Below are 144,179 nucleotides of genomic sequence, written 5' to 3'. Positions count from 1 at the left end.
TCAGAAATAGTTTCCAGATCCCTCAGAATACCAGCCTGCCTTTGCACACAGTATTTTGTATCTCCTTCATCAATTATGGTAACCATAATGAACATTTAGACATGCTGTGACTTCTCTAGAATAGTCTTCATAATGATGCACCTGGTTTTCTGTAATTTCTATAGTAACAGAAATCTCCATACGCTGGTTTAGCCTTTGGATCTCCTGCTTTTCTGAAACGACACGTCTAGTCAGCCCTTAGCGTGACCATTTGACTAACACAGAAGTCTGTTCTTTCTCTCATGATTCAGTCTAGTGATTTGTTTATGGTACTCGAAGAAAAATTGTAGCTAAATAACTATACTGACTTCTCTAGGTGACCAGAGAAGGGGGGCAGAGGCCAACCCTATAGAGAATTTTGACCTAAGTGGATACAGCAGTTGTCTCTTGCTGCGAAACAAATCACCCCACAACTGTCAACTGTGGGTCAGGATGCTGGGAGCAGCTTAGCTGATGGCTCTGGTCTGAGTCTCTCGTGACATTGCAGTCAAGACTGCAGGTGGCATTTGGTGACCTGAAGGCTTGACTGGGACTGGAGGCTCTGTCTGCAAGGCGGCCCACCCACACGGCTGGCAAGTCGGGCTGGTTGGCGGTGTGAAGCCTCAGTTCCTCCCCACGAGGATCTCTCCGCAGGAGAGCCACCCCCAGTGCGAGATGCGGGCATTGCCATAAATGAAACTGCCGTCTGCGGTCGGTGGTGACGACATGCCAACCGAAGCAAGGGGTTGCCCAAGTGGTTGGTGCACTTGACCGCTGCGGCAGTCATGACGTCTGTAAGGGCAGTGGTGTGAGACAGATGCTCCTGAGAGCACCTGGCCACTTACAGAAGGAAAATGACAAGCTCATGTCTTTTACTCTGAGCTTCAGTCACAGTCTAAGGCCAGATGCTTCCCTGAGATCTGTAAAAGAATCGCTGGTTCTTGCACGGAATTCCAATTTAAGGATTGCTGAATTATAGCAATAGTTGAATGCACAGGCCCATCCCGTTTCCACAGGACACTTAGGGTACAGCATGGGACAGAATCGGGCCCCGAACATTGGAATGGGGACATCTGCTTGGACCCAGATGAAGGTGACAATCTTGAAACGACAAGTGACTCTGAGCCTCCTCTGTCCGTGAATGTCGCTGGCCCTCTGCTTAAAAACTCTGTGATAAGACTAGCCTGTCTTTGTCTAAAAACTCTGTGATAACCTCACCTGTGGGCAGACACCTTAAAAGGGGATCTTTGTTGTCCTCAAGTCCCGCCAGAACCACCCCTGCTACCACCAGACCCACAACTAGGGCTGAATCGCAGCCTGCGCAGGAAGCAAGCACAACCTGTGACCAGGAAGAAATAGCTTACACACCAAAATGATTGCAAGACTTTGCTAATATATTGGGCTGGCCAAAAAGCCCATTTAGTTTTTTTCCGTAGAAAAGAAGACACATTTTTCATTTCCACCAGTAGCTTTATTGATTTGGATATTTTGAGTATGTCAGCTGTCTCCCACTGTCGGCTTCTCGTGGGTAGAGGCCGGGGTGCTGCTAAACATCTTCCAATGCATAGGACAGCCCCACAGCAGAGAATTGTTTGGCCAAAACACTCAATAGTACCAAGGACTTCACAAAACACTTCTGACATGTTCGATCAGTCACAGCACCTTCTCCATACACTGCACAAATCCTTCTTTGCATTCCTGTGCATTTTTACCTTTCTTGAAATAATAAAGCATCATATGCCAAAAATGTTGCTTATCTTCTTCCATCTTCAGTATTACAATAGCTGCATAAAAACACACCAATTTTGATAATTTTTTTAAATGCACACTAATATGACAGCTGTCATAATACAAACTAACAAAATGGTTTCAAATGAAGTTGAAGACAACTAAGTACTAACTGGTGCCATCGTACATGAAAAACTAAACGAACTTTTTGGCCAACCCCATAGATGAGCAGAAATGAAGAAACACATGTGGAAGGATATTCTAAGACTGTTAGACCGAGGAGGGTGTGAAATAAGACACTATTGGGGCAAATGAATTGATATGAGTACACTTACTAGAGATTCCAGATTTCACGTGTTAGTTCATGAAGCTAAAGGTGACTCTCAGAACGTATTGGTTGATTGGCTGAAACCAGGACTCAGGGCCTACATTTAATCCATAATACAGCTAAGATACCAGAGCTTTCCCAGCATCATGCAGGTAAAGGAACCCCAGGGCCCAGGCAGATAGGAATGTTAGCTACATCGTGTGTACCTGCATCCCCACCCCATGCCCTTCCCCAAGGAAACCCAAAGACATTCCATTCACTAAGGCATTGAGATGTGCATGAGTGAGGGGAGTCCCCGCACCCTCGTCAAGCCCTGGGGTGGCTCTCATGGGCAGACCAGGTTTGGCTGTAGAGGACACTACTGCTGAGATGAACTCCCCAGTGCAAGCACCCGTTGGGAGACACGCCCCGAAACAACAGGGGTCTATTTCCTCCGATGCAGTACATGCTTCGAATCAGAGGACATCACGTGCAGAGAGGCCCGAGGATTGTTAGCTCAACGGCAAAAACACTCCACATGCACCTGTGCGGTAATGCCTGCGCTATGCACTCTTATAGAGGACACAGAGAAGTGGAAGATGGACGTGCCTTCGAGAAGTTTGCCACTTAGCAGGAGAAGTAAGCACAAAAAGAGTGACTACAAGACACAGTAGCGTCGTGGAAACGCCCCAGACCCTTCCGCAACCCAGCAAGTCTCAGCCAAAAGCAGGGGAGGAAAGGGAGGGCCATGCGTCCGCGCCCTGGTGGGCTGGGGCGATCTGCAAGGCTCAAACGGTAACATGACGCGATCCTTCCTTTCCTCGGCCTTTCCCAACTTCTCCTCACATTTCCCCCACAGTGTATGTCCATCCGAGCCGCAGACACCGCTTCTCCTCACGCCCAGGGGAGACGCTCGGTTCAGCCACGATTAGGGAGCCGGCCAGCTGGGCTAAGGACGGGAGATGGACCCCCACTACCCGGTACGCAAGTCCGCCGTCCTAGCGCCCGTGTGTCACTGCGCCCTCCTTCAGGACAGCCTCATCCTTCAGCCAGTCCCCACCGGCCCTTCTGCGTCACCCCCAGGAACTACAACAACTTCTTTTCATTAGTTAACGCCTTCCTAATTAGTTGTTCTAAGAAGCCGAGGGAGGTCGGACCTGGGACTGGCGAACCGTGGGTTGGTTTGACAGCCCAGGGAAAGGAGAGAGGAAATGACAGCGGAGTCCAGTCCTGCAAACACTGTGCACTAGGGACATATTCACTCCTCCACTCTTTCTAAGCCTTTTGCACTCCCAAGATTTTGTGCTTTTAATCTTTTACTGAAAAATATGTCCAAAATTCATGCCTAACAGTTTTTAGATACATCACTGGTCCAGTGAAAAGGCCAAACAAAGCTCTTGAGAAAAATCTCGGCTGACTTCACATTTCTTCCCCCTTCTTAGTTTCTTTCTTTGGTGTGTTACTCGTCCTGACTCCCTAGGGTTTGAAACTAGGTTGAGTCTTTAAAATAGCAAGCTAGCTCTGAGTAAGGCAACGTGTTAAATTCCAGGCTTCAGAGAGTCACGGGACAGCTTCTTGAGCCTAGTCTTCGTAATACTCATTGTTCAAGAATGCGGGATGTTATCTCCCTGAAGGGGGCTGTGTTTCACAACTTCGATGTTGCCCAGTGCAAAATGCTCCGTTCCAAGCCAAGAGTTGTAACTGAGATTGGTCCAGAACGAAGGCACAGCAACTTAACATTGGCAGGGTGCCCATGGCAACTGCAGAGTGTGCTGGTGGGTGCTTGGATTCCCTGGAAGGTAAACCCTAAGCCCCCACTTTCACACTCGTGCTGCCCCATCCTTAGCTGGTTGCTCAGTGCTTCCAGGTGAAATCTATAGCATGTGCCAAGTGATAATTGGCTCTTTGTGAGTCTGTCTCCCTCATAGACTGGGAGCTCCCTGAGGCTAGATATTAAGCCTTAACCATATTTTTATTACTATTGCCCAGCACAATTCCTGCTGTATAATAACAATAAATGTTACTGACTAAATGATAATACTCATTTTACAGAGAAGGGAAATGAGCTATAGAGAAATTAAGTAATGCACCCAAGTTCACCTTGTTAATAACCAATAGAGCACTTGATACCAAAACCCGCGAATTTGACCACATTTCCTGTTTGTTTCTATTTAACACCACTTGTAGCTTCCATTTCTACAGGATTTTCTGATTACCATCTGCATCCTCTTTCGTGGTGCAGTAGCAGGCAAGGGTCTGGCACAGAGACCTGGCCCACATGGGGGGACCCAGCAGGGGGTTCGCAGAAGCCTGCAGAATCATCCCAGAGAGGGCTGGGGTGGGCAGTGTCTCTTCAGGCATCTGCTGGAAATCTCAGGTAGCTACAAGCAGCATCCTCAATTAACTTGTTGGTTTATCTTCCCAGAGAAACAACCACAGGAATTCCAGCATTGTACCTGATCCTTATTTCTTGTACTTTTTCTTCTGTGATTTGATACGTGGCCAATACCACGTAGGACTGGAATCTTATATAATTATCACATGCATATAGTTTTTTATTTTGTCCACGAAAGTCATTCTTTGGGGAACGTGACCGTTTCGTATCCACTCTCGCCCCAAACTGCAGCACATAGAGTAACATTTCAAGAAGGAACAATTTTCAGGCGCTCTCCTTATAAACCACCCATATTTGTGGGGATGCTGGGGGACCTCTCAAAGTAAATAAGTTTAAAGGAGGGGGAAAAAGCTCAGCACAGACTGGTACTTTTTCTCAGATTCACATGAAAGATGATCTTCTTTGCTCCTTGCTACTTATGTATTATTTCTCCAGTCTTTTCAAAATCTCTGTAGAAATCTCCATTTTGGCTACATGGCCTCATTTTGGCTTATTATCCACAGAAACCATTTTTAAACACTTACTTCATAGGATATTTTCTATCTGCTATGATTTTCTTTCGTTTAAAACTATTTTTTAACTTCAAGAAATTAAAGTCTACTTTTTATAACCTCGCCATCCTCAGTTAGCAACTACTATTATTTTTGTCTTCTAATTTTTATTATAAATGTATGCACGTTTATAAAAAAATTCATGTGTATATAGAGTTTTATAATTCTGTAACAATGGCCTGCATACGCAATTTTGGAAATTCCTTTGTTCACTTAAAAGTGTGTTCTGTGAATTATTTTTATTTCTACATGGGCTCCTTCCCTCTTACACCCACAACCAAGCCCAGCACCGCATCCGTCTGACACCGGGAAGTGACTGACCCAAAGGGCAAGGTCAAGGCACTGAGAAAACGTTTGTGAACTACAGCCCCTTCCCATACTGAGACACCACCCCGCCCCCCCTCCCCCCGCCCGCAGTGTGCTCGGGTTTAACCCACTGGGGCTACCTCGAGCCTAGGGGGGTGGGGCTTCCTGGGAGGGTGGGGCTTCCCTTATCAGTCACTGTAGGCCCAGGTGCCTCTACTGTGCGAAATAGTATAAAACTGAATTATATTCTCGAAGGCTATAATTGGAATCAAAGGCACCATTTTAGCACTGCCAGTGTGCCGTGCCACCTTCTGTATAATTCACTCCGATTTTTGACTCTTGAGTGTGTGGACCAACAGACTGCAGTTCCTTAGGGTCACTGTCTCAGATAGACACCTCTGGTCGGGCTTGCAGGGCTGTGAATGGATACCGCGTGGGGGCGGGCAATTTGATCAGGCGTATCCGCACCTTCCAGGAGGACTGTGAGCGGGATGGGCATATATTTCGGTGGAAGGCCAGAGATGTTCTGTTGCTGACTTCGGTGGCAGATACGGTGTTGTTTATAACTGTTTGCTGAAGTGTACGTGTAAATTGAATGTACTTTTCTCTGTTACGTTTAATTCACAATTTAAAAGCTCCTGTAAAATATACCTTCTCTGTTATTCACTTTAAGTAGGTCTTCTTAGATTTAAAAAAGATGAATGACTTGAGATCATTGTTCATAATAGCAAAAAGTGAAAAATAAAATTCCGTATGAAGGGTTTGGTTAAATAAAGCACAACACAGTCACAATTGGAATACCATACAGCTTTTTAAAAATTACGCATAGATAAATATGTATGAACATAGAAATTGTTCATAACAAAGTGAAAAACATGTTGGAAAAACTGTGCTCAGTTAAATATCCATTTTCACTAAAAATTATATAATCTACATAAAAAACAATTTCTGAAAATATACAAAGTATTAATAGTAGAATTGTGATGAGGGTCTTACTTCTTTTATTTATATTATCTAATTTTTCTAAATGAACTTGTTTTACTGTGTTCATTTCTTTATGTTATTTTTAATTTAAAAAATATCCTTTGATTCAGCAACAAGTCTTATTGGCATTATTCTCAGTTTGGGCCTTTTTTATTTTTAAAATAAAACATACTTTTACCAGTACAGCCCGTTTTCTTCATAAGCCCTTATATTTGAAATATTAATGTATATTTTTATTGACAACTTGGGGGAGTCGAAGAGACATTTTCAGGCTCTAAATTAATTTCATGTTTTAAGTTTTAACTTCTATAATGAGCTCTTCTAAAATCAGAATTGGTACTCATAAAAAGGAACCTACTTTTATGTTTTAAAACACTAAAAGAAAATTTTTTAAACGAATTCAGGCAGGATTGAATATTTTCCTTTTATTCTATTTTTAAAAGTTGCTTGCTCATAAATTCTTCGATCTTTTACAGGAAGACCTAATTTTAAAAAGTGACATTCAAGTTGTGGGTCTCTATTTACTACTACATTTTTTATTTTTCATTAGAGGTACTTGGTCTTACTTTCAAGAGGAAATGCACCCCTTTGTAAAACAGGAAACAGACGCAGCGCACCAGGAAACGCGCTGCTGCTGCGGTCAACCTCACCCGCCGCTGGGTGGCTCCACCGCCTCACTCCGCTCCCGGTCTGCGGGTGGAAGTCTCCAATGAGAACAGACCGAGAGCACGGCTTGACTCACCGAGTGCTCAGCTGGGAGCGGATGCAGCATTTACCTTCAAGACATTTTATTTAGAAGCAGTGCTGCTCGTGTATGCACTACTTTATGTTCTTTTGATAACTGGGCATTTGATTTGCCAAGGAGAGGAGGGGAAAAGCTTTTTTTCTTCCCCCTTTAGCATCTCATTATTTTCTATCCCAATGTTTTCATCAGAACCAAAAATAATTCTTTGTCACATAGTGGGCGTTTCATAGCTATTATTTTCAGAGCCCTAAAAGAACTCCGGTGAAAACAATAACACCAAAAAAAGATTCCCACTGGACAGGAATATAGTACGTTCTCCCTTTGGAAAGGCGGAGAGCTGTTGGCTGGTGGCTTCTGCCTCTGAGCGATGCCACCGGGCTCTGGTGAGGGCTGGTGAAGCAGAAAGAGACAGAAGAGCCACAGAGAGGTGGCACTGACCGCTGGACAAGGGACCTTTCAGGCTCACTCTCCCTGGGACCACAGATGTGCGCCTCGGGTCTGGTCGCAATTTAGAAACTTGACCTTCGATTATATTTCTAGATGCCACTGCACTGGCGTTTTGTGCATTTATGATAAACTTCTTCTCCACCTGGCCCCAAACCTATCACTTTATTCTGTGTTCCTGGTTCCTTTTGCAACCTCCTAACCCCGTTTTAATTTGTTGTGGGGTTTTTTTTTGTTTGTTTTTTTTCTTGCTGTCCCTTTCCATTTGCTAGGTTGAGTGAATAATTGTTGAATGGGAGTCATTATTTTAAAATTTCTACTTTAGCCCTAAACCATTCCATCAGAAGAAAAGAATTCCAGAAATCTGACATAAACAGTTCAGAGTTTGAGGCGCCCCTAATTGTAAATACAATTCAGTGCTTGAGCTAGTAATCACTGTTATTTAATAAATTTGCTGTGTAACTGATTTACTTATCTGCTTGGGCAAACCGATGAATGGTGGAATCAGATGAAAAACATTTGAATTCAAACAGCAGTGAAATGGAAGAGAGAACATATTTTTTGATTCTACAAACTATAAATAGAGGAACTAAAAACAGAGCTTGGTGTAGATGATAGATCTCCAAGTGAGAAAGTAGAATTCAAATACCAAGTTCACCATATCAGGAAAAATATACAGTCATGAGGTAGAGAATACATCATTTGAAACATATTCAGACAGGTGAGGAGGAGGAAGGAACGTGGGCTCTTGGATCCCTGGGCTGGGGGTGGTCCCACGCCATGGAATTCACGGAGCTCTCTGCAGTAGGAGGGAGCTCTCTGCAGTAGGAGGGAAAGGGGTAAAGAACATGCTTGCTGATCAGGGAGAGAGGTTGATCTCAGCCATCATCTGACCAAGAGAAGATAACTCTGCACAAAACCCCAAGGAAGGGCCCAGGCAGGTCATCATCCTTAGGGTGGATCAATATGTCAGTAGTACCACCTCCCCTGTCAAAAACTAGATATTTCCAGAACATGAGACCCAAATGGCAGGAGCTACAAGCGCCACAATGGCTTCCTTCTCCCCCAAGGTCTCGGGGGTCACACGTGCGTGTGTGTGTGTGTGTGTGTGTGTGTGTGTTTAATGAGGCTGCAATGGCTGGGCCCCAAGAGACACCAGTTTATATTTAGGTTACATTTGAGTTATATTTGAGTCTCAAGTGGGGCTAAATGTGAAATACTCTTCATCCCTAAATAGACTTGTGCCGATAAAGATTTCGATCAAAAATATGTTTAAATATTCCCAAATAGCTAATTATTTGTGCAAATACGCAGTGCCATCCTGCTGCAATGTGAGTCTATGGTTCTTTCTTCCTTGTTATTTTAATAATGAGATATTTCCAGAATACAGAAAACTAAGAAGAAGTCTATAATGAACTTCCAGGTGCCTACCATTCAGCCAACTCCAATTTTAGCATCTTCCTTACTGGCCTGAGCACTTTACTGAGAATTATTTAAAAAAAAAACCAAACAATGTAACATTTCAGTTACAGATGAAACCCCTGTGCCATCTCTCCCAAACCCAAGTCCCCATCACCCTTCCCTAGAAGTACCCACGAGCCTGAGTTTAGTGTTGATCAACCCAGGCCCGTTTCTATCGTGACACAACAAAGGCACGAGTTCCTCAACAAAGTAAACGGACGTGAGTGTTTTAACCTTTTGTGAAAGAGCACTGTACTGCATATATAGCCTCCTGCAATTTGCTTTTTCAACTTAACATTGTGTGTTTAAATGTATCTGTTTTGTGACATTCACCATTCATCTTCATTTGTTTAATTTAGAACGGAAGTTCAGTTTTCTGGGCTCTTGCTTATTTGCTGGGCGGGTTGTCCAAACAGAAGTTTCCCACCTACTGGTAAAAATGAGGAACTGCAATTTTTCTTGTTTTTTGTGGGTTTTTTGAGAAACAACCATAATTTTAATCCCATCTGTTTATCATGTAGAAACTGATGTTTTTTAAAGGTTTATCTTCAGTCTTTTCCATATAGGTTTTAAAGATGATCTGAACTAGTCACATAATTCCCCAAAGGTCCGTGTATGTGCTACAAAGGCCAGTAAACATCACGGAGCTGTCTGGCCGTGGAATAAAGCGGAGGGGTCTCACCTAGGACTTCGCGAGCCTGCAGTCTGGCCCTGACTCGGCTGTCTTTGGCAATTCATTTAACTTCTATGGCCTCTCACTTTTCTCACGTATAAAATGAATCAGTTGGACTAGGTCCTCTTGGTGCTAATTTTCAGTGATCGGTGGACTATATTTAAATAAAAACTATACAGCCGAGCGCGGGCTGGGAACTAAAGTGTCCCAGGTTCGATTCCCAGCCAAGGTACATTCCTGGGTTGCAGGCCATAAACCCCAGCAACCGCACATTGATGTCTGTCTGTCTGTCTGTCTGTCTCTCTCTTTCTCTCCCTCCCTCCCTCTCTCTCTCTCTCTCTCCCTCCCTCCCTTCCCTCTCTAAAAATAAATAAATGAAATCTTTAAAAAAAAAACAAAACTACAGCCGAAATTGTAAGTCACATGCTTTAGCAGAATTTCATTTTCTGGATGACATGAACTTTCATTGCGATACTTTGATAAGGAAAGTGCATAATGTATGCATACCCATTTGTTAAAGGATGGAGTATATTAAACTATTAAAACTAATGACTGAGTGTATAGTTATAATTTTGCCTTCATCACACACGTTGCTTACATCTACAACCTACTTACCTCCAAGTGCTTCGTGGTAGTCCCTTGCTCTAGTTGTGACCTCCTTTCACGGGAAACAGGATCCCCTCCCACAATCCGTTTCATGGCGCAGATTGACGCAGCCTGCGCCACGGGGGCCTCTCTGGAGGCCCAGCGCGGGGACGGCGGCCGCGGGCGCAGGGTGCGAGCACCTGCAGAAGGGCTGGCACTTTCAGCGGCTGCTGTGGGCCCTCGCCTACGCGGAAGAGCTTCTGGAATTAAAACTGCAACCCTGAGAATCCTCCCTCGATCTTGGATCAGAAAAAAGAAAATCAACCATTTTGGAGGATTTTTGAAGTTCTATGGCAGCGATAAATTCCGATCAGTCTCACAAATAGCTGCGTGTCATCGAAAATACGATCATCCTGGTAACATTGGAAGCGTTATAGTAACACAAAGATGCCCCCCCTTCCTACCCACTCCCTTCCACAATCTCAAAAGTGACCATGGAAATCCCTTCAAAACATCCTTTACCGTGAAGTAAATTTAAAAATGTTATCGAGGCTCAAAACAACACAGGTGCTAAAGCTGTGAAAATAAATCTCGGTAATTGCACAGGCACCCGATAACTGTTTTGCCAACACTCTGTTGAAAAAAATGTAAGTTTGCGTGAATAAGGAATTATGACGCTTTGCCTTTGAACAGCCTGCTTTGCCCTCCTTTTCAATGGAGGAACAATCCTAATTTATTGCCGTGGGAAGTTGCCCTATTTTGCCTTATTTCAGAAAGAAAACCACCCACTTTTGTGGAAAACCATCCTCAGAGTGTAACCTTTTAGCCCATTCTTTCTCAGACTTCTTTGCAGCCATGGACACCAACTGAAACATCTTGTGGGAATATGATAAAACTATGTTAAAAAAACTCATGTTAAAACTACATATTTCTTTTACTGCTCTATATAACAGCCTTAACCCCCCGTAGACTTTGCAAATGAAATCTCAGAAATTAGGGGACTTCCTTTTAAAATGTTATTCTCACGAACTCTTCTGGGACAGACATATTTATTCATGAAATAGGATGGGTTGTTAAACTACATCCCTTAAGCGTGTAAGGCGTGTTACCAGTCAAATGGCAGGGCTCTGAGTGGGTAGGGTTTCACGGTCAAATACAGCTGTCTTAACACGCACAACTCGCTCTCACATCCCGCCCAGCAAAGCCTCTCATTTCCCTCATATCCATCCGCTCTCACCTCCTCCCACTCCTAACTCCACTGAGATTCTCACACCCCGTCCCCTGTCCCACAGCCCTTCCCTCACCCTTGGTCTCATCTTTCCCATTTACATTTAGTCGCATCTGCCCCTATCTGCAGGCGAACTTTGCCTTAAACCCTCAGACCGGTGAACAAACACAACGCTACGGACCTGTCCAAAAAGCACCGAAACTGTGGAAGGGAGATAAGCAAGCAGGTGGTGACAAGAGCGTCCAGGTGACTCTGAGCCAGGCCTGCTGAGCCAGCCCCCGCTCCGAGAGGGCACGAGAGGCAGCAGAGAGCAGGAGGGGTCCCCATCACTGTAAGTTCCCAGAGCAGGAACGTGGAGAGTGCACCCCCTGCTGAATCACCAACGGGAAGGGAACTTGGCAAGGACGAGGAGAAAGCCAAGATGGGAATCCCAAGGTCAAGTGCCAGCACCACTTCCAAAGAGTCAGAGGGAGGACTAAAGTCAGCAGGTAGGGCCACGCTCCCTTGCGTTTGGCTCTATCAGCATGTGGGCACAGCAAGTGCCAGCAGCTGAGCTGAGAGCTGCCGGCACAGGCAGCCGGCAGGGGTGTCGAAGAAAATGTGGTGGCAGGAGAAGGCACCGCAGGAGTGCCTGAGGCGGGGGGCGGGGTGGGGGAGCAAGGAGCAAAACGGGCAGAGACAGCTGGGCGGGGTTGCGCGCCGGGAACGACAGGGAGGCTGGCACAGGTGAGTGTCAGCTGCTGGGCAGGACCCCAGCTGACATTGGCTGCGCTCTGACTCAGGGCATGGGAGGCGATTATGTGGAAGTAGAAGCAGGAGAGACACAGCAGGTGAGCCAAGGTAGGGAGTGGTCAGCGTGAACAGAAACAGGACAGACCAGATGGACCCGCCTTTCCCGCTGAGATCCAATGAGCAAATTGAAATGTGAGTTAATTTAAGACAGGGTCAATTTTAATCCTATGCTTTGCTGGTGATGCAGGATCATTAGCTGTATCAATAATGCCCATGCTACACCCATTCTGAAATGGGGGCAACTATACCTGTTGTTATTATTAGTCTGGATAGGTTCAACCGAAAGGAAAAGATGAAGGAAAAGCATGCGACTATTTTCTGTGAGTCACCGCACATTTAATAAGGACTAGGAAATCTCGAGGAAATCTTGAGGAAATGGAATTGACAGTGTTGAAATGGATAGGACCTTTTATTTAAAAAGATGCTATTTACCTATTTTTTAGACGTAAGGGAAGGATGGGAGAAGAAGAGGGAGAGAAACGTCAAGGTGTGAGAGAAACATCAGTAGGTTGCCTCTTGCATGTGCCGCTCCCAGGGACTGGCCCACAGCCCAGGCATGTGCCCCGAGCGGGAACTGAACCGACGACCTTTCGCCTTTCCTGACAGTGCTCAACCGAGTGAGCCACACTGGTCAGGGCGAGGCTGCTAGGACTTTGCATTGAGACTTCGTTTTCCAGGAATAACGTTTCAGTGAGTCCCATTTTTATCTCCCACTGAAGTGCACATTTCATTTAGTATAAACGACTACCAACTGAATACGAATACAATCTTTTCCTGTATGCAAAAAGCAAAAGAGAGTATTTATGTGCATGAACATGTATGTATCAAGACTGAAAGTTAAACAAAGATGAACGTCTTTGGCTAAGAACAAACGACGGGCAATTTCATAAGCCAGAATTTATAGTTCCACTGGGAATTTAATGAACTTGTTAGTGTAACTAAGATTGTCAGCACTTAAAAATGATAACCCTGCTGCAGTTGTAGCTATAAATTGTACCTCTCGTGCCAGATCCAACTTTTTGCCAATGTATACTAGTGACTTTACAGAAAGCAGAGGATATGTAACATGCAACTAAAAGTGCCCACACAACCTGAGTTCACGAATATGCTCTTTGTATGTTCTTATTATAATACTAGCCAATATTCAGCCTTTAAGAGGATTCATGATATCATCAACAGTATCGCTCATAGCAGCATAATTTTTAAAACGATTTGTCCAGAGTGTCTCGCCATCCCTCCTAGCAACAGAGCCAAGTGTCCGAGGTCCTGCTGCCCGAGATGCAACAGCTGCCCTGGGAATCTCGTCCGACCAGCACGTGAACTGCCCTCCGCAGCTCTATCTGATCTCCCCCACCCCCGAGCACACACAAAAGATTTTTGTCATTCTTGGCATCGGGCGATGGAAGCAGCCAGGCATGCCAGCAGAGCTCCAAAGGCGGAATGTCCTTCCACCTGTTTTGCGCCGTGAGGCAGACTTCCACGGGCGAAGTGGGGTGCGGGGCTGTTTCCCTTGAATGGCAGCTCAATGTGCCAGCAGGATCCTTGGCCGCGAGGCCCCGGGCACTGAAGCTGGGCATTCAGGAGAGCTCAGTGGAGAAAAGAAACTTGAGCAAACTGCTTCCTGGTACCCTGAGAACTTGAATGGGAAATGAAGGAGTACCAGATTCTCTCTGTTCCTACCCCAGCCAAGGTCAGATTTCCAAGTTCCTATTTATTCAATCTATCCCCCCAAAGCACTGCTGCGGCAGTGTAACGAAGGTAATAAAAATTCTTTCTTTTTGTCTTTCTGAAGATAGCATTACTGCTGCATGTGGCCCTCGTCTGCAAATGTTCCCGCATCCTAAAGTAACCACTTCATACCACAAGTTAAGCAAAACCATGGTGGAGAGTGTCCTCCAGGAAGACAGGTAAATTATTCCACATCACAACGGGACAACTCCTCAAGTGACAGGGCTGGATATGCCAGCTTGCTCCTTGACCATTTCTCGTGGGGTGCCATGTTAACAAAAAGCTGGGGCTGCCCTGGCTGGTGCGGCTCAGTGGACTGAGCGCTGGCCTGCCAACCGAAAGGTCGCAGGTTCGATTCCTGGTCAGGGCACATGCCTGGGTTGTGGGCCAGGTCCCCCGCTGGAGGTGTGCGAGAGGCAACCGATGGATGTTTCTCACGCACATCAATATTTCTCTCCCTCTCTCCCTCCCCCTTCTCTAAAAATAAATAAATACGATCTAAAAAAAGAAAAAAGCTGGGGCTGAAGTCTGGCCTCTGCCCGCTTGGCAGACAGGAATCTCACCACTCGGCAGGTCCCCTGGACAGGGAGAATTTAAGGCAGGAAGAACTGTCACAGGCGAGGCTTAGGAGAGGTCACAGGCCCCCACAAACTTTGTGCATCCGCCCAGCGCCCTCTGCAGCACCGGTTCCAAACCCAGAAGCCCAGCAGTCCAGGAACCTGGCGGCCCACCCCTGGAGGGGCCTGGGGAGAATTCTTCCAGCCAGTTTCAGTTTTTCAGGAAGCTGAAAAGTAATTGTTGACTCAGAATAAGACCTCAAGGATGACTTTCAGTTAGAAAACAAAAATCTTGACTCTTTGGTTTCCTCTCGGAAAGAGAAACTCATTATGGCCGGACACATGTATTTGCTTATCAACAAAATCTCTCAAAAGAGGGCTTCTGGAGGGAAAACCCTATTAAAAGGGGTTTTCGGTGGGAAGCGGGTTAAAACACAGTCCGAGAGACAATTGTTCAAAGGAAGGAATGTTTCAAATTATTTTCATAAAGTATTTACAAACAGTGGCTAACTTCCCATTACCCTTCACATCTAATTCAGTTTGAAGTACTGCAGATTTGAGAAGATCGCTCTGGGAACGGCTGTGGGGCGTTCCCGGGCTGCTGCTGTCCACAGAGACTGCCTTTGCTGAGTGTCTTGGATCCCCGGCGCTGCCTTCTTTGCCAGGGCTGCAAGGACATGGCAGCGATTCAGCAGAAGCACATGGAGCTTGGGCCAGGGAGCGCTCTCAGACAGAGCTGTGGATTCCCCAAAGCCGAGGCAGAGCATGCGAGCAGGCTTCCACAGGTTCAAGAACTGTAGGCAACCACCTTTGTTATTGGCCTTCCTCCTTTCATCAGCAAGAGCAAAATGAGCTGCTCCCGCCCTGGCTGGTGTGGCTCAGAGGACGGGGTGCTGGCCTGCAAACCGAAAGGTCATCCATCTGATTCCCAGTCAGGGCACAATGAGTTTTTTCAAGGGCACGGAAGTGCATTTGTTCATTAGGTCATCAGGCGCTGCTCACAGACCTGCCCTGTGCGGGGCTGGGTGCCAAGTGCGGGAGTGTCACACGCTGACATGGGGAGCTCCTTCTGGCTTGCGGAGATGTTGCATCCAAGCTTCACGAGGGGCCAGTTTCTCCAGAGGGACCAGTTTCCCCAGAGGGACCAGTTTCTCCCCACCATAGAACCCAAGGTGGAAGGGCACTCTCCTCAGGTACCCTTCAAGTGAATCTTGTAAAAAGCTAATATCTGACCCCAGACTGGATGATGCTAAGAAGTCTGATTATACCCCCAGCAACTAGGTCATTCTCCCTCCTGCCCCACAAGAAGGAGAGCAGGAGGGGGCAAGTTCCCTTCCCTGGAATGCCCGCCCGTGGAGTGTCCAGCAGAGAACCCCGGCTCATCTCTTGTCTTGTTCATTCTCGCAGGTAATTTTCCCCAGGAAAACCCAGAGGGTTCATGGAATTCATCACAAGTCCTGTGGCAGGACAGGTGTCTAGCACAGAAGGATCCAGGTGACGCAACATGCTTCCCAGCTTGGGATACGACACGGCGCTAGGGCGAAATCTAGAACCACCCTCGTCCTTTAAGGGAAAGGACTGGATTTTCAGTTCTGGTGGGACGGGCCAGGGGAGGGAGGGGAGACACTCCGGGAGTCTGTAGCCCCTCCCAGATTGGAGCAGGAACGTCCTATCAGAGAACTCTAGGGCTCCTTCTCCAGTAGCTCAGCTCCTCTGTGACCGTGACCGTGACCGTGACCGTGACCTCGGCAATGTCTACCTGAAACTTCCCTCCACGACTGATGGCAGAGATGTTGGTTCACTCGTTTGGTCAGTTGGAGCTGTTGTAAGGCCTAAGAGAGAGAATGGACTGGGGAGTGCCTGGAAAAAGTTTGAAGCTCCATCCAGATAACAGCATTTGACTATCAAAGGTGTCTTCGCCTTCTATCAGTTTTATTTTTATCAGTTCCGTTCTTACTTTGTTTTGAAGCTGGGAATTTATTCCCCAGGTGAAGGCTCGTGATGAACCCCCAACTATGAAGTATGTACATGTGGGCCTGCTCCAGCTGACATGGGGGGTGGAGGGGGGTGAAACCCCAAGGGTTCCGAGGGACACAACTTGAAAAGCACTGGAAGAGATGCCCAAAAGGTAGAAGAGTTTAGCAGTCCCTTAAAAATGTAAGCCCTGCCTGTTGTGGGGCCTGACCGTGGTGGCGAACCCACACACCTACACGTGTGATGAAATTGCACAGGACAGAATACACACCCCCGCAAATGGGGACTCGTGAAACAGCGGTGAAGCCAGACCGGTGGGCCGGCTGTATCGATGTGCATTTTCTGGTTGTGATATCGTACTAGAGCTTTGCAAGGTGCTACAGCTGGGGAAAACGGGGCGTGGGGTGCACAGGCTCTCTCTGCATTACTTCTTCCACCTGCAGGCAACTCTGCAGGGACCTCAGAATTCAGCGTTTCATAATAAATAAATTCACAGCATGAATTTCGTGTCCTGTCCTTCTCCTCCTGAAATTGCAGAATGGCCAAACAAACCTGCCTGTGACCACCAGCTGAGATTCTCCGGCACCCACGGCAATGGACACAGGCAGGCATATCAGGTACAAGTAAAAAATTGGAAAGTTCTAAAGAGAATGTTTTATACTCTTTTTTCTTTTAATTCCCCAAAGTCCCTAAGGGGAAGGAACACTGTGAGCGTTAAAGGAAAGCATGATAAACATCCTGAGAGGCTAATACGCTTCTCAGCATGTCTAGTCTCCCCAGGAAACGGCCGAGGCTGCATCGTGAGGTGAGACAGGGCCTCACACAGGCGAGAGCAGTGAGACCACAGGCCCTGCTCTACGGCCGCGGCTCACAGCCGGCCGGCCTGCGGGGGAGCCTGGAGGGTGAACAGGCTCTCCCCTGAGCAGTCCTTGTGAACATTTTTCACATAACTGTGCAGATAGTCAGTCTTTTTGTGGGGAAGGCATTGTAACATGGGGTGTTTCACTCCATAACCTACTTAAAGACTGGGCATTTCAATGATTAGGTCAACTAAAACTACTCAGCACGGCATAAAGGATATTTCGAGCCCAGTTTCAGACTGTTAGCATCCACGTGTGTCAGCACAGCAGTCAGACGCTGTGTCATCTCTACTGATACAACTGGGGAACTTCTGCTGTTTTTCACCTTGGGTTGTAGCCCCAGCTGTGGTTGCTACGACGGCTAAGAACCAAGGAGGTGGGAGGGGTGGTTTTAGGGCTGAGTTTTAAGCTTCGGTGCTTAGATGGGTGACGGCTGGAAAGTAGGGAAGCCCTTCCCCCACCCCCCGCCCAAAATCTGTGATTCTCAGTTCTGAGCATCATCGTTCCAGACCCCAGGTGACAAAGTAGAGCGCAGAGCCGGGAGGAAGAGGCCGTTTCCCCAGCTTGAGCACGAAGTCCCACTCTGCTCTGACGCCCCAAGGGCTGCCGAGCTGGGCCGTGCAGGCAGTGACTGTGCACTTGGCACCGTCAGCACCACTTTCACGATGGCAGTGTCAGGCAGCACCAACACGCTTTCCACAGGAAGCAGGCCTGGAGGAGCCAGAGCAGGAGAGAAAGAACCAGGCGACCGTGCGTGGTTCCAAGGTTACCGCAGCGGGTTTGTGAGCAAGAATGACACAATGCTCAGAAGTGGCTGGAGGACCCTGAGGCTGAGCTGAGATCCTGTCATTAGCTGTGTAACTTGCACATCAAAAGGAAAGGCAGCCTGATTTTACCTCGTCTGGGAGACCCGCACAGGCTGTGACTAAACTATAATTGCAATTAATGGGCTACTTTATAAGTTACCTAATGTCACAGAGTAATCGGTGGCTTGCAATAAAATGAGACTGGTGACTTACAATAAAACAAGGAGATTATAGCCATTGCCAAAATACTGAGATGAGACACAGGCAAAAAAGTTGTTTCAGAGTAAGCAAACAGAGGATAACACAGAGTTGGGGGAGAATGAAACTTGCTTCATGGATAGCTTTTTACCCCAAGTCCCAGCATTCCTTTCGAGGAAGAACTTAGGAGTGGAGACATGGACCAAAAAAAATGAATAGAGAACTCATCTTGGGCATTTCTACACTTCGCCACGTAAGACTGAGAAAATGTCAGTGTCCGCAGGACACACGGCATGGGCTGCCTCCCCACCCGGTAAGAACCACCTGGGCTGCAGACAACGGGTCGCACACGCTAGGAGGAGTGGCTACAGGCCTGGAAAACCTCTCCCACGGAACCTCTGCACGCTCCTGGGCCGCTGGCATCCCTCCGCGGGTTCCGATGAGAAACACCTCCCAGCGAACTCTCCGCGGATAGAGCAGCTTCCCTGAGAACAGACCCAGGGAAGCGCTCAGCGGCAGCCGCCCGGGGCCTCCCAGACTGTCTGTCCATTTCCCTCCTGCAGCCGTGTCCCTGCTCATCCTTGGGCTCTCACCTGGTGAGCGGCTTCCTCTGGAAAGCCCCTCCTGACCCAGGCCTTCCAGTGCCCTCTTCACTCCTTCCTACTGACCATCAGTTAATATTGGCATACCCGTGTGCTGAACTGCCGCAGATGATATGGACAAGGACCACACCCATACTGTTCACCCATGGGCCCCCCATGCCAGGCACGTGGTAAATAAAAAATATTTGTCGCACGAAGCAATGCTCGTGACACCTGCAGAGCTTTCCTTACGTGGCTTAAGGCTTTGGCTGAAGCCCTTGGTGTTTTGCCTCATTTGCCCCACTTCTGCTATTACTATTTTTAAATATTATATAAGCAGTATGTGACTACATGATCCTTGTCAAGATATTCAAACAACACACCTACATCTAGGAAAAACAGTTCCCAAAGGTGCAGAGCCCAGGCTTGAGGAGAGCAGAGAATAGATCTGATAGCAAACGGACAAAAACCCAGCGTGTGCAGTTTAAAATAAAACACCTAAATCGCACCAGGAGGTAGGCAGTGTTCTAAATTTATCGCATCATTTTTGTCGGGGTGAAATCTGGTTAAAGTGGCCGCGGAGAGGACCGCCGCCACAGAGCGCGCAGGCAGGCGGCGGCAGGCAGGTGAGTCGCCACAGGAGAAATGCACCCCCAGCAACAAGAAAGGCATGTCACCAGATGGTGGCTCAAGGCCCAGTGTGCAGGTCTGGCTCCGTGGGAACCGGGCCTGGCCAGCTCTGCCGAGACTGGGAAGAGGGCCAGGGGAGGGGCTGGTGACTGCAGGCGAGCAGCCTCCTCCTGGAGAAGAGTCAGGGATTTCGGAGGCTAGGAAGGGAACACAGGTCTCCCATTCCAACTCGTGTCTCCTGCACAACGAGGAACCGAAATGCAGAGAAGCGAAGCGATGGGGCCCGGCAGCCCAAAGGACAAAAGTCTATTTTTTGTCATTTTTTGCTTTACAGGGTAGGAGGTGTTGGAGAGCCGTGTAGCACCAAGGCCTTCTCCTCAGGCTGTGAGTCACTGAGCAGCCCAGCGGGGACATTCTGGGGAGAGATGCGCACGCAGCTCCAGAAGCAACTGCTCCGAGATGACCTGCCCTGCAGACGGTGCGGGGCACCTGGCATGCCTCACAGGGGAATGCACAAAAGAAGGTCTTTTCCTCAGAGACTCCTCTGGGCTCCAGAGTCTGGATTGAATGGCCTTTGGCAACGTTTTGGAACCTTCCATGTGTGCTGGATACAAAGCTGAACAAAATGCATGAAGGGGCGAGCCCTGGACGTTCAGGCTCTCACTCTTACAGGGGATCGGACGTGAACAGGAATGATTTGGTGCGGTGGGGTAAATGTAATAAGGTCAGCAGCACAGAGCAGGGCCTGGGTTATTGCTGGGGGCGGGGAGCTCGGGGAGGTGCAGAGAAGGCTGCACAAGAGCAATGTCAGAGCAGGTGTAGAAGGAAGACCAGGAGCTTCAAGTCCGATGTTAAAACAACAGCATTAAACCAACCTTGCCAGAAACACCACCGTTATTCCTCAGGGATTTACAAAGCAGCTGTTCTTGACCCATTTATCTCCCATGATGCTTTGGGAACCACACCTACGTAATAATTTTGAAAGTAAGTGACAGATAAAATGAGTCCCCTGGCCCCATCAGCCAGGGTCAGCAGGGCCAGACTGACCTTCGGAGCCTGGAAAGGTGAGGATGATCCCCACATGTAATTTTTTAAATTTTTATTGAAGTTACTGGGGTGACATTGGTCAATAAAATTACATGGGTTTCAGGCGTACAATTCCACAACACTTCGTCTATATATTGCTCCCCATGTGTAGTTTAATATGAAAGCCATGCCATCAGCCAGGCGCCTCTGAGGAAGTCCAGCGAAGTTCTGTCTTTTCCTACAACGCCTTTTATAGGTTTTTGCAAATATCCAAGAGCCAACCATGGCTCACATGCTCTTCTCATCCTGTAGGCGCCCTAGCTTTGCAGGTGCTCCATGCATAGGTCAAGCGGCTCCCAGGGAATCCCGTCCTGAGGGGGTAGTCCCTCTGCACTCCAAGACACCGCGTGTGAGGTCGGCCTCCACAAGCTCATACTCCTGCTTTCACCGAGCAGACTTAGAGCTCGTCCTTCATCTCCCCATGTAGCACACATGTTACGAGTCTGTTCTTTATCTCTTTCTGTCAATACTCTCACCTCACAGCTCAGGAAGGCCATCCGATGGGCTGGAGGTCTGGTTCACCTTAAAGGAAGGCTGGTGTGAGAGCAGTTTCCTTACACTGAGCTCGGCAGGTCACCGCAGGAGGAAAAGCATAGTGCAGCGACGTGCTGATGAGCCCGGGCGAGCGAAACAGGCATGGCTGGTTCAACTCGGGCTCCCTCTTCTGTTTGACTGTGCGATCCTGGGCGAGTTGCTCTACACTGCTAAGCCCAGCTTTTGTCCTCCAAGGAATGTGGTCATTCAGCAGAGGTCATTCTTTCAACGCACGTCAGATACACTCCGACCATGTGACACAGCAGCGAACAAAGAAAAAGTCCGGCCCTTACACAGAACTCACATTCTAGTGGAAGAAGATAGACAACAAAAATAAATAGATTATACATGGTGTTAGAAAGGACAGGGGCTAGGGAGTGTGGGCAGGGCTGCTGTTTTGGAGGCGATGACCAGAAGCGCCCAAGTGTGGAGGTGACCAGGTGACTGTAAAATAGCAGCAGGTGGGCCTCCAGGGGCGCAGCCTTCCAGACAGAGGGGACCAGCTGAGGTGGGGGCAGGTGTCGTGTGTCTGAGGAACAGTGAGTCTGGCTGACGACATGGGGACCGACCGAGCGGAGGAAAGTGTGGTCAGAGAGTGTGAGAGCCTCAGGCCGGCAGATCTGACGCGCAGGTGAGCAGGCTCGCTGGGCTGCTGGGGCCCGAGCTGGGTCAGGAGGGCGAGGGAGGAAGCTGGGAAACCGGCGAGGAAACCGCCGCAGAGAACCAGGTGAAAGAGGAAGCCTGCGAGGTCCCGAACCAGGTGGCTGTCTCGAACCTACTCGGGGACCTGCATGCACTTGTGCAAACCTGGCCGGGGAGAGCTCAGCTTGGCTCTCTTTCCGGCATCTTTCTCAGCCACCCGTCTACTGCCTTCACCATCGCCTTCATCTTCGTCTTCTTCCCTTTTCCCTCTCTCTCTGCCTCGGGCTCGGTCTGCTGTCTGCCTGTTCTTATTCTTACGAGTGGTCTGTTCTTCCAGAGCACAGTGCTGGGGGCTTGTCTGGAGTCCTGGGGAGAAAGCAGTGTACCTTGTGGCTTGTCGGTTCCACAGGGCACATCGGAAGGAGGAGGGAGCAGAGGTGAGGGGGCAGGGATGGTGGTTGCCCAGAGACAGGGCTCTATAAGGAGGGTGTACTGATGCCTCAGGCAGAACAGCCCCCCTCCCCCGGAGTTCAGCCAGGAAAAGAGAGCCCTTCTTGGTGTTCCAGCTGGTTCCTGAGAGGTTGCTGAGGCAGGGAGTTCGGGGCTGATGCCACCCCTGGAGAGAGTGGGAGAGCAAAGGTCAAAAGGCCATTTTCAGGAAAGGAGGAAGTACAGGGAAACCATGGCCCATAACCCCACAACCTATAGCCCCAAAGCAAATGATTCTCAGAAGGAACCTCATTGACACTAGTCACCACCTGGTGTCACGATACCTGGTAAATTGTCACAGAAGGCAGGAGGGGTATTCCCAGGAGCCATTCTGAGAATGGAACTACCAGCCATGACTTAACTATACATAGAAGTGCCTGAAAATCACATGACTACAACCCATCAAAGCTTAACTCAAATGTGTCCCCAGCTGAACTTCCCCAAAGCCAGAGCACCAAGACACGCAGGGCCACTCTAACCCCCAGACCAGGTGTCAGAAGGGAAGTCAGAGTAGAGAGAGACAAGGCCCTAACTAATGATGATTTAAAATTCCTTAGCCCTGGCTGGCATAGCTCAGTGGATTGAGCTCAGACTGTGAACCAAAGTGTCACAGGTTCGATCCCAGCCAGGGCACATGCTTGGGTTGCAGGCCACGGCCCCCAGCAACCGCACATTGGTGTTTCTCTCTCTCTCTCTATCTCCCTCCCTTCCCTCTCTAAAAATAAATAAATAAAATCTTTTTTTAAAAATGTCTTCCTTTTGCCAATTTTACAAAAACCCAGGCCCTCTGCTCACACTGCTAGGACTTGTCCCCAGGCCCTGGGGTGTGCAACTACAAGTGAGGGCTCCTGAGACTTAAGCTTCTCATGGAAAATCCGCCTCTGCCTGGAGCAGAAGGACTTGACCTTCTCAAACCAGAGAGCAGTCCCATCCTGGGAAGGGGCTTCTGCCATGCGAGGCTGAATGACACATTACAGCTACAAATGGGTGAAGGGTTCACACTGTCGAACATTTGCAGCCAGAATGCAGCTTGCAAGTTGCTCACAGCACTACTAGATCATGTATTAAATGCACACACATTTGAATGAGTAGCTAATGAGCCACATTATGCAGCCTTTACACTCAGACTTCTGAATGACTCCATTCTAAGTCAATAGGCCCCAAACTTGACCTCGATACAAAAATATACTGAGGGCTTACACTGTGCGGGCACTGTGCTAAGCTCACAGTAGAGAGCAAAGTAAACATCATCCCTGCCTGTAAGGGGCCGGCAGAGGAGGAGACAAATAACCCGATAATCAGCCAAGTCTATCATTACTGGTCTAGAGAGGAAAATTTCAGGCCCTTCAGGACAAGGGGACCTAACCCAGTGGGAGTAACAGGAAAGACTGAAGGATTCCTTCTTTCAACAACTATTTACAGGCCTACTGTGGGCCCACACAGTGCCAATGGCCAGGATGATGGGGAACAAAAGCTGCAGCATCCACGCTTTTCCAGAACAGTCTTCTGGAGGAGACGCTGTGACGGAATCCGCTGGCATCTGTCTTTGCGAGTAGATGACAAGCTGATGGCGATGCCCGTGGAGTAGACGGGTGGGAGGAGGGTTGGCACAGCAGGGCCGGCTGTCAGAAGGGGCCACGGCATGCTGAGAACCAGAGGCAGAGTGAACAGGATGGATGAGAAGGCGAGAGGGCTTGCGGGAGTCATCGGGCCAAAGGAGCTGCCGGAGCCCAGGCCCAGGCCAGCACAGAGCTGCGGAGGGAGAGGCAGGCGCAGAGAGGCTGGCGTGGCTGGGGCAGCTCCAGGGGAGAAGGGGGAAGAGGAACAGGCTGGCATGCCTAAAACCAACGGGAGCCCCAGCAGGATTCTGCGGGATGGAGAGGGATCACCCAATTGCATTTCAACCCGTGGCTCTGGCTGCAGTGAGGATCTCGGTTACCAGAGCCGCTTTGGCAGGAGCTGCATCTTAATGACTTCCTCCTTTCTCACTGTCCTTTCCGGTAGCCACGGAGATTTCGGTAAATGTGTGCCAGATATGCAGTTCCAAGCACCCCAACAATGAAGGGCTGTGTGCTTGGGCGAGGGCACCCTGCCTTCAGTCAGAGGGAGGCAGATTAGATCTCCCCTCCACCTCCTGTCGCCCGGTGGCACCGGGCAGGTCACTCACCCACGCTAACACCCACTTGCTACCCAGTCTATGAAATGGGAAGAGTAATGTGTACTCCACAGAGTTGATTGAGCAAAAGAAAGTGTGTGTGCACATTCCCTTGCATTTGGCAGAACCCAGGACACACCTACCAGCTGGTATTAGAAGTGATTGCAATGTAGTCAAGCTGGTTGGAGGAAGATTTCTAACCAAAAGTCATACTAGTAAAAACACAGGGATTAGAACACATATACGTATAGAGTTCTATATATACACAAAAATATGTACAATGTTATACATGGAAATACATTTTTATACATAGCTGTCTAATGAAATCATCCTAATACTAGTGTTGTAAAACAAGCTTATGTAACTTACGCAATTAAGATATCCACATATATGCAATAAATTTTAGAATTTTTCTCAGTAAATTATATTGTACATGAATCGCCTCATCTCCGCCTTTTCCTGCATGCAATGCTTCTCTGAAGAACTGAACACGTTTGGTAGCCTGCCCACCCTCTGGACTGCCCAACAGTAGCTTCTTGGGAATGATTTCATTTATCTCTGTCTCTTCAGAGCCTATGGGAGGGCCTGGCACTCAGTAGTAGGTGCTCATTAAATACTTGCAGAAAGGAAAAACAAAGAATGAATGAATGAGTGAATAAATTTAACTTAGGGGGTCTGACAACTGTATCTCATGAACCAAAATCAAGGCACATTGTCTGTCCTACAGAATATGAGTGTCCTAGAGAGAACTTGGCATGAAATATGTGCAATCCAGACCGACCCAGAAAATTCAGGATAGGTAATCAGCATACACCTCAACATAACTGCCTCTGTTTTAAAGGAGCTACGACAAGTAGTTACGACGAGTTCTACAAGTGACCTTGCGTTATGCTAACTTTTCAGCATAAAAATTGTTCCGAGTCCTTTGCGCATAGCTGAAAGGACAATCCAGAGGATTTTAAGGGGTTTCTGTTCAGCCATTGCCATGGGGACTCAGGATCAGCTTTTCTCTTATCTCACTCGGTGTAATTAATGAGTCGCCTTCATCAGACATCCACTGGCACAGAAAAGGCAAGTGAAACAGCCATACATTTTGTTTGCTGGGTGCAGCTGAGCCCAGCTCAACAGAGTGTCGATTCAAAAGAGGGAAATAAAACAGGCAGCGGAGTCGGGGGACAGGGAACAAAGAATCCAGTATGACAATGAACAGGGGGGCTAAACAAGCATTCAGACTACCATGGGGAAGGTAAAAAAGCCTCAGGAGTCTAGCAAAGAGGTAAGCCGGAGGGGAAAGCCAGAAAGGAGCTGAAAGGACCGGCTGCAAATCAATGAAGACATTGAAGACTTGACTTTAAAGGAATATTTTTAAAAGCCCTTTGTAATCAACCCCTCCCTCACCCTTAGCTCCTGGCAACCACGCTTCTGTTTTCTGTTCCTCTAGTTTTGTCTACTTTAAAGGAATTTAATTTATTAACAACACTTAAAACAGGGAGGAGGAAGGAAGTGAGATTTTTTTTGTACCACCCCCTCACTTCCTATACTCTTGAATAGTATCAGTTAGTACACTTATATTTGTGAAGGAACTATTATTTGCCAAATCTTTTATCGACATCCTCTTTCATGTTTGCAACTTGTCCATGAAGGAGGTTGTGCCCATTTCCCAGATGGGTAAGAACAGGTGTCAAGCTGGTAAGAGGCAGAGGAGAGACTCAAAATCCAAGTTGACAAAAAAATGTCACTGTGGCTTAACTCTGAGTGCTAGATTATTGCTGATTTGTTTTCTTCTTCTTCTTTTAAAATATTTTTAAAAGATTGTATGTATTCATTTTTAGAGAGAGAGGAAGGGATGTAGAAAGAAAGGGAGAGAAACATCAATTTGCCTTTGTGTGGTTGCCTCTTGCACACTGGCCCACAACCCAGGCATGTGCTCTGACTGGGAATTGAACTGGTGACCTTTTGGTTTGTAGGCCAGCACTCAATCCACTGAGCCACACCAGCCAGGGCTGTGCTTTCTTCTGTATACATCATTTGTACTATCAAAGTTTCAACAATAAGCTTATATAACTTTTAGGAAAAAATTACTTCTATAAATAAATATATAAATACATATTACATAAAGACACACGTATAGACAATGTCTGATTCCAAAGCTCTTTGCTGAGCGAAAGGAAGAAAGATAGAAAAACATAGTTTAGAAGGGAATGAAGGAAAGGCTCCTCTTAGCAACTGGTCCCCCATTCAGAAGTTAGAAACCAGATCTCAACACAGTCTAACTTCCCTGACTTCAGAAAGTTCTCCAGTACACACTGGCTTCCAAAGTACTGAGGACCTGCTCTGGAGGCTCTGGAAACCCACTGAGATCACTCTGGACCCAATTGGCCATCTTGAGCATCTTCCTATCTCGTCCCCACCCCCAAAACGCCAGCTGGGAACAAGCCACCCTTCATGGGCAGGCAAGTTCACAGCCGCCTTTTGCCACTTCTGAGCGGCAGAAGAGTGAAGAGCAAGGCCAAGGCTAAGGAACACGCAGCACTTTGTATTGGGAGGGAGGGGATCATATTTGAAGGCAACTGGGCTCGGTGTTGAGCGAATATTATGAATCATGGGGCTGTAAAGGGACCCATTACAGTGCCCTCTGACCTTCAGGCAGAATCCATTCATTGCTTGTTCCAAAGGATATTTGAGGGAGCTTACAAACATGTAATGCAAGAATTAAAAAAATAGATTAAGTACCATAACTGGGTACCTGAATGGAAAAACTATGAAACTTGACCCTCTACCTCCCATAACATTTTTTTTAAAAAATTAAGAGAGATCACAGACCTAAATGTGAAAGTGAAAACTATAAAGCTTCTAAAAGAAAAAAAAGGGGGGGAATCTTCACAACTTAGGGTAAGCAAAGGTTTCTTAGAATACAAAAAGCAATAACCATTGAATAATTAATAAATTAGATTGTACCAAAATGTAAAACATTTGCTCCATAAAAAACAGTGTTAATGAAATACAGAAGAAATCCACAGACTAATATGCAATACTTAAAAAACCTAAACCTGACCCCAAAAATTAGTATCTAGAACATGCAAGAACTCCCATACCTCAAAAATATGTTTAAAAAAACCTCAATTTAGATTGACTTGAATGGACACTTCACAAAGGAAGATACAGAAATGGCCCCTGAGCCGTTTAAAAGATGCCCCAAAATCATTATTCTTCAGGAAGACACAAATTAAAGCAATAACGAGCTACCCACACGAGTGGCTAAAATTAAAACCCCAAAACCAACAACACTGCAAGTTGGGAGAACACGGAGCAGCCTAAACTCTCATTCACTGTTGACGACCCAACCACTTCGGGAGAAGGCCTCACAGTCTCTTGTAAAACTAAACACGCACCTGCCCTCTGACCCAGCAATTTCAGCCCCAGGTAGGTAGCCAAGGACTGTGAAAGCATTTCCACAAAGAGACGTACACAAGAGCAGCTTGACTTGCTAAGCAAATGGAGGTATATTCATACAATGGACTGCTCACCAGCCATATAAAGAGCTCATTCTGATACACATAATAGTGTGGATGCATCTTTAAAACACTGTGCTGAGTGAAAGACTTACATAAGAGCCCATGCTGTGTGAGTCCATTTCTATGAGGTTCTAAAACAGGCAAGACTAATTATGGTGCGAACAAAAAAAACCAGAGCAGAGTTGCCTCCGAGGGTGTGGGGATGAAAGAGTCCCGAGGAACCGCCGGGCTGATGGGGATATTCTGTGTCTTGACAAGGACTTGCGTTACCCAGACGCAGTCATTCGTCAAAAACCATTGGATGCCACACTGAAGGTGTGTGCACTTGGTTGAATATATAAATTTTACCTCACACACAAAAAAACTATAACCAAATGTTAAACTTTACCTAATGATATGCATACAAAAATGTATAAAGGTAAAGTATATAGATGTTTGCAGTTTACTTTGAAATATATCAAAAAAATAATTTAGCCCTGACTGGCATAGCTCAGTGGATTGAGCGTGGGCTGGGAACCAAAGTGTCGCAGGTTTGATTCCCAGTCAGGGTACATACCTGGGTTGCAGGCCATGACCCCCTGCAACCACACATTGATGTTTCTCTCTCTCTCTCTCTCTGTATCTCTCTCTCTCTCTCTCTCTATCTCTATCTCTCTCCCTTCCCTCTCTAAAAATAAAATAAATAAAAATCTTTAAAAATATATATTAATAAAAAATAATAATAATTTAAAGGAAGGATGGCCTTGGCCAGGTGGTTCTGTTGGTTAGAGCGTCATCCCGTACACCAAAATGTCGCGAGTTCGGTCCCTGGTCAGGACACATACCTAGGCTGTGGGTTAGATCCCCAGTCAGGGCGCAGACAAGAGGCAACTGATTGATGTTTCTTTCACATACGTATCTCTCTCACTCTCTCTCTCTCCGCCTTCTTCTCTCTCTAAAATCAATAAATGTCTCCTTAGTGTGGCTTAAAAAAATTTCTTTTAAAAGGAGGGATGGATGCATGGATAGATGTGGCATAAAGCAAGCACAGGAAAGGCTAATAATAGAATCCAGGTGGTGGGCATATGGGTGTGAGCTATAAAATTATTTCACCTTTTTTTAGGTATTTAAAAAAATGTGTAGTGAAATGTTGGAAAAAAATAATTGTATTCAAAAAGAGGTAGACCCTTGAATATCTCTAAGAAATATTCTAACTTGTCTTGTTGATCTACTTCAGTGTGTCTTGCTAAATCCATTTCTCTCTGAACAAGTACCATATGCTATGCACCATCCAGAATGATAATAATAGCTTTCTTACACAATACGTCAACTCTTCTAAGATGCATATTTCTTCCCCACATTTTGACATTCTGAAGTCGGAATGGGCCTTACAATCAATGGCACGTCATAATTGGTGGAATTGGTTTTTCTCAGTGGGACATAAAATAATAGTATCTCTTCAAATCAATGGCATGTTGGGTTGACTAAAACACAGTACCTAGTGCTGCAAGGTTCAAACTATTTTCATCTTGTCTGAGCCTGACAACATCACATTTTGGTGAGATGGGTAGTTATTCTCACCAAATATAGAAACCTGGATAACTATATTTGGTAATTATCCAAATATAGAAACTGAGATTCAGAAAGTTTAAATGACCTCCCTCTCAGCTGGACTGGGATGAAACCGTAACTTTAATCTGAGCTCTCTACATTTGAAGCCCCCTGTTTCCTCCCACTGTCATGTGAAGTATGTAGAGGACGACATCTCCATGGAGACCAGGACTTTGTTTTACTCACTACTATAGCACCAGAGTACAGAACATTGCTTGGCACATAGCAGGTATTTAATAAACCTTTACTGAATGAATGAATGAATGAATGAATGAATGAATGAATGTTACAGAGGAGGATAGAAGGTCAGAAGGGAAAGGCTTTCAGGATGTAGTGAGCTGGAGAGTTTACACACAGGGTGACTGTCTTCCCATCCTTTCTCTGCTTTGATGAACTTCTTGTAAATCACTCAAATCAGAGGTCACCTTCCTCAGGTTTAACTAAATATATTCACTCCCTAATGGCTTGAGGGGCAACCCAGTATAACATAAAGTGTCCTGATGTTTGCATGAGAAGACATGCATTTAAGTCCCTTCTCATTTTAACCACCTATTGGCATAATAGGTGGTTAGTAATTTCTCATTCTAACTTTCCTGAGCTTTAGTTTTCTTATCTTCAGATTGGGAATACTAAAACCTACTAGACTGCATCACTCTGAGATTCAACTGAGACCACATACATAAACAAGTGCACCTTACACATAATAGGAGCTCAATAATATTAATTCCTACACCATACTCCAGCTTCAACTTGGTTTTGTTGCTGGTGACTTCGGCTCTCAGTTCTTAAGTTCAGCACAGAAAGAATTCAGAGCCATGAACACTAACGCAAAAGGAAATTTGTTTAGCGGGCAAAGCGAAAGTACACTCAAGTGGGCTGCTCAGAGAGCTGCCTTGGCCCTTCAGAAAGAAAGTCACAGGGGCAGAAGAGGTGAGCCAGCTGGGCTGCGCGGACTCCACCTCGGAGACAGGTTCGGGGGATTAGCCTGGGTGAGCTGCTGCTGCCCGCTGCGCCCCTGCTTGCAAGCTTGTGGGGGCCCTCAGAGCTTAGGAGCAAGAAAGCAAAGACACACACACGTCTGAAGAAAGAGGCTGGGGGCCTGCTCTAGAGAAAGAGCACTCACTGTATCCTTTGCCTTAAAGGTTTTTATTTGTTTTCTAAAGGTAGGAATTTGGGGAAAGGTGTCAGGGGAGGATCTCAAGAGCATATTCATCAGCTTTCCGAGTGTGGCCTTTAATATACTGGTTCATCGAAATGAGTGGATAGGATCAGGGTCATGGTCTCTACCGACTGCTCGGCACTTAGGGTGGGGGTCACTGGTCGTTGCAGCTGGTCCTGAGGCGGCCATGGCCTTGCCTTACATGGCTTTGCTGTTTCTCTGGGCCTGGAGCTGAAACACAATTGAAGCCTAGATGTCACCTCCAGTTTGATAGAAACACTGTCTCTGTGGTCAGCAGACACCACCCCCCCCACCCCCACCCCCACCCCCAACACCTCTGCCAAGATTTGTCCCTGAGACGCTTAGTGCCTAAGATTACCTGATGCTGATCAGAACCTCATTGTCCAGAGGTCTTAATGCTTAAGGGAGTGGACGCGTAAGGGAGAAGGAGGTCGCTGAGTCAGGCTGAGTCAGTTTCCCCATTCCCCTTGCCGAGGAATTTTCCTGGCTTCTTACCATGCTGCCTCCATTCTAATGTTGCCATTCACATTCCCCCCTCCCCGCCCGATAAGATTGTGGGTTTCTAAAAGAACCCCCTTTGGTTCATATCCGTGTCTGCAGGGCCCAGGAGAGAGCCAGACACAGGCCAAATGCCCTTAATTATTCTCAGTCCTTCAGTCATTTTCTTAATTCACAGATACCTACTGCATGCTTGTTATGTGCCAGGTGCTCTTCTAGTCACTGAGGATAAAACAATGAACAACGCTAACAAAAATCCCTGTGCCCCAGGGAGGCAGATGAACAATACATGAATAAATAATGCGTGGTGACAAGCAGTAGGGAGTGAAATAAAACAAAGAATGGGGGGGGAGAGGAAGGGTGGGGTGCTAAGGAGTAAACTAAAGCAGGGAGGGGGTGGTAGGAAGTGGGGGGAGAGGCTTTCCTTTACCAGTCAGCTTGTCACGCGTGCGCTGACATTTGAGCAGTCCGCAAGGAAAGGAGGAGAAAGCCACACAGCTATCGGGGTGAACTGTGAAGAGTCATATAAATATTTGCAGGAAAAGTCAATAGAAAAAAAGTAAACAAGACATTCCAGAATGTGGGAACGCCGGACCACAAGCCTCCATAGAATGCAGTCAGAAGGCTTGCATGGGCAACATGAACTGGACCGGTGTAACTGGAGCGACAGGACGTACAATGTCAGGGAAACCACCTGTATTTCATATCACGGACGACGGTGAACCACGGAAGACTTCTGAGCAAGAGGCCACAAGATCAAAATAGCGCTACAGAAAGCTTAATCTCGTGCAGCAACCCGTGCAGGAAGCATTCATGGCAAGGGAAGGGGAGCAGTTGCGTCTCAGACATCTCGAGTCTGACATCACAGCGGGGTTTCACAAAGAACGTGCTCAGCGAACAGCTGGAAACATGGGCCTGGAGTGCAGAGAGAGGTGAGGGCTTGAGATTTGGCAGGTGCAACGCGTCTAAATCCTGACAGCTGACTGTAATCATCTCCCAAGAATCGCAGGCTCTGTGAGCAGTAAACAAATCTTGCTAGAATTTTACTTCTGGCCGGCAAACTGGTAGAACATTCCTCTTTGAAATTTCCCAAGCGTAGGCCAAGACTAGACAATCGAAGTCAGCAGTTATAAGAATTATATGCAGGACCTGACAGGGAGACACGCCAGCAAATTAAGTAGGAAAGAACCCCAGAAAGGTGGGGCACGGCGTGCCTTGAGAAGCTCAGACTCTCGAGAAATCTGGAAGAACGTGTATCATGCCAGATGCTTGAGGCTGACGGGCGGATTTTTTGTCTAAACGTGAGCTGTGTGAAATGATGTAGACACCCTTCGAAAAGCAGCATGCCAATGGTTCCTCCTGTCTGAGAAAACACACAGCCCCTCGCACTTGACTTTTCCATCTTAACACTGATTGGAAATAACAAGGGTCATCTCTTGGCCACTGGGAATGACTTCTCACTCACCCACCAACAAACAAGAAGGGGGACTGTGATCATTGAGCGGTGGGGTTTGTGAGCCACAGCGAGAAAAGTGGCAGGGAGCCACGGCAGCTTTTTTTTTTTAGGATTTTATTTACTTATTTTTAGAGCAAGGGGCAGAGAGGGAGACAGGGAGAGAAACATTGATGTGCAAGCAAAACATTGATCGGTTACCTCTCACGCACCTCCAACTGAGGACCTGGCCCACAGCCCAGGCATGTGCCCTGACGAGGCATCAAACTGGAGACCTTTTGGTTGCAAGACAATGCTCAATCCACTGAGCCACACCAGCCAGGGCTGAAAGACTTCTGAATTCTAATAATGTCCTATAGCTGTGTGACAGAGGACATCTACCACTGAGAAAAAAAGAAAAGAAAAGATTGTTGAAGTAAAAAATGGTTCTCACTGACAAAAGCAAAGGGCCACATTTTTCCTGGACTTCCTGATCGGGAGGGGTGTTGTGTGCCTACGATTAGCTGTTGGCTCCTGGGAAGGAAAGAGACTAAAAAAAGGCAAGAGAGAGGCCTCCTCTCCTTGAAGTATCTTAGCCTCGGAATCCTTACATATGTTGCTTACACAACCCCCAAAGAATGTTTCTAAAGCCCTGTAACTCCTCACATATTTTATGTTGTCACCTAAAAGTTTTCATCGCAAGATAAGATGATGATGGATTGTAATTGGGATAAATATTTCAGGACACGATTTGGTAAAATAGGTTTTAACTTCCCAGTGAATAAAACACCTACATCTTAAAGAAACCATGTAAAAGTTCTAGAAACCAGTTTTATCCAATGTTTTTCAAAAACATTGCTTTTCCTACAAGACATTTCAGTTCACTGTAGAGAATCAGCATCTCCAACTTACAATATTCAGCTGTTGCAAATCCAGAATAATTGGCCCACAAAGGCCAATATTGCACTTCTGATGCCAAACTTCATGGGTAGCAGATATCTGCAGAAGATAGACAAAGAAGGGAAGTCCCGTGCATGTGAGGAAACTGGCATAATAATGAATCCAGGTGTTTTAGTTAGGGGAACTCAAGAGTTAATGACCTTAGCCTTACTCCATAGGCTTAAGTGATTAATGCCTGTGGAAAGCTGTTACTGCGGGAACTGGAATGCATGACCTATGTGACTCCACTCCAGGAGGTCGACCAGTAATCCATCCTGGTGCCCCAGGGGGTCTGCAAGTGATGGAGTTGGAATGTGAGCCATTGAGTTCCCAGGAAGGAACAGCAATGATGATGATAAAGAATTGTTGATCAACAGATAAAGAAGTGATGGGAAAATCAAGGGAAACTCTTACCCAATGAACCTTTTCCCAAACCCCTTACCCTTCCTTTCTTTTCCTTATAAAAAGGTCAGCTTGAAATGAGATGTTAAGACGGTTTTTGAGTGTACGTAACCCACCATCTTCTCAGATTGCCTGAGTCCTAATCAAGCGCCCACAAAGATTCAATCCTTGTCTCTATTTGTTGGTTCTGGTGGTGACAGGCATCATGAATGCCAACCTTTCTGGTTTCATCTTCACCAACTCAGTATTTCTTTCAAGTTTTTTATTTCCATATGCATTTATTATTTTTAAAGAATATTTTCCTACTCATCCTAAATAGCACTGTCACATGTAACAAAAGTACCTAGTCCATATTAAAAGTTCTCAAGTATCCCCCAGATTCCTGTTTATCTGGTTTATCCAACCCAGGATCTAATCCTGGGCCATATTGGATTTGTTGTTATATCCCTTAAGAAGGGTGATATTGTCCCCAAGGGAGTAAAAACTGGCTCCTGGGGAAAGAAAAATATTTTTCCTCTTTTTATGTGTTGTGTAAAGTACAGATATCCATAGAGTATATAAACCTATACACAGCGTAGATGAAAGAGAGGCTCCTGTAACCAACCTAACAAAACATAGACTCACGGGGTGGTCATAGATTCCTAACTGGGCCATTCATGATGGGTGGTCATGTTCAGGCCTATAACTTCCTGAGAAAAATGTTTATCTTTGCCTTAAGCAAGCCCTGTCCATTGTTCTTGTGCATCAAGGTTAACACACCTTTAAAAGGCCTCTTTTTCACACCCTCTGGTCTAAAACCACCCTCAAGAGAGCACATAATTTTGTTAACTATCCTCTAATCCAATCCCCCCCATCTTGCTGTCTCCCACCTTCATATACTCTTATTTATGTTCCCTCCTTAATTTCAAATGCATGAAAGAAATTGTAAAACTGTCATTCTCTGGAGCATTGGATATCTCGCTTCTGGCAATGTTGTCAGTTTGATTCAAAGAAACTCTTACAAAAATTCTCTACAGGTTGGGTGTTTTTTTCATCGACAACAGTGCAACTGTGATATTAAATTTTCATGGTGGGTGCCATGACCAGTATGGTTCAGTTGGTTGGGCATCATCCTGCAAAATGAAAGGTCACAGGTTCTATTCCCAGTCAGGGCACATGCCTGGGTTGCGGGTTCAGTCCCAGTTGGGGTGTGTGCAAGAGGCAACTGATCTATGTTTCTCATATCGTTGTTTCTCTCCCTTCCTTCCCCTTCCCCTATCTGTACAAATAAATAAATAAAATCTTTTAAAAATTTTTTCATAGTGGGGAAACAATTAGGAAAAAAAGGTCTAAAAATGTTCCTAGGATGGGGGGATAGGCAACAATGAAAAAAGAGTGGCAATAATGAAAAAAGAGTTTGAGAAATACTGATCTAGAACAATCTCTCTTTCTTGACACTGATGGATTGATTGATGAGGGCCCCACACTAATATTTCAGCATATTCCCTTATTTGAGTCAAAGAGAAGGTTTTCATAACCTAAGGCATTACCCTATTGTACAATCTGGGTTGAGTGAGACTTGGGAAAATGCTGCCCAAATACCTCCTTTAAGAAAGGACTGGCTGCCCAGGGGGGGAGGAATGTGGCTAGCTGAGATTCCTCAGGGTCTTCCTTAGCTTTCCAGCAAAGGTTACATTCATTTCAAGACAACTCCGGCCAATGACTGAGTAAGGCTGGTGTAAGGCCTGGCTATTTCCACCCAACACAGAACTCTAAGTGGCAATCTGGGCTCTGGAGCTCCCTCATGGATCCTTGTGGGGTAATAATACTGGGCAGGCTTCTGCAAGGATGACATTACAATAGCATATAAGGTGCATAGTGTGAGCGTACAGTAAGTGCTTAATAAATGGCAGCTATCACTTCAAGGATGGTCTGATGACTTGTGGAGGAGTGAAAGCATGTGGAGACCTTAGATCTGCTGGGTTTTTGGAGGATCACACAAGACAAATGCTGCTTCAGGCAGGGTTAGAACTCATGGAACCATCCCTTTATGCCCCTTAAAACCCGAGTTCTCCATGTCCTTGAGCTGCAAAGAGTAGGAGGGAAAAATCAAATCAATTAGCTTCCCATTGATGAATGCTATCACCGGCTGCAGGCAAAGGCAGCGGTCAATACGAAACTCTGCGCCACGTGGCTATTGCAGTTCAGTACTTCCTGAGGGCAGATGCCTCCTTCATGCCTCAGAGAGCTGGAGTCAATCTGGGAATCACGGAGGCGAATAACATGGAGAAGGCCGGAGAAAGGTCACTCCTGTTCTATCATAACTTGATTCTCTCCTCCTCCTGCTCTCTTACACCGACATGTGACTTAAGGGTCATGGATACACTTCCTGGTCAGAATGCACTAGGGCCTGAATTAGTCAACACTCTGTGGTTGCAAGAAACAGAAAACCCAAGACAAACCAGCTAGACACAAGCAAACAAATGGACAGGTAATTAAACAAATATTTTAATAAGAAGGAAGGGTGGAAAGAAATAAGGTTATTGTTTATTGGCTTCTTGTTTATTTGGCTCATGCAATGGGAAGTCCAGGGAGAGTAGACCCCGGGGATTGCAGGGACTTGGCCGTTCAGTCAGGGCTATCATCTATGTATCTATCTATTCACCCACCTAGCTACCCCTCTCTCTAGCTCTGTGCTCCGTTTGCATCCTCTCCTGCTGCAGGTGGGCGGGCGCGACCTTGCTGTGGAGAGGAAGTAGAGCATGGTTCAGATAACTCCTGGTGTCTCAGTCTAGTGACATCAGCTTCCTCCTCTGAAAGCCTGGCACAAAGTTCTGGCAGTGGGGTGGGGGTGGGGGGACGGGGACTGCAAATGAGCTCAGCTTGATGCACAAACACATTTCTAGTGAATCACTGTGGCCAAGCAGATGGAGACTAAGATTGACCAAGTCCAGATCTTATGCTCTTATGCTCCTGTGGACTGGAGACTGGCTTGGCAGCCCATTAAAGCTACAGCGAAAAAGGGGTGGATCATTCTCCCTGATGGAATGCCGTGTTGCACCAGAGGAAGATGGGAAAGGGGATGCTGAACAGACACAGTGGACAGGTATTCACTCCAGAGCCTTTGTGCCTGAAGGTTTGGCTTTGTTTTCCAGTGAAAACAGAGAGTGTCTCTGAAAGCAGAGAAGACATTTACAGTTGCAAAGGAAAAATTCTGTTGACAGAAGGAATAAAAAGTGTGCAGAAGAAAGTTGCTGAGTGAATAACCCTGTCATTGAAGCTCTTTGGGAGAACTTGTCATGTTTGTGACCTCAGATATTTCATCTCCGGGTGTATGACCCTCATATCGACCACCACCCTTGAATCCCAGACTCTAACCCTCAGGGAACAAGAGTGGCCCCTACCTTGCAGGGCTTCTGTGGGAATTAGATGAGCTAATGCAAGTAAAACACATCGGTCAGAGCCTGATGCACAGAAAGCTATTTTTTATCAACAAAAATATCATTTGGGTATATTCATGTAGCACCCATATCCCCAGGACAGACTGAGGGGTCTTGGCTGCAAATACCTGCAATGCTGTCCTTAGGGTTCTTTTTCTGAACCAGGGAGACCTGTCCAGAGTTCACGTGAGGGGAAAATCAACTCTCAACGGACAGGGGCTCGGCATAAATTCTCTAGCTCCCTCGTCCCTCAGTGGGACCACTCTGAGTTCCCCGCGTGACTGCATTCCAGCTGACGCGTTGAGAACGTGCCCTTTTTTGGGCTTTCTTGCCTTCCCGGGTTTTACTACTCTCACTCCCCTACCGGTGTTTCCTAGAATCATCTCCTAAATAAACAACTTGCACTTGAACCCTTGTCTCGGGATCTGCCTCTGGGGGACCAAAAGCAGGACAATAAATTTGCCAACAAACCTGTGAAAGAAAACACCAGAACGTTCACCTTTGTTGTCCTATGATGAGGAGACTGTAAATAACTGTACTTGTTGTGATCTGCATTTAACACATTTTTCACAAATATGAGCGTGGATAGCCACTCACTGATTATTGAAACGGTCTCAGATCTTAAATCTAATTTTTAGCCTCTGCAGGATCTGACTGCCATTTCCTTCCACCTACCCGTGGTAACTTCACGCACCTAATCAACAAGTCTCCTGACCTTTGCACCTGCTCAGTCCATTCCTAGCTCCATGCCTTTACTCATATTTATTTACCCAGCACTCTGTATTAATCTTTCCCCTTCCTCAAGGCCTCCCTGATTCACTGCAGCTCACGACGCTACTGTATGTCCATTTCTTCTGTGTATCATTTAATGAACATTCTCAGTTCTTCCCAGGCCCGCATCATCTTAGAGAGCTGCATGTAAAACACCACTCCGGTCTGGGTCTCTCAACTTCCTAGAACATTTGGATCGGCAATAGAAGTACTTTCAACGCCCCCCAAATGGTATTAGACCAATTCAAAATAAAATGCCCCCCACCCCAAATTACTGACGATATCCGAGCTGCATCTGCCACCGCCTTTAACAAAGGGTCTTTTTAGCAGGACTGCGGCCATGGGGGGAGAAGAGAGGAGAAACAGAAGCTGGCTCTGATGCCCTCATTCCACCGTCCATAAATGATCTTTTCATGAGGACGGAGCTGATAAGGAGAGAAGGAAAGACAAAAAGCATTCTTGACTTGGGAATGGAATAGCCGCTCCCCCTCTGTGTCTGATTCAGTTACTCAGAATGGCTTTCTCAAGGCTGTGCCTCGTGTGAGTTATGAGTCTCTCTTTCTCTCCCTCCCCTCCCCCCTCCCCCCAAGCTCCCTACTACAGACAAGACACAGCTGCCAGGGCCTCCGGAGATTTCCCAGCAGTCTACCATGGTGAAATAAAATACCATGTTATGCTGGAAAACTCGCCGGCCTTTTCTTCACATGGGCTGGGCTATCTCATGGCCAGGATAAAGGATCCCAGGCCTGAGCACTTACGACTTCTCCTGAGACTTGCGGCATAATCATCCGGACTGTCCTCCATCTTTTTGTGTTCCAGTTTCCCAGCATGCTGGTGGTGATAGTTACCTTCCACAGCAATTCAATGTGCCTGTGGGATACATGTACCCTCTACCTTCCCGAAGTAGTGTCCTGAAGGAGGGCATTTGCTTACCACTACAGCAATTATTTTACTTCCAAGGAGAGGGTGTGTGGCCCTGATGCCACGGATGATGTGGGACTACGACAGGTTTGCGATCTTTGCTATTTGCATCTTTTATGTCATTACCGCCAGAAGAATTGCAGTGTACGAAAGGGCTGAGGTTTGCACATAACACTTGGTTCAGCCGCTTGTGAAGGTGCAATCTCAGCCGTAGCTGCCCCAGAGGAAAGGGAGTCTGAGAAAGCAGGTCTGTAACCCCTTGGGGCGACTTGGCGTATATACTGGTGAAGCGATGGGAAGGTCTGGAACTGGAGGTGACCTCTCCTGAAACAGCTTAAGCTTGATTAGAGACCGAGTCTGAAAGTAAACAGTGGTGCCTCACCCTCACAGCCCTGCGTTCAGTCTGTAGACGATAGGGTAGGCTTCATTCAAATCCCAGGAAAGCCTCGGGCGAGCGAACCCGTAGCAGAGGAGAAAGAGGAATGCGAGAAATGACCGAGCTCTTGCTGATAAGAGTGGCTCTCCGAGGGCCAGCTCCCGTTTCGCCCCAGTCATTAGCCAGCAAGTAGGGTAAGACCCCCTTTCTGGGGAGTGTATCTTGTGTTCAGCAATCTTTCTACACCAGAATCATCAGACGCCAAGAATGGCATTTCTTTCCAACCTCTGTGTGGATATTCCTGGGGGAGGAGGCGGGGAAGGATCCAAGAGTGACGCGAATGTCCGTGGATACGTGCAACCGGATAAACAGGCCGTGTTGGAGCACACACACAAAACCTGAAAGTGCTTCCCCCTAACCACTGAGGGGCAAAGGTGGATGGAGTCTTGATTACTTTTCTATCTTTTTTTTTTGTATGAGATGCTCCATCTATATATTGACAGTTGGGCTGAATGATTACATTGAAAACATCCATGCCCATTTTGAGGACTATAACCTGGAAAAAAACGGCCAAATGCAATAGGTATAAAGACTATACCTTGACCCACTTCTCTGCTTTTATGTTGTGAGGTTAAAATGCTTTCCGAGCGTGACTCATCTATTTTTACAAGTTGTTGCGGTCTGTGGCGCAAGGGCGGTGACGATCGCCACCATCGTTCCTTTGCACAGATGCGACTGAAGTGTGAGGCCCTGCCCAGCAGGAGCTGGTGGGTCAGAGTCAGAACAGGATGGCGTGAGCCCGGGACCAGAGGGCAGAAATGCAGTCCAGAAACCACCTGGCGGCTCCTTTTCTACCTCCTTGCCCTTCCGACACTACGACAACTTGGGAAGCCCTGGCATCGCACTCAGGTCCGATAGAAGCAACTGCCCCCTGCCCCTCGGAGGGGCACAGCAAGGAAACAAATCCCTGCACTCGGCAGGGCGGGGACTCTGTCTAGTTCCCCGCTGTGTGCTCGCCTCCGCCCCGCACCCCAGTCCCTACCTACCTGAGCACTCGCCGGGGCCCTGGTCAGCTCAGGTCGAATGAAAAAACAAACAAAGGAATGACTGCCTTGCAACTCCCATTTCAGTGTTTGAACCATTAAATCAATATTTCTTAAAATGGCGCAGTCAGCCCTTTAGAGGGGAAAACAGCTGCCTCGTGTCACTTACCTGCCAGAACGGAGATAAGAATCTCTCCAGGCTGACCAGACCATAGGCATTTGTTCCCCATAGGGCCTTCTTCTCATAAAGCTGATATCTAAGTAAATAAATAAACGCCAACACCAAACGTGAGAAAGGGCCTTCACCCTGTGACGGAGTGAGAACCTTATAAAACAGCATGTCCGCAGGGCTGCGTGCTTTTAAACCCACTGTCTCGTTTGATCCTTACAACAACCTACTGAAGCGGGCGTTTTTTTGTGGTTCCTTTTGATAGATGTGGAAACTGAGACTTAGAAAAGTTAAGTAACCTGCCCAGGATCACTCGGCCTGAAAATGAGGATTTAAAACCAAGTCTGTCTGAATCCAGAGCCCGGTATTTTATCGCCTCTCTCTAGTTCTTGCTTCCACGCGGGCTCTTGACCTTCTCTTCCCCCCTTCTCTTTTCTCTCAGCTTCTGTATCCCTCTTCTTTCTCCTTTCCCCTCATCACCCACCTTCTACCACACGTGTTTGTCTGTGAATAGCTTTTTCCACATTCTCCAAGGGCCCATGGTTCAGAAAAGTTTCATTGCGAGACAGACTTGCCAGGCCCAGATTTAAAAGCCAAGCGGAGAGCCTGATATCCCAGCCACCGGGCCACTGCCTGAGGTCACTGCCAGCCACCGTGCACCATGCAGACTCAAAGACTCCGCCGGGCCTGGGGCTGTCTGCGCAGTCGGTCACTTGGATTTGAAAACCGCAATTATTCATTTTAGCGGCAGTGTTTAGCAATGGCTGCCCCTTAGATTTTGTTGACTAGTTTGCATAAACATGTGCTATCTGTACAAATAATTTACATCAGAGAGTTGCTTGGGCTCCTCTGTAGGAACCCTCTGCGTGCTCCAGAAATGGTGGCGATCAGGCTATCCGCGGGGCAGCTGCCCTTCTCCCTGTGGTTCAACACAACGCACCTAAAGACTGACATTTCGAGTAAGGACTCTGCACAAAACACATGCTGAGTGGTTTACATACATTGTCTTATGTAACTAAGTCTAATGGGGGTGAAACAGTGGCCCGATTGTCAGTGAATAGGCCACAGCAGAGCCAGCTCTACAATAAGGATGGACCTCAAGTGGGGGCAAAAGCTCTTGACTCTCCTGCTTTCGGGGACAAGCGCTTGACCCTTCCTGCAAAGGACAAAGACGAACACAGCCCAGCCAGGAACTAGGAATCCAGTAGCAAGGATTTTTTTATATCTAATAAAAAAGGGCAGAATGCAACCCAATGCTGTTACCCTCTCGGTCCAACAGATAAGGGGCAGTAGCAATGATTTCTTCAAAAGAGCAAACCTTGACTTTGCGTGTGATGTTTTTCCAAAGAGCTTGGAGAACAGCGGAAACCGCAGCGCCCGCTCTGAGATGGGCAGCCTTCCAAACATCACAACGACTTCTGTGGAAAAGCAGAGCGAAGGTTGAGGGGGGAAGAGTCCAGGAAGTCAGTGGCCGGGTGGGTTTCCAACTGGGTATGTGCATCTGGAGATAAGGAGTCGGAGGGCCGTGCGAAGACGAATGACCCGCACGGCTGTCACCCCCTGGAAACCGGAGCAGCCGCCGCCGCCCCCATCGGAACAGTGGAGAGGCCGAGGAGTCAAGAATTCACCACTAACACCGGAGGGCCCTGGAAGGCTGAGACCTTCCCCTGGCTTATTTAGGTTTGCTATAAATCATTTGCTTAATAAACTGTCGTTCGTAGGATAGGCCATTCTACATTAATGGATGGTGATGATAGGGTGGGGAGGGAACACACAAAGTTTGTATACCAGAGAAAAAAATCTCCGCAACTGTTTCCTTTAGATATCTGACTGCGTGTGGGAAACCAGCGGTTCTAACTCCAGCTGTTTTTAACGGACTCTGAATCCCGTCAAACTGGCAATGGTGTGGACTCCTCCACCAAAATTCTACTTTTCATGTCCATCTACTTTGGCTTTAAAACGTATTGGATATTTGGGAAGAATGCAGAACCGGGGAGTTCAGTAGCTTGGTGGGAGAGCCCTGGAACTTGACCCTCGTCAATATGCGTTCATCAGAGACACTGTTTTTCCCACAGGAGGACATGGGTTCCGCCAGTTCAGCTCTGCCTGCAACCAGGCCTCTTCGGTCGGGTGCTGCACGAAACGGGGAAAAGCTATCATGCTTTCTCAGAAAAAGAAGTCTGTTTGGACTACATTTGCCCTTTAAGGGTTATTTGATTACATTTATCTTTCTCCAAAAAGTCTTGCCAGAACTTGCAAAGTCCTAACAGCACTTGGTGTGGCGTGGTCAGGCAACAGCAAGTAGGAGACGAGGGAACACCAAGTCGTGACCTTGAAAAGTATTAACATACATTCCAGCGCATTCCAAGCACATAAAGAATAAACTTAGCAGGGGACGGCATTCCATGGGATCTGAGTGAAAGGAATACTGCATGTCGCTCTTCCACGCGGGGAAAGAGAGCAGACATGGTGGGCCCAAATGAAATGTCCGCAGAAGGTCCGCGAGAGAGAAGGGCAAACACACACCACATAGATACTTCTCAGAAGGACATGCCTTGCAATTTGAGCATTTTTGAGCTTGCAATGGAATTTTAAAGCCATCCAGAAACAACAGATGTTTGAACCCAAATCATCCAACTTCTGATGCCAAAATTAGGGCTCTGCAGAGGAACGTTAGACTTGTAACATATGAGGAACAAGTTCAGTAACTCTTCCCCCGGCAAACAGTTGAAGGAGATTGATTTCGTGGCTGCCTGACCTATCCTTTTATCTGTGCCCGTTTGTATTCTGAGCGATAAAAATTTCTGTCAAGTGGAAATATTAATAACTAAAAAGCAGTTGCTTTTCTAGGTCTGACTTCAATCTCCTTCCCCTCCCCTTTGAGTACTCTATCTCTAAATTGAATTATGAAATCAGGAGGAGGGCCCTTCTGAGCATGATTTATCCCCAGATTCTTACATATGAAACCCAGTAACAGGTTATGGTTGAACCTACACAGCATGGAATTATCTAGCTGATTTAATAACTGTAAGCAGCAGGCCAGATACTTCAAGCAAGCAAACAAAACCCAGGTAACACCAATTCCCACCAGCAAATAAACAAACTCAACTTCACAAGCTCCAGGTTAAATAAGTAACAGATAAACAGCAATCGCAATCTCAGCTGTATTTGGTTTAGAAGGTATAGCAAGGTTGTCACTTAACATTACAACAAGGTGGTTATTTTTATTTGCTTGTCAGATTAACTACCCACCCCCACCTCCCTGCCCACCCTGTCTCTCTGTTAAACAAGTGAATGCAACTCAAACATCGAAGCACTTTATTCAGTTTTCGAAGAAACTTCTTATACATCTCATCCACCAAATAAACTTCTCAGCAAGGTAGCAAGGTTTATTGGCTGTTAGCGTTAAAGTGTTTCTCAACAAAACAAACAAACAAGCAAACTATAACCAAAGACACTGAAGTTGAGAACAGGCTGACAGTGACCAGAGGGGAGAGGGGAGGAAATTTCAGGGGAAAGGGTGAAGGGTAAAGGTTTGCAGGAACAAATATAAAGGACACATGGACAATAATGGGATGGGGGGTGTATGGAAACAGGAGGGAGGTGGGGAGGGTTGGGGGAGTGGGCTGGGGTTGGGGGGGGGGAAGGCAGAAAACTGTACTTGAATAACAATTAAAATGTGTTTTAAAAGTCAAAAAAGCAAAAACAAACAAACAAAAAGTGTTTCTTATTTCAGCACAGGAATACTGTCAAACAGCGCCTGCGAGGAGAAAGCGGCAGTACGGTCATGGTTTTAGAAGGAAGCCAGGAACTCACACTGTAACTGCATTTTAAAAATAGCAGAGCAGCTATGATTATAATTTAGCTCTCCAGCACGTAAGCGTGGTATGAACAGGAAATGGGAGTGCATCTTCTGAGCCTGATAAGACGCTCTAATGTAAGACATATGCTCCGGTTCTTGGCTGAAGAGCCAGGCCCAGCCAGAAAGAAGAAAGGCATGTATGTTTAGGTTTAACCCAGAGAGCAAACTTACCAACCTTGGGAGATTTTCTTGAATCGCTATTGAATTAAGTGATGAAGCCAAGAGATGTATAGCATAGATTTAAAGGTTGGAAAAACTACCTTTATTGGAAAAATTAAAATTGGAAATAGTTCCCAGAGGAAAATGAGTTAAGTGAACCCTGCATCTCAAGTCTGTGCCACCTCAGGGCGGCCCCCATGGGGCAGGGCCACCCCAGGGGGATCAGTGATGACGGAAGGGACGCTCCTGACCGGAGACTGGCCATCGTCCACAAAACGCCAGACTCGAATTCACTAAGGATCCTGTGTTTTGAGAGCATTCTACAACGTCAGTACTTATTCATAATTCTACTTATGACAGATAGAGATGAGACAAAACGCCCTCGAGTTTCCCCTCGTGTTTAAGGAAGGAGCTGGTGGTCGATTCATCTCCAGATCGGTGTGTAGGGAAAGCGAGACCGAGCAACGTGGCTCAGCAGCGGGTACGCGACGGTATCACGTCGCCCGGTTTTGTTCCATAGCCAACATTAGGGACCATGAAGTTTGAAACAGTAATATACTGAGTGCTATTGGTGACAAAGGTGAGCTAATATCATGGAAAGTCCTTTGTGAGATTTAAAGAGCATTGGAACTTAGTGGTAAATTTTTATACTTATTTGTATCGAGAACTCAAGAAAAGTTCACTAACTTGCCTACCATCCTATGGCTAGTACGTGGTCTGGCCAGAATCGAAGCCCAGCTGATCCGACTCTGGACTGTGTGCTGTGAATCATTATGACGTGACTAGTGTTATTGATCAGCTGAAATACAACGCCCCTCCGCCACTTGATGATGTCACGTGTGACTATCTCGTGAACACGGACCATCAACCTGGCACTGAGATGGAAAACTGTAATTCTAGCAGCAGTCAGATTTTAAGGGAGCGGGGAGAATTATGCCACCTTCACCCATATTCAACCTTATTTTATTCTTTTTTTAATTTTTAAAATTAAACTTTTATTTTTAAATTAAAATGTTTCTTTAAAATTTTAATATTTTAATATTTATACTATAAGATTTTTACCTTATTTTATTTAAGCCCTTTTTTTTGAGAAGTGGTTAATTCCACGGCTGGAGCAGGGGACATGTAAGGTGAGTCTGGAACATCCATTGATGCGGAAAAAAGTAGGGATGTATTCAAACAAACAAACAAAAAAATGCAGTGATATCATGTCAAAAAGACATCAGGGCCAACCAGAAAGAGCTCCCAGCGGCCAAAGCTGATACCATTTGAGAAAGAAAGAAATAACAATTGCATTGAATTATAATCCATAGAGTAAAATAAAATGTCCATGTATCATAGTGATATTAACAAATACGTAATTGAATTAAAAAAATAAATGGGGGAGAAGAGACCATCTATCTTACACAAAATTTGCAATGAATAAATGTGGAAGAAATGAGGAAAATAGAACACTGAGAATAAGCCACAGGAATATTTGTTACAGGTAAGACGCATTGATGGATGATAAAATCAGTGGAATAGGAACAGGATATTTTCACAGTCTCAAAGTGTCTTCCCAAAATATTTATTAACTATAAAAGTACAAGTAGTCATATTGGAGTAGAGGGACCTGGCAATAGCATCTTAACCAAGTGATGGGCGTTAACATTACTAGTAATGAGATACCAACATTGTGAACTTCTAGGATTAGGATGTCCCGAGGAGGACACGACACTTCCGTGTATTCTGGTTAAATATATGCATACACACACACACACACACACACACTCAATTTAATCACGAGAAAACAGGGGTCAGAGCAAAACCGAGGCACATTCTACACGGACTTGACCAGTACTCTCCAAAAGTGGCCAAGTCATGAAGACTGAAGAACAGTCCGCATTGCCAGAGGCCAAGGAGACCTGACAATTAGATGCAATGCAAGACTTGGAAGGGAAGATGGAAAAGGTTGTTAGCAGAAGCAGAGTGACCCAAATAAAGTCTGCAGACTAGTCAGTAATGGTATTATACCAATGATAACTTGCTAGTTTTCATCTTTATGTCATGGTCATGTTAAGTATTGATATTCGGGGGAGCTGGGTCAAGTTGCATTTTTGCAACTTTTCTAGGAATCTAAAATGATTTCAAAGTAAAAAGTTAAAAACAAAAAGTTCTGATTCTGCCTTGTTTTAAGTGATTGTTTAAACAATCTGTTCCAATATTTCTGCTGACTCGGTCATTTGAATAGCGATTTCAGGATTCTCGCCTACCTGGTCAACATTTACTGGTTTCTCACACTGTTTTACAGGGACGGATTCGAGGACGACGGAGTGAATGACTCAAAGTCACAGGACAAACAAGTGGCCACACCAGGACTCAGCCTTAGGCAGTCTGATGCAGAATTTGTCTTACCTTCTTCATCCTTAATCCCTCCTGTCCCCAATGTTACTATCATCTGTACCATTGTTTTCTGACTAGTTTCCTTAATAATGACGCTGTTTATTTTAAACTTAAAAAAGAACAGTCATTCAACAAATAATTAGCTGTGTTATAATAAGGCCATCAGGGTGGGGATTTTTGTTTCATCCACTGACATACCACAAGCTTATTGAACAGCGCCTGGCACCCAGAAGGTACTCAAAAAACATTTATTGAATGAATGAATTTGAAACTTTACATCACAACTATAAATGAAAGCCAGTATCACTCACCGGAAATAGAAAATAATCTTCAAAATTAATACTGTGGAAACAATACACTATTATTAAGTGCTTTTGCTTCCTGAATGCTCTGGGGCTCCATATGTCAATACATAAAAAGTAATGCAAGTGTTAGAAGATATAGCAAAGGATATCAGTTACATTCTCCTTGATTTCATGAGAAGGATTCAAAGAGAATAATTCTACAAGTGAATCAGTTTTATTTCAAGTCGTATCAGCATGCCACCTAAAATCGTCGTGGGAAGGGCCAGCATGAAGGGCGGTTCTTTGGGGAGCCGACCAGCTGCAGGAGGCTCACAGGAAATGAGAGACCTCGGTGCCTCTCCATCTCCCTCGCTCCTTAAATGTCATCTCGACTCTTCCATAGTCTTCTGCCTCCACTGGCTTTCCTCCCATTCCTGTCTCCAAACCCTTGGGGAATTCTGTGTAGTCTCTGTAGCGCTCCTTTGGGGATAGCACTTAAAACATAAATTCATCACTATTTTTTTCTAAGCCTGTCTCCCTCACTTAAATTATAATTATGCAGGACACCAGGGAGCGGAGTGTATCATGGTTGGTTTTTATCTCCAGGGCTCTTGCCAGCATCTCACAAAATGCCAGCCCCGTAATAAATGGTTGAAATGTTAAATTAAGGAAAGTACAGAAGTTGGAGGAAAAGAAAGGACTGTGTGGTTTTCTCCTGTCCTTGCAGCCACGATTTTGTCATCACTGGTGTTTGAAAAGCTTATTCTTGAGATCTTTCCGTTCAATCTTCCCAAACACCTGGCGGAGAGGGCTCTCCATGGACATGAACAAGCAGATGGCCTCCCCTTCCTTCAAAATCTCTCGGAATGAATTTGCTTCTTAGAGCAATGGTAACAGTGCACTCCTCCTTTGTGGAACAGTAAGTGTGAAAACCTGGACTGGCGCCTCCCTGGTAGATGCCACGGCCACTTTTCCGTGGCTGGCGGACCAAGCAGGGGCGGGGCTCAGGCCGCGCATCTGCACGTGAGTGACGAGCTGTGCTGTGCACAGGAAGGGCGATGGGTCGATGCAGCTTCCAGGGCAAGAAAGGTGTAGGGTGGCAAAGAAAACACACTACAGAACATTTGTACTAGGAGCCAGAAATGAAACCTTCCCTGGACATCTCTTGGGATGGTTAACAATGGTTTCTGGGGAGCATGTTATGATGTCTAGATAGAAACCAACCAGCTGAGTATTGCCTTGGAGGAGAAGATTCAATAAATGAGTACAAGGTCTGACACGGAGGTGCATGGCCAGCATCCCTGAGCTAAAATAGTATTTACCTTATGAAATGATTATGCAGAAATCAATAGCTTTTATATACATGAAAAAAATGCTTAGGATATATAATGGAAGAAAATTTGTTGACAATAAGCAATTATATGCATAAGACAACTGCATCCTCATTTATAATAAATGTTAGCAAAACATGCTGAGATACCAACTTTCTCCCATATCAGAGAGGCAAAACTCCAGCAGTTTCACAGCACACTTGTCAGCGGAGCTGTCAGGAAGTGGGCGCTCTCACACGTACAGTGTAAACGGACACGGTCCGGGTGGAAGGCAATTTGGCAACAGGGTCAAAATGACCAACGCATTCCCCCTTTAACCTGCCCACGCCACTTGTGGGAAGTTGTCCTTTATTCCTGTGACATGGCACGTGGCCGGCAGCGACCCCGCAGAGGCAATGCGTGACGTGCACCGGGACTCCCTGAAGCCGTGTTGGTAATGTCGCACGATTAGAGGGGGAAAAAGCATTCATTCGAAGACTTCCTTGTGAAAAATATAACTGTACAAAAATAAACTATATACATTTCAATTGAGGGACATTTTTCAAAACACCCAGACCAGCACTCCTCAAAACTGTGAAGGTCAGCAAAATAGCAGAAAGTCTAGGAAACTGTCCCAGATCAGAGGACCCAAAGGCAACATGGTGGCTGATGTAACATGCACCAACATGGGGTAAGTTAGTAGTTATGTATCAACATGAGTTCAACAGTTGTGACAAGTGTACCATACTAAAGTAAAATGTTAGTTATAGGAGGAAACAGGTATATTGGAATTCTCGGTACTAGCTTCACAGTTTCTTTTGTACATTTAAAACAGTTCCTAAGAAATAAAAGTTATTAATAAAAATAAATTATAAGATAGCCCATTAATGGCATACTTCTATGGGACATTCAAGAAAGAATAAGGAAGTTGTCTGAATGGACAAAGGAAGATCTGCAAAGCTGTTAAGTGAAAAAAGCCATCTTATAAGAACTTGTGTTTTTCTGAAGAGACCTGCATGCACACACCCGCACCTGCCAACGGCGGTCATCTGTCAGTGCTGGAGCGGGAACAGCAGAGCGGTGGGGAACAGAGTGGGGGAAAAGAAAACAGACACACATACTAACTGTGTCAGTTGCATGTCTGTTAAAGTAATTGTTAACACCTGCCTATAGGACCCTCTAAGCAAGGAGATGGACCCCTGGGTAGAATGTGATTATTGCTGAAAAAGAATCTCCTTCCCCAGATGATGAATCTTTTTCTACCCCCCTACATCTCTATGGATTCATTTTAAAAAAAAAACAACTTTAAAATAAAAACATAACTGATTTCAGCCTGCCACACTTTTATGAACCAAAACTCCTAAATGACTTTGCCTGAAAGATCATGTGACCCTTCCATGGGATCCCCAGTGTCCTTTTTCAATACAATGAGGGTAGGTCTAAATAAAATTTTCTGTTTTGAAAAACTCTTATTATTGATGGAAAGAGATCATTTATGAATAGGGGAAAAAGGGGGGATGAGTGCAGAATGAGAGATCCATAAAAAACTTAGGAATAAAGACTGAGCTATGAAAGTTGGTTATTTTTTAAAAAGCTCAACAAAGTCCATTTATGTTCTACCTCTGGTAAGATATTCCCCCGCTGAATAGTTCCACAGGAGGTATATAAGAGGGAGAGAATAATTTGAAATCAGAAGTTATTCATTTCAAAAAACCGTAGTGATTTGAAGACTTAGATTTATTTTGCCTTTATTTCAAAGAAGTGTTAGAAACACAATTCAGATGGAAGGGCATTTAACTCTATGAGCTTCACAACGACATCGTCTCAAGTCAGCCCGCCCCCTCATGTGTGAGTCAGGCCAGGTCAAAAGTACATATTCAAGTCAATATGCCTTTGTGTATCTAAATATTTTAAAGCTGTAAATCAAGCTAACAAACTGCGAAGTAAATATTTAAACCCTCCTACCTTTACATCTTCAAAACAACCTAAAAGCTTCGGGTTGAATTTAGGTTTCTCAGACTCTCAGGTTTCCATCCGTATCGGAAAATAACACAGAGGAGGGGGAGAGCTGGCCCCCCGCCTATGGGCTCCCCATCCCTGGGAGGGAAGAAGTCACAGGGGGTTGCTTGGACCACGGGAGCTGGGAATTCATTCCTTTATCCAAATGTGGTCTGGTGGAGGCTCTGAGTGGGCATGTCATCTCACTCACGGGTGGGGCAGAGCCAACAGGAAGCAAGAGTAGGATCTTCCGAAGTTTCCAGCCCAGGATGAGGGGCTGTTCTCCTCTGTTCTAAGGGTGAACCTGCCACTTCTTGGTGACCAATCATCAGGTGTGGGAATAGAGAGTAAGTAAGCCCTTCGTTCTTCTGGGTCCTTTGGAGTAACACTTTGAAACGGAGGCCTTTTTAATGATGATATTAACTGACAAATAGAGAAAAAATCCAAAGAGGCAATGATTTGTGTTGGGCTTCATGCACCACTGGGATTTCCTGAAATTCAAGGCCATGTATGAAATAAAGTGGAACTGGTTTTTCCTATTTTTATTTTTTTCATGTGATTTTTACATAGTAGCTGATTCAGAAGATCATCTCTAGAGAGGAAGAGAGGTGGGAGGGGGAACGGATCAGACTTTTCCTCCTCAGTTGGTACCATTCTTAACTGCTGGGTTTTTATTTTTATCGTGGATATATTGCATTTCCGCTCAAACACCAACGACAAGAGGGAAGATCTAGTCATAGTCCCCGAAGCAAATATAGAAGTTTAAATGTTGAATTTCATTATCAGGCCTAGGTCTTTCGGTCCCAAGATGAAGCACTGCCAACACAACATATTAGGTAATGTGATAAATACAGAAACTCTATTTTTTCTTAATGGCCACGTTCACATTTGAAGCAAGCTGTCGGTAGCAAACAGCTCTGCCGGAGCTGCCTGGTTTAGCAGATGTCTTTGTTGGGAATGGGACAATTATCACCATTATTTATTTCACTGAATATCAAGTGGGGTGGAGGGAAGCCCAGGCCTCCTCAATAGTGCACGTGGTGAATTATGTCATGCTCTCTCCTCACATGCCTTATTCTTTGTGCCCTGCTCTGGAAATTATCCTAAAAAGACATGTCTTTCTATGGGAGCGCAAGGTATCTGCATTGAAATTGAATGCAGTTCAAAGCTAGTATCAGCTGTCACACAACCATGTAGGCAACATAGGGAAAAGTAAATGTTTTTCCAGTGCCTTTACTTGCTGCATAATAATGTTAGATAACATTTACTGAGCCCTTAGTCTGTACCAAATAATGAACAAGCATTTTACACACATTTTCTCTTAATTAAAATCAGAAATTTCCACCCTGGCTGGCATAGCTCAGTGGATTGAGCTCAGGCTGCAAACCAAAGTGTCACAGGTTCAATTCCCAGCCAGGGTACATGCCTGGGTTGCAGGCCACGACCCCCAGCAACCGCACATTGATGTTTCTCTCTCTCTCTTTCTCCCTCCCTTCCCTCTCTAAAAATAAATAAATAAAATCTTTTAAAAATTTTTGAAAATCAGAAATTTCCATGATAGTTGTATATATTCTTTCACTTGCACTGTGCTCTCATCTTAAAATGTTATTGTTTGTTATACTAGCTGATGACTTATTTTGATATGATGAATATCATGAATTTTGTCCACTCAATAACTTCTACTACAGAAGTTCTATTATGAATGGAAAATTTATATTGCAGTAAAGACCAAATCATGAAGGACAACATAAAAATCTTGCTCCCCAAAATAACCTAAATTGTATTCTTAACTCAATTGATTAAATCAAAGTAACCCTTGATATAAAATTCAACAACTCAATAAACCATTAAAACAACTACTATGAGAATACTTTACATTCACTGGGTTGGATGCAAAGATGAATTAGTCACTGTCCCTCTCTTCTAAGTGATTGGTCGGATGGAGAAGAGAAACAATTGGATGCCAAGACAGACTGTGGTGACTTCTGTGTTCCAGATACCAACCAGGTACTGGATAACGTGGGCAGCCTCTTGCTCTGACATTGGTGAAGGGGGTAGACCAGGCTGAAGGAGAATGATCTGAACTGGACAAAGGCTGATCTGAAGGAAGGGCACCTTGACAGAGGCAATTGCTTAAGGAGAAGCACCTGAGCACAAGGCCTGTTTGGGACGACATGTCACAGTTGAGTGGGCGACCAGGCTAAAAGGATGGATTTGGACCAAATCACGGAGGGTTTTGACTGCAGCAGGCAGTGGGTGGGAAAGGAAAGACTTGGAGCTTGAAGTGATATGCTCAGATCTGAGCCTTTGGAAGGTCACCCTCCAGCAGTAACGTTCAGAAAAGCCAACACTTAAGGTATTGCCGGGGAAAGGCAATTAAATGAGCCAAAGAAGGGAGAAGAGTTATTTTGAAATGCAAAAGCACTTATGTGAGTGTCCAGGTTGATTATTCTACTCAATAGAGGAAACACCAAGTGAGAATGGGGAGGCAATTTAGGAGGCTCCAGTTAATGAGCTTTGAAGAAGGGTAGTGAACAGAAGGAACCAATTTGAAGGATAATGGTGGAAGGACACCCCAATGGATTGATGAGCCGAGATCAAAGACAGAGCAGTGAAAAGCGATGAGTTTAATTTAGATCAGAGTTTAAGGTGTCTGCTATACATCAGTGTGGGAGGCTCAGCACGTGGTTAGGGACGGGGCCTGATTAGGGGAAGACAGATGAGGGACTGAGGAACAGAGCCAGGAGTCATTCTCATGAAGACGATAGCTAGCCAGATCAAGCTGTAAGACAGGATGAGATTACCAAGGGACGGGCAGGAGTTAAGACAGGCCGGAACACTGAATCTTCAGAAATCTTACATTTAAAGGGCTTGTTTTAAGGGAGTAGTGTGTAGGGATTGTGGACGGAAACCAAACAAAAGCTGGCTGTGAGGCGGGGTGGGGGGGCAGTGGAATGTCACATGGGCTCCAAGCAGAGGTGAGAGTTCCAGTGAGAGGAGGGTGGTCCATGTTTCCCAATTCTGCTGCAAACAGCGTCTGAGCAGAAGGTCTAGGAAGAGGTTTTGGCATGAGGACCTCCCAGGGGTTGATGGCGCTGGGGATTAAGAGGGAGAAGAAAACAGGTGGATGAAGTTAATGGATGCAGAGGAAGGAGAGAGACAGAAATACCACAAACAGAAATTAGGTTCAAGGTGGAGTAGTAAAACAGATGAGAAAAGTTTGGTAGGCATCAGAGGAGAGAAAAGAAGGGAGGGAGGCCCAGGAAACGGGAGTAGATGGAAGCTCAGTGGAGGGGAGCAAACTCAGGGGGGACAGGGGGAGGGACGAGGGCAAGGACAGATGGAAACGCTGGCTTCAGGAGGAACGTTCTTCAGAAACCGGAGGAAAGATCAAGGGAATGGGTGATAATTTGGACGCAATGGAATGTGTGTAGTACGCACATCAGATGATCTCCAGCTTCTAGTGAACCGTTGAGGGGTGAGGAAAGGAAGTCCCACGGTTGTTGAATCCCAGACTAATTGGAAGGAGTGCCTTTTAGAGCATCCAACCCACCTGGTTATGCGACTCTGTCCAGAAGTGCTCCGCTGCCTACAAAAGGGAAAAGAAGAAACAGGTGGTTGCTGTAACCGGGGCTGGGGCTTGGCGGGACAGATGTGACAGACCAGAGAGAAGAGGGTCATTCGGGCGCAGGTGTGGGCGCCGTGGGAAGAACTGTCCCCGAGGTCTCCGAGGTGCCAGGATGTCCTGAGAGGCCAGCAGGGCTGGCAGATGGAGAAAAAGCAAGGGGCCTGGGTCCCCAAGGTGAAGAGCAGGTCAGAAGGAGTGAGGTAACAGGACAGACAGACAGCTAGCAGCTGGAGGCAAGGTTTAAAGCCTGATGGTGACAGTGGAGGTGTGGCTCCACGCAGAGGACCTGGGCAGAATGAGACAGAGTCACAGAGACCAAGGAGAGGGACCAAGCATCGGAAAGTGGGCCAGAGGGTTGAAGAGATTATCCATGTGGACTTCAAATCCCAAAGAATACTGTAGTTCTAGCTGAGATTTTTTTATATGAAAAAACCCACATTAGCCCTCGCTGGCGCAGCTCAGTGGATTGAGCGCGGGCTGCAAACCAAAGCATCGCAGGTTCAATTCCCAGTCAGGGCACATGCCTGGGTTGCAGGCCACGGCCCCCAGCAACCGCACACTGATGTTTCTCTCTCTCTCTCTTCCTCCCTCCCTTCCCTCTCTAAAAACAAATAAAATCTTTAAAAATTTTTAAAAAACCCACATTAACGTAGTATTAAAAAATAAGAGTAGCTAGAAAATAGTTGGAAGGAAGGCACTCAACCTTGTTCATTCAATAGACACATACTGAGCCATGTGCTTAACGTGAAACTGTATTCATAAACATGATATGGTGGATTCCTCTCAAATAATACTTTAACTAATAATAATATCTTACGGCTGTCAGAGGTTAGAACTTAGCACCTGATAACCTTGTACTAAAAGTAGAAAATAGAACTGGTTCCTTGGAAGAAAACAAAAATAATAGAAAAGCTAAGCCCAGTAGCATCACGATGTACTTAAATAAATGGTGGGAGCCATCATTCACAAGAAATTGCTCATATTCGATGTGAAACTACTAATCACTGCCCGATGTTCTGCCTTGGAGCATCAACTTTCACACACAGAGGCTCTTTCCACAGTCAGCGGGCCCAGCCCAGCGGCCTGTCTCAGCCAGTCACCCTCGGGAGGGACACACCTCTGTCCTGGGGTTGGCACATCTGCAGCCATCGCACGCAGGGGCCACAGCACACTGGGCTCCCTGGTCCTTTGCACCCCAGATGGGGACACAGTCACAATTTTCTAAGGTTCCAAACATAACTGTTGTTTTTCCTAGGACAAGTACAGTGAGTCTATTATGCGGCCTCCACGGGAGCTTGCACAGAGTTTGGGATGCGGTCATCACCAAGTCAAAGAGGGATTGTTCGTCAGATGTTGGCAAATATATGCAAATGGGCCCTGGGAGCACATGCCTTCTCTGAGTCCTCCCGGAGAATGTTGACCTAGTCCCGAAGCATTTATTTACACGTTCCTCTCGCACAGTTTTGAAAGTAACCCAGAGGCCTTGCTTTTGCGTCACAGAGGTCGGCCCGGTGTAGGCCGAGTGTGGGTTATTGTTGAAGCCGTGCAATGGATGTAAGCATTTATTTTACTGTTCTCTCTACTTCGTGTGTGCTTGAAATTTTCCATAGTGGAAAGAAAAAAAGAAAAAGGAAAGGCGACGTCTCTTTATGGTGCTTGGGTAGCTGGGGGAAGCGGGAACCTTCCTTGCTTTTCTCTTTCCTGCTGACTTACATGGTAACCTCGGAGCACTGGCTTACCCGAGCTCTCTTGCTCCCAGAACAAATTAGAATGTGCTCACAGTAACACGCGGGTAGTTTTAACACCATTATTACTCCACATACTCCCACGTGCTCCCTAAAACTCTTCCATCGCTGCTGCTTCGTTTATTTCTGTGGAGTTTCTGTACCCACAGGTATTCTCCCAAATTGTTTCCACCCCCCGCCCAGGCAACAAAAAAAAATCCATCCCAAAAGAAAACAGGTTTTATTCATTCATGAGCCAATCTTTATTGGATAACTAGTATGTGCTATTACTTTAATGCTGTTTTTTAATTCCATAACTAAATAGCTTTGTAAGGCAAAAAAATGGCACCCAACGGAAAGCCTTCATTTGCTCAACAAATATTTATTAAGCGCCCACTGTCTGCAAAGTAGAAGTCTGAGTCACGGTTATACAGCTCTCGGGAAACTTCCGAGTGGAGGCAGGGGTGAGTGGAGACTGGGGAGGGGCCCTTGTGGGGAGGGGAGGGGAGCTTTTAAAACGTGCGGATCCTCGGGCTCTGTACACCGACGGGTTCAGGTCTGGCACGGTCCCAGGATGGGCTGAGCACCATTGGTCTAAATGACCAAGGCCAAGGTGGGGGGACAAGAGCTGACTTTGTAGGGACTGAAGCTGGGGTGGCTGCCCCATGGAATGTAGCTGGTGGGTGAAAGGCAGGCAGGATGCGTGTCCGAAGCTGCATCCTGATAATCAGGTGGAAAGGATATGAAAGCGGCCCAAGAGGAGGAATTCAGCAGGATTTAGGCGAGGGGTCAAGACTCAGAGCCGAGTGGGCTAAGGTTCAAGGCTGGGCTTCGGTCCTGGCGGAGTTCTCAGCAAGGATCTAGAAAGGACTGACTGCGGTTATCGGGTCCCCTTCGTGGAGCCGGCACTGCGCACAGCTCCTCCCTTACACAGTCTCATTTCAGCCTCATGACCGGGCTCGGCAGGCGCACCCAGGGGTGACGGCCAGCAAGGCTGGCTGAGTGTGAGGGGTTCTGCCCACGTGGAGCGTCGGGCTGCTATTCCCATACTCCCCACGACTCCTGACGGACAGGGTCCTCACTACCCCCAGCCCTACGTCCCAGGAAACACAGGGAAATTGCCAGCTTTCTCTTTGTGCCCCGAGTACCCCCAATGCTACCTGTTTCTTCCCCAGTCCCTGAGGAGGGGCCGCTGTCACGCCCTTCATCTCCATTCACACCAAGTGACAGAGTCTGATGGCAGAGGACAGCATGGTGCTTGGGGACGTACTGCTTTTGAACGGAGCACAGGTGCTCGGAGGAATGAACTGATATCAGAGGCGGGAGCTGGGAAGGATTAGGAAGACAGGCTAGGTTCCCCGAAATCACGCTGGTAGGTAGGCTGCAGCACCTTCCACCGGGTCCTACTGCCGTCTGAAGAGAAACGCTAAGGTATCAGGACACACACAGGATGAGCACGAGTCCTGCTGCTTGGGATTCTCCTGAAGCGCTTTTCAAACCACAGCGCCAGCCTGCGCTAAGTCCTCGCTTTCACTGGCAACAGTACGGGTGTGCGTGCTTCTCAGGGATGGGAATCAGAGGACACAATCCATCAAAGCCCCTTTCTTTCCGTAGCTGGAGCTGCAGACCCAAACTCTGCTGCATTAGTGTTCCGAACACCAGGACGGCCCTGGCCCGCAATAAACAGAGTAAACAAGAGGGACCCGCCCCCTCCCCACCTAAGATCAAAACTGTTCTGGCAAATCGTTCTGATTACTGGCTGTAAAGTATAGATAGATTGATTGCTTGATTTAGACTTAGATTTGGAGGTGTGAGAGAATAATGAGCTGCAAATCTGACTCTAAAGCAGTGTCAAACTGGACAACAGTTTTCTGTGTCCAGTACCCACAGTCATTTCACAAGGCAGCATGATAAAGCAGTCCCAGACTTGGTTGGCTTTGTGGCTTATTATATGTGCAACTTTTGAAAGTTACCTGACTTCTCTGAGCCTTATTTCTTGCCTTAATAAAATGAAAATAGTAAAACTTGCCTTGAGAGATTTTTGTGAGATATTGGGTGTAATATATGTAAAATGCCTAATAATGCCTGGGACATAGAGGTTCAAAAATACTTTTTGAGAGAACAAGTAGTAGATGCTCAGTAAATATAGTTGCTATTATTCATTACAGTGTCTGTCACACTGTATAGGCTTTAAACTTGTCCACTCCACATTCTTTGGGGAATAATTTAAAAATTAATGGTTTCATTTTTAGTTATTAAACCAAAGACACCTGTTGCAAAAATTCAAATTGTTTCCATACATCAGTATACAAATAAAAAGTGCCCTACTACAAAGCTCATACCTTAGATGTAACCACTGATAACAGTTTGATATATATCCTTTCAAACCTTTTGCTAGGCCTATAAAAATATAAAACTTCTAAACTCAAGTTTACACTATATATTGTGCGTGTAATGTGAGTTTTTGACGTAACATCTTAGACATCTTTCCAGGCCTCGTGTTCTATTTGTGCAGTTAGAATATATTTTATCATACAAATCTCCTGTTAATGAACAACTAGGTTACTTACTGTTTTTTGCTGTTTCAACTGGTGCTGCAACGGATATCTTAATGTCAATATCATTTTGGCATATATGCTAATTTTCTAGGGTAATTTTAGAACTAGGGAAGTCAAAGGGGACACGTATGTCACTAAACTCTGCCAACTTGCAAGGAGAGTATCATGTCCCCTCAAAATTCCCATGTTGATGCCCTAAGGCCCAGGACCTCAGAATTCGGCTGTATTTGGAGATAAGGTTATTAAAGGGGGCAACTAGGGGACATCGTTTTATTAAAACGATGCCATTGGGGTGGGCTCTACTCCAATCTGACTGGTGTCTTTATAAGAAGAGGAAATTTGGATACAAAAACAGACAACAGGAAAGAGAAAAAGAGAGAGACACCAGAGGTGCATGCACAGAACACAGACCATGTGAGGACAGGGAGAGGGGGGCCACCTGCAAGGACGGAGATCTCTGGAGAAACCACGTCTGCTGACACCTTGATCTTGGACTTCAAGCCTCAGAACCATGAGAAAATAAATTTCTGTAGTTTATCCACCGAGGCTGTGGTGTTTTGTTACAGGAGCCCGAGCAAATTCAGACAGAGGGGTTGTTCCCAAAGCCTTGGTGGCCCTTCTGCTTTGAGTTGAGGTGCATGTGGTATTCTAGTCACTTGCTCCCTACTTACTTGATCCCGGGCTCTCTCTGTCCCTTTTGTCCTTGTCCTCACCCGCCTTGCTCGTTGCAGTTTGTTTAATAAGGGGTGTTTACTGTGAACACCGGAGCTTCTCAAGGATCTTGGGATGTTTGTGAACAATTTGTTTTTTTTGGATGTATCGCATTCAGGCACATTGAGATAACAGGAAGAAGATATGAGGACATTTACTCATTGAAGTATCTTCTCTTTTCATTGGATGATCTAGGAAACAATGTGAAGAAAATCTTTCCCACATCATTTCTCTTTCATTTCTTGCACTGATTTATGGGGGGTACATAGCTCACCTTTGTAAATTATTTTAAAGTCATTAGATAAACCTTTAGATTAAGATCATTAGATCACCCTGGATCAACCCGGGGGCTGGCTAGAGTTAACACACCCCTTGAAGCTGTTGTACCACATTCTCCCCCCTGACCGCCGCTGTCCCTCGGCCTTGGTTAATACAGTGTTCGTGCTTCTGCGAGAAAGACATTGAAAGGAAACTTGAAATTATGCAGAGCGATGATCTTCACTTTGCTCCGCAGCCATCCTCCGTAGCCTTTACATAGCTCACATTCTTTCTGTTTCCTGAAGAAGAGTGACTCACCCAGAACCACACGGCCACAGGGCCTGGAGTAATCGGCCTCAAGGCCTCCTAATATTCCCGTCTCCCTTCAGCCATTCCTTTTACCTGTAAAGTGAGAGACTGCCCTGCGGGAGATGGCTGGCTGGCTGGCTGTGGGTCGGTGACAGTGACGGAGGGGAAGGACGAGGGAGGGCATCAACCAGTGTTTGAAAACAGGGGTTACTTTGGGGATGTCTTCCTTCTTTTCGTTTTCTCTCCAGAGTTCACTCTGGTGGCTTAAACACCACGGATTCTAGGAAGGCTTCTGCTTCCTTTTCCCCAGCGGGCTAGTGCATCCTGGGAAGCTAAGAGTGAGGCCTGCCTGCTGCCTAGAACCGAGCAGGAGGGAGGGAGAAGGGTGGGGCGCGGCGAGGCTGAACCAGGAGCAGTGAGGAGGGCCTGCTGTCTGGCCCCGACCTTGCCAGGGGCAGGGCCAGCTGAGCCCTTCCCGTGACTGCCAAGGGGATGCCTGCTTCCTCCCTCCCCCACACACAAACACAGAAGTCTCAAGGAGATGCTAAACAAACAAAGAAACCCTGCCTTTAGAAATCTGGGGGTGGGGGGTGGGGGGTGAGGGGGATTGTATAGAAGAGGTGTTTGGGTTTTTTCCTGACTTTTTTCCTCAATGTGTTTGGATGTAGTATATGTGTGTGTAATGGAGGTTGGGAATACATTAAGGAGCAAATATGAAGACAATATAATACTTTCTTTGTATTTGCAATACTCGAGTTCCTTTTTTTTTTCTTTTGTCCTATTCTGGTGTTGCTTTTTCTACTCTGGTTTCCTAAGCTACGGATGAACCCTAAAAGATTACACAATTAGTTCCAAAAAATATTCAGGGCCCTACTATGTGCAAGGCATTGTGCTAGGTCTGAACAAGATGAAAAGATAGCTAAGATTTAATCCTCCTTCAAGGTCTGCAGTTTCATAGCCAAGGTAATTCATGGTCATGTTTGCTCGCAAGTGTGCAAAACCAGCTACATTTTACAAGAGAAAACATTTGAATTGTCTAGAGCTTCATTGACAGCATCTAAATGTCCCTGACATTTAGCCCAAACCAAAAACATGTTTTGAAATAACAATTAAATGAACACTTTTGTCAGAAACAAGGATTTCAGAAGAGTCTGCTCACTTGTGTGCCATAAAGCGTAACAGGGAGCGTTACACCCACGCTGCGTGTGAACGCACGTGAACGATAGGGCTGTATCGTGTCATCTGCAATGCATCTGCTTCATTTAAACTCAAATATTAACATTTATAGTTTTTTCTTTTGAAAGATTTTTATTTATTTCTGTTTAGAGAGCGGGGAAGAGAGGGAGAGAAACATCAATGTGTGGTTGCCTCTCATGTGCCCCCCAGACTGGGGACCTGACCTGGCCCACAACCGAGGCATGTGCCCTGACTGGGAATTGAACCAGTGACCTTTTGATTTGCAGGCCGGCACTCAATTCACTGAGCAACACCATCCAGGGCATACATTTATAGTTTTAATAGTTGGTATTGTGACTTTATACAGGACATGAAAAAGTAATATTCAAGAAAGATTTTGAATTTGGTAGGTAGTTGATTTCATTATAAAGTCTCTTCCAACTCTCAAAATATTAGGTTCTATTAGAACACAAATGTAGCCTTTTGGAATAAGAACTCCAGAGGGGGGAAATATCTATAGCTTAACGTAGTGTTTAATGCTGTATTCCTACCATTTGGGATGATAAAGATGGCTGTTATTTTGATTTCAATAAAATCTGTTTTTAGTGGTTGACTGGCAGATCATAACCATTTATTGCCACATTTCTGGAAGCAAATCAAGGAAAAAAAGAGTATCAACTAAAAACCACAAGTAAATCTCGCCCAGGATTCCTTCCATGACATGGATCAGATCATAGGTAACAAATAACATCACCATTATTTGCTCTTTTATTTTTTATTAGATGCTTAACTATCTGCCTAAAATTGGAGCCAACCAATGCCAACTGATTAGAGAGATACAGTGTAAGAAGGAGCCTGTAAGCATCTGTCCTCCCCCCCCCCCGTCAGTCTCCATGGTAACCCAACGCCATTGCCTCACCTAAAGCCAGCACCTTCGCATGGCAGAGGCATGCACTTCCTCTCCAACTTCCTGTATTCCTGGATGTGAGGTCCTCCGAGGCCAGCCTTCAGGAAGCAGTCGCTCACTCTGAGGTCTGCTAGGAAGAACGATTTGGAGAGGGTAGCTTCGCACTGCGTGCTGGAATGATAGCCTTGCTGGAACCTGAGGCACGTCATCTACACGAACTTCCTGAAGTTCGGTTCAAATCCCTTGCCCTAGCCTCTTACACAGCAGGAGGTATTCAGTCATTGCCAAAGTCAATATATTAAGCCTGGTTGTTGAAGGCAGCTGGTTTCCCATAGAAGCATGTGTCCCTATTTCCTATTTCAGTCAGTTCATGATTCAGTGGTAGAAAATGCCAAAGGGAGTTGGCAACAATGGCCTTTCCCACTTATAATAGATTTTCTCTTAAGTACTTTGGATTTTTCTCCAGTATTGTGCCCAGTGGTATTTTTACTGTGTAATCAGATTGGATCGCTCTACAACAAGGTGCTGATAGGCAAGAAAACTCAAGGTAACTGTTTCTCTTCCCTCAGTCCCAGAGGCTGCCGTGCCGCCAGTCTATTGCCAGGGACTTGGGGTCCTCAGAGGGAAGAGGGGCTCCCATCTGCATAAGAAGTAGCTTTCCCGCAGAGCCTTGGAATTTCAAAATTCCTCGAGTCTCCAGTGATAAGTTGAGATGAATCAGATGTGCAGGGCAGTCAGGATTCAGACATCCTATTTCTGCTCTGCTTTCTCCCCCACGCCTCCCTTGGCTGGTGGGAAAAAGCAAAATCCCTCCTTCTAAGGTAAAGAATTTAGGAAGGGGAGTTATCTGGTTAAATCTCTGGTCTTCCAGCTGCCCGGTTCTCTCATTTTCTTTTCTTTTATTTGTTATCACTGCTATGTCTTCTGGCTTCTCTTCCTCTGCGGGGTGAAGTCTGATCTTTACAGAGGAAGAGGAAGTAGGAGGCTTTATTTTTTCTAATTTTTGTTCATTAGTTGTATAACCTTGCAAAGGTCACTTGACTTCCAGGACTGTATCGATTCTTACTCTATAAAAAAGCATGCCAGTATCTACTCCCTTTCACTGGCAGAACACTCACACTATCAAACATCTCAGTTACATCCTTTGATCTCAACAGAACTTTCTCTACGAACTATGCTATTTAATTATGAATTTAATACCAGCATGCACTATTCATTTTCATATATTTAAAAGTTAAATACAAAAAAAAATATTCAAACCATACTTAGCTTGATTCCCTGTATTTGTGTTTCATGACACTTAAAAGAGATTTTTGTGGATGGTAGAATACTTCTCTTGAGGAATATCTTGAATTATGAGGCTTAATATTCTAAAGTTGATGTGAACAAAATAGACTCCAATATTCATTCATATGAAACTAAATTAGTTTCAGCTTTGGGGTAAGTCATATATTTTTCAATTCCACAAGAAAAAAGTTTCAATAATGGCTCTTTATTTTCCACATCGTTTCTCAACCCTCTCCCACTGTCCTTCAAAGGAAGAACAAAAAGCACTTGGGGGCTTTCTGAATATTACTGTTAACAGAGAAATACTGCAGATTGCCTGATCCACTTCACAAGACACACCTCTGAACTCTCAAGCTTCATCCCTACCACCCAACCTGACTAGCCTGCTAAGTTCTGTCCCTGTCGGAAACAGGACAGACTTGTTCTTTAAGAAGTGTCATCTCATTTATACTTTCAGCTGGGAGGTGGCTCTCACAGAGAACCTTCTTATAGCCCGAATGCCACCCACATGTCCTTCTGCTCGCACTAGAGGTAAAGGTTCTTGAAAGCTGCGAAAGCCTCCTTACCCTTTCACCAGACCAAATGTCTAGCAAAGGACAAATTAAGGCGGGATTCAGGACAACAGAGAAACGAGTCTTTACCTGAGGTCTCACGTCCTGGAAAAGCATGAGGCCTCTGGACCTTGTCTCGGGCTCTTACAGATGCTGAGGCCTTGAACAAATCACTTCACTTCTCTCATTTAAACATCTGAGGGTAGTATCTAATACCTACCCTTAAACTTGTTTTATGAGTTCTATACATTACACTGATGTGACATGGCTGGCTATAAAAAGTCTCATCTTCAGGTCAACTACCAGATTTTAATGGGTAATTCTTGTTCTACCGACAAAGCTAGAACATTGGTCCATATTTATCATAGACAATGACCAAAACAGCAATATTTGTATAACACAGCACAGTTTACAAAGCATATTCACCTAAAGAATACCTTCACACATGCAAATTCAGATATAAAGGGTATAGTTTTGCCTATTCATATATTCTGGGCATTTTGGGGGGATGTTTTTTGCTTAAGAAACATGAAGTAGCTGTGTGCCAGAGTTTTGGCAAACTGACACTCATTAGTTATTACCGCATCTACATTGGACACACATGTAAGCCACACTAGTGCAGCAATTCTCAAACACTGGGCTCAGGGCCTTTTACATTCTTACCCATTACTGAGGACCCCAAAGAGTTTTTGTTGATGTGGAATATATTTATTAATACTTACTAAAAATTAAAACTGAGAAAGTTTAAAAATACTATTTGTTCATTAAAAATAACAATAAATCCATTACATGTTAACATAAATAACATTTTAATGAAAAATAACCATATCTTCCAAAACAAAAAGAAATTAGCTTGAATAGTGCCATTGTTTTACATGTTTGCAAATCCTTTTAGTATCTGGCGTAATATGAGCTGAATTAGTTCTGTGTTTCTACATTCAATCTGTTACACTCATCACACTTTATGTAGTCTCTGGAAAACTGCACTATATGCTCATGAGCAAATGAGAATCAAAAAAGTTTAAAAAAAAAGTCTTAGTATTAGCATTAAAATAATTTTGACTTCCTGGATCTCCTTGTTTCTCAGAGACTTCCCTAAGGGTTCCCCTTTCCACACATTAGCTGCTGTGCTAGTGTCTAGTACCCAGTTATGACTTAAGAAATGTTTGCTGAATGAAATAAGGAATGCAAGACCCTGGGCTAGGTGCTGGAGATTCACAGCTGAGCAAGACAAGAGTCCCTGTTCTTAAGGAGCTTTGACACCACTGAAAGAAACAAGTATGGCCCTAGCTTAAGTGGTTCAGTGGATTGAGCACTGGCTGCAAACCAAAGGGTCACCAGTTGAATTCCCAGTCAGTGCACAAGCCTGGGTTGCGTGCCAGGTCCCTGGTGGGGGCCACATGAGAGGCAACCATACAATGACTGATGTTTCTCTCCCTCTTTCTCCCTCCCTTCCCCTCTCTAAAAATCAATAAATAAAATCTTTTAAAAAATTGAAAATACTTTAGAAAGAAACAAGTATGTATGAAACTGGGCTACCATAGGAGTAAATAAAAGATACTATGGGAGGAAGGGCACATGCAGTAAGGGGGTCTTTTGACGTTTTGGGAGATCAGGGAAGGCTTATAGCAAAAACGATGGCTGAGCTGAGACTGAAATGAAAGCCAGGTAAGAAATCCAAGTGCCAAAAAAGTGAGGTGTCCCAGACAGAGGGAACAGCAAGACTTGCTAGAGTTTAGAGAGCCAGGCATGGTAGATCGGCCAGAAATGAGGAAATGTTCCATGTTAAGTTTCCCGAGGGAAAGCCTGAAGACTGTAAACAGGAGACTGACATACAGAGTTCAAGTTTGGAAAGGTCGCTCTGGGTACAAAGCAAAGAATGAGTTGGAGGGGAACTAGGCGGAGAGGCTGCTGCAGAGAGGTGAGGTAGGGGAGAGTATGGGCCCAGCGAGAACAGGAGTAGTAGAGATGGAGAGAAAGGAAGAGACCAGACATATACGGGAAGGAAACACTCGCGGGACTTTCTGACGTCGACAGGGAAAGGGCTGAGTATAAAACCCCTACTTCTGGCTGAGGCAACTGGATTGATGATACCACTTAGAGGCTGAGAACAAAGAAACAAGCGTACTGAAGGTGCGGATTTAGCTTGGGATACATTGTTTTGCAACGCCTGGGAACATGAGCCCATAGAACTTGAAAGCAGTCGGGTATGTGGATCTGTGTAGCAAGGAAAGAGAACTAGAAATTTACATTTAGGAGTCATTGGCATGGAGATGGTCACTGAATCCACGCAAGTGAATGAGGTCGCAAAAGGAGAGCATAAAAAGTGAGGTAGGAATACAGGGACCAGGACACAGCTCGGAGGCACACGGACATTTAAGTGACAGGCGGAAGAGGGAGGCCCTGGAAGTTAACATACTTAACATAAAGAAGCCGGAGGAAAAAGCCGGGAAAGTGCAGTTTCACGAATCAAGGGCTGTAAAGGCAGCAGGCCATGATCACTCGTGTCAAATGCTGCCGAGAGGTCAAGTAACACAAGAAAAAGGCTCCACTGGGTTGAACGCAGAGGTTATTAATGACGTGGTTGAGGCTCTCGGCGAGTGGTAGGGGCAGAACCCAGAAGCATCAAATAACCCAATGAGGGACGTTCTTGGGAAGACACGAGGGACAGAATCCAGAGGACAGGAATAAAACATGGGGATGAAACACAGAGGACACTCGTGGAACTCTGTGCCTCAGGTGGGGCCGTGCTGTCTGACAGGGGTGGGGTGGGGTGGGGTGGGGAGGGGTGGGGTGGGTGCGGGTAGGCTAATGACCACCGGGACAGGGAGTTGTTGGAGCTCCCCTCTGATGGCTTCTACTCTCTGCCAAGCAGAAACAAAAGGCAGCAAATGAAAACTGAGGAAACAGGAGATATCAAGACACAAAACGAGCTGTTTCCTTAGATAAAATGTCCTTTATTTAAAAAAATTTACTCTGGAAGCATTTCAAGTATACAGAATAGTACAGAAAATGATTACAATATAACACTCATGTATCTCCCACCTAGCTTCAAGGTTTTGCCACATTTTCGGCACAAGAGAAAACATTATAGATACATGTGAGCACTATTACACTCCCTCCTCTTCCTCTCTGTAAGTAAGCACCATTCTGAATTTGGTGTCCGTCATTTCCTCATATGATTTTCAGTTTTTAAACTTTTATCTATGGTATACCATAAATGTCTTGCTGCAACTTTTCCCCCTCTCAATATTATGTTAATGACTTCTACATTAACGCTGGTAGCTTTAGCTCATTCATATCCATTTAGCACGCACACTGTGCATGTCAATTTGTCCAACAATGTAACTTATCCATCTCTTCTTCTGCAGTGGATAAACTGTTTCACTAATATAAGCAACGCTGCTGTGCACATAGTTATGCCAGCTCACAGACATGTAATTCCTTAACATGTAGCTTAACAGGATGAGAGTGTTCAGGAAAGGCAGAGAAGCACCCAGGGGTTGCTCTGAGCCAAGTGAAGCTACTTGCGCTAGAAGGCATTTGGAGATGGCTCCAATGACAGAGGGACAGTCACTGCTCCACCACGCCACCTTAGCCCTTGATTACTCTGTCACCCAGGAGTCCCACGTGTGCCCATTCATTCCCTGAACTGGAGTGTGAGCTCCACGAGGACCGACCCGGGCGCAAGAAGGGGAGACGACACAGTGTGACCGTGGAGTGGAAGCTGCAGCAGCCGATCCCCCGGCTGTACCCGGCCACCAAAGTGACAGCGCTAGGCGAATGTCAGGGCAACCAGGGCCTAACCTCACTTTCATACCCGAGTCCAGGAAGCGGAGGAAACGGGGCTGGAGGGGGGGAGCATAGACACTTGCCTCCAAGTGTCTCTTCCCTTCGCTCACAAGGCCGCCAGGTCAGTAGCTGGGAGCCCAGGCGTGGACAAAGCCCCCGCCCTGGGCGCCGCTCCCCAGCCTGGCCTCTTCCAGTGGCGCCTCTCTGCCTTACGCCAACTCCGTAGAGAGGAGCTGAGGCCAACAGGGCGGCATCCACCTCCTCAAAACGTGACGTGAACATGCGCGGGGCGGCACGCACGGCGGCCATCTTTAATTCGGGCAAAACCCCACCCTCGCACCCACCGGCCACTCCTTCTCGCCGTCCCCAGGCTTTTCACTGACCAACGTAACGTGGTTAAAACTTAGAGACCATGTTGAAGAGCCCTGCACAGAGGCCTGCCTACCCGTGACCCCCGAGGGGCCAAATCCCGCCAATGTAAACATGGCGGCTGCGCCCGAACAGCCAGCGAGTGCGAACGCCAGTGAAGTCATGCTCGCCGTGGAGCGGGCCGGCGAGGCGGGGAGGGGGGATCTCGCGAGAGCGCAGCCAGCCTCCGCTCGGCCCGGAAGCCGGCGCTGAGGGGGCGGGCGCGGAGGAGGGAGCGGGAGTCGGGTGAGAGCCCGAGGAGGAGTCCGTCTGCTGTCGGCTGCGTAAGCGGGGCAGCGACGCCGGGCGGCTACGCCGCGGAACTGGCGTAGGCGCCTTTGGAGAATCCGCGGGCTGCGCCGCTCCCGGGCTGGTCGCGGAGGGGGAGGGGATGTCGGTCAGTGCGAGATCCGCTGCTGCTGAGGAGAGGAGCGTCAACAGCAGCACCATGGGTGAGCCTCAGCTCTGGGCCGCCGCGGCTCGGGTCGGCGGCTCCGGCCGCGGGGGGCTCGGCGGCCGCGGGCCGGGGCCGGGGAAACGCCCCGAGGCGAGGCGAGGCGGGGGCGGCCGCCGAAGGAGTGGGGTGGGGGCGACGGGGCCCGGGGCGCGGCGGCGGACCCGGGGGGAGGGGAGGCGGCGGCGGTGACAGTTTGAATTGAACGTGCGGAGAGCGGCGGCGGCGGGGGCATTTCCTGTGCCGCGGCGGGCAGGCCCGGGGAGCCGGGGGGCCGGGAGCCGCGGCCTCCGGCGCCGCGGCGGGAGCAGCCCGAGGGGGTCGTCTCTGCCGGGGCCGCCGGCTCCCGCCGCCCCGCTTCCCCCGCGGTCGGCCGCCTCGCCCGTGGCGAGCTTCCCTCGCGGGCGCGGGCCTGGCGCGGAGGTCGGGGTGGGTGGGCCGGCCCGGGAGGGCGGCGGCGGGGCGGGAGGAAGAAGGATGCGCCGGGCGGCAGCTGCGGCGAAGGCGGCGGCCGCGGCTGCGGCGCTCGGGCACCCGCGCCGCCTGCTCGCTGCGCGCCGCGCCGCTCGGGCTTTCCTTTCCCCGGGCGCGGCCCCGGAGGCCGGTGGAGGGCGGACGAGGCTCGAGGACCGAGGATCGGGAGCCTGGTTTTGGGCTTAATTTTCAAGGAAAAGGGGAAAGAGCGCCAGGGAAGGGCGCCCTCCCGAGGAGTGGAAAGGTGGGGAGGGTCGCTGCTTTAAAAGGGGGCGCCCCCGCTGGAGCTAAGGCCCGGGGATGCTGAAGGGAGTGATTTTTTTTAAAAAAAACATCTCAGCGTTTTCAGTTATTCTGTCAAGAAGCCCTTTCATTTTCTTTCCTCCCCCGCGTATTGGAAAAAGAGCAAGGCCGTTTCATTCACATTTTCCACTGCCGAGTTCCACCTCGTTCTGGGTGTCGGGTAGGAAATACGCCGCGGAGATTGTTCGAACACATTTCCCTGGGCCGGGTCGCCCCGTGCGAGCGCGCCGTTTCAGATCCGGGGGGTTGCGGGGCGTGGGGGGTAATTGGTGGCATCGGGTGCTCGCTTGGCTGCTGAAGTAACAGTCTTGCGAGGTTATTGTTGCAGTTCAGCCTTAAACTTGAAGAGTTCTTGCGGCTCTGCCTGGATGGGAGGGAGAGGGTTCTGTGGAGTGTGCCCTTGAGAGGCTACGTGAGCGGGCGGCGCAGGTTCAGGAGCACCTTATGCCGGTCCTGCGGCTGACGGGGGTGGCCGGCCCCGCACGCCCGCCCCCAGGGCCGCGGGCGAGCCGCGGGGAGACTTGCGGCGTCAGGTGTGCTGGCGGACACGGACGCGGTGACCTGTGCGGGAGCCCCGGGGGCTGGAGGCCGGTGCCTAGCGGGGTCCCCGCAGCTTCAGAGCGCGTCCCCGCCGCCTGGACGGGTCCCTCGCTCCTGCAAATAGCCCGGGAAGGGGGCGCGGCGGCAGGAAGCAGCCGGTCCGCCCGCCCGGCTGCTGGGGGGTGGCGCCAGAGGACGGGGGTTGGGGGAGCCGTGAAGTGCACGCGGACGCCGCGGGGGGGGGGCGGGGGGGGGCCTGCGCGCGGCAACACAGTGTCGGTCCGCGGCGGGACGGCGCGGTGCGGCCGGCGCTCGTCGTGCGGCCCCTGACGGTACCGCGCGCGCGCGCTCTCGGGCTGGCGGACCCAAGTTCGCACCTGGCGGTAGACAGTCGTCTTCTGTCTGTCAGGTAGGTTTCCCTCGGCAGAAGAGGGACGCATTGGTCACTTGGTTGAGAACTTCGGTTTCCGGTTTTGTTTGGGGATAAGGTGTTGAGTACACAACCACAGGAAGGGTCGTGTTGTCGTCCGTAGGTTGTGTTTCAGAAGTTGGTTGTGCGAGTTGCTTGGATTGATGGGCGTCCCCCCGTGGAAACCATCTTCAGTATTGAAGTGCGCGCCAGAACCTCGAGCAGGTTTGAGACGAGGTGGCACTGCTGACAGACCCTAAAGCAGTTGTGGAGGGCTGGCGGCATCACAGACAGAAGCTCTCTCCCCATCCTCCCCCCCCGCCCCCCCGCCCAAAAGAAAAAGCTCGGGCAGGAGGAGGAGGAGGAGGCGTTAGGTCTGTGGTCTCCGAGGCCTCCCGAGTGGGGCGGGCCAGAGGACGGCGGGACCGAGAGAAGGTGGCGGTGGTGGGGCCCTTGGGTCTCGGACTTCCCGTGATTCGGCGGCAGGCGTGCGTCCTCGCGCGAGCCCTGCCCTGCCCTGCCCTGCCCTGCCCTGCCCTGCCCTGCCCTGCCCGGGGTTTCGCCAGTGAGAGGGCTTCTGCCCACTAAATTACCTGCTGAGAGCCGGGTTTCCCGTTTTGAGCTAATAAGCTATCTTCAGTTTTTTACTAGAGGTTGTAAATTTTTATTTTAACATTTATGCATTTTACTAAATTTTAAGACAAAACTTTTGGTGTGTTCTTTTTTAATGTGCTGACTTTGAACTGTAAATGACATAAGGTTGATTGTACAATGAAACCGATGCAGAAAAAATGTGTTTTTGCAGAGAAGAATTCTAAGGTAGCGTGATTGTAGGCTAGGCCTGCCAGATGAGAGCATACTGTTAGATGTAGACTGTTGGCCTCTGCAGTGGAGTTCTGTAGACTGCGAGTGGAGACTCAGTTGGTCTTGAAATCAGTTTTGTGGACTTTTACTGATGCTTTTCAAAAAGTAGGGAAGAAACAGAAAACAATACATTGCACTTCATAAACAATTGGGGGGGTTAAATTTTGTTTTATAAGTATTGCTTGGGATGTAACTTTTTTTATTAAGGATTGTGGTAACAAAGTTTGTAAAAAAAAACACTTGAGGAGGGTGCAGTATGTAGAAGAGGTTGGAGGTCTTGGTGTGAGGAGGAAAGACTTTAAGTGTTATTACTGTAAGTCCATGTGTCTTTGCCTTATTTGGATTCATTTATTCTGTAGTCCAAATAGCAAGTGTGGTTAGAGAGAGACGTGGGGTGGGCTGCTTGAGAGGAGCTCATCTCAAAGCCAGACTGGGGACCAGTGCACTGGGTGATGGAGAGCCATCGAAGGACCCTAGGAAATGGAGAAGCAAGAAGCCCTCCTTAGCCATCTAGTCCATTCTTCTTCCTGGACCTCCTACCACTTAATACATAGTATTTTTTCAGTTTTTTCAAACTAGGGACTCAAAATCACCTAGGCAGCTTGTGTGTGTTTATAATTTAATTAATTTTTGCAAAATGTGGTAGTTACTGGACATACAATGTTATATAATACTAGGTCAGTGTTTTCCAACGCAGAATTAATGAACCTCATGCATATGAGGGTCAATCAGGGCCCCTTATATAAGTGCCCTGTACAGGTGTACCATTTTTAGTCTTGTAATACCGTATTTTTACTGTAACTTTTTGATGTTTGGATGCACAATTACTTAACCATTGTGTTACAGCTGCCTACAGCATTCAGTACAGTAACATGCTGTACAGGCTTAGCCTAGGGGCAATAGGCTGACGTGTGCAGTAGGCTGTGTACTTAGGTTTGTGTTTGTGCACTCTGATGTTCACACAATGACAGAAGTGCTTAACCTCATTTCTCAGAACACATCCCCATTTTAAGTGGCACATAACTATATGGATAAGCTGCGATTTGTTTAACATGTCCCAGTGTTTCGTTTAACACGTCCAATATTTTGCTACATAAACTGTGACATAATGAGTAATGGGACATTGATCTTTTCTCATGTGTTAGTACCTCAGAGCTTCTGAACTCTTTGACACAAGACACTATCAATTAAAGCCATAGCACTGATAGCGGTTACTGGCTTAGGATTTCAACACTGAAGTTCATTCACTTAACAAGTATGTGTCTTACTAGGGAAAGTGAGTTAAATGCTGTGCCAGTAGAAATAGAAAGCATGGTGATTAAGAGCTTGGATTTTAGAGTCAAGCCTGGGTTCATGTCCAAAAAGCTTTACTGAACCTTGGGCAAATAAGACTTTTTGTTTCTTTGTAAAGCAGGACTCTAATGTTATTGAAAAATTAAATGAAAATTAAATGAGATAATACATGGCAAGTTCTTAAAGTCAAGGACTGTGTTTTGTTCACTTTTATATTGCCCACCTGGCATTTACTTGGTAAATTATTTGTGATATGATTTAGAGGTAGGTATACGGTGGGAAGAGTAGAGAGAAGGACACGTTTTCCAAACTGGAAAAGATGAATCTCTAAAGGTGGGGGCAAGTGATTTGGCAGAGGAAGGATAACTGACTCTAAGCTGAGAAATCATGGTGGTGAAAGTTAAAAGGCTACAGAGGGAAGCAGAGATACTGTGTGCTATGCCGAGGATAAAAAAAAATCTTTATTGAAGGGTTTTAAAAGAAGAGTGGTAACTATGAGCATCATGATAATTCCTGTAGGGAAAGAGAGCACCAAGGTGGGGGCAGTGAATTAAGGAAGGTTAAGGTAGCAGTTTGAGGACTGAAAGATAAGGACATTAACAAGGGCCGTGGCAAAGGACATGAAGTACAGGGGGTGGTTGTGAGGTGTGTGGTATGTGAGGAGATGTAAATGGTGGGTAATGAGTCCAGAAATATCTGAGCTTTCTGGAGTGTATGGGTGAAGGGGAAGTACGGTACCGTTCCTTGAAATAGGTAATTTAAAACAGGAAACTGAGACGCTTGGGGGACTTTCTAAGTGGTCATGTGTCTCAATAATAGAGATCGGGGATGGAAATTAAACATTTTAAGATTATTATAAACTTACTCATTTGTGCTTTGAATTTTTATGTTTAGTATTTGAATATGCCTTATTAGACAAAAGCTATACTGTAGTTTGGTCATTTAATTTGTTGGTACTGTTTTGTTCTAAATTTAATTTTAGTTTTTAAGATTTGGTTGATATTTGCTTTGGTGTGGAGAGTTGAAAGAAATCGGAAATAAGTGATTTATGTGAAACTTCTGCACCCTTCAAAGTAAGACAGTGACGTCACTGGTTTCTTGAGGAATATTAAAATAGTAGTAGTATTTAAATAAGCTTCTTATTTAAACTTTCTGCTGGTACATTTCACATCAGTAGCTGTTTGAAACCAAGGATGATGCTAGTGTTTCTTTACATAATGACATTTTGTATCTTTAAGTATTCAGATTTGTATCCTTATGTCCATTGGATTGTAATCAGAGTTCTTTCTTTCTGAGGAAGATTTTGCTATAGATTGGCAGTCAGTTTTAGAGAATATTATAAATATTTTCTGTGATATTATTGTTTGTTAAATGGGGGCAAAACATTCATACTAATTTTATCCCAGTGATTTTTATTTATACTGTTATTAAAATAACCAGGGTACTGCTTCACTTGTTACATGTAACATTCAGGGATGTGAGGTGATCTAAACAAAACTTTTTCAGTAACTAATACATCGAATATCTTTAAGCATCAACATTTTAAACTATTTTTAATTTTGAAAAGTTTCATAGGTATACTTAGTTCCTTTTATGATTAATTTAAACAAATTAATGGGGGGAATCCATTAAGTTATTTCAATCACTAAATGTTAATTTGTGTTCTTTTTAAACTACATATATGTTTTTTCATGCTTGTAATTAGTGGTTTATTAGTGGTTAGTGGTTCTTAATCGTGGTCAGGCATTGGAAACACTTCCAGTGATTGACACTTGGAGGTTCATCAATTCACTAGATGTGAAGTGGGGGTTCAAAAGTGCGTATTTTCAGTGTTTTAGTTTATTTTGATGAACCATTAGAGTTGATAATTTCTGGCATGAATTATCTATCGAGAGGTAATATATGTAAAAGTACTTTGTAAATTCTTAAATTTGATACAGAACCAAGATGATACTCACTTTAATACAGTTTTTGGTGTAATAACCTGTATCACAGGTGGCAAGCACAAGGCCCATGGGCTGAATCTGCCCTCCACCTAGTTTTGTCCAGCCTGGCACCTTGTTGTCCCTAGTTAAGGAGTAGTTACATTTATACAATCCTAAAAATACAGTCAGCCCTTTGACGGCAACTGTGAGGCTGATGTGGATTCCTGTGAAAATGAGTTTGACGCCCTTGACCTATCTGAATTAAATATGGATTAAACATGTATTAAATACGTATATGGTATTCAGTGTTGGTATCCTAATTTGCCCAGCCATTTTATGTTGTAATTTCAGTATTTTAGAATTATTTTAAAGAGAACCTTTAAGCAAACCTCTTCTGTCTTAGTTATTTTCCTGGGATATTTGTTAGTTTAGTACATTAACTTGTTTTAATTTATGTTTCTTATATTACTGGAGAGAGATTTTTTATGTATAAACTGATTAGCTTCTTTATTTTTGGAAGAATATACTGAACTTGTTACAATCATGATTAGGAATATTTGGTTTTGTGCTGTGACTTATATAATACAGGACTGTTAAATAATGCAGCATGATGGTTATTTTTGCTTTTTAACATTGCTTTTCACCTTTTTTGCTCTATGCATGTATTTACTTTCTTCTGTCTATGAAGTTTGTACCTATCCAGTTTGCCGTTCCAAATCCTTGTGATTTAGTTGCTCAACTTTTATTTCCTGATTCATTTCTGGATGGAAGTTCTACTACCTACTAAGCATTTAGATTTCCATTTATGTTTTCCAGCTATATTCTATATAGTTGAAATGCCAAGTGAAAACAAAATAAGGAGAAGTGTTTCATGTTTTGTGGGCATATAAAATAAGGTACAAATAGAAAAGAACCTTAAAATACAAAATATGTAGTCATTGTATAATTTGTAAAGATCATATATGCTCAGAGGACAACTTGTAGTCTTAGTTTTCTTTTTGCCAAGAAGGGTGAATCTAGTAGTTAACATATCCCTAGCTCAAGTTTGGAAACAAGACAACTTGGCAGAAAGGATGAAATTAGTAATCCTAGATAGAACTATAGTCAGTTCTGTCTTGGGTTTTATATTAGAATATAAAAGTTGGTCTAACACAGAACAACGAGGAGTTACATTATGAGATGATTCATTCAGCTGAGAGCCAACAAGATAACTAGAATAACTTAGCTGGCCAGGGGACTCACCAGAAGTTAAGTTTGATCATGGTGCTGTCCTGTTAAAAAGATACTTACATGGATGTGGTTCTTTTCTTCTCTTTTTTGAAATTTTGGGGTAATTTTAGACTTGCTGAAAAGTTGCAGCCCCTATCTTTATGAAAATTAAGTATTTGGTCAACATGGAGGAAATGCAGAAGTAATACCACAGACTTGCAAATACATCATATTATATGAGATAAATGTACTATCAAGATTAGTACTGGCCCTGGAGTAAGGGAATAGGGGAGGAATTTTGTGCTTGGTGGAAACTTTTATTTGAATCTGTTAGACATTTTGAGGTAGGGCTGAGAGATTCCATTAATTTTTTTTTAATTGATGGGTGAGTGTTCTAAGTATAGTTCATCATTCACTAGTGGATTCCATTTAACAAATAGAATCTAACCAACATGAATAAAGGACTGGCTTTCCTGTTGAGTAGTTTCCTCATTGGTCTTACTGCTTCCATTCTCCCCATTTCATTTAATAAGTCTTCGTAAGATTATTGTACCCCAAATACTACTTTCATAATTGGCCTATTATAGAACCTTAAATATCTTTCTATTAATAGTCTAGGCTTCTGAGGTTCTTGTTAACAATACTGTTTCCTGGGCCCTACCAGTAAGATTCTACTTCTCTGTTTCTAGGCTGAGGCCCAGGTATCTGTTTTTATAAAGCTCCCCAGATGCTTCTGATGACAGCCAGGATTGGGAATCACTTACCTGCAGTGTAAGAGCCCGGAGGCCTTAATAATTGCACATTGTACTTACTGTATGTGAAGTGGCAAATATTTCATATATACCTTACAATAACCTCATAAAGACATCATTTCAATCTAAGGCTCAGAAAGGTAATGTAACTTACCCACTGGAGGACAGCTATAAGAGCAGATACTGGAATGCATATTTCTAGCTGTACTCATATTGCTCTGTGATTCTGTGTTCCTTCACTAAACACTGAGGCAGTCATTTCAGGTCCTCCTTGATTTGGCTTTTTCTGTCTATTCAGATCGAGTCATGTTTGTATTCTTGCCTCTGCTTACGCTATTCTCTCCCTTGAAGTCCCGTCATCTGTTAAGGAAGGCCCAGGTCAAAACTACTCATTTTGGAAAACTTTCCCAAATTATCTGAGTCTTAGATGATCTTTCCCTTATTTTGAACTTCTTTAAGACTACTGTTTTAGTAGGTAGGCACTGTCAATTTTTTATGTATTAGTCGTTGTTTAATATTACATACAAATATTGTTTGGGTAGGATGCAATGACTGGTATGCTCTTTTGAGGCCCCCTCTGATTTCTGGCTTTATTGTATGTAGTACAGATGTTGAGTAGGATGTTGTTTCTATAATGAAATATAAGTTGGAGACTTTGGTTATGTATATGAGTAAAATTAGAATTTATAGTTTTGAGGTATCAAATTATTTTGATTACTTTAGTAGCTCAACAGGGCAGGCTTCTCAAGTCTTTGCTTGTAGAATAAGTTTATAAAAATACATAAACATTTGCCATAATTTTAACAATAACCTAATTTGGTTTGCAATAGGTTTTTAAGATTACTTTCTTAGGAACTGTATTAGTCTGCTTGGGCTTCCGTAATGGAGTACTGAAGATTGGGTTGCTTAAACAACAGACATTTATTTTCTCATAGTTCTGAGGGCTGGAAGTCCAAGATGAAGGTGCCAACAGGTTTGGTTTTGGGTGAGGTTTCTTCCTGACGTGCATACGGCCACCTTCTTAGTGTGTTCTCACATGACCTTTACTCTGCACAAGTGGAAAGGAAGGGAGAGATATGTCTAGTGTCTTTTTCTCTTCTTTTAAGAGTATCAGTCCCATGGGATTGGAGCCTTTCTTCTTTAAAGTCCACTTTGAAAATATAAAATTTCTTACTAATTTTTATATTGATTGCATGCTGAAATGTTTTGGGCATAGCAAGTTAAATACATTATTACAGTTGATTTTACTGTTTCTTTTTTCTTTTGTAAAATATGACTACTAGAAAATTTTAAATTAGTGTGACTTGTATTATATTTCTAATGGAGAGAGCTTGTCTGGCATAAGTTGAAAACTCACTGCTTTCTAAGGAAGTACATTTCATCTTTGAGTAGCTGTCACTGTTAATTTTTTCTTCCTATTTTTGTATGTACTTGAAATTTAATATTTGTATTCAGAAGTTCTAATTTACTCCTTGAGACCAAAAAGATAAATCTAATTTTTTTAATATTATTATTTAATAGTTTGAAAACAGCCCTCTCTGAGTCATTTGTAGAGACTTTTAGCATTTCCATTTCCTTTAAAGTTTAACATTTGTATTGCAGGGGGTTATGTCCTTCTAACCATCATTGTTACTCACCTCTGAACTTTATTTGGTAGTATCCCTGCTGACACCCCAACACTGAGGATCTTGTGATTTTACAATTGCAGATTAGCATACACCCATCTTGTCTCATTCTGCTTGCTATATAAGTTTGTTAATGAGACCCAAAGTTAAATTACCTTTTTAGGGTAGCTATTGATTTATGGAGCGCAGTGTTAGCTAAGAGGCCTCTGCTTTTTCCTCTTATGCTGCTCTTGTTTTATCTTCTTCACTTTTGTGGGTGGTGGTAATTGGAGGAGATTGTTGATTGGCTGAAAAAAAGTCCTACCACCTTATTTTTTAGTCTTGTTTTATAGTTCTGATTTTACCTGAAACCTCGTCTATCAGACTGTGGTTTGGGGGTGGGGAAAAAGGACATGGTTTTAGATCCACATATTTCCATGTTAAATTTCATTGGGTTCTGAGTGTGTCATATAATGTTTTTGTCACCTTTCTCAGCTTTTATCATCTGCCAGTGGGACAAGCATATCTTTCATGTTTTTATCAAAGTGTTGAATGATGTTTTCTGGGTTTAATTAAGGATGGATCCTTATAGTGTATAATTCTGTTGAATTTGACATACAACTAACCAGCTATTAGTCCATCTTATTTTATAGTTTTACAGCCTTTATTTTTCTCCCTTGATTGTATTTCCATTCACATCATGATTGAAGTCTTGTCAGAGTTACCTTCTATAATTTTTTCCTTTGCAATCTAATGAACTTGTCAGAAATGGAAAATAAAGAACATCTGATTTATCTATTTAAAAAACATACTGATTTGTGGTGAACATGACTTCATTTTCTATATGATTTTTTAAAATGGAAATGCTTCAGGTTTCTCAATAATAACTTGGAAAACAGAAGATATTATAAAACTGAATTACCTCCAAATCCAGTTAGCAAAATACAACCAATGTTAAAATTTGAATATTTTCTTTCCTGCTTTTTTTGGTAAACTTTTTAAAAAACAGTAATTGGTTGTGGCACATCATTTCATTTTTCTTTGGTACTTAAGCTAAGTCATAGGTAGGTATGTGTTTAACTTTTTCAAAGATTGCCAAACTATTTTCCTTCATAGTTGTAACAGTTTACTTCTCCATCAACTGTGTATGAGAACTCTAAATTGCTTCACATACTCACTAGCTCTTGAGGTCCTCACTCAATTTTAGCTATTCTAGTAGAATTGTAGAGATACCTCTTTGCGATTTCAATTTGCATTTTCCTGATGACTAATGCTGTTGAGGATTTTAACCATGGGCTTATTCACCATCTGTGTCTTTGGTGGTTAGTTGAAGTGTTTGGTCCGTTTTTAAGTTGGGTTGTTTGCCTTATTGAGTTGTACGTTTTAGATATTAGTCCTTTGATGAACTGTTCAAATAACTTATTTCTCATCATATTGTACTTTTATCCACTGTGAATAATTCTTGCCTACCATAGTTATTGTGCTGTTTGCTTTAATAGTGATTTTCTATTATGCTACATTTTAAAAATTGGATTCTTTTGTAAAGAAGAACCATTCTTATATATTCTTCATTCAGTTATTTGTTAATATTGATATAGGCACATGAATATTAATTTTGTCAAATTGCCCTAGTTTTGACCATTGAGAGCTATTTCAAGTTGGCTCCTATTCATCCTTTCGCTTTGCCCCATCACTTTTTTGGTGCAATTCCTTACTGTCTGGTTCATCTTACATTATTCTTTCCTAAGCCCTGGAGTCAGTTATTTCTCCAAGGATAGTATTTAGAATGCAGGGTCTGAGCACTAAAATTGGTCATTGCTCTTGTGGTATCATTGCTTGTAGGTGTCTTTAGCAGATCTAGGAAATTGTGTAATTACATACATTCACACATCCATATTAATTTCTATATGTATCTACAGACACACCAGCTTGAAAGAAAAGGTTTAGAAAAAGTAATAAAAACAGAGAGTGGCTACAACACAGACTTGAAGACAAAGATCATTACCACAGAAAAAGAATGCTTTTTATATATGTATAAATACTATATACATATATATTGATGTGAAAACCGTGAATTCTTATTGATACACCAATTCCAGTCCACTATCACAAGGTTCATTCTAGTCTTCTCTTTTCCTTATTTGTTACTCCTTTCTTTGGCAGGGAAAAACCTGGCTCTTATCCACAATTTATTTACATGTTTGTTCAATTCTGGTATATACATAAATGTAGTTTCAGAATTGCTGTTAAAAATATATTTACTTACCAGGGTATAGTATTTGTATATACTTTTTGTCTTTAGTCTTATAAAGTCAAAATACAGTTTTGTTATGTTCTTTCCTTCCCCACTCTGTTAAATATGGTTATGATACTGATTTGAAATACAGGTAACTTAATTTGTTACTTCTCTTCTAGTTTATTTTGTGTTGTTCTCACATCCTGGCTGATACTGGGTATTTTTTTAATTGGAATATGTGAAACATTACTATGGTGTTAATAGTCAGTTCTATAAAACAGTGTGTCCAGAAGCCTCCCTCACACCTTACATCTCTTTTTACGCTATTTTGATTTCCCCTTTCTACCACAGTTCCACCTATTCTTATGGGTAATCAATCTCATGAGTGTCTGGTTAAGTTTTTGGTTTCTTATATTTTTGCATAAATGAGAAGATACATGGAACAAAGGAGATAGAAGAATTATATGTGAAAGGTAGTGTGCAAATCCTCTGTTTCCTTGTTTATCTTCTGTCTAGTTGTTTTATCCATTTTTTAAAAATGAGGTATTGAAATCCAGTTACCATTGAATTATCTTATTTCTCCCTTCCATTTTGTTAGTCTTTGTATTTTTGGGTTCTGTTGTTAGGGGGATATTTGTTTGTAATTGTTATGCTTTCTTGATGAATAGATATTTTAATCATCATAAAGCATTCTTTTTCTGTGGTAATGACCTTTGTCTTCAAGTCTGGATTATAGCCACTCTCTGTTTTTATTACTTTTTCTAAACCTTTTCTTTCAAGCTGGGGTGTCTGTGATTCTAAAAAGTGTTTCTTATGGGCACCATAGAGTTGAATCATGGGGGTTTTTTTGTTTTTTTTGTTTGTTTGTTTGTTTTTAATTTATTCAGCCAGTCTTTGCCTGTTGATTGGAATGTTTAATCCTTTCACATTTAATCTAAGTACACTAAAAGATAAGATTTACATCTGTCAAGTTGTGAAGTTTCAGTTACTGTACTTTTCAACTTGGGAATTTTTATTTGTTTTTTTTTAATAATTTGTCTCTTCATTGATATTCATTGGCAGACATTGCTTTCCTTTAGTTTTTCAGACATGCTTTCCTTTAGTTTTTTTTTTTAACATATTTAAAAGAGCAGATTCAAAGTCTTTGTCTAATATCTGGGTTTTCTTGGGCATAGTTTTTATTGATTACTTTTTCTGCTGTACATGGACCATACATTCTTGTGGCTTGTTTTTGTTTGTTTGTTTGTTTTGCATTTCTCATATTTTTTGCTAGAAAACTGAACTTTTAAATAATACAGTGTGGCGACTCTGGTCAGATTCTCCCTCTTACCCATATACCCCAGGGTTTATTGTTGCTATTTGTTGTTTGCTTAGTGACTTTTTGGGAACTAATTCTGTAAAATCTGTTTTCTTTGCTATGTGTTGTCATTGAAATCTTTGGTTATTTTAGTGGTTTGGTTATCTCATGGGATCTTTCAGGGGTTTTTGGGAACGGGGCTTTGAAGGAGCCTGTTCTGCCTCTTCTATTTGCAGATAAGCTGCTGATTTCTGTCATTTTTGCCTGTTGGTTTTAAAGGCTGCTGTGGAGCTGGGGAGGGGAGGGGAGGATGGGCAAGTTAAAATGCAAGAAGAGCTGCTGTTTTTTGTTTGTTTGTTTGTTTGTTTTGCCGGGATTCAGTCCTTTCTATTGAATAAGCACTCTTCGAATCTGCTGCAAGCCTTTTAATTTCCAGGGTTTTGAAGAAGTTGATTGTGATAATTTTGTCAGTTTTCTCATTTCTTTTATAATGGAGAGAATTTTCTGAGATCTTTACTTGCCAGTTTCTTTAATGCCATTCCAGTTTGTGTTCTTTTCATTGTTTTCCAGTGTATACACAAGAAAATGTTTAAAGGTATGTAATATTGTGCCCACTAATAATACAGGTCTCCTCTGCTATCCGAAAATAGTATTCCTTTGAAGCCTTTTATAAACCGAAATGTGTAAAGCAAAGAAGTTGGAAAAATTCTGAGTGTTTCCAGACCCCAAAAATAACCTAACAAATCATACTAAATATGCTTAATTACGTCCAGTTTTACGTTAAGTGTAATACCCTTAGTGCTCTCTTTGTTTTTTCTGATACCTCAGGACACATCTTGATAACAGATGCACAAAATAAATTGAGGTAAAATATATCTGCTAACAGACACAGTTCAAAGCTATAGCAGCTTGATATTGAGATGGTGAGTGAGTAGTTCCCTGGGGAAGGAGCTTCTAAGTGCCACTCTCGAGGCTCTGGGTGTGCACCTCCTGTAGAAAGGTTTGCTGTAAATCAAACACTTAATGCTACTCCCCCCACACTTCCTTTTCCCCCCAAAGTAAAAACCCTTTGGATTTCTTTGGTTAGTGAAAACAGGTACTAATGTAGGTCTTTCATAAAAGTGAATTGGCATAATGTGAACTTTTGAAAAATGGGGGATACCTGTAATAATTTTTCCATTCAATGTATAGGTATTTTTCCTATCCTTCTAAAACTTTTCTTTTAATGGCTAGGTGGTATTTTAATATATGGGACTACCATCATATATTATTTTGTTCACTTGTCTTTAAAACTTGGTTTTTACAGTTCTTCACTGTTGTTGAATGTTCTTTTATTTAAATATTACATCCTCTCAAAATTATAAATTTGTGGAAGTGGAATTTGTTGAATCTGAGAGCATGAAAATGTAAACTTTTGGTCTGCATGCTCTTTAGGGAAGTGTTTTAAATTGTATATCACCAGTCGTGTAGCAGAGTCCCTATTTCCCCCCATCCTCACCCAGTACGGGGTACTACTTACTGTTCATTTCAGTTTGCACTCTGCAGTAGATCTTTTGGCAATGATGAAAATGTTCTGTATCTATGAAAAGTATATGTAATATGATGGCCACTAACCCCATCTGGGGTTTTTTGTGGTTGAAATGTAAACATTTCTAAATGAGGTATGCTATACTTCAAAGATTATTAGAAAAGAAAAGAATACAGACTAATGAATCATACAAAATGAAGCCTAGTAATTTTTTATATTGATTGCATGTTGAAATGATAATGTATATGCATTGGGTTAAATAATATATATTAATAAAGTTAATTCCAGCTTTTAACTCTTCCTTAATATGCCTACTAGAATATTACAGTTACTATATCATTTACCTTATATTTCTATCAGTCAGCACTAGTTTAGACCATAGACCATTCTCCTTAAAAAGTTCTGCTTATTTTAAGCCTATGCTCTTTAACAGCTTCTTAAGTTTGTCAGTTACCACATCTTTGTTTTCTCCTTATTCATTAAAGATGGCACTGAGCCCTGGCTGGTGTGGCTCAGTGGATTGAGTGCTGGCCTGTGAACCCAGGTTGCCGGTTCGATTCTCAGTGAGGGCACATGCCCAGGTTGCGGGCCAGGTCCCTGGTTGGGGGGGAGGGGGTGAGGGGCAGCCAAACTGATGTTTCTCACATCCATGTTTCTCTCCCTGTCTTTCTCCCTCCCTTCCCCTCTCTCTGAAAATAAATAAATAAAATATGTTAAAAAAAAAAAAAGATGGCATTGAACACTCCATTTTCCTTTTTCCTCCCCAAGCAAGTTCTATCTTCATCCTGGGGCCTTTTTAGCACCCATGTGTAAAAAACTCCTTCGATAATTTAGTCATATCTTTTTTATTGTTCTTGAGCATCGATTTAATGGCTCAATTTTGTCACTATCTGGAACTTTGGTTCCACTTTTAAAATCGTAATTTTATGGGCCATTCTAACCACAGTGTTGTCACACTCTTCTAGCTGTCTTGCTTCCTTACTTACTACCTTTCATCCTTGACCCTCTTTGTTTTTGTTCACTAAAATATTTCAACTATACTTGTCAGCTCCCTTGATCTCTTGTACTTCTGTTTACTCTTTCTGCAAAATAACAGTTTCAAATGCATTCTATGACCTGTTGGCTTATACTTGAGTTACTAATTGCTTCTGGAGAAAGGTACCATATATACATTCACACAGATTTGTGGTCTTGGTCTTAGCTATTGGACAGAATTTCTTGACTACTTGCTCTGTATTCCTAGCCTTTCTCCCTGTTCTTGTGGTTGCTGATTTAAATCTTTACCTCTTAAAATTCCCTGGTCTCCCTTCCCCATTCAGGATTAGCAATTGATTTTATCTCTGGTGTTTACAAAAAACAGTCCTTCAGTTGAGAACATTATATTCTAAATGTACCTTCCTTTCTTCAGCCACTTATCTACTTGATCTTTTTCATTAACACTTTTTTTTTAATACCTGATGATATGCTTGTTGATTTTAGAGAGAGAGGAAGGGAGAGACACAGAGAGAGAAACATATATGTGAGAAACATTGGTTGCCTCCTGGATGTATCCCAGCCAGGAATAGAACTAGTAACCTAGATATGTGCCCTGACTGGGAATCCAACCTGCAACCTTTTGGATGGGACTATGTTCATCTAAGCCACACTACTAGGGCTTTGTTAGCATTTAAACAAATGCAACTTCTTTTTTTTTTTAATTCTTAAAACCCTCCCTTGATCCTGTGTTATCCTCTAGTGAACTTGCTATTCTCTTCACAGATAAGCATTCAGAAAGAATTGTTTACACTAACTACCTACAATCATTGACTGCTTATTTACTCCAACCTGCCTTTTTCTTCTGTCTTTCCACTGCTCTGACAATGGTCCCTGATAATGTGTAGGTTCTTCTCTATCTTTCTACTGACCAGTCCAGAGCATTTGGTACAGTTGATCACTTCTTGAAGAAAGATGCCACTGCAGTTTACCTCCTTGAACTTCTTTTATGAACTACTTCATTCTTCTTCTTCTCTCACTTCTAGGTTTGTGTAGGTGATGGTGGGATTTTGGTATTGGTTCTGGCCTGCTTCCTACCTTATGTAATATATTTGGATTTATACCCTTGCCTTTCATACCATTTAAATGTTGATTACTTAAAATGTTAATGTCTGTGTGACCTAGGCATTTTTAGAACATCTAACTTTTATGTACACAGCCGTCTCCCTAAAGTCCAGTTAGCACCTTAAACACAGATAATTCTTGTCTTTAACAGTTGATACCATTATTAATCCAGTTCCTCAAACCTAAATTCAGAAACCTGAATATTGCTTTCCCCCAAGTTAGTTACAGAGACCTGTCAGTTCATTTCAACATCTAACCCAACACTGTCCAATAGAAAGAAAGTAATGCAAGAAACTAATGTAATTTAAGCTTTTTCTAGTATCCATTGTTAAAAAACAAAAAGAAACACATAATATTAATTTTAGTATTATGTTTTTTGTAACCTAGCATCTCTAAAATTTTATTTTAACATGCAATCAATATAAAAATTATGATTTTTTTCATTAGTCTTCAGAATCTAGCACGTGCTTTTATACTTACAGTATATTTCAGTTTAGACTAGCTAAATTTCAAGTTCTCAGTAGCCACATGTAGTTTGTTGCTACCTTATTGGACATTAGAGTTCTAACTTATATTTCTTTTCATCTCCACTGCGTCAAATCTTAATTTCTTCTGTGGGCGACTGCAGCAGCTCTTGGGATTGCTAGTATTCTCTCCTCCAGTTCAACCTCAGTATTTTTAGTGGTAATTTTCTAAAATTATGAATGTGACTCTGTATATGAATTAGTGTTAATTGTGCATTCTTCTGCTTCATATCCTTTAGTGCTGTACATAATTTTCAAGATGAAGTCTGATCTAAGTTCCTTAACATGACTAACAGTCCTTCATGATCTGGCTTTTGCTTAACTTGCCTACACTTTAGCTTCTAGGCCCTGAAAATAAGTTGTATTGAACTGTTTGCAATTCCTGTAAAGAAATCATACACTCCTCTTGATTCTGGGCCATTATACTTACCAGCTAGTCTGCCTAAGACTTATATTCTCCAGCACCTACCTGTATTTCTTATCAGACCCAGTCCTACTAGTCCTTCAAGATCTAAAGGATCTGACCCCCTATCCTGAGGTCAAATCCTTCCTTTTTGTTCTCATAGCTGTCCTGTGCTTGCCCACATCAGTTGTATTTATTGCTGTGTTACTATAATTGCCTTCTAACTTACCTGACCTTAGATTCTTAGTTTCATAAACAGGAACATTGTTTTTCACTTTTACATCCATAACTGCTAGTACACAACTGTAAGGGTTCAATAGCTATGTTGAATAAATGAAAAGTGTGGTCAGTAATTCTATAAGTAGAGCTCTAAATTCCAAGTTCAGAACAAGAAAAAAAAAAACTTACATTTTAAGTTATCTCATTCTGACATGTGTTCATAGAATTAAATATTAAAACCTTTTGAATAGATTAACCAGACTCCCATCTGGAAGTAAAAGAAAAGTTTGTTCCATTAGTACAAAGTCACTTATCTCAGGAAAAAGGGAGAAGCAGGGAGCATTCAGACTAAGATTTGGACTTTTAAAAATATTGGAGGGGAGGGGACATCAAAGCTAATATTTAGGATATACCTATGTAGTCTTATAATATCTTACTATTGTTACAGTAAATCTAGAATCAGGGTATTTTTATACCACTTATATTTGAAAATTTTAAAACATTTAAATGATGAAGTTCTTTCATTTTTTTTCTTGGCTTATGTAAGAGATAGTAAGAATTTTACTAAGCAAGTGCTAGACACATATCTGTGTGTATGATGTAAGGCTTCACTTAAGAATACTAAGTAGTAGACAAGTAAATCTATGAATTAATGGTTTTTCCTTTTATGTAGTGTGTATTTTTGTGTATTTAGAATTGCTTAAATTTTAGGAGAAAGAAACTTAATTATTTTTGTCTGTGTGTAAAGCAGCATCCAATATACTTGTGTTTGAAAACCTAAAGGGGTACAAATTGATCTTGAAGTTATTTAGGAAACCCCAAATGTTTACCTTTGAAATGGAAAGTTATTGATATAAACATTGAATCTTTGTAGCCTGATTTTTTTTTTTTAATTGCAGTTACTAAGGGGAGAGATAGAATTCTGGTCTTACTATTATTAAGGTAATTTGGGCTGAACTTTTTTGTAAAGGTGGGGGGGAATTGAAGATTTTTTTTTTAATGGATTCTATCAGGAATATATCTTAATTTTCCTCAAATTCTGATTTTGTCAGGCTTCCAAATGTGTTATAACACTCCTTGATCAATTTTGTTGTTACTGAAAAGCACATTTAGCAATTGCCAAAATAAGTTACTGCTTTTCTCTTTGGGAAAATTTATTAAAGCAAATACCAATAGTCAGACTTTTAAAAATGATAATGGGATTTTTAGATGTCACAATTTTGGTAACTTTATTCTTTGGAATAGATACAAATGGCAAGAGACTCTAAAGGATTTGAAAGGGTTCCAATAAACTACCCATTGGTACTTGCTTGAAACATCTTGTTCTTCAAATATAATTGATTTTTAGAAGGAAGGTTAAATAAGTTCAACATTGAAATTATTGGATGTTGTGTTTATTATGTTGACTTTTCCACAAGCAGTGAAACAACAGGCAATAGAATTACAGTTTGATTTTCTATGAATTTTGACATAGAGATTTGACTTCTCTATATATTCAGTTGGCCAAAAAGTTCATATGGTTTTTCCATGAAATAAAAGACACATTTTTTCATTTTTACCAATAACTTTATTCATTTGGATATTGAATATGTTGGCTATCTCCCGCATGGTAGAACATTGATTATCTCCATTTGATCACTGTCAGCTTCAACTGGTCTACCTGACCATTGGAGTATTGAGTATTGTGCAGCAAGAAATCTCCAGCAAAAAACTTCACGAACCACCCTTGACATGTTGATCAGTCAGAGCACCTTCTCCATACACTGTGCTAATCTTTTTTTTTTTGCATGTTGCTTGCCGTTTTACCTTTTTTGAAATAATAAAGCATTAATATGCCAAAAATGTCACATATTTTCTTTCCTCTTCAATATTAAAATGGCTACACAAAACCCCACCAATTTTGATGAGTTTTTTTTAGAAATTATTTTACTGTTGTTCAGTTACAGTTGTCTGCATTTTCCCCCCACCATTCCCCACCACCCAGTTTTTTTTAATGCATGCTGATATGTCAGCCTTCACAATATAATGTAACAACATTGTTTTGAATGAAGTCAAAGACACCTGAGTTCTACTAGAGCAATCTTTCAGGAAAAACCAAATGAACTTTTTGGACAACCTAATAACTAAAAGATTTTGTAAATGTACACGTATGCTTTTAGAAAATACGGTTTGATAACTGTTTCTTGTTATGTAACTGACGCTTGAAATCAATACTCTTAAGATCTAAAGGTATTTTAGTAAATGTATTTTTATCTATCTTCACATGCTTATAAGTGTCAGAGTTGTATCATTCATACCTAAAAATAATGTTTCTTTATCCAGAGATTATATTTCATACTGGCACTGTGAACATTTCATTTGTGCAGGAAAAATGTACCAGCAGGTAGTTAAGTCTTGTGAATTACAGAGTATGGTTGATTTTAGAATTTGTGGTAAGGAAAGATTCTTATTATATGTGAAAGATCTGTATATCTCTTCTCTATGTTTCTTCCTCTGAAAATGCATTTTAATTATTCAGCTTCTAATATCACCAGTGTATTGGTACTTTTGTTAAGAATATAGAGATGACATGGGGTTCTTTCCCTCTGAAAAATTAGTCATGTGGGGACTGACAAGTAGCATGTTTAATATTAAAATAATTTAAAATATACATTTAAATGTTATAATAGTTACATGGAATTTTTTTTACTCTCAACGTAGTTACTTTTCTTCCTCACTATGTTACTAAGATTGCTCTTATCCAAAGTTACCAGTAACCTTATTTCAAAATTTTATGGTGACATCTTTGGTATTTCATTTGACCTTTTGGTAAAGCTTAACATAGTTGAGTGATCTTGAGCCAGTGGTTCTTCCTCACTGATGGATCTTTCTCACTCTTTCTCTGCCTAATATCTCAAGGTTGGAGTGCTCCAGGACTCTGTCTAGACCCATTTTTATATATAGTCTCTATTTGGAATTCAGTCCTCCCCTGCTACTGTCTGCATGCTTTTGATTCCAAAACCTCTATTTTCAGCACCATGCAACCCTGGAATTTCTGGATTCATCTATATAACCGATTGCTGGACATCTCTTCTTGAATATATAATAGACACCTTATACTTAACATGTGCAAGACTGTTTTTTGATTTTGGCAACTTTGGCTCTCATTTTCCAGCCTTTTCCTTCTCTGTTGTTCCCCCATTTTCCTAAGAGAGATCACTAGCCTTGGAGTTGTCCAAGCCAAAACCCAGGAGTTTATCTTTGGTCTCTTTTTTCCTTCACCAGTCAAATCCTGTCCATCAGCAATGTCCTGACAATTCTGCCTTCAAAACATATTCTGAATCCTTATCTCTTTGTGCTTCAATAACATCTAAATTTAGTGTATTTTTTTCTTTCTTGGACTATTGCAGTATGTTCCTTACTAGTTTCCTTATTTTCACTCTTTCTTCTCTTAGCAGTGAGAGCTATCTTTAAAACGCAAATCAGGTCAGGTCACTCGCCTGTGTGAAACCCTCCAGTGACTTCCCATCATACCTAAAATAACATCCAAATTTCTTTTGTCTGGATCCCACATGATCTGGCCCCTGACTACCTTCCTGACCTCATTTTCTATCCCTTATTCACTGGTCCACTACTTCACATCTTTGTAGTTCATGTACCTTCTTTTTGTTCCTCAGAGTAGTAACTTCATCCCCACTTTTAGAGCCTACAACTTTGCCTGAATACTTCTCCCCTTTTCTTAATCGAGACCTCAGTTTGTTCTGTATGCCAAAGACTGTTGCAGGAGTTGAGGATAAAGCAGTGGATAAAACACCCAGGCAGACTCTGAGGCATTTTTCTTACGCCTTTTGTCTTGTGGGTTCCTTGAATACGTGTAGGTAATATTTTGTCTGAAACTTCTTCAGCTCTCCCAGATGGCTTTTTTTTTATGCCACAATTTATATAATTCATTAATTTCTACCTTGATGAAGCTTACACTGGAGATGGGTTGGGGCGGAGATGGCAGTAAACAAGATAAGTACAATGTGTGTTAGATGGTGGTAAGTACAAAGGAGAAAATCATAAAGCAACAGAGTGCCGAATTGATGTGTGGGGTTGTAATTTTAGATGAAGGTGGTCAGGGCGGGCCTTGCTGTGAAGGTGATGGATGAAGAGGCAGCATCATTATCATCATTCCAGGTTGTGATAGAACTCATAGATTCATGTCAGTATACAATAGAGACGCCTACTTTTCATAACATTTTGTCCAAGGGTAGTCTCGTCTCTTCTCTGTGCTTCCTTAGTTGCCTTTCGGTTTTCACAGCTCCCATTTTCTTCAGTTTTCCAATTGTTACTGTTTGTCCTCTTTAGCTTCCTTCCCTTCAGTGTATCCATCCGTAAGCCCACATTTCTTCCAATTCTGACCTTTAGTTTAATTAATAGAACTTGAAATACAGCACTGCAAGTATTTTATCTAAAACATTTGTCTTTGTCTAATCTGAACTTTTTTTTTAATAGAGAGAAAGAAATATCTATTTGTTGTTCTACTTATATATGTGTTTGTTGGTTGCTTCTTGCATGTGTCCTGACTGGAGATCAGACCTGCAGCCTTGGCGTGTTATAGAATGATGTTTTAACCAACTGAGCTACCCAGCCAGGGCTTACCTGGGCTGTCTTAGCCCAGTGACTGACAAAGCAAAATTTATATTTTTTTCTTACTGGGATTAAAACTTGATTCCTGTATACCTTCCTGAAACTGTATTTTTTATAGTTTTCCCACTATTTTTTGTAAGATTTCAGGTGCAGGGCATAGTAATTAGCTTTTATAAAAAGATAGGAAGTCTTTTGATCTATATTTCATCAGGAGAGCTGTTGAAAATGAACTAAATTCTTTGGGCCTTGTGTCCCACGCACAACAAAGTATTATTGACATGTGTAGAGAAAAGTCTGCCTTCAATTAATTTGTAATTTATCTCTGATTTTTTGAGTTACATGTAAGTAACTTTTATTTTTCCCTATCTTTTGCTGTGTTCCAATGGATTGCCTCTCCTCTTTGGACTAAATGCATCATCATCTACAATTCTTGGAATTCCTCATTTGCTGTTCCTCTGTGGATCTGTTCTGTTGGAATCTGGAACACTGGAATGATGGAAATGTGTTCTTTACAAAGTAGCTGTGAGTATACCAGACAATTTATACAGATAGTTTTTTCAGTCTAAGTTAACTTAAATTTAACTTACAGTTGGATGAAATGTGAGCCAAGGAAACCTTAAATTTAATACATATTTTTAGCTCTACATACAGTAGGCTTTCAGATACTTGATTTTAAAATATTATATTCTGATCAGTATCCTACTTATAAAACTTAAGGTTAGGTTTTCAGTTTAATTGGCTTGCTTATTTTGTCAACTTTTGGCTTAAAAATTAGTTTATATGAGTGACAAAAAAATGAAAGGTTATAAATGGAATATTTAGCTACATATGTTGATACTAGTGAGGGATGCAGACTGTTCTTTATCAAATCCAAATGTGTTGAAATAATGCTTTAAACTCATGAGACTTTTTAAAATAAGAATTTAAATGTGACAAAAACTTACAAGAAATGAGTACGTCTTAGGAATATTTTGTCATTATATTTAAATGATGAATAAGACCTACCTCTAAGTAAAATTATCCAGTAAGACTCTACTCAGATGGTCTGAACTATGGATATTTGTTCTCACCAATGGGTAAGTTAAAAATCAGACTTATTTACTACACCATTTTAGAAGTAGGTGTCTTTGAATTACTCATGAAACTATCATTGAGGTCATCAAAGAATCAAAGACTACACAGAAAACTGAATTAATAATGTAAACCTGGGTAAATCTAATGTCCCTGATAGTGGAGGCAGCAGGTTTGTGTGAAACCTTGAAATGACATCCTTGGACCTGGTACAGCTGCATTGCCGCGGCCAGCGAGGCAGTGGGTTCGAGACGCGCAGTGGGCTTGGTTCCCCACACTGCATGAAAGATGCTGTTTACTGATTAACACTGATCATGAGAGCTTTCAAGAATTTACAGGAAAATTGCTTTAAACTCAACATTTTAATTTTATTTTATGAGTAGGAAGACAAATTTCAAGAAACTCATACCTGTGGTAATTAGTATGAACAAATGGATAATTAGAAAAGTTCGTAATATAATTTTAAGGGGATTTGATTTTTTTTATGAATAAACTTTTTTTTTAAGTTGATTGGTCAGAATCTTATTGTAACTAACTTACTATAAATAGAAATCTTTGCTCTCAGACAGGTTTTTATATTTCTTATTTTATTTTTTTGGATTTTTCTAATTAACTGTTACGTTGTTGGTCAATTAATGCTCAGTTCATTTTGTGCATTGTTGCAATTACTATTTTCATAGGCACTATTATAAAACCAGTTTGATTTGCTATGATTAATACTTGTATAGTTTTCTAAAATAGGTTAATAAAAGGAATTTGAAATGTGTGACAGAAGAGTTTTGCTGCTGTTGAATAACTTGACCCTTCTTTCTTTTCTCAGCAACAGAAGAACCTTGAAGGCTATGTGGGGTTTGCAAATCTCCCAAATCAAGTATACAGAAAATCAGTGAAGAGGGGGTTTGAGTTCACACTTATGGTTGTGGGTAAGATGTGATTTCTCACTAAAAATGAAATTTGATTTCAATTTTAAACTATCAATCAACTAGGAATGAATTTAAGAAAACAGTAGTCCAAATAACTACAGGGATCATGTGTTATATTTTCTTTTATTATGTGAATACATTTTAAAATTTAGCTTGTGGTATGATGGGATTTATATATTTTCTTGTCTCCTTTTTTAAGATGGCACAATTTTGAAAACTAAAAAAAAGAGAGAAACAGTGGCTGGCAGGGTGGAATATAGCATTAGAGAAGTTCTCCTCAATTGATAATGCTACAAGAGGAAATAGCATCTGGTGATTACTCATTCCTCCAGGATAATTCCCTCCCCCGCCCCACCCTGTGACTTTTATACTAAGTAGCTTCTGAAGCACTGGAGCATTTAACTTAAACATATGTGCTCTCAATTTGAAAAAGAAGGATAGAGTAGAAAGGATTATAGTCATGCAAATGACTACCCAGGCATTTATTCATTGAGTATAAGTCCTGGAATAAGTGAAATATGACCCTTCTTAGTCTCTCATTCAGTCTCATTTTCCTTGTGCTTTATCCTTTGAATACCTTACCCTATTTGTAGTCCATTTTAAGAGATTGTTAAGGGTTATTTCGACTATAGGCTGGTAGCATCATCATTATCTATGAAGAAATACATTACCGTATGTAAGATTAGTAATTTTAACAGTGTTAATCTTAAATGACTGTAATATTCCCCCCTTATATAGGCTTACTTTAGAACATAAATCTTAATTATGATGCAACTTTATTGTATTTCTCTCTACTTTTTAAGAAGGCTAAAGGCAGGATAATGGATTGACTACCCTTGACAAAGAAAATTGAGTTGATATTGGGTCTTTGTGTAGTGTGCATTAATTTTTGCTAATACAGTCAATTCCTGGTGTTGAATTAGATTAATTAAAATAGCTATAAAATACTCCTTCATTGAAAGGGAGAATATTTTATCAGTTGACCATATTTGGGTTAGTAAACTTGCCTATGTCTGGTTGAGTAGAAGCATAATATACTTAGCTTGCAAATGACTGCTGTGGAGTAGACGTGGGTCTGGATGGATGGATAAAACACCTGTAGAACATGCCTTTTCTTCAGTGCGTTGATAACATGATTATTATATGTGAAGAAATAGTACGTCTTACCTTTACATATGTAATGTTAGTGATCTTAAATGAGAACTGTAGATAAATATATGATCTTTTTTTTTTTTAATTTGTAAGAAACCTGGGTCTACTAGGAGAATTATTTATAACACTTTCAAAAATTATTTAATATTAAAATTTTAGTTTAAAGAATAACTTCTCAACAAGGTGTTCTTGGTCTTGATGTAGTTATATTAATACAAAAAAATAAAAAATGGCAATCATAACAGAAAAAAAAAGAATAACTTCTTGAACATATACTTAGAATAATGTCGGGGGATGAAGGCCAGATATTGGATTTAAAATCTTTGTGACATTTTTCCAGATAAAAAAAAGTAATGGTCATACGTTCTTGATTTTTAGAGAAAATATGCAATCTCTTAATGTATCTTATTTACTAGTTTTTCTTGTCAGTCCTTTTGTAAATGACAGCTTTTGTGTTTTCCTTGATAAGACTTCAACTGAGGATAAGGAAAATGGGGGTTTTCCCCACTGCACTTTGAACATTACTGTTCACTTAGCTATCTTTGTACAGACTTGTCGAGTGCAGGGACTAAATCTTTTCATCTACATAGTTGGCGTGTCACCTTTTAAGTATGTGTCTAATACACTGGTCTGTTTTTCAGACTTTAGGCCAAATTTAGCAGCACTGTTTGCAAATCATAGAAAGCTATAACCAACCTTGCTTTAGTATTTTTAACTTAGAGAACGCAAGCTATTACTTACAAGCTAAGTCCTCATTTTTGAGATTTAAACTTGGAGCAGTTTCGGCTTATATAACAATTTTTGGTTTAAGACTTATACATTGATGCAAACTGTGAATTTATATCTAACACTTGCTTTCTTTATGGCACTCCTTTCCCTTTGTTGGAAAAACCTCTATCTAGTAACCCAGCCTCATAAACAGTATTTGTTGAATACTTTCTTGAGTGACTTCTTTGTATTATAGAAAGAGTCATAGTGAGTGTTCCCATATTTGCTCTTTTAAAGGAGCCTATAATTTATGCCAACATAAAGTACACAAAAAATAAGTAACATTTCCAGAAAGTACAAGTCAGTAGAATCATACAGAAATTTTTTACTGATAAGAACCATAGAAGTTTAAAGAATATGGGAGAACCTGTCCCTGGTTGGAGATTAGTATTGCCGTATTTGAGGAGGAATTGCGGAAGATTTTTAAGAATAGAATTGGGATACACATTGAGGTGGCAGTCCAGTTGGAAAATAATAGCCAACACCTACATAATGTTATGTGTCAGGCAGCATTCCAGGTAAAATTCTTAACAACAACGCTGTGCAGTCGGTATAGTTGTTATCCTCATTTTACAGAGGAAGAAACTGAGGCAGGGAGAGATTTGGTTACTTGCCATGGTCATATTGCTAGCAGGTGGCAGAACAAACTCAGTCTGTTTCGCTTTTATTTTGGTGTGTTCTTAAGCACTAGCAGAGGCTAATTTAGGGGTACTGGATATAGTGTGAAGTTTAGTACAGTGCATCCAGTATGCCTTGAACCTATGCGATTTCAACTAGATGTTTTCTATAAAAAAAGAATAAGTAAATAAAGATGTTCTGTTTTCTGTAAAACATACCAAAAAAAAAGGCAGCAAGATGAATGAATGAGAATTAGAGAAATGAGAGAGGTGAATTTTTTAAAAGATTTTATTTATTTATTTTTAGAGGGAAGGGAAGGGAGTGAGAAAGAGTGAGAGAAAAATCAATGTGTGGTTGCTTCTTGCATACCCCCTACTGGGGACCTGACCCATAACCCAGGCACATGCCCTGATGGGAATCGAACCAGCAACCCTTTTGTTCGCAGGCCAGCACTCAGTCCACTGACCCACACCAGCCAGGGATGGAGAGGTGAGTTTTTAATTCCCCCACTCATTATCAGCTTCTACATACTTTCATACTGTAATCATCTGCCTTTGCTGAATGTTAGCATAGTGAAAAATAAGGCATCTTAATATAAACTAGTTATTTTTTATGTGCTCAAAGAAGCAGGATTTGTTTTCCTACAGGAAGAAAAACAAGTTGCCAGTTTTTATGTAATTGGGGTTAGTTGATGATGTGAGGTATTTTCAAGATTAATTGGCATTGCCCATTTACTTTAGGATTTGACCTCTAAGATATAACTTTATAATGATTGGCAGTAAGGCTGGAAAACCTAGTCTGGATTTCAGAGACCTTGAATGCCACCAGGGTAAGAAGACCAGAATTCTTGGTTTAAAATAAAAGTAAAACTAAAAAGTTTAGTGTAAAAGCCAATGTCAGGCATACCTAATAAGGACATTTAGGTCTCTAATTCAGCAAAGTATCAAACCTGTTTGTGCTTAGAACTTGACTGTTTTTGTGTGCTCCTAAATAAGGTTTGACTATGTTCTAAGAAAAAATGTTGATTGTAAGATCCTTATTTTACTAGAATCTTTCAGGGAGGTAGAATCTGGAAAGATTGTAGATTGCTTTATCTGACCAGGAAATTATTTTGAAAAAACAAGTGATATTAAATATTTTATTTTGAATTCTTTGAAGATAAAATCCACAATTATTTTTGTGATCATTTGATCATTTCTTGAATTTTATAAAAATTTTGTGGTAGATATTTTTTTTTTAATTTATGATTTGTCATAATGTATTTGACTTACACCAAATGTCTTGACTAACAAATTGGTGTTTCTGGTTTTTTTAGTGGAAGGGAGCTTAGAACATGTTGGTTTGGCCATTTTGGGGATTCAGAGTTTATTGTAATATATTTTTTGTATCAAAAGTTTAGGAGGTATTTAGTCAGTGATAGCATATACAGTGACTGTCAGAGTTGTCATTTCCTCCCACCTTCTTTTTGGTATTTGAACTGCTATAGTAACACCCACTTATCTGAACAACTTGAAAGGTAATATTGGCTCACTTTGTTTCTAGGGTTTGGGGCATTTATTGGTATTATATTTAATTCTGAAAATAAGATGCTGGATAGTTGAAATGCTTCCAGTAATATTAAAAAAAAAACACTTTTTTAACTCTTATTTTTATTTTTAATAAAAGTTATGAGTAATTTAACCAACAATGATTGCACAACATTGTGAATATAAAAACCACTGAATTGTATACTTTACAATGGTGAAATTTCTGTTGTGTGAATTTTATCTCATTTAAAGGAAGTAATTTAACCAAAGCAGGAAAAATTTGGGGTGGTGAGGAGTCACATATTTCTACATGTTCACTATTTTAATTTTTGTATTCTGTCTAGGTTTTTCATCTGTATATTTTAAAAAGTAATGTTATAATAAAGATAATGCTTTATTTTTATAAATTAGGAATACAGAAAAGTAAAATGAAAATATCGCCAAAATAGATCACCCAGTGATGGCTCTTAAGCATAGAATCATATAGTATTTTTGTTTGTATATATCTATAATGTTGTATGATTGTTTTTTAAAATTTGGCAGCAAACTGTGATCATCTTTTGATGTTGGATATAATTCAGTCTTAGATTTTAATGGCTTGTGTAGGCTGAGTATACACGGTGGGTTAAAAATAGGTTTACAGTTGTGAGTACATGAAACACAGTTTATCCTTGTATTATTAATTATTGTATTATTTTCCATACCAGCAACTGTAAACCTACTTTCTGTTCTACCCTGTAGTACCCTAAATTTGCCATATTGTTCAACATCAGGGTAGTTACAAATAAATATGGGTTGCAGATATATCTGCCTGCACAGCTAATGAATTCCTTATAATAAAGCTTTGAAAATTTGCTCTCTTTTTTTGAAGGCTTAAGTATTATTTTGAAAAGCGTTTTAATACATAATACCAATTGCCCTGTAGTAGATTGCACACTACTCTGCATATCACCAAGTGTTGTCAGCACCCTCCGTCCTGCGTGCTGTCAGTGCAGGACATTATAGTTCTTTTCCAGTTTAATATGTATCGATTGGCATCTTATTTTCACCTGTATTTTGTTATTGCTGGTCAACTTATTATTTTTTCATGTTTGTTTATCTTTTGTAATTGAAATAGTCTAGTTTACTTTCAAAAACTGTCTTCATTTTTCCCCTTAATGATCTGTGAATATTTTAAGGGTATTATTATTTTGTTTTGTGCTATTAACAATTTTTTCCAGAATTTCCTTTGCATTGTGTTTTATATTAACTTGATTTTTATATTGTCCATGCAATCTTTTTTCTTATGTTTTTTGTCCTTGATGTCCTTCTACTGGATTCAAGGTTATTGGGGATTCAAGATTTTAAGATATATAGGCAAAACTTTTTGCATTTTCCAATCTTAAATCCATGCAGGTTTTTTAGATGTGAGTTTGAAGTCAGGAATCTAATGTTTATATTTTAGATGGTTAAGTAGTCCTCCCAAAACCATTATTACAAGCTCAGTTTTTAAAAATATATGTGGTTGGTTGCTTCTCTTTCTTAATCTTTAACACATTCTGTAGTTCTTATATGAATACTACATTATTTTAGTTATAAATTATAATAATTATTGTGTAGAAGAAAATACTAGAGTTTTTGTTCATTTAGGGAGATAGGCAAAAAAGAAAATAATATGTAAAATAGTTACAGATTGTGTTCTTTTTTAAATAGATTTGTTTTAGAGAGAAGGGTGGACAGAGAGAGAGAGATTTGTTGTCCCACTTATTTATGCATTCATTGGTTGATTCTTATATAGTCTTTGATGGGGGATTGAACTTGCAACCTAGGTGTATTGGGATGACTCTCTAAACAACTGAGCTACCTGGCCAAGGCCAAATTGTGTTACTTTCTAGGAAGTAAATAAACATGGTGGCATCTATTTAGAGTCACTAGGGAAGACATACACCTAAAAAAGGAGACTTTTCATAATAATACCTAAAATATATGAAAATCAAGAAATATCAGGAAACTGCCCTGGCTGGCGTAGCTCAGTGGATTGAGCGCGGGCTGGGAACCAAAGTGTCCCAGGTTCGATTCCCAGCCAGGGTACATTCCTGGGTTGCAGGCCATAACCCCCAGCAACCGCACACTGATGTTTGTTTCTCTCTCTCTCTCTCTCTCTCTCTCTCTCTCTCTCTCTCTCTCTCTCTCTCCCTCTCTCCCTCCCCCTCCCTTCCCTCTCTAAAAATAAATAAAATCTTTAAAAAAAAAAAAAAGAAATCAGAAAACTAAAAATGAAGTAGCAAGAGATATTTATCATTAATATCTTGCTGCATTTATATTGCATCATTAATATTTTGCTGTGTTTATCTGCAATATTTTACTTTTGACAGCTACATAATACTAGAACTATGGTTACCTCAAATTTTAGCCATTGCTTTCTCATTTGACATTTGAATGATTTGCTGTGTTTGATCTCATCGTGATGCTGCAGTAAATATTTTACACAATGGAAATTCTGCTCAACACTTCAACTATGATTTTAATATCTGCATAGTATTTTTAGATTTTTTTTGTTTGTTTTTTTAGATTTTATTTATTTATTTTTAGAGAGGGAAGGTAGGTAGAAAGAGAGAGAAACATCAATGTGTGGTTGCTGGGAGCTGTGGCTTGCAACCCAGGCACGTGCCCTGACTGGGAATTGAACCTGCGATGCTTTGCTTCACAGCCCGCGCTCAATCCACTGAGTTATGCCATCCAGGGCTTAAAATTTTGTATATTTAGATTTTTTATTAAATTTATTGGGGTGACATTGGTTAGTAGGTTCATAAAAATTTCATGTGTACATTTCTCTGATACTAGGTCTGTATATTGCACTGTGTGTCCACTGCCTAAAGTCAAACCATCTATAAAGTCACCGTATATTAGGCCCCCTCCACCCACCCTACCCTCTCTCTGGCAGCCACCACACTGCTGTCTGTGTCCACGAGTTTCAGTTTTGTATCTCACATAATGAGTGAAATCATATGGTTCTTAGCTTTTTCTGACTGACTTACTTAACTTTGCATAATATTCTCAAGATCCATCCGTGTTGTTGTAAATGGCTGTGTTTCATCTTTTCGTATGGCTGAGTAGTATTCCATTGTGTATGTGCCGCATCTTCTTTACCCAGTCCTCAGTCGAAGGACAATCTGTATGACCTCTGTATCTAGCTATGTATGTTGAAAACCATTAAATTTACACTGATACCTCCAATTTCAGTTCATTCTTTTTATCTTTTCTATAGTTGTAATGCCCTTCTGATTGTGAAAAACCATTATCTTAATGTTTGCTTATTTGTTCCATCCCCTGTATATAATTAACCTACTGCCTTATTTCCCCTACTCCTCTTTTCCCTCTGTGCAGTGGCTTTGCTCACCCCCTTCAAGTGCTGTGCTACTTGAAGTGCTGAGGCCACTGTTCTCACAGAGGTGCCTGCCATATCCTGTCTGGGTTCAGGTCCTCTCCCAGACCCTCTTGGGACCTTCATCTGGCAGGCTCTGGCACCCTGCCCTGGACCACTGGGGCTCTCCTTCCCGCAGGTGCACCTGCCTTTTTCAGCCCCAGATAATGATTTTTGGACTGAAAATTTGGAAGGGAAGTGGAAGAGAAAGCTGAAATAATTTTGAAGGGTTTAAAAAGGAATGTTTACTTTTATTGTAGAATTAAATGACATCTAAATAGAAGAAATTTGGGTTTTTAATGCTTAAAACAAGGTAGAAAAATCAGTAAAATTGTAATTTTGGGCTGCCATTGGAAAAAAATGACTAATGGAGATAAAACTAACTGGAGAATTTTAGCTTGGAAATGAAAATTATTTGCAGGTGTGTATAGTGTTGTCGATGTTAAATTTACATATGTGGACAAACTGAGTTTGATGAACTTTTGGAGGGCCTCCAGATTTATATTAACGATTGAGACAAATGGGTTAATATTTAGAAGGAAGAAAGCTTTAGACTTTGGTTCTTCTGTTCTTGCACTGCCTACAACTGTCAATTAAGCAGATGATAAACACAAGGAAATTGTATATATCAAGGAATGGATTGTGAATAGAGATTTGTGGTTCATTCTGAGCTCAAGATTTTATGATACAAGACTATGAGTTTATTATGTTACAGGTGGTAGTAATCACAGTAATTACATGATGGTGCGATTTCCATAGCATTCTTGTCATGGTCTGGAGGTTTAGATTTTAATTGAATGAATTGTAATTCAGATGAAATGGACTGATCAGGAGTAAAGTGCTAGGAATTATGGACTAAGCAGTTGATATAAAATGAAGACAACCACTACCACCTTCAAAGGAATTTCCAGGGAAATGCATCATACTAACTACAATTTAATTTAATAATTGCTTTAGTAGTGTTCATTTAAGGTATAAAGAGTGAAGAGAGTTATTATTTGGGCTTATTGGAGTTAACATCTTATTTGCCTTTTAGGATCGAGTCCTGAAACCAATAACTCTCTTTTGTACTCAAATTTCAAATGTATATTATATTTTGGTGATTTTGTAAAAGAGCTAGTTATACTAATGCTTTTTATTCATTTTTAGCATACTATAAAAATCAGTCTTATATATTTAACTTAATCTATTTTGTAATACTAAGCATAGTGGTGCTACACAAAGAATATATTTAGCCTAATTTTAGTCTCCAATTTCTGCCACAAATGAGCTTTCTGACCTTGTACAGATCACTTTGAATCTCAATTTCATTATCACAACCAACATTTACCAAGTCTTTCTGAACCAGGAACTACACCGAGATGAAAAACAAGAGCCACACCCCTAAGGACTTGAGAATGTGGGATGGTGGAGTGGAGACCTTGGGGCAATAATGCCGTCTGTTATGTGTAATTGCCCCCACCTCATAGGAGCTTGAGATGATTGTGTATATGAATGTGCCTTGTATAAATACTGTTTATATAATAATGTGCCTAATAAATCTGTAAACTAAACAAAATATGAATTGTAAGCATATATGTATTACTATATTTTTATGACCTAATTGAAAGATCCAAATACCAGAGATGAAGACAAAGATCAGAGATGGTTGAGAATCATGGCACCTAATATGTTAAATATTGATTAATCCTTATTTTGAACTTCTGCTTTGTTGAACTCCTTCAATTACAAACATTTCAGTGCACACATGTTGTGCTCTCAATTTACAATTCAGCATAGATGGCTGGGCAAAGCTCTTGCCTGGTAAGAGTTAGATTTAGCTGATTTGAAAATGTTTAAGGATTTGTTCTTCCCCCATTGTAAATAAGATTAAGATGAGTAGCTTACACTCTTATTAACAAAATATATTATACTTGCCTATCTTGTGCATTTCAGTAAATATATTAAGTTAAAGTATTTTGCTCAAGTTACTTATGTGACATTGCTGATTAGTCTTAAGGGTGCCCTTGCTTTACAGTTGCCACAATATTAAGGCTGTCCCTTGCAGACGTTTTGAGTGTCTTATTTTCCCTTGAGTGTGTCAGGTACTTAATGTCAGTGATATAAAGAATTTTAGGGACAGTTTTTAATTAAAGGTTGACAGTTAAGATGTTAATTTTGAATATCAAAAATAATTTTTTCGTATAGGATGGTGTTTTTGTTGTTGAATTATGTTTCAGTAAAATCAGATTTAATGTCATTTAGCAGTTAATAGTAGTGTTTCTTGGTGCAGGCCATCATTATAGATAACTTTGGTCTAAGAAGGAAACTATAAAATTTAAGTCATGTAAAAGGACAAATAAGCAAAGAAATCAAATGAACTATACTTTTATTATTCTAAGTCTGTGTTTCTCTGAAACCTTTAAACAAAATTAACCTGGACTGCCTATTCAAGATGTGCATCCCAGGAATGTGGGGATCTGCATTTTGACAAGAGTTGCCCCTCGTTCTGCATTCTAAAGTCTACTTACTGTATTTTTTTCCATTACCATTTATCCCCCTTACACGTCTGTCTCCCTCCTCCCTGCCCATTTAAAGTTTCAAGAGCACTGCCTCTAAGTATCTTTAATGTTCAGAGAAAGGACTCAATTACAAAATGGTTTTCTATTAGAAATGTGGTACAGAGGAGTAGGCGGAATTTTTTAAAGAAAGAGGAGATCACCATTGCTGATTATGGTGTATTTTTTGTGTCTCTAATGCATAGCTGTAATTACCATGTTCATTTTTAAATACATTTTTCACTTAACACTAGGGCAAACATTTGCTCATGTCAAATGGATTTTTCAAAAGTGATTTTCAATGGTTGATTAATATTATTTTTATTGGAGTATTATAGTATACCTAGCTTGTCTTTTTGTGTTACCTGAAAGTGTCCTCTCCATTCCCCCACATACACTGTTAAAGTTTTTTTTGCAATCTTCTCCCCTACATGTTTGATTCCCAGAAAGACGTAGATGACATGATGAAGGATGTGAAATGAAGATGTTATACCAACTTACATAGTTACCACAGATTTGTGAATGTTGTTTGTCTCATCCTTGCCAATACTGAGTAGAAATCTTTAAGAATGCCAAATAAAATAAAATGACGTGATTAATGTAGTGTTAGAGAAAGGTACCACATTTTAGTTTGCATGCCTTTGATTTTAATTTTTTTGTCTTTTTATTAAGAATATTTATACCACTAACAATAATTCATTTATTGTGGGTATCATTACTATGCATACTTGAATTTTGTTTAAAGAAATACAGATTCACACAATCACCAGTGTGATTCATGCAACCCAGCATTGGTCTTTAGGATATGAAGTTTTGCATTTGAGATTTGTAGAACTCGAAAGAATCTATGAGTTGTCTAGTTCAAAAGAGCAAAGTCAACTCACTTCAGCTTTAAAAGGCACTCCTTAACATTACTTCGTAGAATGTGCTCCCTGCTCAAGAGTAAATCAACTCCTCCCTTATTCCCCTACCCCTTCCCCTCTCTCTAAAACCAAGTTTTTAAAAATGTATGAAGACCACTTCAATGAGATCTTCTGAGAGCCTGAGATTATCTCTGAGAGTTCACAGAGATCATCTTTGGCCTTGATGTGAAGGAAGTGGATCCCACAAACCACTACTATGGCCTCCCCATCAACATGGGCCTCACCTGTGATGGGATGCCGCATGGTGAGAAACATGTGCCGAAGACCCGCATCCTGATACTTACCGTGGGTGTGGTCGTCGTGAACAGCAACCATGCCAACGAAGAGGGAGTCTAGGGAGTTCTGTTGATTTACAGCTTCCAAAATGTGGCAGACCCTAGCCTAAGTGAGACAGTATATTTTAACCACAAAATTATGGTAATCCATTTTTGAAATAATTACAAAAAAATTTTATGTAGACATTTAGATTTTCTCTGGTAACATGAGGATTTTTTGAATAAAGGTAGTTATCCTCTTGAACTGGGCTATAAAAAGAGTCCTTTTATTATGAGTATAGCAAGAAATATCATAAACATCCTCCTTTAGACCTCCCAACTTTAGGTGTATAGTGAGTAAAAACTTTTTAACTCAGTGAATGAGGTAATTGTTGAGTGGCTGGTTGGAATGTTTGCTACTAGCTACACAGCAGAATTATTTAACTCTTAAGCTGGTGGTCAATTACTATAATTAGAGTAAGTAAACCTTGTTTAGTACAAACCCAGGTCATAGGGGACCTGCTTAACTTGCAGTTTAGAATTAGCATGTACATAGTCTCTATGTCGAAGGATACCCTAATAGAGTCTGAGAAGATGAAATAGTCTTATAGCAGATCCCAGGCCACATATGTATGGAACCTTGGAAATAATCAGCATCCAGTGTAATCTAAACTGTTCTTATTAGAGTAAATCTTTAGAAATAATCATATTAGAAAGCAAAACAAAGAATAGCACTCTCCCTAGATAACATTTTTATCTACTTTATGGGTGGTATTTTCTTTGCATTTTACTGAATAAATCTGTACTTTCGAATTTTCCATCTATTATTTAACTCATCACCATTTAACTTCTTAATATAAAATTGCTTTTATTAAAGGTCAGTAAAAGGCCTTCTTGTTGTCCCTTGGTCACTTTTTATTTAACCTCTTATTTGGTGTTATTGACCACTTTTCCTTGCAATTCCTTCTCGCTTTTTGTGATAATGCCTCTTGGCTTTTTTCCACTGGCCATCTTTAAATGTTGGTGTAACTATTATAAATAACCATTGGTGTGACTTTCTTCAAAACCTCACAAACAAGCATTTCATGAATGTTTTATTCTTGGGCTTGAAATGTAATATTCTTAAATAGTGATGGGCTATGCATGGTTTTCATGGGCTAGATCTAAGAGAGAGCACGTGGGTTATTTTAGCATGCTTCTAATGTTCAAGTACAGGTGTAATATTAGAGACTTTAGTTACTCTCAGAATTTTTATTAAGAATATAACATCTTAAATTGTAAGTCTTACTACACTATATTGTTTTAACAAGGTCAGAAAATATTTAAATTCAGTTATTTCCCTGTAAAATCCAGTAAAATGAAAAAATGATGACTTTGTTGCAGGATGTACATAGTGCATTTCAAAGTCGAATAAATGTAAAATAGTCATTAATTCGGATCACTTAACAGATCTTAAAATTAGTTATAAAGAAATATAAAATGTGGCCCTGGCCTCATATTTCAGTTGTTATAGCGTTGTCCTGATACCCCAAGGTTGTGGGTTCGATCCCTGGTCAGGGCACATACAAGAATCAACCAATGAATGCATAAGTAAATGGAACAACAAATTAGTATTTCTTTCTCTCTCTCTCTCTCTCTATCGTTCTCTCTCACCCCACACCACTTCTCTCTCCCTTCCCTTCCTCTCTCAAATTAATAAATAAAAATATATAAAATGTTACACACATTCTGTTTATATTTTATTGAATAATTTTGTTCTTAATCTAGAATGTATAACTCTGAATGCTGTTATTCTTAAATATTTCCTAAATAATGCAAAGATAAACTTAACTGAGGTTGTTTTATAAATTGTGTTTAAGTAGAATTTGAATTCATGGGACTAATTATAGTGCTCTCTTTTGCATTAGTGACTGTTGTTTTCTCTTTAGTGAAGCCAGTTAGCAAGAATCAATTGTAGTTATAAGTCACCTTGAGAGTATTAAGACAAGGCTGCTATATTTTGTCTTACGATTATAGGTTTTCTGACATTTTGGTAGGGAGATGACTATTAAGGAGGAATTGATAATTCAGTGTTCACAGTAGGTATAGCTTCACTGAATTCAACATTTCTTTTTATTTAATTTGAGGCTAGTATCCTTTAGGGTCATTATGTTTCCAGTAATGAGAATACATTACTCATAAAATGGAGGCTATTGCATCAGATATATTAGTTTTAAAGAACACAGATTGTAAAAGTATAGAGCTAAAAAAATAATCCTTGGAAACATGGGTCTAATTTGGTAAGAAAATGAAGACAAAGAGCTTATTCTAATAGGAAGTCTTCATAGTATATTTTCTAATGTCACTTTCTTGTCCCACCAAGAAGTACTTGTATAAAGCAGGTTTGATTATAGGATGGGATGAATATTAAAGGCAACGTGGCTGACTTTAACAGATTTCCCCCCCTGTTTCTTTTAGGTGAATCTGGATTGGGAAAGTCAACGCTAATCAACTCATTGTTCCTCACAGATTTGTATTCTCCAGAGTATCCAGGTCCTTCCCATAGAATAAAAAAGACTGTGCAGGTAGGTATGTTAGTATTGTTAACCGATGATAAGCTGGAATAATGTTAGCACAGAAAAATCACATATTATAACTTTTATCAAGCTTCCCTAGAGGTAGGTTACAAAGTTGGCCTCTGCTAGTGTAAAGTGGTAAACTTGTTAAGAAAGAAAGAAATGCAACCCGTCAGGGGAGTTATGGTGAATAAAAGCTTCTAAATTTATCCTGAAGACCCTCATAGAGAGTATACTTTAATAATTGTAGGAGTAGATAATGTTCCTAGAGTAACACTATCTTTAATAAGTTAGCTACTTGCCATATGTGACTATTTAAGTTTCAGTGAATTATGGTAAATGAAATTAAAAATTCATTTTCTACCCTTGCAGCATCATCCCATAAACTGAAGGTCGTGGGTTCAATTCCTAGTCAGGGCACATGCATGGGTTGTAGGTTCAGTCCCCATTTGGAGCACATGCAAGAGGTGACCAATCCATGTTTCTCTCTCACGTTGATGTTTCTCTTCCTCTCTCCCTCCCTTCCTTCCCCTCTCTCTAAAATCAGTAAGCATGTCCACAGTGAGGATAAAAAATCAGTTCAGTTTCTCAGTTGTGGCAGTCACATTTTAAGTGCCCAGTAGCTGTATGTGGCCAATGGCTTCCATTTGGTCAGTGCATATATATTTTCACCATTGCAGAAAGTTCTGTTGGACAGCAGCATAGAGAAAACAGGACTCTCAGAAAAGCCATTATTATTTAATTACAGTGTTCTATGTTAGTCAGTGACATACTACTACATAGTGGTTGAATGGCAGTAGCGATTTGTTAAGGCTTCCAAGCTATGTATGGTCTGATTCAGTACTTTTCCATCTTGCATGTGCAGTTAGATCACTTGGGGAGCTTGGTAAAATTTAGTTTCTGTTTTAGTAGGTCTGAGGTGGACTGAAATTCTGCATTTCTCACACAGTCCCAGATGATGGCTGTTCTGCTGGCCCATAGACCATACTTCATGCAGACTCTAGATCTTCACTGCCCAGTGCAGTAGCTGGTAGCCGCATGTGGCTGTTGAGTGTAAAATGCAGGTAGTCCAGATTGAGGTGTTATGTAAGTATAAAGTACACCTCTGGTTTTGAGGACCTAGTATGGCAAAAAGAGTATAAAGCGGGGGGCACCCAACCTGTGGGCCGCAGGCTGCATGCAGCCCAGGTGGCTGTGAATGGAGACACAGAGTCATAAATTTACTTAAAACATAAAGATTTTTTTTGTGATTACTTGTTACATTGTATGTATTTCACGTGTGGCCCAAAACAACTCTTCTTCCATTGTGGTGCAGAGACACCAAAAATTTGGACACCCCTGCTGTAAAGTGTCTAATAACTTTTCTTATATAGGTTGCATTTTGCCAGGGGGGCTCCACCCGCAGGCCACCCCCCCCCCCACCCTCCCTGCCATGGATAAGGATAAGTCTACCAAGACATGATCTGCTTGGGGAGGAAAGGTGACCAAACTCTCAAAGGAGAAGGGCCAGGAGCCTGTTCTTCAGTGGGCTTTTATTGGGTTTATTTGCCTAGGAATACAGGGTATACAGTTAATACAGGGAATACGGGAATACAGGGAATACAGTGTTATACGCGTAAAGCTCATCAGTCATTGTCAGGCAGAAATGATTAAACAATAGATAGCATTCAGAGAACTCTGAGGGCTTATTTAGAGTCAGGGTCAGATAGCTAAAGGGCCATAAAACTTTGGGGAAACAAACTCATTTCATGCTTGGACCCTTATCATTTAAATTGAGGGTATTAGCAAAGCAGGTTTCACAGGATTTTATGCATTCTTTCTTAGGTCTGATGGCCCTGAGGAACCCACTCTTTGCAGCACAGGGCCTTACCCACCTCTGACATTGTTTCAGGCTTAAGTCAGGCAGGGGAAGTAAGGCAGCCAAGAGATTAGGAGACCTCTTGCACACAGAATGAAGACCCAGGCCATGTTAAAGCTGAGGGGTGAGTGTCCATCACCCGCTTTTTCTATAGCTTCCCCCCCAAGTCCTTCCCTGAGAGCCTCTTCATGACTGTGCCTGTCTTAGGTCATCCCTCCCTTGAGGAATCTTACCCATCATTGGCTAACCGGTCATCCACTGGGGGCCAGACAGGGTGAAGTAAAGTGGGCAGAGGTGGTGCCCCTGCCAGGGAGACAAGCTTTGTCTCCTTAGTGGCTTAAGGTCCCAAGGTCTCTCTCAGCCTTAGCCATGGGGGGTTACAGCTTCTAAAACCACACTGGGTGGTTCCCAATAGCATCTTACAATGATGACATTTTGGTTTATTGGGTTAATGAAATGCATTAATCTTACCTGTTATTTTTAAAGTGGCTACTAAAATTTTTTAAATTACTTTTGTGGCTTATATTACATTATGTTGGGTAGCAGTGCTCATTGATTGAAAAAATTGTTGATAAAATGAAGTAGCACCTAAGCAGAGATGAGGGGTGTGAACAGTTCTAGCTGAAGGAGGTTTTACTGAAGTAGTGAAGCTGAAGCAGGATTTGAAGGATTGGCAGAGATTTATCTTTTTGCACAAGATGGAAGGGCAGTCTGGAAATTTTAGACAGAAACATGAGGTCTGTCCACAAAAAGTCCAGCCACTGTTAATATAATGAAAATGGTTTGTGCCACATCGATGTAACCTGGCAGTCAAGGAGAGTGGACTGGAATGCACATGCGTGAACAGTGATGACTTCACTGTACTAGTCACTGGGGGAGATAGATGCCTTAGAGTGAGCATGTGTACTGTGTGGCCACTATATGCAAAATGATTGAACAAATATAGCAATGAATCTGCATCAGATTTTGTGTTAAGCTTGAACATTCCTCTGTGGGAACTATTTGGATGATTCAGAAGGCCACAGCTATGGGCAGCTGGTGATTGGCAGCTTCATCACAACAATGAGCCGCTCATGCTTGACATCCTGTGCAAAGCTTTTTTGGTAAAACATCGAGCCACCCAGATGGCTCAGCCCCCCTATAGCCCAGATTTGGCTCCTTGCGACTCCTGGCTTTTTCCAAACTAAAATCACCTTTGAAAGGGAAGAAATATCAGACCATTGATGAGATTCAGGAAAATAGGAAGGGGTGGCTGATGACAATTGGGAGAACTGTGTGAGGTCCCAAGGTGCCTACTTTGTAGGGGACAGAGGCGTCATTGTCCTATGTACAACGTTTCTTGTGCCTTGTATCTTCTTTAGTAAGTGTCTCTTATTTTTCCCATTACGTGGCTGGAGACCTTCAGGAAAGACCTCGTATATCATACTGAAAGATGCAGTGTAGAAATCAGATCCCTGAGAAGTAATCGTGACATGACTATTTTATTTCTCCTATTTAAACCTTTTTTCTGTTTAGGAGTATTTTTGTATCCCTCATAGAGCATCAGATTTCAAATTACCTGCAAAAGTGTATTCTAAAAACTTGCTACTACTTTTGCTTATTTTATTTTGTGATCACTCTAGGCAAGAATTTAAACTTTTATTTTAAATTCTTACGTGAGGATATGTCTTACTGATTTTAGAGAGGAAGGGACAGGGCAAGAGAGAGAAACAGAGAAACATTGCTATGAGAGAGAAACATTGATTGGTTGCCTCTCATACACGCCCTGACTAGGGATCGAACCCACCATCTAAGTATGTGCCCTGACTGAGAATTGAACCCGCCACCTTTTGGTGTACGGGCTGATGCTGCAACCAGTTGAGCCACGCAGCCAGGGCTAAATGGGATAGTTTTTAATTTGAGGACCTCATTTTCACTTTACCTTGAGCAACATTTTTAAAAATGTAATTTTTTATTGCTATGTACATTGTATACTGACAGACACAAATTTAAGTAGAACTTGATGAATTTTTGTATGTATTTTTGTGTCCAGGTAACCACCACCCAGATAAAGATACATATTTCTAACACCCAGAAGGCTTCCTTGTGTCTGCTCTCATATTCAGTATCACACACACCCCTAAATAATACCTTTTTTACTTCTCTCTATGTAGATATTCTTGTTCATCTAAATATACTTTTCATGTCCGATTTCTTTCACTGAAGGTTATGTCTGTGGTATTCATGTTGCATAGCAGTAGTTTTTCATTGCTGTATAAGATTCCATTATAGGAATATATCATAGCATATTCTTTCTATTGTAGATGAGCATTTGGGTTTTCAGTGTTTGACTAATATGCACTGGGTCCGGCAGAAGTAATGCCTGCTTGAGTGTGGTTGGTAGGGTAATAGCATGGATGTGACAATTTATCATTTTAATTTGAAAATTTCACTTAAAATGTCATGTGGTGTCCTTGAGGGTGATGTTATATTACAAAGTTACATGCTTATGATTTTGTAATAAAAGATTTTAGAATAAAAGGGGACATTTTTTGTGCTGGGCTCTGTATATTATATGTATCTTTTGGTGGACATAGGCATTTATTTTTCTTATGAATATGTGTGCATGCACACACATAAAAGTATTTCATTGTTTCTTTTTCTTATTTCTTACATGATTGGACATGTCTTTTATATTCACTAAGTTCTCAGATATCATTGAAGTGTTTTGACCATCTTAACATTTTCAGTCTTTCCCTCCTGATCTGGAAGAGTTATTTATCTAGATAATGGTCCCTTACGTTTTAGAAGTTGCAGACAATTTCTTCCAGGGCTGTCTGTTAAAGTCATTGGGAAAGGCTCCCAATTTAATTTGTTAGAATTCTTTTCTCATTGGCCTATCTCCAGAATAATCCAGTCTAAACTCACTTTACCCTTCTTTAAGGTAATACTTTGACAGTGTCCTCTTTTATTGTGATTATTTTCTCGACTCTTCCTTTTTAAAAACGAAGGAGTAATTAGGGCTGAGAGTATCTCTAGTAAGATTTTTAAGGCAAAGGTCTGTGCACCACTGTTAAATCTCCCCCTTTTTGCCAAAAGTAAGAGTTACAGAATCTCTGAACTGAATTGATCCTGATTTAGAACCCCAGAGAAGTCGTATTTTCTGACTGCACCATGGAGGTATTCCTTGATAAACTGAAACAAGTTGAAGATCATTAAAACTCTCTCCCCACTTACCTAGGAGAGAACACAACTTGTTCCAAGTCATTCAGTGTAGTTAGAGAATAGAAAGTAATTTTCTTTTGCAGTGGATTGCGTCTTCACCAAGCCCAGTAATCTATCAGATGATCTGCTCTTCGACGCTCATAAATTCTCTCAGTAGAGAGCGGTCAGAAGTATTGTATCTCAGCCCAGACATAACCAGATCAGGAGAAGCATACAATCCTGAATTTCAAAAGGCAAATGTTTACAATTTCTCTGACCTGAAATAATTCTGAACACTTCCAACTGTTGGGGGCTGGGGGGGTGGGCGGAGGGAGAGGGAGAGATAGGAGGAGGAGAAAAGAAAAATCCTGTGATATGGCAAAATAGGGAGTGCAGTTTTAATACAGACCACCAGTTTCATCATCTCCTCCCTGAGAACTACTTACATAATTTTAAGATACATTTTTAAGACATATCTTAAAAAGAAATTCCTTTACAGTCACATTCTTAGAAGGAAGACAAAGTTGTCTACACTGAACAGGGAGATGATTCTGGGCTTCCTGTTATATACAAGGGATTCTGATTTGAGTGAAGTTTTCAGTGTTAGAAGTCTCTGAGATTGATTCCCACCTATCTTGGGCTTCGTGACCACAAGCTGTGCATTTCCCAGCGTGAGCTGACACTGTCATCCTCGAGTTCTTTAGACTAGTGGTTCTCAATCTTGAGTGTGCATTACTGTCACCCGGAAGGCTTGCTAAAACAGATTGCTTAGTCACTTACCCCAGAGTTTGCTATTTAGTGGGTTTGAGGTGGGGCCCAAGGAATTTGCATTTGTAGTAAGTTCCCAGACTAAGTGGGTGCTGGTCCGGGTACCGCACTTTGAGAACCACTGCTCTGTAGTGTTTCTGGCCTGCTACAACCTGCTTTCATCCTATCTCTGTGGGAAAGTCTAAGACAATGAACAGTTTTTCCTTAGTGTTTTTAGAATATTTCAAATTAAATGAAGTAGCATCGTGTTACTTCTCTTTATATATGTAAAATATGTGTATGTGTGCATGTATTTTCTCCAACAAGCTGATTAAAATGAAGCGATAGAAACAGTTGAACACTTGAGCTCCACTCTATGTTCCAACCTCAAATATTAACAATGTTTTTAAGAAAAATATTTTTATGTATGGTAGCAAGTTTCATGATTTTGTTATATTCAAAGATTTTTAAATCGTATTTCATGTCAGTGAAAGGTTGCCAACTATCTGCTAGGGAAAGGCTGCCCATTTTTCTGAGACTAAATCCATTTTAATTTCCGTTGTGAAATGATAGTATTAGATTTTTGTTTAGGTTCTTAGTTGGGAACCTTATATTGATTCCCTTTAAAACTTTTTTCCTTGGTTAGTGAAGTCCTTCCTGTAGATTACTACTGTAGGTTAATCCTGTTGATACTTCTCTGATTTTGGTGGTTTTTTTGAACCAGTCGGTCACAGAACAGATATTTGAGTGCTTGTTTTATACCAGGTTTTGCAGCTACAGTGATGATGATCACAGTCAAAATTCTTAAGCATCTTACAATCAAGTGAAGGACATAGCAAATATAATTTAGTGAGAAAGGTGCTGCTGTAAGGTGCTATAAAGGTGACCTTGGCAAGGCCGATTTCAGTGAAGTAGTAGGAACGGGGGGCAAGCTGGCAGTGGGTTGAAAAGTGCAGGTGGGAGAGCTGTGAAGGAAGGAATGAGAGGGAATACCTAGAGGTTGGGGGTAGGGGACTGAGAGAGTCGATTGATTTTTATTTCCAAAAAAGATCTGGGAGCGTTTATACGCTGTGCACAGTCTCTAAGGCATGAGAGGTTGGCGATACAGGGAAAATGGTCTAGACATTTGTCGAGATGGCTACGATGGAAAGGGATCAGCAGACCCCAGCACAGAAAGGAGACAGGCGAATGAGGTGCAGTGGTTCAGAGAGCAGAAGGCGCAACTAGAATCTTTAGACCAACTTCTCAGTAAACTAGTTCTGGGAGTTGATGAGAACAAAGTAGTCTTAAGGCCTAACTGTTCTACTGGTCATTGCTTCTTTTAGTTTCTTGTGGAACATATTGAAGTATTTAAGATGATGTTTGTCTTTTAAGCCATTAAATAATTAACATAGTTTTGTGTTAGAGCTAAATGAAGTGTCTCAGGCTTAGGATGTTGAAGTCTCTGCAGAGCTTTGGCTGTTAGGTGGAGGTCAGCTACTGATAGAAAATTCTAATCCTCTCCTCAAAATTTAATGCAATTAATTAAGTAACATTTTTTTAATTTACCATAAGAAATGGCTCTTAAACATTAGGTTAGAAAATTTTATTGTATCTAATAGTCTTTGAAAATGAAAAAAATGGAGCAGTATAAACATGGAAGGTTTGACTTTCCCCTCAGGTTGAAAAATGAAACAATATTAGAAAATAGTGCCTTGGATTTCTGGAACCTAGGAATCCAAAAGTGGCCTCGATAAATTAATTATACATAAACAATATAAGGACTTCGGTCATATTTTTCAGAGAGAAACAGAGCTGAAAATGCCCGATTCATTCCTTCAGTATTAAATTATGTGTTTAATCTTCGAGAGCTCTGAGTGATGCCATAAAATATGCTGATGTGACCTGCTGAAGTAAAGTGCATGGGAAAGTGGCCATTTGGAATAGATTTGTTAAGAAAAGTTTGAAATTCCTGGACTTGAACTGATTTGTTTTCCATGGATCCCATGAGGATACTTGCAGAATCAGATGATAGGATACAGTTGGATCCTGTGAAGGGCACTCGTTTACAGTTATGTTTTCTGGATTTCTTCCATCTGTTGCCGTTGTCTTTGTATTTGACCATGTATGGATACACAGAATTTCATAGGCCAGAAAAGAAAAGAAGCTTTATAAACAGATTCTTTAAAGTATGTAAGATATAGATCGTTGTTTTTCTTAACACATCAATTATCTTTATAAAATAAAAAGGAAACAAAGCTCTTAAAATTTAAGCTGTTAGTATGTGTAATTAATGTACAGTTTATTTCTAAAGGTAGAAATGGGTTTTGTTCAGTTACATAAGAGAACCAGAAATGGTTTGAAGTAAAATTGAGAGATGATTTATATGGAAAATTGTATTTTGGCATCAGTTTCTAGTATATAGTACTGTGTCATTTAAAAGAATTATTGGGTAAAAGGGTAGTGTGATTACTTTGGATATTTCTGCTTCAAGACAGTCCCCATAAATGAGTGACCTGTTTTTATGAAGGAGATGGAGATAAATTCACGATATATCCAGTCACTTGATTTGATCAAATAGCCCTTTTATTTTTATTTATTTATTTTTTTAAATATCTACTTTTTTTTTTTTTTAGATTTTATTTATTTTTAGAGAGGGAAGGGGGGGAGAGAGAGAGAGAGAGAGAGAGAGGGGCATCAATGTGCGGTTGCTGGGGGTTATGGCTTGCAACCCAGGAATGTACCCTGGCTGGGAATCGAACCTGGGACACCTTGGTTCCCAGCCCGCGCTCAATCCATTGAGCTACGCCAGCCAGGGGTTATTTTTATTTTTAAAAGATTTTTATTTATTTATTGTTAGAGTGAGGGGAAGGGAGGGTGTAAGATAGGGAGAGAAATGTAGGAGAAATAGTGATGTAAGAAAGAAACATCGATCTGCTGCCTCTCACACGTACACCACCTGGGGACCAAATCCTCAACCCAGGCATGTGCCCTTACCAGGAATCAAACTGTTGACTCTTCGCCCTGCGAGATGATGCCCAACCAATTGAGCCACACCAGCCAGGGCCAGGTCTTCTTTAAAAAGATGTAATTGACATATAACCAGATTGTCCTTTGACTAGAGGACCACCAGGTATATGAAATGTGAACTTCTTAAGTCACATGAAATAATATCACTTAAATGTGTTTTGTTTTTAGTTTTGATCATTTAACACTGATGAGTCTGACTACTTTCTCAGTAATTTTGCCTCCCTCATATGATTAGAGTAACCTGGTATCAGACAAGCTGTATTATCTTGGCCCTGTGGTATAAAACAGTGATTTCCCAAGTGACGATGTCATCCATCGTCAGTACTGAAGATGACCAAAAAAATATTAGAGCCCTTATTTTTTGATGTTACTTTTTTAATCTGCAGAGAAATTAATACTAATATTTAACATTCAGATTGCCAATTATATGTACTTGGTAGATAAATAAATATATTTGGGATGTCCAAATTTTTCGCTGAGAGTTTATACCAGGATTAGAACAGTCTAAAAGATAAGACCTTTGCCTCTTACCTGTCTAAACTTCTAGAGGCTCCTCCATGGACTTACATATCCAAATCGCAGGAAATGCTTTCAGCTTTAACACGATTCTTTTTTAACAGAATAACTTTAGACTGCTATAGACCTGCATTGTCCCATTTAGTAGTCACTAAGCCACATGTGGCTATTTAAATTTAAATTAATTAATATTAAATGAAATTAAACATTCCGTTCCTCAGTTACTCTGGTCACATTCCAAGTGCTAAGTAGCCACATGGGCCAGCGACTACTGTATTGGACAATGTAGATTTAGAACATTTCCACCATTCAAAGTTTTCTTGAATAATGCTGCTACAGACTTTCTTGCTCAGCAATCTTAGTTTCATCTCCTCAGTCTCTTTGTGCAGCTAGAATCTATAAGAAATGCCAAAAGAAAATGGAAAGACATCATCTCTAAAGGTACACCAAACTTCTTTTACCTGGAAATTAGTCATTTTTCCTTTCCTAACTCCATTAATCAACATAAAAAATTGAAGTTGCTTTTCACATGTCTGTGATTACAGTTTACCCTAAGTCTGGTAGTATTGTACTTAAGCTGTGCTGTATTACGGCACTTAACGCTCTTAAGTTTTAATATAATTCTTGTCTCTTATGTTAGCCTTTATGCATACCTGGAGGAGTCTGTAGTCTTAGTAAGCACTTGATATAAATGTACAGTGAATGTACTTTTCTGGTTAAATCAGTGTCGCTTTATCTGGCAGTAGCATATGCCCAAGGTGAATGATTTATACAGTCTGATACAGAGCTTGAGGTTACAGAAAATCTTAGATTGTAGAAAGAACTGTTGTTATCGTTTAAATCCGACATTCTTTTTCAAATAGAACCTTTCTCCAAACTTTACGGGGAACTGAAGATTTTAATCAGATAATTTATAGGGTTTAACCGTACCAGAATACATTTTTTTCAATGCCTGGACCTTTGCTGATTGCTTTGGCCTAAATGTGCAATATCACATTTAAAAAGAGAACTGGATCTTAGCCATCACATAAACACAAGTGTAAATAATTATGGACATACTGAGAAAGATTTGGGGATGGTAATAAGTTCACGTTAGTAATTGGTTTGGACCAAAGTAGATGGAGATAGTCCAGGAAAACATTTACGGTAAGTGGTACATTAGATGTACTTGTCTGCTTAATCACATTTAATCTGACTTACTGAATCATTTAAGAATATTCTTTGTATGTATTATTAGATGTGTATTTAGGTTATATAAGTACTATACAGCGTTAGTGATTGTTGCCATTTATCAGTTCCTTCTTTATACCAACTATGAGCCATAAACCTACTATTTTCATTATGCTCTTCTTTCAAGTAACCAGGACTTCTGATGTCCAAAATAACTGATTTTAAAAATGTGGGGGTGGGTAGATTTAGTCTGCAAAAAGCTTCTTGACTGGTTTTGATTCATCTCACTACCGCTTATCTTGTAGAAAAGCACAGGGGTAATGTTATGGTATTAATGTCTGTGCAAATTATTCTTACAGGTGGAACAATCCAAAGTTTTAATCAAAGAAGGTGGGGTTCAGTTGCTACTCACAATAGTTGATACCCCAGGATTTGGAGATGCAGTGGATAATAGTAATTGGTAAGAAGGGGATGTCATCACTGCTTTCCATTGCATTTGGGGTTCAGGGTATTTAGACGTCCTGTTTCACATTTTAAATTTCACACCTTAGCAAAGGCCACTAAACTTTAAATGGTAAGACTTGGGTTCATATACCAACTTTTCCACTTATTTGTCAATATTGCTTTACTTCTTTGAACTGATTTTCTCTTCTACAAAATGGAGATAATAACCTATCCTAGAGTTATTTTGAAGAAAATTCTAAAACTATATATATATATATATGAATTTAAAAACTTTTTTCCTCTACTATAATTTTATCCATTTGTATACATTATTTTCCGTCACATTCTAATTTCTTTCACATTCTGAATTTAGACCTTTGGTTTTCCATGTCATAGATGAAGAAAACATCCGTGACATTTTAGTTGGTAGTAATATCTTAGCATCTTATAAACAGTATTTAAATTTTTTTGTTTCACTTTTTTTAAAGTAAGTTTCTGTCAACTTTTAAAAATACCCAAGTAAGTTCATCATGAGGTTTGTATATTGTTTAATCTTTTCATTTAAAATGTAAAATGCTTTCAATATATAATTTTTCATACTGCAAATTGTCTTAGCATTGATATACTTATTGGTATAAATAATATAATAATTTAGCTATGTTTTGACTCAACAATTTTCTTTGATTCAGAAAGTTTAAAAATAATGAATAGAGATTTTTTTAACATAATTTATACCTCTTTTTAAGTCAGTATAGGTAAAATAATTACTGGTTAGAACGGTTTGTCAATTTAAAACTATTGATTTTGGCTTTTAACAAAGTCATCAGTTGTGCATTTATATGTGAAACTACAACTTAATTTTTTCATTTATCTGCATTCTCTAGCTGGCAGCCTGTTATCGACTACATTGACAGTAAATTTGAGGACTACCTAAATGCAGAGTCTCGAGTGAACAGACGTCAGATGCCTGATAACAGGGTGCAGTGTTGTCTATACTTCATTGCTCCTTCGGGACATGGGTCAGTACCTTGATGCTTTTGATGACCTTTTGTTTTTGTTTATTACTCAGCTTTGGGTTTATATTTTAGTAATCCTTCTCTGATACAAATTTAACTATTACCAGTTGTAAAGTCCTGAATTCCATGTAAAAATGGCTTATAAAAAAACCTTTTTAAGTCCTAGGTTAGCTAACAATGATTTTTACTTCTTAGTTTCTCGGGCATAAGGCTTTTTTACCTGCTTCCTGGAATGTTTCAATCATGGTTATGTCTCAGTGTGGCTAGTTTAGCTTACTTTTTGACTATGTCACTAATTGAACCACTCAATAAGGAGAAACAGCCATAACAATTACCTTAGATAATTCTAAGAAACCCCAAAGATATTATTTACAATAGATCTGCTAGAGGAGTTTACAGAACAACCAAAGTCTTCGTGTGCCATTTCTCTCTTCGCTAAATCTGTGTGCCTTCTCTTTCACCTTAGAGTCACATTGTGTATCATATCCTTAGTACCAACCTGCTTATCAGGGGTTAAGAACTAAATATGTAGACATTCATCTGGTATGATTGTTCTGTTTGCTTGTAAGACCAGTCTGCACTCCCTTTTTTGTTGTTTGTACTTCCTCTATCATTTTGAGTAGATATGTGTGTCTTGGCAACTGCAGATGTTTGTGATTACTCTTCTTTAGTCTTTTCCTTTGGGTAAATGACTTAACATGACTCAGTTACTCGGTTATTGTAACCCCACCATCTCTTCACCAGAGGGAACTGGACTGTTAATCAGACTCTACAGTCCGACACCCAGGTTACAGCAGCATGCACTGGTTCCTTCATAAAAGTCCCTTCTTTTCTATTTCCTGCTGCATTCTCCACCTTTTGCCCATTACAGCTGTCTAGGTTGAGCATGATCACTACCTAAAACCTTAATTATGTACTTTACCATTTTTTGCACTCAGATTGTAATGGTGCGAATATTTCTTTTATTTCTAATATTCATCTACAGTGAATAAAGCACAAAATTTATCTCATCTCAAGAGGCTTTAAAAAAGTAACCTCAAAAATACAACACACGCCCTGGCTGGTGTGGCTCGGTTGTAACATCATCATCCCTTAAACTGAAAGATTGAGGGTTCAATCCCTGGTCCGGCACATGCCTAGGTTGTGGGTTTGATCCCCTCCCAGTCAGGATGTGTGTGGAAGGCAACCAGTTGATGTCTGTCTGTCTGTCTGTCTCTCTGTGTCTCTAAAAGCAATGGAAGAAAATATCCTTACATGAGGATAAAAAAAATAGAACATGCTATATGGCTTTTTATTAAGAGTTCTTGTTAGCTTTTCACTGAATTTATATATTTTTTGATCATTTTGGTTTAACCGGCTAGAGCTTTTTCCTGGACACCAACAGAGTAATATCTTAATCTGCAGCTAAGTCAATAGAAATTGGTTAGTTTATATCCACTTTTATTATTTTAGGTCCTTTGGACTCTCTCCAAGATTTAGTAATTCTCATGAAATCACATTTCTTCTATTCCCCAGGGGAAAATATATTTCTTAAAATTGCATGGGAAATAAGATATTTTTAAGCAAAAATTTTTGATATGATTCAAATGATGCATAGTGGCTTTGGGCCATTTATTGTTTGTCACAAGGAATGGGAGTTTGAAATTTTTATTTCTGATGTATAAAAATATGCTTTTGAATAGTTTCTCAGCTTAACTATTTTTGGAAGTGGACCAAAGTTATGTCCATTTGTATGTGATATTCTGTATTGAGTGAAAGAATATGACACTGAATTTTATGTTGAAAGTTGCAAATTGCCTGTTCATTATAAACTAAAATTCCAGGCATTCTGATAGGTGAATCAGGGCCTTTCCATCTTTTATGGGTAGTCCCTGGATTTCTTTTTTAGTAAGATCCTATTTTTGGAGTAATTATAGATTGCTCCAGCATTGTATTTTCAGTGACCCCACCTCACCCTACCAAGTGTCATCAATGAACACACAGGATAATTTATGATTTCAGCAGTCGCTTCAGTTTTTTGTTCAGTTGTTGGTAATTGTTAGTAAAATAAAAAACTGACTTGGACTTGAATTTTAAAAAGGTGTTTTACCCTTTTAAATAGTTATTGCCACTTAAAATATCACACAGTGAGTTTTATATAAGGTTTTTTACTTATATACATATATGTATTTATTATAAATATTTGTCATTTGCCCTTTATTCATTTTTTTTGTTGTTGTAGGCCTTGAGGTTAAAGGCTTTTCCCTCTAATATGGGTTTATCTTCTATAAATTCTTAAAGGACTTTCCATTGTTTAAAAACAACATTTAAAAACTAAACTTGTGGGAAAACATGAAGTAGAACTAAATGGACAGAGGAAAAATTTCAAACAGAAAATAATCTACATGTGAACTAAATGTTTTTCGCTATTGACATTTTGTAAGCTCCTGAAATTTAAGTGCTAATTTTAAAGGGCACAAGGGTTTTATTGGGGCTTTTATAAAAATTTTACCTTTTTTCTGAAGTTTAATTTTTAAGCTGATTTAAATGTCCTAATTTTTTAAATGTCAAATGTTTTATATTTAAAAAATTGACTTTCCCAACTTCCTTGTCATGGTTAATTTTGAGGGTCTTTCTCTTAAAAAATTGCAATAATATAATAAACATTCAGAAAGTATTGTTTTACTTTTAAATGTGAAATCTTACTACCTTGGGTTTTGATTTTAATATATTAAATACTCTTAAGATTTATTAAAATTTTAATTACCCGGATTCTTTTCTGTCACTGGTTTAAGTAGGTGATGGTGATAGTAATTTTAATTTGTCATGAGTATAATCTGAAAAATGAACCATAAAAATGTAAAAATCTAAGATTGTTTGGACCATAGCTTTTATATTTAGTGTTGTATGAATGATTAATGAAAGTAAGCAAAACTTAAATATTTTTCACAGATGGATAGGCTCTTTCAGTTAGCACTAGTAGGCAAGGGTGCTGTTTGAATATAATATAGTGTTATCCCAGTCATACTTTTCAGTAGTGTTCCCTATTCTCTGAATGCCAATATCAAATTCCAATAGAATAGGAGGTAGCTAACTTACTGCCCTCTCCCCTCCTGAACCCTGTCTTTTGCCGGTCAGCATCACTACTACTAGGAGGTACAGTGTTATTTGTGAGTAAAAGGAATACCTCATTAGTCTTTGGGCCCCAGTCTTCTTTCTTTTTTCTTTCCTTCTGTCTCTCTTTCCCCCCTGCCCCCCCCCCCGACACACACACAGTAGTACTTTAAGAGAACTACGTATATTTATAAATATATTTATGTATTTTTATCTTTGTTTTAAAATATTAGTAAAAGTTATAATTAGATCTTTATTTCATTTTTCTCATGGTTTTATAGAAGTTAAAGAATACCACTTCAGAATATTTTTATGCAAAATATGTCCATTATCTTATATGCTGTTGTAGAATATTGATTTTTAGTCTACAGTATATTTTAGATGTGAGGAATATTTTTGGTTTTCATTTAGACTTCTTCAAGGACATAAGGAAGTCACAATAGTTTACTTTTTTGATCAGCAAATATTTGGGCACCTTCTCCAGTGTTGACACTGTGCTGGGGGTTGGAGATACAGATGAATGAGACAAAACCCTTGCTCTTGAGGATCTAGGGGGGAAAAGGAAAATCTATGGGACGTTGTGTTGTGACTCCTTAGAAAGGTGCCTACGTAGTTTTAAGTTAGAGAAGGATTCCCAGGTGAAATGAGAATTGAAGGCCACGTCCTAAAGATGAACAGGAATTAAGGCAGGCCAAGAAGGAGGAGGATGGGAATGGAGCATGCTCGCTTCCGGCCGAAGGTCAGAAGCTCAGAAAGGCTGGCACACTGGAAGTAGGAGGTGGGAAAAGACGTGAAGGAATGCTAAGAGATGAGGACATCTGGAGAAGCTATGTCTTCCAAGGCCTGTAGGCCCCAATAGCTAAGGAATCTGGTAAGGTTTTCAGTCAGGGAATGATTCGATCAGATTTGGATTTTATTTTTAATTAATTTTTACATTAAATTTCTTGGGGTGACACTGGTTAATAAGATCACAGTAGGTTTCAAGTGTACATTTCTATGATACATGATCTGTGTGCCCACCACCGAAAGTCAGACCATCTTCCAGATTTGGATTTTAGAAAGCCTCTTCTGACTGTACTGTGCACGGTTTGAAGGGAAACCAGACAGATTCTTGTATGAAAACCACCCACACCTAAGGTCTTGGTGGCCTGGAGCAAGGTAGTGCGAATGGAGATGCATACATGTTTCTTGTTCAGCAGGTCTTGGTGAATCTCTGGAAGTAAGATTAGAGAAGGGAAGACTGGGGGCTTCAGCCTTGAGTAACTGAGTGGATCGCAGTGCGATTCGCTGAAGTAGGAACACAGAAGCGGGGTAGTGTGAGCTTCCGATGAGCTTTTGAGTTCGAGGATCCGAAATGGGGGGTGTCCAAGTAGCATTTCTGCTGGGCGAACACAGGTCTGAAACATGAGATCTGGGTTCCCTGTGAGGATTTGGAAGTCATTGACCCATAGAGGGTAGTAGAAATTACTGGAGTTGGTGATAAGCATACATAATGAAGAATAAGAAAAGAAGACCTACTAGAGAATACCTCTTAAGGGACTAGCTAACAAAGAGGATCCTGAAAAGTACCCTAAGGGAGAAGCTGGTGAGGGAATAAGCTAAATACCGCCTAATGAGCCCATTAAAAAGCAGGGCAAAGCCTGTGGTCTCTGTCAGTTAGCTGGCAAGTCTTTGGTGACCTGCAAGTACAGTGTCAAGTGGAGGCGGCAGCCATACTGTATGGGTTTAGGGGTGGTGAAGAAGATGCTCTCCTGAGCCTTTTCTCTGAGGAATGTAGTTGGTAGCAAGAACTGACTATGGGATTCTTAAAAACAAAGACTTCCTCAAATTTTGAGTAATATAGAGGCACTTCTAGGAAAGCCTATTAGGAGCGTTTCAGGTGTTTCTAATTCATCTTTAGGGCCAGAACGCTGTGGCCAGGACAGGAGTGAGTCAAGGCCTCCTTAGCCACCGCCGTGCTTTTACAGGCCCTGCTCTCCCTCCCCATGGCTGTCCGCGCACGTCTGCGCGGACTCTTGCTGCTAACAAGGGAAGTCCTCCCGGCGTCTCTCATTTAGCACTGGGGGTGTGAAGAAGCTGCCTTTCCAGACTTACCGCTTCAGTCGTGTTAAATATTTTGTATTTCAGACTTAAACCATTGGATATTGAGTTTATGAAGCGTTTGCATGAAAAAGTGAACATCATCCCGCTTATTGCCAAAGCAGACACACTCACACCAGAGGAGTGCCAACAGTTTAAAAAACAGGTGGGCTGAATGAGCTTGAACTCGTGGGTTTCTCATACCATTCATGTAATTTGCAGTTTTTCTTATTTTTCTGTATAATGTGTTACAGTGTACTTCTCTTGCTACTTTTCTGTATAGTTGTATATACTATATTACAAATAACTTTTGAAAAGAATCCTCTGCCTTAGTTTTCTCCTGAAAGATCTTGTTATCGTAGGGCCTGATCCTTTCACCTAAGGGCGATTTTAGATGTTTCTGTACAGCCTTTACCAGCACCCCTCCTCACACCCTTTAGAATTACTGTCATGAACTGAATTTCTAAGAAGATTACTTTTTGAAAGGGTATGATTATTTTATTGCCCCCCCCCCCCATTTTGTCATAGTGCTTCCCCAATAAAACAACCAAATTCCTTCTCTATTGGGCATACTTGTTTCAGTCAGTGCCTGGATAGCACTGTTTGTCACTTTTATTTAAAAAAGTTTTTTTGGAATAAAGTAGTACCTAATCATTTCTTTAACTTTTAATTTTTCATAGAAGCTGAACACTTTTTAAAGCAAGGGTTTATTTTTTTCTCATTGTTGTATTTGGTTTGTTACATATATTTTGTAAAATATAGGGTCAATTTCTGTAATTACTCCTAATCCAGTAGCCTATTTTTTATTTTAGGCCAGTGTTACATCTTTTCAACTGCAGCTGTTTTGTATAATATTCTAAAAAATAGACTTAGACTCAATTATCTCTTCTTTTCCTTGTCCCCTTTGTAACAAGAAACTTTGTTTTTTCACTTTTTTCATTGTGAATTTTAGAATACCTTGAATCTGTAAGAAAGACAAAAGCTTGTTGAAATTTGCTTTGAAATTGTGTTAAATCTGTTTAAATTTTTAGACTGCTTTAGTACATCATTTTTACTATATTTGGTATTTCCACCAGGAGTATATGTTTCTCTGTGATCACTCCCATTTTTTTTATTTTGTAATGTGCTATTCATAGGTCCAAATACTAATCATACACATTTCTCTTCTTCTAGATATTTTTATGTATCTCTAGATACACACACATTTCTCCCCCAAAACAAGATTTTTATGTATCTTGATTTGGAACAGTACTAAGAATTTAACAAAAATGATGAACAAGCAATGATCTCTACTTCCAAATTGGTTGCATTGTAATGGTTATACAATTTTTTTTCATATGCTTAAAAATGTGGTTCTTAACCCAGGGTGCCTATCAAACTCATCTAGAGAACTTTTTCAGAATTAGTTACTGTATTGTATCCTTAACCAGTTGGTTCTGTAGATTAAGATGGGGCTCTGGAGTTTGTTACTCTGAAGATTCTCATTCAGGCCCTTTTAATATACAACCTCTCATTAAGAACCCCTGCTCTTAGAGCTAGTTTTTAGTGTTTCTTTTTTCTTCTAGTTGTGCATTTGACACATTATTATTTAGTCTCATGTTTTTCTATATAGATACGTACCACAGTTGTAAAACATGTGTGGTCCTGTTCTTTTTTCAGTGGCAGTTTTATTTCTACATAGTATAGTAACCATGTTTAACACATTTTGTTTAGGTTCCCTTTACTGCTGCTGGGGAACCCTTGCAGTGAGAACAGCACTAAAATACCACACTAGGTGTAGTGTAACCCCTCACACTAGAGGACTAGGTGGGGAGCTAGTTCTAGGCCTGTCAGGTACTGGTTTGTCATGAGTTTGAATAGGGTAGGTAGTTAAACATTATTTGGATATTCATATTCTATTTAGAATTTAAAGTATTTGAATGAAATAATTTAACTTAAACCAGGTTATTTCTGATGTTAATAAGTTGTCTTTCTTTTTTCTGCATTCTCCTTCTTAATGCCTTACCTTAGCTCCTTCATTTCCAGAGCATATTTTCTCCATGTGCTTGCCCGATCTTGTATTTGTTGCTCCTTGATCTGTGCATTTGCACATGTTCATGCAAGGATATTTTCTGATAAGTGTGAACATTTTCTCCTGAAGCCCACACTGTATTTAGTTTTACTTACCTTAGCAAAATTCTACTAAAAATTTTAGGTGAGCTTAAGCTTTGTTGATTCAGCTGAGTAAAACAGTAAGCCATATCTAGAAAAAGAATCTCAGTCCTTATAAATAAAGGACCCAAAGCCATTATAGTAGAAATCAACTAGAGAAAGCCCTTTCGGGAATCTTACATGGTGTTTAGAACTCTCTTGGTATTATAACCACATGATTTTAACACTTCTGAAGTAATTGAATTTTGGCAATGGTATTTATGTTTCAACTTTATAGTTTTTTAAGGACCAGCATAATACTTTGTTTTTAGATTACAATTTTTACATCATTGAAAAATAGTAAAGGACCTAAAGCTGAGGACTCATAGGAACTTAAGCAAAGTATAATAAAAATAAAGCTAATGTGCTAATTATGTGTGGTGTTCTTTTGCTAACTTTCTCTTCCATTTTAGATAATGAAAGAAATCCAAGAACATAAAATTAAAATATATGAATTTCCAGAGACAGATGATGAAGAAGAAAATAAGCTTGTTAAAAAGATAAAGGTAGGTTCATTCTCATACACATACTAAAATGTTTGGGGTACTTAAAAACACTGTAATATCCACTAGAAACACCAAAAATATCAGTGTTTTTAAATTGTTGGCTTACAGAATGAATTGGGAGATTATTCTATGTTGAATTCAACTTTGCAATTAACTTTGTTGAGTGACTGTTGTATGTAATAAGGCATTATATGGAATAGAGAGATGAATAATACCAATCTTCATAAGGTTTTCAGTGACCTGTTTTCATGTAATTTTTCCCTTTAAAAACTGATAATAAGAAGGGAGAGGATTTATTCTTAAGCACTATTATGCTTACTTAATCTTCAGTTTTAAGAGCCAGACAAAAATATGTTCTCTTTTGTACTTCTGTAAAAACCAACCAAAAATCTATACCAACATAATTTTCTGCATTTTTAATTTATACTGGTTTCCTGGGTTCCCTGGACCTAAAAATGATGTATTAATGGCATTATATAAGCAAATAATTATCTTGGAATAATGAAATATTCATACCTTACCAATACAGAATTTCTGAGGTTTTGTAAAATATCTGTATATTTTACATAAAATTCTTATGTATTTCTGGGAGCCACAAGAACTCTGAAAGACTGTATTCTGAGAGTCCAGATGAGTACAACTCAGCCTCCCAGATCTGCCACTGGGCTGCCAGTGGCAGGTTTCAGCAAGTGTAACATTTGCTGCTTGCAGGGCTGGTGGGCGGTTTTATGACCAAGTAGCTGGGCTAGTCACAAGTGCCATTTTTCCTCTCTACCTGCCAGTGTGTTTTTTTAACTCTTTTTAGTTTTTTCAGTGTGGGACAGCTTCTTTATGGAATGATTTTCTAGAAAATAATTAGATCAGTATATGCTTTAGTATTCTAAAAATTTCAGAGAAACACTGGTGAGAATGCCATGTAGTAGCAATTTACCAAATAGTGATTGGATGCCCTGTACAAGTGAATGTAGAGACTGTCATGTTAATTTTTTTGCTAATCTGTTGAATAATGCGATTTTTTTATTCTTGAGTTTGTGAGGACTGCAGAGATGTATTTGAACAAGAATACTTTTTTTATAGGACCGTTTACCTCTTGCTGTGGTCGGTAGTAATACTATCATTGAAGTTAATGGCAAAAGGGTCAGAGGAAGGCAGTATCCTTGGGGTGTTGCTGAAGGTAAGGTTTTATTTCGTGAGTGACTTTCTGTGAGAACTCACTGTATTGATACATTCTAGAATTTCTAAGGTAGTTGTGAATTCAATTTCTTTTAGTCTCATTTTCTCAAACGTGGCAGTTTCTCAGATTTCTGTGTCCTACTAAGTCAGGCAAGTGTGCGCTACACCCTAACACTGTGACCCTTCAGAAGCCACTTGTCAGTGCCCCACCTCCCACCGCCACCCCACCATTAGGTCTGTTTCTGTTTTCTGATTTGAAAGTGTACTTGCAATTTTATAATGCAGGTGTTCTTTGCCAGGGCTCCAAAGATTGCTTCTAGGGGATCTAATAAACTTTCTGACAGTGAACACAATTTTGGAGAAAAGGTCTCTCGCTTATCTGAGTCTCCGGTGGGTCTGGGACATTCAAGAATGATTGAGAACAACTTTCATGAGCCCAATTAAAGCAGTCAGTTTCCTTTCCTCAGGACAAATGCTGCCCTTTTTGGCCTTAGTCTTTAGAGTTAAAATAAATCATTACTAAGAGATCCTTTACCAATTTTGTAAGGGGTTTTAAATACCAGTAAAATTGTATCTGTAGCATCAAATCTCATAAGTCTCCTGGTAATATAGATGTGTCTCCCAAGTTTGTGTTTATTATATTGGTTGAACCTAATAAAAAGATGGAAGTCTTCTGTGTTACAGTAACTTGAAACCAAGATTGAGTCATGATTGTTTTATCTATTTGGTACTACTCTGGAAATTTCTGCAATTTTTAGGGTATGGTTCCAAGTTGCCATACTTATCAGTGACTTACTTTACCAGTGACACTGTACTCATTCCTAGCTCCCTTATCCCCAGGTAACCTTCATTTGTTGAGCTGAGATTTTGAACTTCTATAGCTCTTAAAATCTGGGCTGAAGAATTTGCTTTGTATTTCTAGTTTTAGGTTTCTTTCCCCACAAAGATGGAAGTTTCATTTTGGTTAGTTAGCTTAAGGAAGTTTTTTTAAAGTGATTTCCCTTTTACTTCCCTTAGCCCACACTAAACTTTTAAAATTCATTTTATCATGGAATTAATGTTTTCTCTACCAAGAGAAAAAAGATATGAAAGAAAAAGATATAATCTCCCCTTTCAAAATCTCAAAAGTGTTGTTCTGAAAAGCTCATATGTTAGGTTTATATATTTTTATTACTGAGGATTAAACTATAATAAAGCAATACTGTAGTATACTTGCCTGGCATATCCTTAAATTAACTACTGTATTACAGTGTTAAATCTTAACAAGAGCACTTTCACAGGTCCTCCCCCGGGCAGTGGGGCCAGGATTTGGTAGCTGGTGCTGAAAGAAAAACCCTTGGGTGCATCCTTGCCCTGGGACTGTGCCAGTGGCAGCTGTCACTCAGTGGCACAGAGGAAAAATAAAACCTTAATGAAAAACTGATCTAATATATGCTCTTATTGCTATGACCCCATTTTTTTCTGTGAAATATCCTTTGAAAAGCCTAGGGTTAGTGGAAATAATGTATGTGGTCTGTTTTTTCTTTTTTGTAGTTGAAAATGGTGAACATTGTGATTTCACAATTCTGAGAAATATGTTGATAAGGTAAGTGTGAGCAATGATGAAAATAATAAGCTTTTTTTCCTCCTAAGTAAAGTTAGAGTTGGACAGATTAGTTTTTGCCTTATAGAAATGTAGCTAATTAAATTGTCTTCACTCTAGCACTGAAGTAAGTAATGCAAGCAATGCATGGAGACAACTTGGATTGTTTCACCAGGGTTTTAAAGTCATTAGCAAAAATACAAAATAGCCTGTGTGGCTAGGGATATATAGGAAAAATGTCTCTTATCATTTTATTTTCTCGCGAGGTTTTAACACTGGTGGGGTTAAGGAAAGTGGAAAGGAAAAGACTATTGCTTTTCTTTGATGTGAAAAGTTTGGGGAAAGTGGAAGGGAAGGCAACGTTTGAAGGCATGTTTTTGTCACGGGGAGATCATAGTTGAGATGATATGGTGTCACCTATAACATATACTGACAACAAGAAAAATGGGTGACAACCAAGGAGAGAGCGTCTTGACTCAGTGCCTGAGAAGAGAGCTCCCAGAGCAGTGGGCCTCCGAGTCGGGAGTGAGCGACGAAATACTCCAGCCCTTTATTCTCAGCCACTGGCTGTGCTTGGAGTAAGGGGCTGCCTGACTGAGCTGAAGTGGAGAGGGGGTGGAGCCTGCGGTGTGACTGGTGGCCAGAGACGGGGTAAGTTAGTTCTTCAAGGAGCCGAGTATGAAGGCAGAGGAGACTTGGGAAAACCGAGACTTACAACTGGGCGGGGGCGTGAACTGCCAGAGGACTGCGTCTGCGTGGAAGTGTGAGACAGCAGGAATTGAGCCAGAGTGATGTGACATCACGTTCTGTTCGCAAAGGGTAAGGGCATAGCAGATGTTCCCTGGGTATCGGGCAGAATGGAAACAGAGTACGCCTTTATGTTTGTTTCCCTGAGAGAGTTTTATTAAAGCGGTGGAGACTGCAGATGGTGGGCACAGGAATGGATGGTGAGGAAAGAGAGGATCAGGTGGCCCACGGTGCTGCCGCGCCACGTGTGCTCGAGAACCTGCTGTGTGCAAGGAGTCAGGCGGCAGCTCGGTCGTCTTGAGCATCTCACGTCGTTGGGGCATGATGAAATTGCCTTATGTGTTGTGCAGTTTATACGTCTTGTTTTGATGTATTATGGAAATGCTGCTGTGTGCAAACGTTCATTTAACCGAGATATCACATTCACTGGACAGTTTGAATGAACAGAAACTTACTCCAAATTAAACTTCCCCAGTTTGAATTCAACTTGATATGTGATCTAAAGTGTCCCTGGAAATATTAGTGTAGTAAAAACTCAAATATTAATACTGCTAAAAGAAAATTTCTTTTGGTTTTATGAGCTTTAGTAGAAGCTTATCTACTTCCTATCTCTAGTAAAATAAAATACATACAGCAGATCCTTCAATAATGTCATTTTGTTCCTTGTTGTTTTGTGATAATATTGAGATGCCATAGGAACTTAACTCTTGTTTACATCTATTAGGCTATAGTACAAATGGTTTTATTATACTTCATTTTGCTTAAAGTCACAGAACCTATATCAATGATGTTAAGTGAGCACTTAACTGTAGTAGAAAGGTAAATACTCTTCAGTAGAAATGTCATCTTTAGTAACTGCTTTGAGGGGATTTATGGCTCTTAAATTCTCATTTAGAGCCTAAATTTCCATTGTTGTCAAGCTAGTGCATCATATGTACTTGCTCTGCTTTTCGATAGAAGCAAACTCTCGTTCTGCTGCTTGTTTATGACAGAACACATATGCAGGACCTGAAAGACGTCACCAATAACGTGCACTATGAGAACTACCGGAGCCGGAAGCTGGCGGCTGTGACTTACAACGGGGTTGATAACAACAAGAATAAAGGGCAACTGACTAAGTGAGTATGCCTTGTTCCCTCCAGAAAGGGTATTATTTATGTAGCTTGTAATTATTTCATCTTCATCAGATTTCTCCTCACTACTCAATAGTATATTGGATTGTTCCATACGCACAACAGCAGAAATTTATATTGGTAGGCTTTGTTTTGGCAGTTTAATTGTTGGAGGAAGTGTTTTATTACCTTGTTTTTTAAGAGAAAGAGCCTTGTATTCCCTTTTGGTCATTTGCCATCATCTTCATAATCTGTACGCAACCTAATCAGAAATCAAACAGCTCTTTTAGAAAATACTTTTTCTAAGGGAAGAAGAAAAGTTACTATCAAGATCTCTTAACCCATTTTACTTGTAAGATAAACATCTCATTGTCTCCTAAAGGAGACTCAATGTAGAGCTTCTACATTTTCTTCAAGTCTTTTTAAAATAAGCCTTTTTGATAGCAGTTTTCACGCAAGGGACAGGACGAAACAGAAGAAACATTTAGATGAATGTAGCCTTGGTCACCTTTACCACTTTCTCGGTTCCTGTTGGGTGTTTACGCAGAGTCGGTCAGCTGGAGTGTGGGTTTCCTGTGTTCGTAGAGGGCTGCGAGTGACTCCTGCGGGCGAGCCTCACCCCGTGGAGTGGCGGTTTTCCTGGGGGCCGGGCAAAGGAGACGTGCAAGGACACTGGTGGGAGCACCATCTGTGTCCTGCTTTCCTTTACTTGGGGCCGCTGGGGATCGAAGTGTTATGAAGACCATTTCGACAATGTGTGCTTATACATTTGTAGCCAAGTGTTACTACCATTAAAGGATAATCGGAAGGATCATCTGTATAAATAATGAGAAAGGCAAGTTCTCAAAGTAGCAGTACTGTGTTCTACAGTGGCCCACATCCCTCACAATGGAAAAGAAAATGTTTCTTTTTTTTTCTTTTTCTTTTTTCGTATTGTCTCCATGTGGCCTTTACATTTCAGAAGAGAGCACACAAAGCGCGAATAGTGTCTGGCAGTCACCAGCAGTTCTCTTTAAAACTGGTCTGAGGCCTACCTCCATGTTTATTTTCTTCCCTATTTTCTTACTGATTTTGGGGTGATAGACCCTAATTTCCTACTTAACTTTGAATTTCTTCCTATGCTGATACAGCATGCTTATTTGAGGAACTTCTGTGATGAATACATAGGTTTTCTGGTTTCAAGGATCTTGTGAGAGAGATTTTTAAAAAGGTAGTTTTCTAGGTTCAATAATCAGCAAGTGATTCTGATCAGTAGATGGGGGGTGGGCCTGCGGGCTTGTAAGTTTACTTATTTATTTTAAAGATTTTATTTATTTATTTTTAGAGAGGGGAGAAGGGAGGGAGAGAGGGAGAGAAACATCAGTGTGTGGTTGCCTCTCATATGGCCCCCACTGGGGACCTGGCCCACAACCCAGGCATCTGCCCTAACTGGGAATCGAACCAGCAACCCTTTGGTTTGTACCCTGTGCTCAGTCCACTGAGCCACACCAGCCAGGGCCAGGTTTGTATTTTTAATAAGCACCCTAGGTGGTTCTGACATAGGTTATTAGTAATTCATGCTTTGCAAAAAAATCTTGACTTCTAGGAAAAACTGATTTGGTTATTACTTTAAGAATATTTTAATATTTAAAATACAAGATTGTATTTGAGGTAAGGTTTAGCACATGAGAAAAAGACTTTTTACTTTTTTTAAGCAAACTTAAGCTTTATCATAAAAATGTGAGGATCCATCATAATAAATATTGTTAATAAGATTCTAACCCAGTTTATTTTGTTTATTTTTTTAAATATATTCTTAAAAAGCCAATCAGGTCTTTACATTTTTATTTTACCCTATTTTTCTATTACAGTTGACATTCAACATTAGTTTCAAGTGTACAGTATAATGGTTAGACAATTATATAAATTACAAAACGATCCAATCCTAATCCATTTTAAATGCATTTCACTAGCTTAAGGGTTTTTTAACATTTTTAAAAAGATTTTATTTATTTTTAGAGAGAGGGGAAGGGAAAAAGAAAGAGAAGGAGAGAAAAACATCAGTGTGTGGTTGCTTTTCTCACACTCCTCACTGGGGACCTGGCCTGCAACCCAGGCATGTGCCCTGACTAGGAATTGAACTGGTGACCCTTTGGTTTGCGGGTCCACACTCCATCTACTGAGCCATACCAGCCATGGCAGGACTTTTTAACTTTTAAGAAAAACACAAATAAATCTGATAATTTTATATGTCAAAGGGAAATGTACTATCAGTATGTATTTTTCATTAAATATGTGCACTTAAGGTTTATTTTTTTTCTTTCAAACATTTGTTCACTACTTAGAAATAAGAAATTATTTGTTTTCATATTTCAAAAATAAAACTTTTAAACTAGTGCTGGGGTATTTCTGCTGTTGGTTGCAAGTGAGGTGTAATTCAGAGAAAGTAATAAAACTTAGTGTTGCTAAAAATTCTTCTGCATATACAGAATTCTAGCGTAGATCACTTGAGTTAAACTGTAACCCAGGTGAAAACATAAAAAGTAGAATTCTATTGGAAATGTATCTCTTAATGAGATGAATCATATCCAAACTATGCCTGTGAAATGGTTGTACTGCTAAAAAGCAAATTGCCTTAGGAGTTAGTATATTATTTTATGTTAATAGTAAGTAGAAAAACAAATACTTTTAAAGATTGAACCATCGGGGGAATGACTGTCATAATAGGTATTGATCTGCTATGTTAAATTAGGTTTTTATTACTTTATTGCATAATATATACTAAATCTGAAAAGTCCGTTGGAACTTTTATCCATAGGCTATATCTTCTATTGTCTTAAAAATCAGCAGTTTTAGAAAACATTCCAGTTGACTTAAAAAAAAGTCACTACCAGCAATTCATGGTGCTTTCACTGATGTAAGGTGCTTTTCTCTATAGCTAAAGACCCATCCGTGAATAACTGAAAGAAATGGCTAATAAATATGTGAAGTAAGCAAATGTGAGTTTAGGCTCCTTGTGGGTGTTCTGTCTGTGTGACCTTCCTGGGGCCCTTCCCTCCAGAGCAGCGCATCCTTCGATAATGGCGCTCGGGAGCTCGGGGTGGGAGGGGTCTGCTGAGTCCTGAAACACATTGCCAGTTACCCAGTTGCTCCCCTCTCCCGTGTATTTGAACGCAGAGCATCAAGACGTGGACCCAGGCACCACATTTCTAACACCCAACACTACGCTTTATTGTTAATAGAAACATGTTTAATACTGGGAGATGTAATCTGTGGGTTTACGTTATAGTGTTTTATTCCTCATTGAGGGAGACTTTACATTATAGTGTTTTATTAATCATTGAGAGTCACCTGAGGGTTTCACGCCCCCAGGTACCCCTGGGACAATGTACCTTAGGTAAGGGATGGGTAAGAGAAAGCCTCTCTCTTGTACAGTGAGAAATGGGCTATCTGTAACTTGGAAATTTCAGGCCCGTCCCTTTAAGCAAGACTGGATGAAAGGTGAGGATCTGGAAGTTGATTTCTCTTAAAACTGCAGAAGCTGAAGTAACTCTTGGAAGAATAACTTCTAGCCCCGAAGTTATGGGTGATATTTAAGACCTGGTTTTGTTTTTCAGCTGTGATTTAATTTTTTAATCACTTCATTGAGATAAAATTCACCAATTTAAAATGTGAAATTCAGTGCTTAAAGCCTGTGTTTGAGGAGGCCAGCTAACCACGTTTTATCAGCAGAGCCAGGCGAGAGGCTGCCTGCTGAGTCGTCCCAGTGCTGACTAGTTGTCAGAGCTCCTCAAAGCCACAGGGCACACTTCCTTGGACCCCAGGGCTGTAGTAGGTTACCCACACTCTGGCATTCTCTCGGGTCTATAAATATACTAGCTTTAACATAAAGCTCGTGTAGTATTTTTCAACTTGAAAATTTTGAACAAAATTGTGCAGGGATTTGAGCCAGTGGACTTTCAATGTCAATGGAATAATGGAATACTGAACTACTTTTGTTTAACTGTGCTTGTATCTATTTTCTGGCATATCAAAAATAATTATCAAGATATTTGTTTGCTTCTGATCCTGTGTGTGTGTGTGTGTGTGTGTGTGTGTGTGTGTGTTTTATCACTGTGAACACCTTTAAAAATTAAGAAGTGAAATATTTGAGTTAAGTGGAATAAATTGTCAAAGAGCATGGAAGTTACTGAAGTCAACTAGAAATATTCTGTATATTTAAATGAAGAACATTCCAGGTATTGGTTGGTAGTCATTTCCAGCATATCATTTCAGTTACCAAAATAAATTTGAATTATTGTGAATTAACAGTATAATTGTAATGTCAGTAGTTGTCTTAGAAGAAGAGATTATAACACTTGGAGATTCATAGAACTAGAAAGATTCTGCATATACTTTATTAACTCAGTTCCTTTTTTCACATTAAAATTTTGTTTAAAGAAAATACAAAATGAAACAATTTTCTTCTGGTTTTCCATTTTGTGAATGTACTTTGGAATGTTTCCATTTTCCTTCCACACTTTATTTAATGGGTCATCCTTAAATTTGATAAGCACTGGGTTTAGAGAAATGCCCCACTCATGGTTGCCTTTGTTGTTTAGATCTATTTTCATAATTATTTACTAGAGACTCAAGTTTAGATAGGAAATATTTGGGAGTTCTAGATTATAAATATTTATAATCTAGAAAATTTTTAAATTTCTAAAGAATTTTTAACACATTTATATATGAAACATCAAATCTGTTTTTATTATTTATGGTAGTATCAGAGTAAGTGAAAATTTATTTTAAAACTTATTTATAAGAAACAGTGGGGATGTTAGTAATGGCATACAGTATCTCATTTGTTTTCATCAGAGTTTTGTGTTAACTTTTTATTTCTCCCCATGTAATGATGATTCTTCATGTTCGTAACAGGAGCCCTCTGGCGCAAATGGAAGAGGAAAGAAGGGAGCACGTCGCTAAGATGAAGAAGATGGAGATGGAGATGGAGCAGGTGTTTGAGATGAAGGTCAAAGAGAAAGTTCAGAAACTGAAGGACTCTGAAGCCGAGGTGATCAGCCTAATGTTTCCACTTCTTGCGGACACAGTAGTCCTTGTCAGGATAATATTGTCGATGAAATTCATAGATGGTGTAGCCTTTCTGTAAATGTCTTCCGAATTGAATATAATACCTTAATGTAATGAAATGGAGAAAGGAAACCAAGTGCTGTATTTATAATGTGATATATATATATAGACTTCACTATGTAAGTGGACAGGAGTATACTTGGTAGAAAGAATAATAGAATACTTATAGTGAATTATTAGTCATAATGAGCAAGTTATGAAAAATGAAAATTTTAAGTCATTCTATATACTCAAAATAAGAAAAGTAAAGATCAGAGTTTTGAGTGGACGTAAGAATGAAAACTAGCGTTAGGAAAATGATAACCAGACTTACGTGCACGTGCGTGAGAAAGTGAGCCTGTCTCGGTCGGACGTGCCTGGGGCGGTTGCGGTCCACGGGGAGAAAGGAAAGGAGCGTGACGCTCATCTAGCGAGACTGCGGGTAAACACAGAGCAGAGCAGCGATTTCAGCGTGAAGTTTTCTCAGCGGGGATTTGTTACCATCGTGTCAAAATTATTTGTAAGTATACGGGATAACATTAATATGCAATGTTTAAGGAGAGTCAGATCTATTCTGTATATCCCTACAGATTATCTCTTTGCTTTTGCGAGTACTGCATAAAAAATACTGAAAACCTTGATTTAATCCACAACCAAAAGTACTCTTAATCCAATCCATTGAGTAGACAGAATGCGTGGAGTGAGTAAAGTACTCAATAAATTTGAGGAAATACTGTTTCACATTAGAATTTTCTTACGTTACTGGGCTTTTCATGTAATCTCTTAATTAAAAAAACTTTCACTATTGTTATATTTGTCTTAGACTTAATTCCTCAGGGACATGGAATAATTCCTTCTGGCTTGAGACTGCCAAGTGCTGCAGGACTAGCTTCCTGGCAGCTGTTACTGAGATAAAATTTTGGAGATTAAGTTTAGTGTTTTTTTTTTATCAGCCTATTATTAAATCTAAATGAGTCTCTATTCCTTCACTAATTAATAAATTAGAAAGGAAATAAAAATAGGAATCATGAATCTGTTATCTCCATACTTCGATTTTCCAGTGAAAATCTAAAAGTAGTTTAATTTGTTTTTGATAGAGAAATATTTTAGGACCCGCTCCCAAGAGTGAGTGTTATAAACAAATAGTCACGGAAGTGGAGCCAGAGGACCTCCGAGAGTTGTTAGGACTGCTGTGAAGGGCGAAAGTGAGCTTTCAGAAACGTGCTCTTTTGATGGATGAGATGTTTCTTAGCATTGAAAGGACTTGCCTGTAGAGAGATCTGGACCAAGTTTCCCCCAGTGCTATCAACCATATACGTATGCAAATATATAGGTGAAGAAACCTATTTAACCTTGTTTGATAGTTTTTTTCAAGTTCACTTATGCTGGAAATATTTGGAGCACAGCTAATGACCAGCTGCTCAGGGCACGAGGCACTGCACCGAGCGCTTCCCATGCGCTGTGGCGCCTGCCCACCCCGCAGCCCTGGCGGGAGGTGTCTCTGCACCCCCTTCCCCACGTGGGAGGAGGGGCGCCTGCACTTGGTCAGTGCTGCAGAGCTGTATGTGAGCCATCGTTCGAACCTGCTTAACTCTCTTAGTTCTTCATCACTAGCCAAGCCCACGACTTCAAATCCTGAAAAGCTCTGAACACTGCAAAGCCAAACATAGAACTAATAGTTTTATTTTACTTGATGTGAATATTTATATATTTTACTGCAAAAAGTAGTAATTTGTTGGATTGTAGGTGCTGCCTTAGAAAGCCCAAGAGGTGTTTTATAAATATAGTATGCACACCTTTGTGAGTAGCACTGTCTTTCTAAAATCTGAAAAATTCTGAACTTCGAAACATATCCTTCCCACCCAGCGGGCTATTTTGAGAGTGAGGGGTTGTGACCTGTACGTCTTACACACCTGCAGTTCACAGAAAAGACACTTGCGTACGTGTGCCAGAGCTGGAGAGGAAGGGGAGAACGATGCCTGGGGCCTGCTGTCCGGCTTAAAACACGGTGTCGCCATGGCCCGCCTCTCCTCTCCCGGCAGCAACCTCCTGAGTTGTGCGTGTGTGGTTCCCTCCCCTTTGTCTTTTAAGTACCTGTTGGCACTTTTCTCTTTCCCTGTTTTATGACACTTCTGTTAGTAACTGGTTTGTCGTCACCAGGAAGATGTGAGTTGAGATTTGCTTAAATTTATCTTAAATAGTTTTGTTTTGTAGGAATTGAATGAAATACTTGCAATTGGAATGAATATGAAGTTACTTTTTGGGTTCACAAATAATTAAGAAAACAAATTATATGTAAAATTATATTAGAATCCAAATTCATGTTGTTAACTCACCATTGTTAATATGATCTTTAATAGAACATAATTGCTGCACATCTGAAGATTTTGAATAGTTCTTAGGTATTTGGTATAGTTAGATTTAATCTGATTTTTTTTTGCATGACTATTTTCTTCAGTAGGTTGACTGGTACCTAAATGAAATTATGAACCTTTAGATAAGCTCTTTGTTCCTGCAGTTATTTTGCTTGAGTATTTCCCACCTCTCAGCCTACATTCCTACCTTAATTCTCAAGGTAGGAAGGACCGCCTACATTAAAGTCACTGAGGCTTGTTGCGAATACAGGTCTCTAGGCATCCAGAGGCCCTGACTCAGTTAGGGGAGGTCCAGGATTCTGTGTTGTTAACAAGCACTGCAGGTGATTTGTATGAAGACTGGTATTTGAGAACCGTATTTCAAAGCCGTCAGGGGACCTTACCGTGATCTTGGAACTCTCAGGTCTTTATCTGTCTGCTTTCGTTCCGCTTGTGTCAGCTTTCCGAACTTGGAATTAGGAGACAGGTTCCAATCCTGGTTTCCTGCCACTTTCTGGCTAATGATCATGCCAAGTGACTTAAACTCTAAACTGTTTGCTCATTAATGCAGTGGGAGGGAGCAGTTGTGTCTTCCCTGCCAGGCTTCCTGCGTGTGTGTGAGTAACAGAAAATGAGACTGGGTAGGTCTGTTACACAGTGTATTCGACTGTATAAGCTTGTTACCCTTGTCCCCTGTTGCTCAAGATTGTACTCTGGGGTCGATGGCCTTCCTTTTCTGGGGGTGGCAGTCGTACAGGGAGAGGAATCTCAGTGCTTTCCAGACGGTGCTCTGAATTCACAGCACAAAAACTCGGCGCCCATACGTTAACAAAAACTGGGATGAAGGATTTGTACTTGTGCTCCTGAGTTCTTAACTTTTTTTTTTTTTTTACATACCATGCTGTGATTTAGCTCCAGCGGCGCCATGAGCAGATGAAGAAGAACTTGGAAGCACAGCACAAAGAACTAGAGGAGAAGCGTCGTCAGTTCGAAGACGAGAAAGCGAACTGGGAAGCCCAGCAGCGCATTTTAGAGCAACAGAACTCTTCAAGGTATCCGACACCGAGATTCCCACGGAATGTCCCTACGAGTGTTTTAAAGAGTTCTTTCCTTTTTTTAGAGAGGGAACACTCTGTTTTTTTAAGACTTCATTTATTTATTTTTAGAGAAGGGAAGAGAGGGAGAGAAACGTCAGTGTGTGGTTGCCCCTCACGACCCCCTACTGGGGACCTGGCCCGCAACCCAGGCGCAACCCAGGCGCGTGCCCTCACTGGGGATCTAACCGGCAGCTCTTTGGTTGCCAAGCCAGCACTCAGTCCAGTGAGCCGCGCCAGCCAGGGCTAAAGAATTATTTTCCTATTTATTTTTTAGAATAACATTTTAAAAGACATCACCCACTGTCGTGCATCCAAAGCACGATTACTTCATGAGTGAAATTTTTTTATGAATAAATATTTTAATGTATGTAAATAAATATAATCTGTCTGATATGGTAGTAATTGTTTTCACTACAAACATTTTCCGTCACTTAACACTTCACTATAATTTACTTGTTGCTTCATAACATTCTCCCAGTTAAACTCACCATAATCAGTTTCCCACCCCTCCCTCCCAATGTTGGACACACGGTCGTGTTCCATTTGGGGTGAGCGTGTAGAGAACGCCGCTAAAGAGACCTTTCGTGAATTCAGGGGTACGTTTTACTCATGTGGAGTTACTTATTTAGGGCAAAATTCTTAAGATAAAATGTTTGGATTTCTAATTCCTAATATAGTTAATAGGTTGCCTGCTTTTTATTTATTAAAAACTGAATAATATCTGTACCTTGGGGGTTTTATTCCCTCATTAGTCCCATTTAAAACTGAAAAGTTGAATTGCTGTAAGAATTCTATAATTTACTTTTACTGCTAAACGTTTTTAAGACTAGGCATTTGTTCTGTGAACTTTTTCCCCAAAGAAGAGGAAAATACAATTGTAAAAGCAAATGCATTTCAGAGTGGAAATGGCAGTAGGAGAAAAGGATACCCTGTTAGATGTTAGTTGATTTTTTTTTTAATTCGCACTGTTTTATTTGAGAATTGTTCTCATATCTTGAAACTGGGGTTTTGTCAGATAGAAAAGGGGTTTTGCCAGATATTTACTATATTTATCCTGGAATCATGTCAAATATTTGATTGTCTAAGGCAATACTGTTAGGGACTAGCACTGTCCTCATTGTTCACTTCTAAATCTTTTAGTTTTTCAAATGAAAAAGTTGTGTGTGAAAATTTAACACAGTTGTAGCTGGGCTAGCTATTGCTACCATGTGTTGTTTATCATGTTTATGACATAGTCATTTTGGTTATTTTTCTTTAATCCTTCAGAACCTTGGAAAAGAACAAGAAGAAAGGGAAGATCTTCTAAACCCTCCGTCGACCACCAGTTGCGTGTTAGTTGCCAATACGCCAGCTTGGACACCAGTGTTTGTTGGATCCGTTTGACCAATTTGCACCAGTTTTATCCTTAATGATGGATTTAACAGCATGACAAAAATAATTATTATTTTTTTGTTCTTGATGGAGATTAAAATGCCTTGAATTGTCTAAGGTGTTGTGTACTTAGAAACTAACAGCTCTAAGTACCTTTCCTACATTCTCTTTTTTTATTATTATTAAACAGATGTCTTCAGTTTAATGCAAGAAAACATTTTACTATTGTACAATCATGTTCTGGTGGTTTGACTGTTTACAAGATATTCCAAAATAAAAGGACTCTGAAAGGTTTTTGCCGAGGATAAATTGCCATAATATGATACAAACTATGCTTCTCTCTGATAATTATAATACAAAGGTCCATCCAGTGCAGCGTATACAATACTGTAATTTAGTCTAACACAGCTGACCCTATTTTTTGACACTTCCATTGTTTAAAAATACACATGGAAAAAAGAACGTATATGCTTACCATGCACCTAGAGCTTTTTTATAACAGCCTTTTTTTGTTTGTTTGTTTGTTTGTTTGTTGTTTTGGATTCTTTAAATATATATTATTCTCATTTAGTGCCCTCTTTAGCCAGAATCTCATTACTGCTTCATTTTTGTAATAACATTTAATTTAGGTATTTTCCATATATTGGCCCTGCTAAAATAGAGTATAGCATCTAAAGGAAACTTTCCTTTAATTCCCTTTTTACACTTTATGGTAAGTAGCAGGGGGAAAATGCATTTATAGATCATTTCTAGGCAAAATTGTGGAGCTAACGACCAACCTATTTCTATCTATGTGCAGTCTCTTTATTTTACTAGAAATGGGAATCATGGCCTCTTAAAAAGAAAAAAAAGTCATCATTCTGCTTTTAGCTGTATTCATATATCGCATCTCTGTATTTTTTTGTTTGTATTGTAAAAAATTCACATAATAAACAATGTTGTGATGTAATAGAGTGTGGGTCTTAAATATTCTGCTGTTGCTATGCAAGACTAGAATATTTTGGGAAGAAACTTTTCAACTCTATGATTGCAACTCTTTTTTTTGTATGTTTGTTTCACTTAGGTGTATGTGTTGGTTTTCTTCCGAGATTCAGTGTCTCTCTGCTCGTTACTGTCTCATTAATGTTATTTCTCTGAGAACAAATCCCAGTGCATTCATTAGCTGAGCTTTAGTCTCTGGAAACAAATTTTTTATCTGGAAAGAGGGTGGTATAGTTTCTTTTCACCAACATCAGATTAGTAGATTTTAACATAATGCTTAACATAATCATACATTAAGTATAATGAATTTATTCCAGTTCATTATCTTAAAAAGTTTCGCCATGTCAGTTACTTAAAATTAAGGATCCAAGCAGTAGGAGGAAGTAACTGATAATTCTGATTAGTTAATATTTTTGTTTACTTCAGACACAGAAGGATTTAAATAGTATGCTTGAAAGATACTGTTACTTTTAAAAGACAGGTAGATCTAAAGTGTAAAATATATTTTAGGAAGATTATTCACGGTATAGAATCCTGACTGCACATGTAAGTTCCCCAGGGTACTATTTTTACAGCAGATTTTATGGGGCATTAAAACACGATTTAGGGACACTACAGTAAACGTACACCCTTGCTTGATGGCCATCAGTAGTTAAAACTTGTCTTAGAAAATGTTTAGTTACCTAAAATGTCTTTTTTGCCATTGGACAGCATAATAGTGCTGAAGTCTTTTTAGAACTAAATTGGCTGTAATCCCAAGGCCAGAATCAGATACTCAGGAATAACTATAGTAAATATATAGGGGGTTTCATTTGTTCGTTTTCATTCTTGTGTTAAGAGAGATCGGGTTAATCTCTAATGAAAAGTCTGGGTTTGGGGAGTTGTGAACAATGTACTTCATTTGGAGAATGCAAAACAGAGACATGTAGGCCCCCTGCCTAACCGGCAAAGTGCTGCTGCTTCTAGAAACAGGTTCTCCTTCTGGATCTTGAGATGAGTCACCTGGATTCTGCCACCCCAGTGAAAACTGTCTGAATCTTCATCCATTGTCACGCCTAAGGTTTTCCTTGAACCTAGTACAGGGGCTGTGCGACCTCACTGTGTCTTTTTATGAACGTCAGGCTTTTCACGCATGTGGAGGGCCACGTCTGCCACGGGCCCGTGAGTTTCCGAGAACTGATTATGAATGTCCGCAGGACCTGTGACATTCAGGGAAGCGTAAGGGGAGGCCAGCAAACAGGCAGTGCCTCGCCCCCTTTGTCGGAAGCAATAGGGAGTGAAGTAGCTCCTTAACCACCCTCTTAAGTGTCCCTTCTGACCAAGCTGGGCACCGCGTGGTAGAGTTTTACTGCCACCTACTGGAGTGAGGTGTAACTGTTTCATTGTCAAGTTCACAAGTACTCTGCGCTGATCATGGATTAGACCTGTGCCTTATTTCTGTGTGGCTCAGTTTGTAATCTTGCAGCTGAGGAACAAGACTCCTGCCTCTCAGAGCCATGAGCTCGGCACACGTTACCACCCCCCACGTTCTGACTCCCCGTACCTCCCCCCACGCCTTTCACATCATCTTGGAGAAAGTGCCCGGAGGCTGTGGAGGTGAGGGCATAGTAGGTGAGAAAAAAGAGCGAAGGGTAAGGTGGCCTGGTGACGCAGCCAGAGAAACGGGAGCGGGAGAAAGTTTGGTGCTGCCCTCAAGCCCCAGGGCACTGTCTAGCACGTTGCACTGTGGAAGCCGTTGTCGGAAGTAGCGTGTAGATTTGTTAATAGTCGCTTGGTAAATCCCCAGGACACCCGGGCGAAGACTGCTCGGTGTCCTCTCTGATGTGAAAAGACAAACTATTGTCTGCCACACAAGTGAATTGAAATCCTTTTTTTTTTAAAAAAAGATTTTATTTATTTTTAGAGAGGGAAGGGAGGGAGATAGAGAGAAACATCAATGTGCAGTTGCTGGGGGTCATTGGCCTGCAACCCAGGCATGTACCCTGGCTGGGAATCGAACCTGCGACACTGGTTTGCAGCCCGCGCTCAATCCACTGAGCTACTCCAGCCAGGGCGGTAATCCTTTCTCACAAAAAGCTTGCAAAGGTAAACAAAACTCTGTTTAATTTCCCTGCTCCTTCTGTACTGATAACTGTCCACGTATTGATCACTGACTCTGTGCCAGACAGTAAGGGAGACAGTATCTCTGCGTTATTTTCACTGAACCCTCAGTGGAGACCGGATCGCCCGTTTTTTGAGTGGAAACAGGTTTGGGGATGTTCAGTGACTCTGCCCACAGGCGGGTAGAGGCTGGTGCAGCTGCCAATCGAGCCGGGCCTGCTGACACCGGGGCCTGCGTGCCTCAGTCGTGTCGTACGGCCACATGTATGCGCGCA

General features: G+C 41.5%; 1 protein-coding gene and 1 non-coding gene across 5 annotated transcripts; both read left to right on the top strand.

Moving 5' to 3' along the window:
* The first annotated feature begins 68,254 nt into the window (after positions 1-68,254).
* Positions 68,255-141,772, top strand: SEPTIN7 (septin 7). Of its 4 annotated transcripts, none has more exons than XM_045827767.1 (14): positions 68,255-68,468; positions 73,531-73,532; positions 92,650-92,752; positions 106,391-106,497; positions 117,331-117,431; positions 118,300-118,434; positions 123,652-123,769; positions 126,207-126,299; positions 127,377-127,473; positions 129,006-129,057; positions 130,794-130,919; positions 135,810-135,945; positions 139,268-139,407; positions 140,719-141,772. In XM_045827767.1, the coding sequence occupies exons 1-14, from the start codon at positions 68,408-68,410 to the stop codon at positions 140,756-140,758; spliced, it is 1,311 nt and encodes a 436-aa protein (XP_045683723.1). In that variant the 5' UTR covers positions 68,255-68,407; the 3' UTR covers positions 140,759-141,772. The 4 variants fall into 4 exon arrangements, with proteins under 4 accessions (XP_045683723.1, XP_045683722.1, XP_045683724.1 ...); XM_045827766.1 differs by having other exon boundaries at positions 73,528-73,532; XM_045827768.1 differs by lacking the exon at positions 68,255-68,468 and adding an exon at positions 69,072-69,188.
* Positions 128,738-128,867, top strand: LOC123812275. Its single transcript, XR_006784555.1, has one exon. It is a non-coding gene; the product is annotated as a small nucleolar RNA SNORA30/SNORA37 family (small nucleolar RNA).
* Positions 141,773-144,179: the final 2,407 nt, after the last annotated feature.

The sequence above is a fragment of the Phyllostomus hastatus genome, unplaced genomic scaffold (assembly GCF_019186645.2).
Source record: "Phyllostomus hastatus isolate PE091 unplaced genomic scaffold, TTU_PhHast_1.1 phas_scaffold_78, whole genome shotgun sequence".
NCBI classification, from domain to species: domain Eukaryota; kingdom Metazoa; phylum Chordata; class Mammalia; order Chiroptera; family Phyllostomidae; genus Phyllostomus; species Phyllostomus hastatus.
This window is presented reverse-complemented; position numbering and strand designations above follow the sequence as displayed.

Excerpts from the sequence above, each read along its gene's own strand:
- SEPTIN7 (XM_045827766.1), top strand. The coding sequence starts at position 68,408 with ATGTCGGTCAGTGCGAGATCCGCTGCTGCTGAGGAGAGGAGCGTCAAC. Across the intron at positions 117,432-118,299 it reads GCAGTGGATAATAGTAATTG|CTGGCAGCCTGTTATCGACT; the intron begins GTAAGAAGGGGA and ends TGCATTCTCTAG. Across the intron at positions 127,474-129,005 it reads TCCTTGGGGTGTTGCTGAAG|TTGAAAATGGTGAACATTGT; the intron begins GTAAGGTTTTAT and ends TCTTTTTTGTAG.